General features: G+C 37.9%; 7 protein-coding genes and 1 long non-coding RNA gene across 23 annotated transcripts; 4 read left to right on the top strand and 4 right to left on the bottom strand.

Annotated features, from left to right (window-relative positions):
• Positions 1–1,484: 1,484 nt before the first annotated feature.
• On the bottom strand, positions 1,485–11,337 carry pgrmc2 (progesterone receptor membrane component 2). Its single transcript, XM_067615125.1, has 3 exons — positions 10,936–11,337; positions 5,352–5,507; positions 1,485–3,384 (listed from the first exon to the last, which is right to left on the bottom strand). The coding sequence occupies exons 1-3, from the start codon at positions 11,276–11,278 to the stop codon at positions 3,287–3,289; spliced, it is 597 nt and encodes a 198-aa protein (XP_067471226.1). The 5' UTR covers positions 11,279–11,337; the 3' UTR covers positions 1,485–3,286.
• Positions 11,338–14,281: 2,944 nt separating this feature from the next.
• On the bottom strand, positions 14,282–46,906 carry larp1b (La ribonucleoprotein 1B). 8 transcript variants are annotated; one of them, XM_067615050.1, is made up of 20 exons: positions 46,138–46,906; positions 42,213–42,274; positions 38,626–38,682; positions 36,915–37,143; positions 34,954–35,127; positions 33,687–33,812; positions 31,914–32,079; positions 30,042–30,186; positions 29,674–29,851; positions 28,165–28,340; positions 27,943–28,017; positions 26,246–26,605; positions 22,433–22,547; positions 22,016–22,185; positions 20,512–20,618; positions 19,423–19,583; positions 19,170–19,314; positions 16,867–16,976; positions 15,635–15,762; positions 14,282–15,224 (listed from the first exon to the last, which is right to left on the bottom strand). In XM_067615050.1, the coding sequence occupies exons 1-20, from the start codon at positions 46,475–46,477 to the stop codon at positions 14,907–14,909; spliced, it is 3,342 nt and encodes a 1,113-aa protein (XP_067471151.1). In that variant the 5' UTR covers positions 46,478–46,906; the 3' UTR covers positions 14,282–14,906. The 8 variants fall into 8 exon arrangements, with proteins under 8 accessions (XP_067471151.1, XP_067471149.1, XP_067471150.1 ...); XM_067615048.1 differs by having other exon boundaries at positions 22,433–22,544; positions 36,909–37,143; XM_067615049.1 differs by having other exon boundaries at positions 22,016–22,182; positions 36,909–37,143.
• LOC137200330 (uncharacterized) lies at positions 17,542–23,281 on the top strand. The gene is made up of 2 exons (XR_010931944.1): positions 17,542–17,669; positions 22,327–23,281. It is a non-coding gene; the product is annotated as an uncharacterized lncRNA (long non-coding RNA).
• A 1,331-nt stretch (positions 46,907–48,237) lies between the features above and the next one.
• On the bottom strand, positions 48,238–63,490 carry si:dkey-177p2.18 (phospholipase B1, membrane-associated). Its single transcript, XM_067613672.1, has 16 exons — positions 63,396–63,490; positions 63,178–63,215; positions 61,490–61,583; positions 60,626–60,684; positions 59,940–60,007; positions 59,605–59,648; positions 59,081–59,201; positions 58,777–58,828; positions 58,586–58,666; positions 57,841–57,906; positions 53,081–53,172; positions 52,239–52,320; positions 50,546–50,647; positions 50,261–50,356; positions 49,328–49,399; positions 48,238–49,234 (listed from the first exon to the last, which is right to left on the bottom strand). Exons 1-16 carry the CDS (start codon positions 63,448–63,450, stop codon positions 49,109–49,111), a joined length of 1,248 nt encoding a protein of 415 aa, XP_067469773.1. The 5' UTR covers positions 63,451–63,490; the 3' UTR covers positions 48,238–49,108.
• A 1,950-nt stretch (positions 63,491–65,440) lies between these two features.
• Positions 65,441–70,850, top strand: LOC137199398 (dr1-associated corepressor). 2 transcript variants are annotated; one of them, XM_067613675.1, is made up of 6 exons: positions 65,441–65,630; positions 66,748–66,820; positions 68,231–68,324; positions 68,610–68,707; positions 69,273–69,372; positions 70,247–70,850. In XM_067613675.1, the coding sequence occupies exons 1-6, from the start codon at positions 65,589–65,591 to the stop codon at positions 70,428–70,430; spliced, it is 591 nt and encodes a 196-aa protein (XP_067469776.1). In that variant the 5' UTR covers positions 65,441–65,588; the 3' UTR covers positions 70,431–70,850. The 2 variants fall into 2 exon arrangements, with proteins under 2 accessions (XP_067469776.1, XP_067469777.1); XM_067613676.1 differs by having other exon boundaries at positions 65,454–65,630; positions 68,610–68,726; positions 70,247–70,402.
• A 361-nt stretch (positions 70,851–71,211) lies between these two features.
• ahsa1b (AHA1, activator of heat shock protein ATPase homolog 1b) lies at positions 71,212–79,058 on the bottom strand. 2 transcript variants are annotated; one of them, XM_067613673.1, is made up of 9 exons: positions 78,827–79,058; positions 75,107–75,297; positions 74,732–74,814; positions 74,514–74,631; positions 73,559–73,650; positions 73,251–73,379; positions 73,033–73,134; positions 72,815–72,866; positions 71,212–72,282 (listed from the first exon to the last, which is right to left on the bottom strand). In XM_067613673.1, exons 1-9 carry the CDS (start codon positions 78,904–78,906, stop codon positions 72,110–72,112), a joined length of 1,020 nt encoding a protein of 339 aa, XP_067469774.1. In that variant the 5' UTR covers positions 78,907–79,058; the 3' UTR covers positions 71,212–72,109. The 2 variants fall into 2 exon arrangements, with proteins under 2 accessions (XP_067469774.1, XP_067469775.1); XM_067613674.1 differs by lacking the exon at positions 78,827–79,058 and adding an exon at positions 76,910–77,001.
• Positions 79,059–83,046: 3,988 nt separating this feature from the next.
• Positions 83,047–91,918, top strand: cdca4 (cell division cycle associated 4). 5 transcript variants are annotated; one of them, XM_067615123.1, is made up of 4 exons: positions 83,047–83,241; positions 87,730–87,790; positions 88,776–88,913; positions 89,259–91,918. In XM_067615123.1, the coding sequence occupies exon 4, from the start codon at positions 89,268–89,270 to the stop codon at positions 90,186–90,188; it is 921 nt and encodes a 306-aa protein (XP_067471224.1). In that variant the 5' UTR covers positions 83,047–83,241; positions 87,730–87,790; positions 88,776–88,913; positions 89,259–89,267; the 3' UTR covers positions 90,189–91,918. The 5 variants fall into 5 exon arrangements, with proteins under 5 accessions (XP_067471224.1, XP_067471221.1, XP_067471225.1 ...); XM_067615120.1 differs by lacking the exon at positions 88,776–88,913; XM_067615124.1 differs by lacking the exon at positions 87,730–87,790.
• A 6,048-nt stretch (positions 91,919–97,966) lies between these two features.
• Positions 97,967–102,684, top strand: si:dkey-177p2.6 (uncharacterized protein LOC568712 homolog). Of its 3 annotated transcripts, none has more exons than XM_067613641.1 (2): positions 97,967–98,115; positions 99,173–102,684. In XM_067613641.1, the coding sequence occupies exons 1-2, from the start codon at positions 98,096–98,098 to the stop codon at positions 99,963–99,965; spliced, it is 813 nt and encodes a 270-aa protein (XP_067469742.1). In that variant the 5' UTR covers positions 97,967–98,095; the 3' UTR covers positions 99,966–102,684. The 3 variants fall into 3 exon arrangements, with proteins under 3 accessions (XP_067469742.1, XP_067469743.1, XP_067469744.1); XM_067613642.1 differs by having other exon boundaries at positions 97,970–98,120; XM_067613643.1 differs by lacking the exon at positions 97,967–98,115 and adding an exon at positions 98,499–98,860.
• Positions 102,685–125,679: the final 22,995 nt, after the last annotated feature.

Raw genomic sequence — 125,679 nt, forward strand, 5'->3', positions numbered from 1 at the left:
TTACTAATTTTTTTTTACCAATATATGAATCGCCCTTTAATTTATTAAATTATTTTTTCCCTTTCTTCTCAAATTATTTTTCCTATAGAAATGTTGTCCCTATATATTTTACCAATTATTTATTTCCACATTCAATTATTTGTCTTTACAGTTTTCTCTCTATTCATTTATTAATTTCTGTATTTATTTTCTTATTCACTTTAAATTTTTTAGTTTACACTTTTTTTCCGATATATTAATTTCCCTATGAATGCAATTTCTGTATTTTTTTTTAATTTTTCCTATACTAAATTTGTCTCTACATATTTTCCCAATATATAATTTTTTTCCCTATTTATTGATTAAATGATTTCCTTATTCACATCCATCCTTACATATTCTTTCCCACTGTAAGAATTGACCTTTATTTCTTTGTGCAAAAGTATATTTATTTCTATGTATTGAATTCCAAATTGCTTTTTTATATTAATTTATTTCCCTGCGTTTTTGATTCACTATTTTTTTTCTGTATTTCTTTCCTGTGTGATAATGCTGGGGCACGGTCTTGACATGCATTTACAGGCAGGTATTGTGCAATAACTTACTTAGTTCCCATGTCCCTTTGGGGCACCCATAATTAATGGAGATCACATTAATTTGAGAGTCTTAAGTAAGCTGTAAAGTTTCAACTCTTTCTAATAAAATGAAATTAAAACACTCAGGAAGACTTGCCAACCACTGCCTCAATCCAAAAACCTATTAAGTTAAAACCTTTAATTAACTTTTACAGTTAAAAATCAACAGTATTGATCTGTTTTTGTTGTTTCCATATTTGGTTCAACTTCCTCTCGTTCCTGTTTTGCCTCTGTGCTGCTCAACATCTGGTGTTAATAACTGTTCTCCCAGAGGTTCACGTGAAGCATGTTGGACAGTTTGTTCCTGATGTTTTTTTTTTTTTTTCACAAATTCACAGCTCGGGTTTCTGGTCAAAACCTCGTAGAGCTACTGTATACATGGCTGGACGGTGTATGAGACGCTAGAGAGCCTTTGAAACAGATACAGGAAGTGGCGGCATTCAGCCAAGCGACGGTGTAACTTCATCACTCAGTTAGAGACTCGGGGACAGATATATGATGCTGAATCATCTTTCATGTTAGAAGCTGATCTAAATCTTTCATTACTAAGTGTTGAAATGTGGGTTTACTTGTAAATAAACTCTTCATCAGACTCTAATAATCAGTCTGATGATGATGCATTACCCTCATCACTGTCTGCTCCTCTGTGAATCCTCGCTGCAGGCAAACAGTCCCGAAGGAACGTCACTTAATGTGGAACATTTTAATGAACCGTAAACAGAGTCCTGGTGCTGATCCAATCACGCCTTCTCTGCTCCCAGTGTGTGTGTGTGTGTGTGTGTGTGTGTGTGTGTGTGTGTGTGTGTGTGGGATGGGTCAAACACAGGTGATCATTTTCCCCATAAAGTCCAAATAAAAACTGCAGACATCTTCAATTATTAACCAAATCGATTTATTATGCATGAACAAATCCCTTCCTGCCTCTGTCACGCAGACACGCACACACACACACCCAACATTTAAATACAATGACGTGGTGGGAATTCGGCATAGCTCACTGTGTTGCACATGCTTTTAATAAAATGATAGATATATTTACAGGATAAGCAACGTCTCCGAAGAAAAAATTCGAAAGAACAGCTCCCGGTCCCACCCTGCAGCACTTTGCGCAACGCTTCTTCTTCTTTTTTTTTTTCTTTTTTTTGGAAATTCACCCACGTTTAAAAAGAAGTTCATAACTGAAAGAAAACAAAACAAAACAAAAAAAAAAAAGAAAAAAAAAAAAAAAACACAAACCATGGGGGTTTTGGCCAATACGACATAGCAGTATACGTATATGGAGTTATCAACTACATAAATATGGCAGTAACACTGAGTAATTCATACGGTCTATTTACAAAGTTTGTGTAGTGGGGAAATATTACAGTCTGTGCGTGGACGACTGACAGAACGTATGCCTTCTTTAAAGTCTGGGGGACCGAGTCTAGGAAACCGAAAACACCTCCATCATCATCATCATCATCATCATCATCATCCCTCCGCGCTCGCCTCCTCCTGTTAGACCGGTCAGGACTGACACAACAAACAAAATAAGGCACAATTAATACTTGGACCATTTTTCAAGGGGGAATCTACAGACTTGCAGCTGGCTTGTGAGGCATGTAAACAATTGAGTCGATTGATTAGGACTGCCTTATCACCTTCCCTTTGTATTCCCGATCAAGTGATTCAGTCCGTCTGATGTGATTCAAAACAGATTTCATATGGCAAAGACCTTTGACCCCCCTCCCGCCCGCCCCTTCCCCCCAAAAAAACCCATCCCCAAAAAAACAACAAAAAAAAAAACAAAAAAAAAACATCCCTCCCTCCCTCTATGCTACTCAACAAATACAATCACATGGTGACAAACAAAGAAAACTAGTAGTGCATACACTACAAAAACACAACAGGAAAATGCGACGCCCTGCCAATTGCCTTTGGTTAGGCCACAGCACTGCCCTTTTCAACAACAAAACAAAAAAAAAAAAAAAAAAGGGTGGGAAATGATTTGAAAAAACAGAAAATGATTGATTGATAAAGCTGTCCGAAAAGCTGAAGCAGTAGTTCAGTTGCAATGTGACAAAACCAAAGATAAAAAGAGAGAGAAATCTGTTTCCCCATCCCGATCCACTGATCATCTCTGACCAATGCGTTTCTCTTGACTTAGCTCGACCAACCTCCAACCCAGCGCACAGCGGTGACCGCCGCGACCCGTTTGACAAAAAAACGAGCCGCACTTCTTTTTTTTTTTTCTTGTTCCCCCCTCTGGAGAAATGACTAAAATATTTTGTGGGATTTTCCAATTACATCTAAATGGCACAACCCTCGCACTCCCCCCAGACGTGTTTCTGTCGTTTTAAAAAAAAGCCCTCTCATCGAAGGATCGCTCTCCGGTGGTAATCTTTGCAGGATGAGGAGGGAGGAAGGGGGGGAGGGAGGGAGGTCTGGGCATTGAGACTTGAAGTCCTGCCCTTCCGAAACAGCCACGGCACCAGACGGATTCAGGAGATGAAGAGTCTGGAAGTGGGAGGGGGTGGTGGGGGGCGAAGGAAGGGGAGTGGCAGGTAGATCAATGGGGGCGAGGAGAAGGAGGAGGATGAGGAGGAGGAGAAGGAGGAGGAAGAGGAGGTCTGGAGCGGTCTGTCGCAGCTGTTTGGGGCTCCTGGCTTTGGTCGGTGTGATGGAAAAACCGTTCAGTCGTGTTTCAGGTGGTCTTTGATGTCCTCCTCGTCCGTGTACTCCGACGGCTCGTCTCCGGGCTTCAGCAACCTCCCGACATAATCGTATTTTTCTAGAAGAGGAAGCGACAAACAAGTTGATGCTTCAGCGGGAGGAACATCTTTATTTTAGAGCTGAAACAATCAGACGACAAGACAAAAAAATTACTGCCAATTATTGTCTAAATTTACAGTTTTGTCTATAAAATGTCAGAAAATAGTGGAAACTGTCTGTTATAATTCTGTAGGACTTATAGAAACATCTTCAAAATGTTTTGTTTTGTCTGATCAATGATCCAAAATCCAAAGATATTAAATTTACTATCATATACGACAAAGAAAAGCATCAAAATCTCACATCTGAGAAGCAGAAACCAGCAAATATTTGTCATTTCCACTTAAAAAAAAAAAGATTATTCGATTATCAAAACAGTTGCCTATTAAGTTTCTGTCGATCAATGAATCGACTTATCGTTGCTGCTCTACTGCAATTATTTGGATGATTGATTGATCATTTACTTTTCAAGCAAAAATGTCAAACATTTGTTGGTTCCAGCTTCACAAATTTGAAAATTTCCTTTGTCTAATATGATGAATGAAATGAATATTTGAGGGTTTTAGACATTTTCTGAATTGCAAAAACTTTATTATTACTATTATTTGATGAAAATGACTGTTAGTTGCAGCCTTATAGAGCTCTATTCCTCATTATCAACTCATCTGCAGATTATTTTCAGCTATAAAACGCCAGAAATTAGTTTAAAGTGGCTTTTTAAATATCCAGACCTCAAAGGGACCAGTTGAAATCTCTTTTTTTTGGTCTGACCAACAATCCAAAACCCAAAAATATAAAGTCTAACAATCATAGAAAACAGCAAAAAAAATCTTCACATTTCAGACGCTACAACCAGGAAATGCTTGGACGATGACTCGACGAATAATTATTCAAACAGCTCAGTCAATCGACTCATCGTTTCAGCTCCACGTCATTTCTCTGCTGACTACATTTGCCTTTAATGTTCCCCCTGAACGTCGGGGACAACGCTGGTAGTGAACAACACGCTGCCACTAATTTACCGACATCGTCTTACATGATTTAATCAGTCTCCAGTTAGGAGCCCGTCCGGCTTTCAACGTGTCATTTGCATCAAAAGAACCAGAGAGAGGCTTGTTATTCAAGTTAGCCGAGGCCTGACATTACTCAAAGTGCTTCGGTCCAAAATTAGACACCCGAGATTAAATAAATGACACCTGACCTGGAAATTACATTTAAGAATATTTTAAAAAATTACACCCTATTTTAGGATTTAAGCCTGCCTCACATTGAAACCCTTGAATCCGGAGTAATCCGTGGATTTCAGTAATAAGTAGATGTGGTAAAAATGAATATAAAACTCTGACAAGGAGGTCTTTGTTTCCCTCCAGTTTCAGTGCTTCCTGTTGTAACAGCAGATGTGGCGGCAGGAGATATTTTTAGTTTGGGTATGCTGCACGTCTGTCCCGAGTGTTTGGTTCAACTGAACGTTTCAGCGAGAAACCTTCTCAAGAGCTGAACCGTTTCTTTTTTTGTGAGAATGAATCTACAAGGTTTGGTTCATTTTCTCTCCAATCAGAGGCAAGTTTCCTCTTAAATATACAGTAAAACTAAAAAAATACATATTTCAATGTGATTAAAGCAAACAGTGTGTGATTCAGTCACAGATGCTAGTTTGTGTGCTGCTGCGGAGCTTTAAACGTGACATTAATCAGACTTTGTAGTACATTGTTCTAATTAAATGAGAGTAATCGCGGTGGTGAAACTGTGATACAAAACACAGAAACAGTGGACGTTCCTGCAGATGTTTACAAGCACAAAACAAATTAAAAACTGTGAGTTCTGTTTTGTGTTTTGAACTTAATATGCAGAGCTGCAGAGGCGCTGAGGGACTGACGGTAAACACGCAGCTGTGAAATCTGAGCTAAAAAATAAAAATCAATATCTGAGGAGTATTTTTTTTTCCTCTGGTGGAAATCTTTACAGGCGTTTAGAAAACAAGCCCACCCATGAACTGCATCTCCCACTCCCTCACGCTCTCCATCTGTACAGCGTTGAGGTCCGACAGGTCGTCGTACTCGTCCCTCAGAGCGTCTTTCTCCAGGCAGAAGGTGGCCAGACCTCTTGAAGCATCCCGGCCCGCGAAAATGCCGTAAGGACCATCTGAGGGAAAAAAAACAACAACACAAAAAACAATCATCAGGATGAGTTTCAAGCACAATAATCTACTTTACTATCTACCATTTGAGCTGACTGTCCCATCTCTGTTTCAAACTAATCTGACGACAAAAAAAAAAAAGTGTTGAAGAAACAAGTTAACTCAAACCTGCAGTGTGTCATGTGACTGCTGCTGCTTCACATTAAAAGCCTTCCAGCGCTGCCAGTAAGAGAGCTGCTGGGAAATCAGGACGAGATCAAAACCTACTGTAGTTTACGGCTGAACCGTGTAAATTGCGGCCAATTTGCTACAGTGATGGTCAGCGGTCGTGTCTATAATGTGAATTCCTGGATGTTAAATGTTCATCTGCAGTTTTATCAGTAATATCTGCTGGTAAACTGACGGTAGCATCACATGACGTGGTTCAGCTACAAAAAGGTTACAAATGAAGTTGCAAGAACATGATGATCATGAAATTGTAAATGAAAGTTTTGACGGTATTTTGGGTGTAAATTCAGGAGGCTTATCTCCACCCGGTTACCGCAGTCGCAGTCAAATCAAGCGCACCTACACTAAATTGATAAACAGCTACGTGAGTCACATGTTTTACCTTCAAGACTCGTGTTTTAATGCTGTCGTTCATCGTTTGCGTCCTGGTATTTAGATCGGTTATTAAAATCCAAACGCACCGCCGATCACGCTGGACGGTAGAAGAGCTGAGAGCGTCAGAGCGTCGGAGCAGGAAACACCGTCGCTCTGCGTCACACCGCTGTCCTCCGCTTCCATCATCTCACGCCGATTCATTTGGAAAGAGCAACAGCCAATGAGGAAACTTCATCACTGACTCACGGACAACCGCGGTTACAGGCAGGTCCAGACAAAAAGTTAGACATGCTATTACTTTTCTGAGGAAGTGGTGACGAAGCAGAATCTCTGCTTCATCATGTTGTTGTCGTTTAAACTGTGAGATTAATTACTGAAGCGACATGAAACTCACTGCTGTCTGTCTGGGATTAGAGTTATAATAATGGGTTTAACGCTGCATTAAGTTTTCTGAACATAAAATCTTCCAGCTAAGCTAAATAAACAATTAATTTCTTTATCTGTAAAGTAATGAAATCCACAAAACTAGAGCTGCAACAATTAGTCGATTAATCAGCGACTATTTTGATAATCGATTCATCGTTTTAGTCTTTTTTATTCAGGAAAAAAATGCCAAAAATTTGCTGGTTGCAGCTTCTTAAATGTGAAGATTTTAAACTTAACTGAATATCTTTGGATTTTGGATCGTTGATCAGACAAAACAAGACATTTAAGACGTCACTATGGGCTAAAAGACATAATTATAAAAAGGCATTTATCAATATTTTCTGACATCTTATAGACAAAATGATTAATTGCTTGTTTATTAATGTAGCGACACTGAGGCTGATACCAATATCAATACTTGAGTTTTAATAAAAATAATCTCTTCTCAAAATGCAATCAGATACTTTTTACACACATAACACACACAAACGGATTTTTTTTATAACAATTCCTTAAAAATAGTTTTTTTAACAGTTATGACCCTAAATGTGTTCTCAGCAATATAATTTACAGTTGAAAAATAAACTCGTCAGTGTTGTCAAGATGACAAACTGTGCTTTTAAAAAAAAAATCATCTTGACGTGTTCGCCAGGCATCACATGACGTTTCTTTTTGTAAGTTTTTCCCGTGATTCCCTCCGACACCATCAGAACAAAGACAAATAAATAAATACAATAAAAATTACCCTATACTACTATAAAAAACACAAACTATGTAACAGAGACACAGTTTGTAAATGACCTCAAACATCTTTAAGATTTCTGTAAAGCACTTTATTACTTATTATCCAACATATACAACCAATACAGATAAATCTGTGATGAGATAATATTGGTCTTTACATTGATCAGTGCAGATTTATCAGTCGAGCTCCATTCCTCGATAGTTTTTGTGCATAAAATGTCTTCTGAAAGCATTAAGTTTCTTAGTCATTGTCATTATAAAACTGGTTTTCTCCATTATCAGTGATGTTCATCAGACATGAGTCGGTTTTTGGTGCCACAGCGATCCGTGACCTCAAGTAACCTCACATAGAAACGCTGCATTCATATCAGTACTCGGTGCAGCCGTAATTATCAATATTGAAGTATTCAGTCAAAAATACTTGTTTCTGTGCAATATCGGCCTGTCATGTAACAAATATGTACAATTTCAGAGTTGTATCAGTAGAGGATATTACAGATAATCATGTGTGTTGTAAACAGCGATTTCCAGTAACCTGATTAAATGACTCATTTAATATAATTTACAAGAGATATTCAGAGGGTCATAAGTTTATCAAATCGATGCCCGAAGCCTCGCCTGAAGTTCTCTCCATATTCTAAATCTTCCCGTCATATATCAGACCGACATCATCTGACCAGCATGTGAAAACTCAGCAGGCCCTCAGGTTTTCTTGTGCCAATTGTGCAACAGAAAGAAAGAAAAAAATAGAAAAAGCTGTCAAAGAGTCCATGAAGCAAAGAAGCCTTATCACCTCAAAGATTAGATGTGCTCTTAGCTTGCAGAACTAAAAGAGCGTTTTACAGATAAAACAGCAGCCCGACGCTACAGCAGAGCAACATACTGACATACATACATATAGTTTACTGTCTGTTATTAAAAACTAACTCACAATTACTGCACCAGATTTGTGTGTAAATCTGACTCAGCTGGAAACAGCAGCTCCAGCTAAAGAGCTTTGGCTGCAACTGACCGTCACTCCTGATATTAAGTCTTATTTTAGATCAATCATCAGAGCAATAACACGTCAAAAATTATGTGTTTTATGACCTGCCCGACCAGATCAAGGTTGCAAACTCTGTTTCGTAAATTCATTTATATTTTATGGTATTTTAGTTTGTTTTAATCTTTGTGTTTTATAATGTGTTCTGTTTTTTATTGTAAATCACTTTGCAACTGGGTTTTGAAAGGTTATATATAAATAAAGTTCATTATTATTAAAAGCTGCATTAGAATTAAATAATAAAGTTTTAAAATCCTCCTGTGAAGTTAAATAAACATCTTCTCTCTGTCTGAAAAGTAATGAAATCCACATGCTGCAATGATTTATCGCTTAATCGATCGACAGAAAACTCATCTGCAACTATTTCAATAATCAATTAATCATTTAAGTCAATTTTTAAAGGAAAAATGACAAAAATTTGCTGGTTGCAGCTTCTCAGATGTGAGGACTTTAAGCTTTTCTGTGTCACACATGATAGTAAACTAAATATCTTTGGATTTTGGACTGTTGATTGGACCAAACAAGACATTAGAAGACGTCACTGAGGGCTCTGAGGAAATATAACGGCCATGTTTCACTGTTTCCTGACATTTTATAGACAAAACAATTATTATTGATCGTTTCCTAATGTTGCCCCGTTGATACTGGATGTTGGAGGCTGATACCAGTATCAGTATTTGAGAGTTTAACAAATCTGATCATCATGTGCCAGCTGATACAGTAATCAGAGCACTAACAAGTCAAAAATAATGACAAATGCAAATGTTCCCTGACTTTCCTGCTGAGTATTTATAGCCTGAAAGTGAAAAACTCAAATTTGCATGATACAAAAAAAGAGAATCCTCACATTTCAGAAGCTGAGACCTGAAAACGTTTGGTATTTCCAGCTCATAAGTAACTGCAATTGATCACCAAATATGTCATCAACTACAACTAGACTACGCTAGAAAACTGTGTGTTATGATTTGGTGAACTGTTTAGATTCAGGCCTACTTGACTCGGTCCTGCTGGTGTGGAAGAGCAGCCGTGACACATGAGACTTCTGGGAATGTGAATAATTATAGTTTATTATAGAGGTGAAAGGTGAGTCAGCCAGGTCGGAGATAAAGTACAGTAGCAGGCTGGCCTTGCTTTTCAATAAATAATAAAAGACTTACAGGCTTTGAAACACACTCTGTGCAAGTACACGAACGTGATATTTGCTCTTGATATTTGTTGCTAAAAGTTATTCTCTTCCTTGAGCTAAATTAACTTTGCAGTCAGTGTCCCCAGGTGTTTAAAAACATAAAAACTATCCCAGTGGTGGAGGAAGTATTCAGATCCTTTGCTTAAATAAAAGTATCAATACAGCAATGTTAAAATACTGAATTACAAGTAAAAGTCCTGCATGAAAAGTAAAAGTACATAAGTATTATGAGATTGATGTATTTAAAGTATTGCAGTTAAAAGTAGTAGTTTGGTCCCTCTGACTGATATATTATTATATATGACATCATTATTATTCATAGTGAAGCATCAGTGTTAGAGCAGCATGTTATTGTTGTAGCTGCTGGAGGTGGAGCTAGTTTCAACTACTTTATATACAGGTAGCTAGTTTAGTCCAGTGGTTCCCAACCTAGGGGTCGGGCCCCTCCAAAAGAGTCAGCAGATAAATCTGAGGGGTCGTGAGATGATTAATGGGAGAGGAAAGAAGAAAAAACAAAGTTCTGATATACAAATCTGTTTTCAGTTTTTGGACTTTTTCTCTAATCTTTGATTTTTGGTGAAATATTGGATGATTTGCACATTTATTGAAATGAAACCATGTGAGAAGTTTAGAGGGAAAAATCACTATTTGGTGGAGCTGTTAACAACTCATAGACATGTGAAATGTGACCCCGACTACACACTGCTTTTTGTAAGACGTCAAAAGCCAAAAAGGTTGGAAACCACTGGTTTCATCTTTAACTATGTGTTGTATCTTAAAAGCTTGTTATATTATCCTTTGTGTCAAATCTTCTTCAGAAAAGTAACTAAAGCTGTCAAATAAATGTAGTGGAGTAGAAAGTACATTATTTCCCTCTGAAATGTAGTGGAGTGGAAGTATAAAGTAGCATCACATGGAAATACTCAAGTAAAGTACAAATAGCTCCAAATTATACTTAAGTGCAGTACTTGAGTAAACGCACTTGCACCACTGAATTAGCCTCAACATTAGCAAATACAAAGAGATTAGTAGTTTTAAACATAGAAACCTTCTGCACAGCTTTCAGTTTCTCTGCATGTTGAGTCCCATCAGTGTAAACAAGCGGCTGCAGACTCCAGACGGTGCAGTGAGTCTGTGCACGTCAACACGCTATCAAGCTAATGTTAGCGGGCTGGTTGCTGGTCACAGTCTTGGCACTCTCTTTTTACCTCCAGCCAGTAAAGTTTCATGAGTTTAGTGTACATAAATATAAAGTTTAGAGGTGTTGAAGCAGCATCATAGCACTCGCGCAGCTAGCATCCCATTCAAAAACAATAGACAATAGCCGCGGAGCTAAGCTAGCTAACCACAACGGTTTGCGCCCAATTTTTTTGTCCGGGACAACTCACCACAAAGCGGGGACATGTCAGCTATTAACCCGCCGTCCACTCACCTTTCCCATAAAACTTTTTGCCGCTAGTCACGTCGAAGACTTTCATGTTGACAGCCATCAGGATGCGGGGGCTGTGGAGCCCGTCGTACTCCCGCAGCTGTTCCAGAGTGAAGTCCCGTCTCCTCATCTTAGGAAGCGCCGAGGCCTCGTCGCCCTGGGCCGCGTCAGCGCCGAGCCGCCTGCCCCACCGCCGGTACACCACAAAACACACCACCACCACCACAACCAAGATAGCGATGTTCAGCAACATCCCGCCGAGGCCGAGCCCGTCCGACTCATCCGCTGCCCCCTGCCCGCCGCTGGTGTCAACTGGTCCGCTCGAACTGTCTCCATCGTCCGCCATACTGCTCGGTTACCCGCCCCTGGCCAGATGCTGCGTTCACGGCCTGTCGGGAACAGCGGAACCACTAGTTGAGCAAGCGTTCCTCTGTTGTTACATTCTGTTCCTGCGTGCGCGCCGTAAATCTATCAATGTTCACCCAAGTATGTGGCTGCAACAGAACATTGCCGGATTAACAGTGGTGGAGGAAATATTCAGACCCCGTACTTAAGTAAAAAAAACAAAAACAACACAGTAATGTAAAAATACTCCATTACAAGTAAAAGTCCTGCATGAAAAATCCTACTTAAAGATCCCATCCTGAGTATTAAAATACATACTCTGCTTGGAATAAAAAAAATTTCAGGTTTTTCTGCAGAAAAAAAAGTGTAATTACCGCTTTAAAATTCTTAAAATTACACCACTTCCTTCTCTCTCATTTTAAAAATTTTAGGATCTATAAATATGCACATGTATTTCATTTTTTAAGGTTTAAAGGCTGAACACAAGATGTCTCCTACTTTGCTGTATAGGTCTCAGTGTTTGTGCACTGGAGGCCTCAAGTTTCCACATCACACTCGTGTAAATTAAATATTGGACCAGGATTGGCTCCAAACTAGTTGTGATGTCACAAATCATGCTCATAGGCCGAACCCCTAAAATTAGATTTTTCAATGAGCACAAAGAAACTTTCCACCTTCAGCAGATTAATGTGAAAACAAACTCTGCACCGTCATCATTTTGCACAGTGAAGCTCAAACATCCAAGTGTAGGAACAAGAAGAAAAACATATTTTTGGGTGGAAGAGGACTTTAAGTAAAAGTACATAAGTATTATGAGTTTGATGTGATTAAAGTATTGCAGTAAAAGTAGTGGTTTGGTCCCTCTGACTGATATATTATTATATATGACATAATTAGATTATTAATAGTGAAGCATCAGTGTTAGAGCAGCATGTTACTGTTGTAGCTGCTGGAGGTGGAGCTAGTTTCAACTACTTTATATACAATTAGCTAGTTTAGTCCAGTGGTTCCCAACCTAGGGGTCAGGCCCCTTCAAAGGGTCAGCAGATAAATCTGAGGGGGTGTGAGATGATTAATGGGAGAGGAAATAAGAAAAAACAAAGGTTCAGGTTTTATATCCCATTTCAAAACAATTATTACTGATTTCTGTAAATAGATTTTAAATTGTAAATTTAATTGTAATATTATTTTGTTTATTTAATTATTTAGTATTACCTTATTTTTGTTCCATCTTTATTCTTCTGTTACATTTGTGGGAGCAAAGGCTAAGATACTTTCTTTGTATGCTGCATACTGGCTGATTAATCAGATTCTGATGAATCGATTAATCATTAGGTCAACAGAATGTCAGCAAATAGTGAAAAATGCCCATCACTCATCTTAAAATGTCAAAAACCCAACAATATTCAGTTTACTATAACAGATTTTTTTTGGATTGATTGATTGTTTCAGCCGTAGTCAAACACCTACTTTTGCTTATCTGAGATTTTAAGCAAACACAAAACAGAGACCTTTTTAAAAAAACATCAAAAAAATAAAAACTATTTCTATTATATGTACAACTTCACAGTCTATTTAAATCCACTTCTCATTTAGAGTTGAGTTTTACGAAGAACAAGTGAAAGCAGCAAAGCACCGCCCACTACTGACACGGGGCTGTTGATGGTTTTTGTCCCTCCACTGGGACCCGTAGTGAAGCAAACGTGTTCTTAATTATGGTAAAACCAGAATTAACCCTTGAGTTCAGATATTGTCTTTTCTTTAACTTCCTCAAATATTTACAGAAACTTGATGTTATAACCGAGATCTGTTTGCTCATCTGTTCGTGTTTTTAAATGGTGTGAAATAATGTTTAGGTAGCAAGAATACAGCATTTTAAAGCAAAAATGGACTTTTCTATAACTACAAATGCCACTTTCTTCTGTATTAGACATTATTTGGTATCATTATGATCACAAACTTTCTAAATGAGAGATTATTATGTCTACTGTTTCTGTTTTTCTGCTCTATCTTTAATTTCTCCAATGTTCTTCTCCTTATCCAGCTGTTATCTGCTACTTGGATAATGTAAACACTTTCAACTTAGCTGTTTGTTTAAACTGCTGGAGGTGATAACGGGTGAAACGCACTGAGTGGAACGAAACTTACTTTAGATTTACGGCTGATTAAGATCAAACGGTTTTTTAATTTGACTGAAGACAGCTGTGACAAAAAAACCTGCTGATCAGGCTCAATGAGTCGCCCTCAGCAACAGCAGAAAATATCAAACATCTACAACAGGTAGAGGAGACAGAAACCTGCTGCTCTAACTCAGGAGAGAAAACAGGACAAATCACACAAACACACATTTATACAATCAACTGTTATTTTATATTTTTTTGCATTTTACATTTCAAGACTCCGGCATTAACATGCAGCTTTATCCTAAAACACACTCAAAACCACACTACCGATAAAACAAATCACTTCTTAAAAGTCAAAATTAAAATGAATAATTGAATAGCAAATGATTTTTTATAGTATTTACATTTTTTTTCTTTAAAATTCAACTCTAAAACCTCTTAAGTCCATTGATGAAAGAAGGAAAGTTAACGATTAAAGTGCTCTAGAGCACCAAGCCTCAAACATAATATGAAGTAAACTTCAAGCTAAAATATACTGTAGTTTTATGTTGCTAGCTCACACCCATAATTCCAGCAGAAACATTTTTTTTTTTATATATATTCAATCGCAAAAAAGCCATTAAAAACTGCAATGATTACCTAAGACTATTCCATCAATCAAGTAAATGGAAAAATAAAAACAAAAATAAAACAATAAATTATACTATCTCTGGGTGTAAAACGGGACTTTAAAAGTAAAGCTTCCCAGATAAATTCCTCATTATTTCTGCAGGTTTGGATTTAAAAAAAAAAAAACAAGCTTAACTTTTAAGTCTGACTTGAAAAACATCAGGGCACATCTGTCATCTAGCAGCAGCCTCGAGGTCAGTCCTTCAAAAAAATTTTTACGACTGCAGCTGATTGTCACGATGAAAAACAGAAGAGCTGTTCGTGTCTCAAGAACGGAAAAAAAACCAACCTGCGTGTGATGTCAGTTTAAAAACACATTCAAACCCCAAATTAAAAATCAATTGGGAAGACTTTGAAAAAAATACAAAATTTGGGACTATTTTTTGTCACCGATCCTGTCGTCCTGGTGAATCAGATTAAGGCACACGGACTGTCTTGCAGGATCTCTTTATCTTGGCAAGCTAAGAATCAAAGTTCGACGCTCTTTACGGACGAGAGCTGCTTACAGATTGTGGAGATCAACGCGCGTGTTGACGTGAGTTTGGCATCTGAGAGGATAAAAAAGGCAAAATGCAGGGAATGCATTTTTTTTTTTGTGTTTTTTTGTGTGTTTTTGTAAACGTTACAAGCTGTCAGGCGCACAGATTCAAGCTCACTGCCTATGCTTGCTTTAAAATGAAATGCACTGATAACAATCAAATTAAGTCAACCACGTTCAGTCTCTCTTCATACCCAAACAGTTTGCCGCTGAAAAGAGCGAACGCCGAGCTCAAGAGCGATGCTGCCGCCGCCGCTCTACATCTCTACTATCCAAACCCCCTCACAGAGGAGGGAGCTTCATTTATTTGGTGCAGCACTTTCCTTCTTCCCCGCACCGGACTCTGTCTTCTTCCCCTGGGCGGGTGCAGCTGTGGTGGTTTTCTGGGCGCTGTCTTTGGCCGTGTTCTGTGCGGAGGTGGTGGTGGAGGTGGCGGGCTGAGCTGTGGTGGTGGTGGTGGTGGCGGCCGAGGCGGCGGCGGCGGCCGTGTTGCTGGAGGATTTGGAGGCCTGTGTGGGCTTTGAGGTAGTGTTGGAAGGATGTCGCCGACGCCTCCCTTCATCCCCGGCCGAGGATGAGTGGCGTCTCCTCCTGCCTCCCTCCTCTCCCATCGGGGGCTGCGGACACACAGAGGTGAAAGGTCAGAAAGGTCTCATTTTATTCAACTTACTCCTTGTAAAATGGAGTTTATCACAGACTGTTTGGACATTAGAGCGGCAACAATTAGATGATCAGTCGGTTGACAGAAAATTAATAACTGCCAAATATTTTGACAGTTGATTAATCGTTTGAGTCATTTTTTTAAGAAAAAAAGCAAAAAAATTTCTGGTTCCAGCTTCTTAAATGTGAATATTTTCTGGTTTCTGTGTCCTTGGTCGGGACAAAACAAGACATTTGAGGTTGCACATTGGATTTTGGGCAACAGCGAGCAACATTTTTCACAATTTTCTGATATTTTATAGACCAAACGACTAACAGACGAATCATTAACGGTTTCTCCTCAATCACTGCTGACATGGACGCTCACCTCCACCCTGAAGTCCTCCAGGTTCTTGAACTTGGAGAGATGCTCCTGCAGCTTCGGGTCGATGGGCTGGTTCTTCATCTTTGAATATTTCAAGAAGGCCCAGAACTTCTCCAGTCCATACAGCTGACCTGCAAGAGAGGAAAACACAACGACACTGTTTAGCAGAAATACAAAACTACATTACACAGCTCATTTAATGCCAAATATAAGCTATAAAATAAATAGAGAGTGATTCTGGACACAGCTATAGTTTTCATGTCCTAAAGCCATATTGTTTGTACTGTATATAGTTTTTTCCACAGTTTAAATGCTGCAGGATTTAATAAAACTAGTTCTTTAACGCTACAATAACGTCTGAGAGCTTTAAAGGCAAACTTCCAGGTATTTCCAGGTGTTGGGGAGAACTACATTTGTGCCTTTTGTGCGTCTGGACAGTTGGGGATGTTGGGGACTACAAAAATGAAAACAATCTGGAGGTGTGGAGCCAGGAAGCAGAGAGGTTATCAGACCTCTGTAGCTGCTGGAGGCTAGCAGCACCAGGCTACATTAGCTGCTACTAGCATAACACACCTGAATCTCCAACTGAACTGTTTCGAGTTGCATTGTGGGTAATGTAGGCGACAAGGAAGACATTGACAATGGATTTTGAGCCTTTTTAAAAAACTGTCCATGATGAGTTTAATGCTTTAAGATAAAAAAAAAATACACTTTAATTAGTGTTTTAATTACCATTAGTGTTTATGTCTCGTTAATACAGTATGTGGTGGCGACGGTGGACCAGACTCGTTCTGTTTAGTCTTTGTCTGTAGACGCCTTCTCTGCCACATCTCTGTGACAGATCGGCCTCCAGTCTGAGGGGGTTTTGAATGAGAAACGTTTTACTGGGCACCGAAATAACTCAGCTGGAAATAAGTGGCTGAGGCCTTAACTGGCAGTCCTCCATTCTGCTCCAGCGACTCACTCGCAGTGTTGAAATAGGTTGCGAAATCGACCTTAATCCACCCCCCCCTCTTTTTTTTTTTTTTTTTTTTTTTTTTTTTGAAATACAACTAACACATTCAGCCTCTGGGAAGTGCATTTTCACTTCAGGTCAAGTAGGTTTAAAAAGGGCAAATATTTGTAATATTTCCAGTTTATGTGACTTTATGATGGTGAAACTGTTAAATGTGATTTTATTCTGGATAATATGGGTAATCCAGTGAAGATGGCAGGTCGTTTAGGATGTTAATTACCTTTTTCAAAGTCCTTGAGGGTCTCCTCTTGAAAGTCCTTGAACAGATCTAACCTGAATCTCTTCTCCAAACCGTAGCTGTAGTATCTGAAGAGACACTCCAGCCCGTACCTGGAGGAGGAGGAGGATGAGGAGGAGGAGGAGGAGGAGGGAGGAGGGGGACAAATATTTACCTGCATTCTGAATTACAAACAAGTTGCATTCAGCTTCAAATCTGGTCTGAAAACATGAGCATATTTACACAAACAGGATGTTTTATGATGCAACTGTTACACCAGTGTACCAGCCATTTCCCCACATGTGCTTCCAACATTTCCCAACAGTAGAGGCTTTGTCGTGAGGATTATTAATAGCTTTAATTTAGCCGACGGAGGAACCGGACAGACTGGTCGATGTGATCTGCAGCGTAAACAGCTGATGGGGTTTGTCAGTGTCTCCTCACACACACACACACACACACACACACACACACACACACACACACACACACACACACACATACAACCTGAATCTACAAATCACACAGAGAGGGCTGAGCCGCCCACTCATATAGATGAGAATGTGGGTTTGGCAGGTGTGTGAAGGAGCTTCTGGCAAATACAAAAGCGATGTTGCAACGAAGGGCAGCCTCCCCTGTTAACCCTCTGCTGTCGGCTGAAGGCAGGCGCAGTGCTGCTGCTGCTGCTGCTGCTGCCGGCGGCTGCAGGGACACACCCAGAGATCAGGAACCCGACTATTAGTCAAGTTTACACAGAGAAGAATGTGGACTCTTAGGAATTAAAGCCTTCCTGCACCTGTTTGGAGGTGAGCAGACTGTCACCACAGGTCAAAACTACTAAACTCTTGTTTATGTGGAGGTTTAATGCAGTAAAACCTGCTGCAAAAGATAAAAAAGTGGATGGTGAACAAGATAATGATGAAAACTTTTGGGAGTGTTTGTTTGTTTTTTTTAACCAGCTAACAATAGCAACAGCTTTCAATGAATAAATATCAGATTAAAGTGATTTGGAATTAATTGACAACAATCTTGATCAGTTAATTGTTAAATGTTTGCTGATCTCAGCTTCTGAAAAGTGAGGATTTGTTGCTTTTATATCATTTTAAATTGAATATCTTGAGAAAAATCTGAAAATGGCGTCACTGCATTCCCCAAAGAAAAAGAGATGTTTTTCCTAATTATGACTTAATATCTCATAATAACGAGAACAGAACACCTTGTGAGGTCATCGATGTTGATGTCAGCGACTGATTTAACTCTAAATTACACAACGACGATTTTAGAGTCAATATTTGAATAAATAAGTAAATAAAGAAAGAAATGCTGTCTGATGATCAGCTGATCAGGTTGTTGTTGATATCAGCTCATATTGACCGTTTCAACGTTTCAAACAGAAGCAAGTTTGCAGCCAAGTAAATCTGAGCTGTTTCCGTGGCAACACAATCGAATGAAATGATGTGCGCTGTAGCAGGTCACAAAGCAGCGTTTTTATTGATCGATTGATTGATGTTGGTTGTTGTTGTTGTTTGTAGAGCTGCAACAATTAGTCGATCGACAGAAAACTAATCTGCAACTATTCTGATAATTGATTAATGGTTTCAGTCATTTTTTAAAGCAAAGATGTCAAATATTATCTGGTCTGCAGATGATGTTGTGAGGATTTTTGTGTCATAAATGAACTGAGTGTCTTTTTAATTTCTTTCTATATAAAAAAGAAATTTTAACGAGCTTTTTTCACTATTTTTGGACATTTTATATATAAAACAATTAATTTAAATTTAAATTTAAAGACGATATCTCTCTTTATTACTGCACATTTATCACACTCAACACAAAAACATGGCCGCTAGCATTTAACTAACAGACTGCGCGTCGCTTCTTAACTGTCCTGACGAACACGACGACCTCATCAGTTCCTACGACTGCACTGATTATAAGTTTGTCATAACGGAGGAAACATCTTTTTTTAATTTTATTTTGGTGAATGCGACGTGCTTCTGTACTCTTGCAAGTTGTGATGCTTTTCTAACATTTAATCAGTAAATATCATGATTAATATTCAGTGTTTTCACTGATAACAGACAGTCAGGAACAAGGTTTTCATACTCAGACAAGCTTTGATCTTAAAGGGCTCCATGTAAATAAAAACGGGGACTTCAGGGCTTAAAGATGCAGTTATTGTGGGTTTCCTGTTTGCTTGTCTCCACTAAAATCTGGTTTGTGTACATTTCTTTTGTGTTTCGACAACCCGAAGCACAGAAACATACTGCCGTTTAACCTGCAGCTCCACCTGCAGTCGTCCTCACCTGTAGTTCTCTTTGGCATCATCCACCGCACACTGTTTGAACTCCTCATACATCTTCCTGTTGAAGTTGTCCCTCAGGAAGAAAGACCAGAACCTGAACAGAGTGTTCATCTCCTGAGACTGGCCGATCCCCAACCGTTTCCTCTCTGAAAGACAACAAAAATAGCTTAGCCTGATACTACAAACTCAGACCTTAAAAAATGTGATTATGTGATGATGTAAAAAAGCAGGTTTGTATCTTTTAGGCTTCGTACCGTTAAGGCACCGTCGGCGGTACTTGTGGTATCCCTGCTGGGTGAAGCCGTTGTCCTTCAGCAGCTCGTGGGATGGATGCCAGAATTTGGGCAGTGACTGAGGGGTGCAGCCATAACTTCCTGTCAGCGGGGCTCCTTCTGATGGGGAGGCGTTGGAGCTGCTGCAGGAGGAAGGAGGAAGAGGAAGAGGAAGAGGAGGAGATGTTTGAGTGGCAGAGTAGAAAACATTATTATTTACAACAGATAGTAAAGCTGTCCTGCTCCAATCAAGGCATATTTTAATTGATGCATAAACAGAAAACCTGATCAAATTCTTATCATTTGTTTATTTTACCATCATCTACACCAGCTGACCTGCTGAAACAATTAAACGATTCATCGACTAGCCGACGGACTTTTTGATCCTACGCACCCGTCACTGAGACCTTCAACAGATAATTAATGTCTAAAACTTTGATAAATCAAGTAATTATTTAAGTCATTTATCAAGAAAAAACAGCAAATATTTGTTGGTTGTCTGAGACTCTCAGAGGATTTGCTGCTTCTGTTTTTATATGATTTTGTGGATTATTGAATGAAATATTTTTGGGCTTTAGACGCCATTTTTCACAGTTTTAGACCAAACGATTAATTGGAAAAATGATCTGCAAATCAATCCATAATGAAAATAATCGTTAGTTGTAATCTTACTGCTATGCCTGTGTTTTGTGCAGTAACAGCAATAACTACAAACTACTGAGTTATTCATCATTTATATTAATATACAGTTAAGTTATTTTGTGAAAGAAAAAAACAAAAAACGTTTCAAGGATCCTGTTACTGTGAATCTGATCCACTTGTCAAGCAATTATTGCCAAAATTAGATCACTTTTACCAACCTACTAATCTGTAATTGTTGCTATATGAAGCACACTAGAAGTGAATAACGGTCAGTAACGTCGAGCAGATTAACACCAACTGAGAGATAACAGAGTGAAAGGAGGAAACGACGAGTTTGTGTTCTTCTTTTGCTCGTCCGAGATTCATAACCGAAAGGCAGCGTCATCAGACAATGAAGAAGTGAAGCTGCAGTAGAAGCGGCGGTCGGACCTGATGGATGCGGAGCGCGGTCGGTGTTCACGTGAGTCCATCACCCAGCCGATGTGAGCCTCCTGCGGGGGGTTCGAACTGTGGCGAGTCTTCTTCTTCCTCGGCGTCTGGAACAGAAAACCGCAAAAAGACAGATTCCTGAAAATTCATGTTTCACAGAGCTGGTCGCCACAACATTAGAGCACTTAAATCTGTAACCTTCTGGCTGCAGGGCATGTTTTCTATGATTAATTTTATTATCAATACATCTGCTGGTAGCAAATCATCACATGTGAGAAGCTACTGGTTGATATTAAAGTCATTTTGACTCAATGTTGATTTCCAAAATGATGAAATGAGGACGTTAAATGCAACTGCAGCAGGTGAAAACAACTGTTATTTGACCCTTTTTGTCAGTTTAACCATGTAAACACATGACAGGCAGTTACTGTAATGAAACAGGTTCAATTTATAGAAACTGTTCTCAGTTCTGCACTGAGCTCAACCAGGAAAAACTCAACAACAGGGTGAAATGCAAAGAGGTTACTTACAGGCTGATTCTAGTCTATTATACACAAACTATTTAAATAAACACATCTGTCTGATCATCAGACTGTAATCCAGGAGTCACTAGATATTTAAACTGCAGGTCAGTAAATGATACAGTGATTTTATGATATGATGATCATGTGACTGCAGCTTTATTATGGAGACAGTTTCTCTGATATGAATAGTTTAGACAATAAAACTATTTTTTTCTTTTAAATTCATCACAATGTAAATCAGATCAGACGCTCAAACAGACTCAGCTGCTCAAAGCCGGAAGAAAATTTAATAAAGTAACAAAGAAGAAGTGAAAGATGAAACTTGAACACTGTGGTTTCTAATCTGTTTGACCCTTCGTTACTGTGACCAGTTTAACCATAAGATGATCTAAAGAGGTAAAATGATCCAGTAATTCATTTCACAAAATATTAGAGGAGAGTCTGAAAAAATAACAATAACTTTATGTATCAGACATATTTCTGCTTCCTCTCAGACTCGTCTCTTCAAGTAAAACTTGAATTTATTATTTAAAACTTTAAATTTCTCTTACAGCCTGGTTTTTATCTCTTCATACCACACCTAACCCTAACCCTTTAACACCTGGGAGGAGCTCAGTACACTTGGATTGACACTAACGATTATGTGTTTCAAAATAAATGGGTTTCTTTTATTGTTTTCTCAATTAATCAATAAGTCATTTAGTCTATAAAATGTCTGAAAATGGTGAAAAATGTCAATCACTGTTTCCTAAAGTCCTGACCAACCGTCTATAACCTAAAAATATTTTGTTTACTATCATAGAAGATTAAATAAACTAGAAAATATTCACATTTGAGAAGCTGGAATCAAAGAATTCTGACATTTTTTCTTATAAAATGTCTGAAAACGATCACAGTTCACCAGCATCGTCTTCAACCTGCTACTATTCCTCTAATGAACCGGAACATAACGAGATGTTGATGCGGGTCCGTGTCATCACCTGTCCGTCGATGGGGCCGCTCTCCTTCATGACGGGGTAGAATCGGGGGGTCTTGCTCGGGTCTTGGCGTCCGGGGGTCCGTGGCGTTCTGGGGGTTCGGGGTTGGTGAGCGCTGGGAGACTCCGGGACCGTTGTGGGCAGAGAGCGAGCCAATTCTGCTCCGCTGTCTGCTGAAAAAACACAAATATAACATCAGTTTATGCTGTTTATACACTTTACTAGATTATTTCCCGTGTTTATGATCACATGACGTCAAATTTTTTAATTTCTCTAAATATCTCAAGCAGCAATATGATATATTTTATTCACAGATGTGGTCAGAAAATGGAACAAGACGTGTTTACTAAGTGTGAGAAGGGTGTGGTTGAAACGCAGAAACACCACACAGGATGCTCAGCGGCGGCTTCGTCCACCCACCTTGCATGGGAGGAGGCGGGACTTCCTGGTTTGGTTCAACGGGCACTTTAGGGGTGAGATTCTCAAATTCATCTTTACTGATGATGTTCAGCTTCTTGAAGTTCTCTACTTCCTGCTGGGGAACAACAAGAGAACAGGAGAAAAATGTCAGAAAGAGACGAAAGAACGGCAGCAACTAGAACAACTCACAACTGAGGTGTGAAGATTTGGGTTTTGGACTGATGATCTTTCACTTTCGGTCACGTTTTATAGACTTAATGTTGCAGCAGTGCTATGCAGAGGTCATATTACACGTTTAAACTGGTGACATGGTGGTGAAAATACTTCATATGCCAGAGACTGCAGCCATGCGGGCATGTGTGACACACAGCAGATGTGCAGCGTACTTTGAACTTTACACGCCAGCGTCAGAGAAAATCCAAGTGACCTTGGTGTGTGTGTGTGTGTGTGTGTGTGTGTTTGTGTGTGTGTGTGTGTGTGTTTGTGTGTGTGTGTGTGTGTGTGTGCTCAGGCGTGACATTTCCCACATGTGGCGACATTATCGTCAACCTTTGGGCTGAGAATGAGCTGAACACGCTGAAAACTTACAATCAACAACCCCAAAAAAACAAAAAAACAGAGTGATACTAGTTGGCATTTCCAGGATTTTTTTGGCTTTCAACCAATTTGGCTAAAACTGTACAAAGAGCAAATATTGATATTTACTGGATTCCTGTCTGTCTGTCAACTTTAACTTGAAATTTTGTATTTTGTGAGATTTGATTTATTGACTCTATTTCATGTCAGAAGGAAATATTGAATCTGCTGATTAAGTTTATGTATAAAAATATAAATATGTGTCCTTTTATACAGTGTCTTGTGTCTTAACACCCTTCATGTCTTATGTAAAGTATGTTGAATTACTGCTGTAAAACTAGACTACAAACTGATCCGGAGCCGTAAAGCATTATTACACAACTCTGCACCTGTTATAAAATAAAGTGACATAACACTCAGTGACCTATAGACAGTCTGCAGACCAGGCAGCTCTTCCTAAAAGCAGGTCAGTCCTCTCTGCAGGCTGCTGCTGCTGCTGCTGCTGCTGCTGTGTGACACATATGTAGTCTCGGTCTGGTATATTGTCGGTGATAAATAGTCGCCTATTTTTGGCCACATCCGCGCGACGGCCGCTCAGTTTAACAGCTCTGTCGTAAAGTCTTGGTGTCAGAGCGTTCTGACCTGCAGAGAGCCGCTGACCCTTAAACTGTGATGACAGCGACTAAGGTGCAACTGTTTCTTCAGTCTTTGTGGAAAAATTAATTTATTGTTTTATTGATTTTCAGCTGAAGGATCTAAGTTCATCTTTGCATCTGAGCCTGAATACAGTGTGTAGAAACTGTATCTGTGGTTTGTTGTAATAAATGATACAGTTGACAAATGTCCACATGGTGGAAATTATGTGGCGTTATTACGACAAACATAAACAGGGTTGTTTACTTGTGGAATAAAAAGACATTTAAGCTCTGAGAGGAGCTCTTATATTTATGAAATATTGGTGTTTGCATGATGTGATAATCAAGACTTTCTGAACCAGAACTGAGAGATCAGAGCAAATATCCATCTGTAGCTTAATCAAGTCCACTGAAGTCAAAGGAGAAGATTTTTATCATGGAGGACACCAATTAAAAACACATTATACATTTATTGATGTGATTGTTTTCTAGGTATTTTTAGAACCTTATTAACTAACATCTTTCTATATTTATGTATTTGAAATGGTTTTAGTACTTTGTTTTTTATTTAACTCATTTGTATTTTTCTTTTTCTGTATATGAAATGTTGTCTTTTAATGGCTGCATCATGAGTGAAGAGCCCAAAGACAAATTTCCCGCTAATCTTATTAAAGTTGTTGTCAATTACAAACTATTTCCATAAAATATCCTCTCTCCTCTCTTAAATTTAAAGACTCTTCATTCATTCTTTGAGCTTTAATTCAACAGTAAAAGAACATGTCAGTGTCCCTGAATCTATAAGAGTTTATTTTGCATTTATAAGCACTTTAACATTTAATTAATGTTTATAACACATTATAATGTAGTTGTACGCAGATATAAGGACATCTTTAAGTGTTTAATAATGTACAGTATTTGTCAGCAATTGTAACTTCTCCTATGAAGACATTTTATATTATTATTACGGTGTTTTACTGTAATTAGTCGTTATTGTCTGTTTATATAGCCTAATTATGGAGGCCCACAGGAGGACTTAAAACTACATTATAGTTATTTATTAAATGTTTATATAATGCTTATAAATGCTAAATAGGGGGACTTAAAGCGTTACCACCTAATGTGTAAAATAATGTTTGTGTAAATAAACTTCTGAAACCCGTAAAGCATCAGTGTTTGAGTCTCTGCTCTGTATTTGTTTTTAACTTTGGGCAGAATGACCCACTGCCACAGTGACTGTAACGGCACAAAACTAAAAAAAACAAAAAAAACACGCAGCAGTTAACAACAAAGCAAGTGACTAAACTTCACAGGAAGTGAATCCAGTTTTGGAGCAGAAGTCAGTCAGTCAGTCAGTCAGTCAGTCAGTCAGTCAGTCAGTCAGTCAGTCAGTCAGTCAGTCAGTCAGTCAGTCAAGGCCAAACAACAACCGACCAGATCCAGTTTACTGGCCGCGGGACAGCTGGACGCTAACATTAGCTCTGAGTTTTCATGTGGAAATAACCTCCGTTTTCTCTCAGTCGCTCACATGTTCGTCTCTTTCTCAGACAGAAAATTACAGCCCTGGTTAGTTTTTTTATATTTTTTTACTGTAGATAACCAACGAATGTTATAATGAGATTAATGTTTCAGTAATTGTAAATCACTTAATGCATCATATGGTCGACATGTTGCAGATTTGTTTTGAAGCTTCAGGACACAAAAAATGAGGTAAAATAGATCAAAAACTATTGATATTGGTCGAAAAATGGTTAAATTATTAAAGGAATAAACAGGTGAGCTGGATGTACATCAGCTTTATGTTCACTGTATTTTATATGGTTTGTTTTACTGAATGTTTTATATATTTTATTATGTTTTAAGTGCATTCTATGTTTCCTAAGTTTCCTTCTTAGACAAGAAAGTTAAACATGATGGATAAACTTTAACACTGAGACGAATTTGTTGTCCTGCCAGGAGTTCGATAAAAGCTCAACTAACTGTCAACGGTGCGTAAAACTACAAAGCTTGAACTGACATTTCCATCAATCCTCTCCTGTAAATTTCTGTCAAACAGCAAATAAACAAACGTCAGCGTATCCCCTAAAGAAATACAACTTAAAATCTGAAAACAAGTCTATAAATCACACGCTAATAAGGAGCCCTGATGATCATGTGACAGGCGAGCCGCCGCCGCCGCCGCTGCCTTTTCTCTGACTGATGGACTTGTTTGGACGTGACGGGGAACACACGTGTGTTACGTGTAAATTACAGAACCGGTTCTTCCTTTTCTTCTGTCAGACCTGCGTCAACACGCCGACTTCCCTAAACTTCTATATTTTTAATGAACTGTCAATCAAAAGAAGAAGATACTGAAGTGTGGTTTTCATTGACACATTTCTTAAAGCTTAAAATTAAAGTTATTTTAGCAGAATATGAGCTGAAATATCTCAGGTCTGGTGCTAGTTTTGATAATGACCAAAACTAAAGATTTAAGTGTTCCAAATGAGGAGAAAATGGGATAAAAGTCACTGTAAAAGCCTAAATTTGAAGCTTTCAAATCCATAATCTAGCTGTAACAAACTCTAAATGCGTCAGTATCTGATCAACTACTTCCTCCTCTGACCTTGCTGCACTCCAGCTGCTCCTCTCCCTTCCACAGGTCCTGTTCGTAGTAGTACAGCCCGTCGTTGATGGCTTTGGCCAGGTCGGTGGTGATCTTGGCTCGGGACTCGTGGTTGCCCGTGCGGTCGCCGCCGGGGTGTTTACGGATGTAAGGAGGCGTCTGGGTGACGATGAGGATCTTGTTGACGTCTTGGTCGTCCAGCTCGTAGTCTGAGTCGTCTTCGTCCGACCAGTCGGTGAACTTGTTCTTCCTGGGCGCCATCTGCTCCATCTCCTCGTCGAACATGAAGTCCAGCTCTTCCTGGTCGGGTTCGGCCTGCTGAGGGGCGCGGCGGCCTGGAGGAGGCGCCTCGCTGCGTTCCTGGAGGACACGGAGAACATGCGGCCGTCAGCAAACGGACATGAACACTTTAACATTTAATATTGTTACAAAATGTTGTTTTTTGTGTGTTTAACTAAAGAGACTCTGCTTGTATTATTTAAGGCAGAACTCAAGTCAAAAGATCCTGCAGATAAAGTCTAATCAATCCTCAGGACATCACTAATTTAAGGTTTAATTTACATCAAAAACTAGAAAAATAGGAATGACACCATGTTTTGTGGCCTTGATTGAGGTTAAAGGAATAAACACTTTTTAGGAGACCAGAAAAAGTCCATCATAATATGTGGCTACTTGTGACGCATCTGCAGAAAATCCCATAACGTTTAAAGTTTAAAAAGCTTGAATGGACCTAAATACTGTTTTTGACTGAAATGTGACCACAGCACTGAGTATCAAAACCTGTCGAGTACTAAATGTTGGCATTGAATGTGTTTATTCTTTAATCAGATAGTTCCCAATTAAAATCAACATTTTGTTAGTTTCAGTTTGTGGCCTTCAGGCTGCTTAACTTTAGACAACATTTAATAAAGAAAATCAAAGAAATTCTGCTTCTTTTGTTAAGATGAAATGAGGCTTTTGTAGAAAAACGAGCTGAAATAGTATTTTAAATGAGGTGTTGAAAAAAGTTTGTTTCACCAAACTACTACAGATACAAACATCTGAGGGAGAAATCATTTCTCATGTTGTAGGGTTATAACTAATGATTATTGACATTATCGATTAATCTGCAGATTATTTTCTCCATGAATCACTTGGTCAATCAAACATCAGAAAATCGTGAAAAATGCTCATCTCAGCAAAAGATGATGTCAACAAATATTATATATCAAATTTACAGTAATTTATGACCAAGAAAAGCAACATATTCTTCCATCTGAGAGCCTCAAACCTGTGAATATTTGACATTTTTGCTTAAAAAACGGCTTCAACAATTATTTGATTATCAGAATAGTCGCCGATTAATCGTTGTAGCTCTACATAAACTACACAGCAGATGGAGACATGATTGATGATCATCTACTAACAATAATATGTTAGACAAAAGGTCATATTTTGGAGAATGCTGGTTCTGGTTCACATGATGCAACGATTTTCCAGGAACAGATGATTGGTGACTTTTTTCACTTGAAATTTAAAAAGGTGAGATAAAGGTTTGAGAGACAAATAGACCCGATAAACAAGGTTCAGCAAATATGGAAAATGCAACGAGCAGGAAATAAGAGTCAGTGTTAGAAATGGAAAACATGAGAAGCACAGAGAGGAAAAAAGGGGGGAGAAGGAAAAGCTGTGATGGGTGACTGAGAGGAGTACTCAACTGCAGAGGGGAGGAGGTCGGGAAGAGGCTCTGAGGGAGGAGAGGAGTCGACGACACACACGTCATCGCTGACGTGCTGTCGGCCGAGAGATGAAGGAGAGAAAGGAGGGCGAACACAGACGGGGAAAAAAGATGAAAGTTAATGAGAAACAGGAAAAAAAAGGGGGATGATAGGAGAAATGAAAAATGGAAAGATCATAGGCCTGAAGCTGCCGATCAGTACCTTTCCCTTGCCGGAGGGCTGTCGGTGGCGTTTCTCCACCTGGATCCAGGCGTCGGGGGCGGGGGCGTCTTTGGAGGCGTCCGCGGCGGGGAGCGACTCCTTGCCGGAGGAGACGGGCTCGGCCGAGTCCTGAGGCTGCGCGGACTCGGGAGGAGTCTCCTTCGCGGGCGATGAAGCTGAAAGGCCCGTCACATCACACAGACACTCAGACAACCTTCAGCAGAGTTTTAACATCACACATCACGCTGTCGGCTCGCATTTAGGCGGCGAGGTGCTAAAGTCTGAAACGCTCGTCTCAACACTCGTTAAGATTCTACAGCTTTCAACTTGAAACCATGACATCAGAGAGAAGGAGAGTTAATATGGACGAGTATTTTACTAGTTCTTCCAGTTTGCTTTTCTATTCTGTACAAATTTATATTTATGTTTCTATGAAGCCAAGATGCACATTATGTTCACACTAGAGAAAGGCTGCAGCTAACAAGTATTTTCATTATTTATTACTCTGCAAATCATTCTCTTAATTAATCATTTTGTCTATAAAAAAAAAAAAAAGTGAAAAACTGCATTATAATTTCAGAGTCAAAGGTGACGTCTTCATATATTTTTGTTCGTTCAACAGTTCCAGTGATTATCTTAAACAGGAACACAGTTTATTATCATTTATAACAAAGAAAAACAATAATTTATTATGCAAAAATTAGAAAAATCTTATTGTTCAAGCTTTTCAAATGTGAATAATCGCTGCTTTTCTTTGTTCTCAATGACACTAAACTGAATCTCTTTGTCTTTTATCCTGTTGGTCTGACATAACAATTGCATTCTGGGAAACTGTGAAGAACATATTTTTACTATTTTCTGACATTTTATTAACCAAATAATTAATCTATTAATGAAAAGAGTAGTCTTTATATTAATAAACATTGAAACTAATCTTTACTTGCATACTAATTATTTAATAGAAGCAGCAAATCCTCTCAGAGGATTTTTGGCATTGTTGCTTGAAAAATGACAATTAGCGATTAGCAAATTATCACAACTGCTGCCCATTAATTTTCTTAAATAATGCTTTTAGCACCAGTTCCTACTCTTGAATAATTAACTCATGTACACAAATAATCAGTAATTAACAACTAGCACCTTTGACCTACGTAAGGATGAGACTAAAAGATGCTCTGCATTTTTTGTTATTGACAAAAATCCCATAAAAAGACCAAAACCAACATGTTTCTCAATATGTTCCCTCCACTGTCTGTGGCTCTCAGCCCTGAGCTCACTGGTTCCTACCAACAGACACAGATCTTTAAAAATACAAGTTTTTATTTTTAAAAAAGGCAAACCAACTTAGAAAGTGTCCTAACATTTTGTTATTGTAGTAAAGTATTTGGTATTGTGTTTTGTTACAGAGGAATGAGATCAGACTTTGGATAAACAGTTGATCAACTCATTGTTGGTTTTTGGTCTTTTGATGAAGTTTGTTTTCTCCATAAAGATGTCTTCTATACTGACCGGTCTTTGCAGAGTTGAGTGTCTGTCGAGGAACGAACTCGGGACAGTTGATGAGCTGAGAGAAGTCGGTGCGAGGGGAACCCACGACGGTGGGGACGGCGATGGGCCAACGCTCCGGGTCGGTTTTACAGCGAACCCTGTCGTCCACCAGCTCCACCTCCGTGCTGCTCTTCAGGGCCTGGAGAGCAGAAACACATACATCTTCACATCTCCAAACCCCCAGAGTATAGCCACGTCCCAGCTTTCATAAACCGAACTCATTATGGGATTAAAATGAAAACAAACACGCTTTTATATGTGAAGCTGCAGATCTCTGTGTACAAAAGTAAGTACGGAGTAAAGAGTGGACTTATCGACGATGCGATTACCTCGATGATGAGGCTGATGTCGGTGGTGAGGGCCTGGACTCTGTGGAAGCTGGCGATGAGGGAGATGGGGAGGAAGCCCTGCGCGTCCATCTTTCTCCTCAGGAAGAAGTCCCGCTCCAGGTTGTGGAGGCTGAAGTAGTATTCACTGCAGGAGGACAGCGTGATACGTTTAGTGCTCATCAGAAACATCAGTTTTTTAATTTAGTTTAATTATGTATTGCATCGATATCAAGTCACAGTGGTACAATTTGTGGTTCTGGAGGAGCTTTGTCAAGTCTGAGAAAACAACCCAGAAGACGTCACAGTGATGTCATTACGGTTATTTTAGTTTGGATTCGAAGAAAACAAATCTATAACAGAAACTGGAGGTTAGAGGTTTGAACTACAGTGGTATTTACTGGACGAGATGGTCTAACTGATGACGCCATCCAACAAAAGAAGTGAAAGTTCTCAAATGTTAAACTTTAATATAAACAGTCTAAAATCAGCAGAATATTTTAATTTCAATCAGAATATCTGATCAAAGAATAATAATTATGAATAGATTACAAATCTGATGACAGCTTCTAAACACAATTCTATAACTAATGATTATTTTCATTATCATGTTATTTGATGACTATTTTATTGATTAATCATTAAGTCCAGAGTTGTTAATTTATTTTCTTTTGATTTGAGTTGCAATGATTAGTCAATTGACAGAAAATTAATAACCATCAACTGTCAACTTTTAAGAGAAAAGATGCAAATCTAATCCAAAATTATCTGGTTGCAGTTTCTTAAATAAGAATCTTTTCTGGTTTCTTTATTCTTCTGTGACAGTAACTGAATATTTTTGGGTTGTGGACAAAATAAGACATTTGAGGACGTCATCTCGGGATTTGGAAAACAGTTCATCGACATTTTTCACCATTTTCTGACATTTAACGGACCAAACGACTAATCAATTCATTGAGAAAATAATTAAAAGATTAATTGATAATGAAAATAATCGTCAGTTGCAGCTCTGGTGACATATGGACACATTTCAGTCAATACCAAACAGTTCTAGTTAACAATAGAGAATAATTAGTAGAAGAGAAATTTAATTTAATTATGTGAATTAAAATTTTCATTTAAATGCTTCTGTAACCTTCAATAAATAGAGAATCTTCTGACTGTAGCAACAATCTTCAGACTAGAAAAGGTCTCTCTCCATGACTTGTCACACCATTTAAAGTCACCGAGCACACACACACACACACACACACACACACACACACACGTCTGTACGTCAGACTCAGCCTGCAGGCGGTGACGATTTGTCCTTTCATGTGGAGTAATGCTGGCCGAGTGAGCAGCCTGAATAATGCTGAGGAAGACGAGAGAAGAGAAGACAAGAATTTCATCCCCCCCCCCCCTCACTCCCTGAAACACAGTTTTTTTTTTTCTTTTTTACATTTCCTCGCTCAGGCCAGCGTATAATTCATCCGCTGTCCCCTCCGAGGCACTCAGACTATATTTAGGACTCTACCTCACCCTTCACTATTCTGAGTCTGCTTCTGCAACGAGGCCAGAGCTGTCAGTCAGACCCAGAGCGCAACGCTGCCCCCTGCAGGACAAAACCAAACCCAGAGCAGCCTTACAGACCTAACATGCTCAGGTCAGTTAGAGACACGCTTGCACCTCAGACCTGACTCCACAGGAATCTAAACCATGGAGATGATGGTCAAAATTAATAGGAATTTAATGGATAAATAACTGTAGTTGTGTTTTATGCATCTTGTTTAATCTCTGGACATTTAACGAGGTGGTCATGAGGGGAAATTGCAGAAATGCACCGCAGCCTACAAGACTCGTAAGAAAAGTTTAAAAAAAGAAACAAACGCTCACATTTGCCGTTTGATGTATTCCTTAAGAAGCTTTTCGTCCACTGTGTACATCTGGACTTTGCTGCCGTCGTCGTAGTAGTAAACCATGTTGTTGCCGAACTCTGTGGGGGCGTTGGAGCCGTCGGACGACTGAGAGTCCCGGTAGCTCTGAGAAAACTCATAACGGCCTGAAAAAGAAGGAGAAACAGGAAAAATAAGACAAGAATGAACACGGTAGAGAGCAGATCTCTGCCAGGCGTCTATGTGTTCTTATACAGATGTATGTAAATGTTTTAATAAAGTGTTTTTGTATTGTCTCATCCTGGGTTCACTTAACTGTATAAACTTAATAAGGAAACAATAAATGGGACGATAAATTAAATCTCAATTTAAACACTGTTATTTGTTTAGAACATTTTGTTATTTATTAAGAAGAAAAAGGAGAGTTGAATCTCACTCGGTTGTCCCTCCAGGCTCCCTTACAGTCAAGAAGGCGAGAGGATAACAAAAACAGGGATTTATTCATCTTGTATGGTGTTTAATTTTAGTGGATTATAACATATCAGGTATGGAATTAATCTGCAGATGCCCTGGCTCAAGATGAGATCAACTTATGTCTGTTTTTGAGCCATTATGAAGGCTAAAACGTGTCCTGCAACAGACTAAGTAAACCTTGTTTTTAGCCCAGCTGATTGCCAGAAATGCCTTTTTGCTATGTTGTAACGCATATCTTAAAATGGCGAGGACTGCTGAAAAGACGAAAGTCTAAGCTTTACTATTGACTCGTAAGGAATCGTGTTTATAAAATGGGTTTTTCAAAAATTGATAATCACCGCAGTCACAAGAGGTCATTGAGCATACAGTCATAAATAACTTATGAGGCTGATTAACTGCAGACAGATAAACACACGACCAAACACATGATCCCCTCCAGGTTTACACCTGGCAGAGATAAAAATACAAAAATCTTAAAATTGCAGAGCTCCTAAATTCATTTACTCTGATGGAAACTTTGTTCACTTGTCTGTTCCTAATGACGAGGGTTTGGACACAATGAAGGTAATCAGTAAATTAGTAATAATGTTTTCTATATTAATGGTAATAACAAAAGAACTGGTATGATGTTCAAAACTCTGTATTGTTAATATATAAGTACTTAAAAAAATACCTTATACTTTATAATAGATGATATAGCTGGGATTATTATACACTATACACTACTACAGCTAGTAGTATTTAAATTTTTACTACAGCGAGCACTGGCCTTTACTGCCTTACTGTATTATTGATGCTTGATTCAATCATCTTTTTAGTAGAAAGTATTTAAAATATAGATTTAAAAAAATATGTTTTATCCAAAAAACATGCAGAGAAAGTAGAATACTTCTGTCAGCCTGAGAGGTGAAACTCAGGGCAAAAAAACATCTAAAAACTTGCTGCTGCTCGTTAAGTTTCTTAATGTGGACGCAAAAGAACAACTGAAGTTAACTCAGATGACGATATGAACAGTTTTATCAACTCAGATCTTCTTTCAGCTGGATTTTGGGGGCTGGACAGTCAGAGAACACAGTTTAGATAGATTTTCTTACTAAAGTCTATCTGAAACTACTTTATATCTGCCAAAATAAACTCAAAGTTTTGCTGCAGTGAATTAATAAGAGAATTAAAAAAAGCAAAGCAGTTCAAACAAGATGAACATTTCAAGTAGGAGGATAAATAATTCTCTCCATTTGACAATCGTGTGTTCTGGGGTAACTAAAAAACAAACAAACAAACAAAAAACAAGAACACATGCCTCGTCCGCGACCTCTCCCGCGACCGCGACCTTTCCCTCTGCCTCGTATTCCTCCACGGACGCTGCCGCCGTCGCTTCTCACGCTGCCGGAATCGTCCCAGAAGTCCCGCTGTTCTCTCCTCCAACCTGTGGACAGGACGTTAAGATGTCAAATATTACAGAAAACTCATGTAGTCGGTTCCAATCCAGACAACTAAAAGACCATAGGTGGCTTCTTACAGGTGTATTAAATATAAAGAGGATTCATACATACATACATACATACATAATACTACTTTTACAAGATACATTACGCTCAGTGAAATATTTAAATGAACGGCATGAAAGGAAAATTCTAGTTTTTTTCTTGTTTTGTATTTAACAACCTGGATTTTTTTTTATTTTTGTCATGTTGGCCATCATTTCTATTGATTATTGGTAACATTTTATGCATCAAGTTAATTTGTAGGATCTGTTGATGCTGTAAAATCATCACAAACATCAATATATGTATATATATATATATATATGTATATAATATGTATCAAACCTTCATTTTTGCTGGATGATCGGAACAGTTGGTTCTCAAAAAGCGCAGAGACATTACAACCGTTTGATTTATTCAGACAGAACGACACGTTGAGTACAAGAAGGACAGATTTATAACGAGGACAAAAAAAACAAAACAAAACAAAACAGGATCATATTAACGCTACGAAGCCGACCTCGCTCTCACGTTGCATTTTTCATTTGCACATTAATCGTCAACGACAGAAAACCTTTTGAGAACCACTGATCTTTACATGAAAACTTGAACACCTGAAACATTGATGATCCAAAGTCTAAAAAAATACAAGATTTAAGTTTTTCATCGGGACGTTCAGCCAAGATTAATATGAATGTTTAATTTAGTTTTCTCTCCCAGACAAGTGTTGTCAAACTGATCATTTATCCGCCTCCACCTGTAAGCTGAGAGAACAAAAAGCCTTTCAATCGCTTGTCTGATGCAACAAAATTAAGAGACTAAACTTGTTGAAGGTTTTTGTTTGGTTAAAAGATCATCAAAGGTTATCAGAGGAGCTTTTAATCTGTAGATTTTAATCATGCTTTCATTGTGCCGTGTGTTAGTATGAGAAGCAGCTTGCAGACATTAACAAAGACAGATGGCAGAGGAGGAGAAGCGGTGAGTAAACATGAAACGATATCAGCGAGCAAACAGCGAACCAACGAGCGAAGAAGTAAAAAAAAAAAAAAACAGAGACTGAAGGTGGGGACAGAAAACACTTACTCCTGTTGCTATCATGCGCCCTGTTATTATGGAGCGTGTGATTGGGCGACGTGGGGTCAGGTGAGTCGCTGTTGGGCTCTGTTTCCGAGCGCGTCGGGCCCCCGCCGGGCGTCTTGGCGCCGTCCTCCCGGGACACTTCCTCCAGCGGCAGAGAAACCCACTTACGTTTGTTACCTAGCGATGATTGCACACCGAGAACAGAGCTTGAAGAGTTTCGTTCCAAAACGCTGGAAATTCATTTTTTGGAACAATTTAAATAAAAACAACTAAAAAAAAAAAAAAAGAGTTCATCATTCTGCATCTAAAATAAAAAACAAAAGGATCCTCGGCAACACATGGTCGACACATGTTTCTCCTCAAACACCTCATTAAGAAGAAGAAAAGCTGTTTACATGACAAACAAAATGAACCACAGGTGAAAACTTAAAGCCTGTGGACGGTTTTATGACAACACTGATGAAGCGATCGGCTTTCTGAGGTAAATTAATTCCTAAAAAACCTGAAATATGCAAAGATTGAGAGTGAAGTCGATCAATATCACTTTCAGGGTCATAAAGACGAATGATGACATGTTTCCAACTAGAATGTGCTTTATTACAACATACTGTAGGTTGAACCTTTAAAAAAAAAAAAAAGGGTTGCAACTAACAATTATTTTAATTGATGGATTAATGGAATAATTGTTTGGTCTATAATAAGTCAGGAATCAGCTGATATCCCAATTTCCTTCAGTATCAAATCTTCAAATTACTCGTTTTGTCCAACCAACAGTTCAAAAAACCCACAAATGTTAATTTACTGTCACATGAGACAAAGAAAATCAGCCAATCTTCATAATTAAGAAGCTTCAACTGGGGAATTTTTGGCATTTTTGCCTTAAAAAAATACTTGACAATGAATTGATTATCCAAATAGTTGCCAATTCATTTTCTGTCAATAAACTAATCGATAAATTACAACTAATTCTTTCAACTCTACTTAAACATTTCTAATTTATTATTAGATTTATCATTAATGATAGTGAGATTACTAACATCACCAGCGAGATTGACTTTTCAATCCTGTTTGCAGGAAAATTCTTACTAAAATTTATCAATGAAATTTGGTGTAAAGTTGAGCTGTGAGACAAACTACTAAGTTTTTTGGCTTTTTTGAATATTTCTTATATTTTCTAATGAACTAAATGACAAAACCTGCCACACGTATCTAATGATTGTCCATCGTCATGTGTATGATGATGATGCAGATCCAGGTGAATATTAAAAGATTTTAAAATGTATTTAAATTAACACATTTAAAGCTTTTGTGCATCCTGGCAGAGGTAGACTGTCTCTTCTCTTAGTCATTTTAAGTCAACTCAAACATTTTATTCAACATTTTCCAACTTTTTTCACATCAACAAACTTGTTGGAGTCTATTGGTGGATTATCTCGTCTCATTTTGGAACAAAACTCTTCACTTCATCTCTGGTTTAGTCACTGATGAAGACGAGTGTCTCTTACTCGCCTCCACTGAGGTCGGTTCCTGTTATTTCTCTTCTTTTAAAATAAATAAATAAATAAATAAATAAATAAAAAAAGATGGGAGTGAATCAGTGAAGAGCAACACGTATGATTATCACAGCAAAAAGGTACCACAGGACATGCACCAATCAGCAATTACCAACAATGATCAATATAGTTATTGACATGCTCATTTTTAATGCAAAAGAAATCAAGGATACAAATCATCGCTGTCCGATGAAAAACATTTCCAAATGTAGTTAAAGCAGATTTTTAAGTGTATATAATCATTAAAAACCCAATCAGATCATCTTAATTGATGTAAAGTTTAAAAATCGACGTATCAAATATTTTCACGTGACAGCGAAGAAATGCTCATTAAAATCAAACTGGATCTGATCCGCAGGATGCCGTTCGACATGCTTTATTTACTCAAGAAGAAACACTCCTCACCCTCACCTCCTCTCTTCTTCAGGCCGGCGCTCTTGGCGTCCTGTCCCGGCTTGGACTCTCCGTCTTTGGGCAGCTCTCCCAGCGGGTCCAGCTGAGCCTCCTGGTTCTCTTTGCTCTCGCCGCCGTCGTGGCTGCTCTCCGACTTCCTGTCCGGTCTCTCCCTCCTCTTCTCCTTCTCCCTGCGTGAGGAGGAAGGAGGCTTCTTTCCGTTGTTGTTGAGGACATTTTGTTGTTGCTGGGAGAGAGAGAGAGAGAAAGATCAGCTTTTAATTATACTTTTAGGAGGATGATTAAACGTCATGTGGCCTTTTTTTTTTTTTTTTTTTTTAATTCTTACTCATTTCTCTGTTTTAATTCGGTTGCATCTGCTTCTCGTGTGCCGTTTGTTCCTTTTTGTAAAAGTCACTTACTTGGAAAGAAAAATTCCAAGGTCTCAAAATGGAAATGTATCAAAGTTGACCTACAGATGACTCATTTTTACTGCTGAGAAATGATCGTTGGTTAACGTCGTCCAATTTTAGATGTACAGTTGCAATTCTTGTCAGGACGAGAACAAAAATCAACTTTCAAGGCCGTCGACTCATTTTAAAAACCTTTCGAGGAAACGAGACATCCTCAAATTATAAAAGTCGAACCAAATCACAAAAAATAAACTAGAATCAGTTCTTCTATCAGCTCTTCAGTGTCTACAGTCTTTATTCATCATGACTATTTTTAGTAGAAAAGCTTAAACAGGGACATGTTGTTTTAACCTGTTTTAATGGGGTTTTTTGCAAATAAACTAATAAATAAAAAAAATTTAAAAAAATCACTGAAAAACTTAAATCAACAAATTTTGGTTTATCGGTTAAATTTTAAAGCTTTAAAGTTTAGCATGTTTGTTTTTTCACTGGTGTCCTGAAAAGTAGGAAATGTTGCTTTGTGGTTTCTGTTTTTATTTCAGATTGTTTTAGAGACGAGGAAACGTCTTTCAGCTGCTCTTAAGAAGAGGAAAAAGGAAAAAGTTCCTTTAAAGAAGTAAAACTCACTTTCAGTCCTCCTATTTAGCATTTATAAGAAGTACACAAACATTTTGAGAAATTTATAACACACTATAATGCATTTATCAGCAGATAAAGGACTTTTTTTAGTATTTATTAATGTTTTACTATATTCAGTCATTCATTATCTGTTTATACATCAGAGTTATGCTTTAAAAAACAGTTTAAATGTTTGTATTCTGCTTATAAATGTTAAACAGGTGGAGTTAAAGTGAAGTGTTGCCCTGAAGAGCCTTAATTTAATGAACCTTAGACATAATTTTTTAAAAACAGATTGATTACACCTGGTACTCCATGTAGACATCACACAGGAAGTAACATTACGCCACAGTGGCAGAGGTTAAGGCTATTTTTTTCTTTTCTGTGATTTTTTTCTTTCAACTTCAAGACATAAAGTGCCCTGGATGAACATTTGGCAGTTTCTTTAAAGAAAATTTGGACTTTTAACAGTTTTGAACCAGATTATTAGAGCAGAGCTGAATTTTTCAACATCACTGGATGTTTTTAGTGCTCCATCTAGTGAGCAGAGATCAGAAAAACTGTTTCATGACCAGTCTGTTCAGGAAAAGGTGGCAGAAACCAAACAAAATGAGATTCAACCAGCTTCTCTCAACACACACACACACACACACACACACACACACACACACACACACACACACACACACACGTCGTACCTCTTTGGCCAGTTCACCAGGTGTGGGCCAGTTTGTGATGTCACTGAAGTCACTCGACTGTAAGAAAAGAGGAAAAAAACAGAAGAGATTAATAAAGATTCGTCATTTCAGGCTTTCACAGATCGATCGGGACTCATTTCAGTCATTTAAAAACATCGTGTGTGTGTTTGAGGGACAGGTCGAGTTCAAGTGTCCTTCTGGTAGAAACCAGCGGGGAGGAAAAAGGAGGTCAGTGCTCCGTCTGCAAACAACAAACGACAAACAGGCCGAGTCGCTTTCCACCGATGTGGGTGTTGTAAATTTGGACAAACTGATATGAGATCAAGGTTAGACGGACGAGGTTACAGTCGGAGCTGCGCAGTAAGGAGGCCAGAAAACATTAAATACTGTAATACTGATGTTTTAAAACACAATTAAACTACAGCAGTAACAACCAAAAGATAATTTATTGTGTTTTTGATACTAAAATGTTGGATCACACCAAATTTCATTCTAGATTTTGATAACTGATTAATCGTTTTAGTCGTTCTTTAAGCAAAAATGCAAAGATTTGCTGCTTTTATGTGTTTTATATGATTATAAATTGAATATTTGGGGGTTTTAAACTGTTGGTCGAACAAAACAAGACATTTAAAGACGTCGCCTTTGACGTTGATGAAATTTAAAAGCCATTTTTCACCTTTATATTTTATAGACTAAACAATTTAATCATGAAAATAATTGTTAGTTGCAGCCTTAAGGGTATTTTAGCTTTTACACAACTCTCACTGATGCATGTGAACTGGCTGAAAACTTGGCACAAGTTAATTTAATTTAAGGGTTAATTTTTGATGTATAAACTTAAAAACGTAATGTTTAAAAATCTGCATTTGTCTGAAAATATAAACCTGCTTCTCTGCTGCATTTCCAACTATTATTAATGTATAAAATAACATCAGAAAACTTTAATAACTTGGATTTTTGGGGTTTTTTTGTGACTCTGAGTGATTACATAATGCATCATGAGTTGTGCCTTAATGGAGAATTAAAATCATAATTAAAAAAAAACCTGTGATGGTTTTGGCCACTAGTAGCGCTATTGAGCAATGTTTTTTATGAGTGGGTCCCCATTTTGTTTGAATCCTGCACACTCATGAGGACGCACATATATGCGCACACACACACACACACACACACACACACACACACACACACACACATACAAGCATGCAGGTTACAACAGGGCCCCCTGCTAACAGCAGTACATGTGCTCCTAAATGAAAAAAAAAAAAATTTAGGAGCACACAAAGACATTTAGGAGCAGAGTGAAAAATATTAAAGTAACACAGAGGCTGTAGTGTGTGTGTGTGTGTGTGTGTGTGTGTGTGTGTGTGTGAGGGGGGGGGGGGAGTGTCAGTATGTAGCTGTAGTCCTGCTGTTTATCATGTTAGTATTGCCCTCGTCAGCCCTGAATATCTTGTAAAGCTCTGAATGCAGTAGAGCAGAGTTAGTTATATACCAGCGTGTGTTGCATTTACTGCCACAGAAAAGGAATAAATCTTGTTTATTTATTAGCACGACGTCGCTGTTCTGCCGTCTCTTATCAGACATGCTAACGCTACCAGCAGCTTTGTTTGAGAGGGACAAACTGAGGCTACAGTTAGCAGTGTGCTGATATTTACACTTCTAATGTACTGTTATGTACTGTTAATAACCATTATCTGACTATTAAATACTAGCTTTTAAAAGATTAGCAGCGGGGAGATAAAATATTATGGTTGGTTGTAATCTTTACTCGCACACTTTGCTCTCAAATTATTTTTCCGGTTCGCAAATATCTATTTTTAGGGGCAAATACTCGCACTATATAGAGTCCTGCACAAGACGTACGAGACTACAGCGGGTTTCTGGTTATTTCACTGGTTGACACTTGGTGGCAGTAGTGAGATAAAAAACACAGAAACGTGTCAACAAAAGCAAAAAAAGAAGACGACCGCTAGCTAGCAAAACCAACAACCAACATTTAATTACAATTCATCCTCTGCACTACAATAAAAAAATAGTTTTATTTTTATAACTTATTATTTATTAATCCTTTTATATAATTTCTATTTTTGTGAGTAGCATTAAGCGACTAAAAACTACATTTTATATACAATCTTGTGTTGTAAAATGATAATAAATGAATGTTAAATTATTGAAATGTCAGTTTTGCAAATGTTTTATGGGGAAGGAAAAGCACTCGACATGTTTGTTGGACTTCAGGGAAACACGCAACATGTTTCGATGAAAGCTGGATCTAAATATAATTTTTGTTTGTTTACAAGAAAACACCACAGGACACCTTTAACTCATCAGACGTCACTGATGAAACTAACTGTTGACCAAGTTTCTAAAATATGAATCAAGTCAGAAATAAACATAATGTTCAAAATAAGTTAATGTTGTAGATCTTTAACTGTCACATGCTGAAGATATATCATGTGTATAATAGCTGTATTAGATTTACTGTAACATTTGGGGAAAAAACATAAATCACAATATGTAGAAGTGCACAATAATTTAATATTATCTTTTATTTAATTTCAGCTGAATCATATCATAATGGTGTAATATAACCTTAACATTTACAAATTTCTGTTATTGAAATTAATGACTGAGTAGATTGTAATGTAAAAAATAGTTTTACATGTTTTTTTACACAAAGAATTTGGTCTCATATGTGGAGCAAAGTTCATTCCTCTGAGGATTATTTTTTGTTTGCAATATATTGTTGTTTTGGAAAAAAATATCCACATTATTATTATATCTGTCAGCCTTAACAGTGTGTGATTACTGTGCAGCTTTAGTGTAAACTGTAACCTTTTACACGTGACTTTGACCATGAAAATGTTGACAGTTTGCGTTCCGGGTCATCAAGGTACATGTGGGAAGGTCAAGACCTGTCAGCTTAGTGAGTCCCTCTCTGACTGCATGAAGTAAATTTAATTTTAATTAAAAAAAAACAAAAAACATCAAAAACACGTATTCACTCTGCTGACTCACTAACTGACAACTTTATTTTCTTTTTCTAAGATGTCAACACTTCCTTTGTTCCAAAAATCCTCATTTAAAGTTAATAAACTGTCTTTATTTACATTTCTCTCTCTATTATTTTGTTCCTTTCCGACGACCGGGACTTGAAATGATTGCTGTGGAAAAACTGGTTGGAAAAGCAAACAAAATAACACAACAGCAGCTTAAACCGGCTAAGATTTGGCTGGTGGCAGATGTTCATTTCCCAGCCTGCACGTCAGGATCGGGCAGAAGTTTAAACAGAACCTCAAAAGAGCCAAAACATGTTGGTTTATTTACAGCTGGGAGACTGACAACCACCACTCACAACTTCAAATTGGGTTTTGTTTTTTTTTTACTAAAAGCTCAATTAAAACACATAAAATTTATACGTTTACTGAGATATTAAACAACAGAACAAAGTGGCAACATGTGCTTTTTATTCAGTGTTGCTGTGGGATTAATTAGGACATAATGATCACACTAAACCTGTTTTTTTAGACATTTAACAAAAACATTACTTAAAAACATAAAAAATAAAGACAATGAATTACCTTGCTGGATTTTCTCGTTCTGGGCTTGCTGGCACGGACGACTTTCAGAGCATTTTGTTGATCTGCAGATACAGAATCAATAAGTGACATCATCATATTTAACAGACAAAGGCCTGAATCCACGAGGTAACAGTCAGACTTTAACACCAGCAGCGAGCAGGTTGCTGAACACTAGAGTCAAAAAAAATAATCATCTACTCTAGCATGCTATGCTGTGTTTGTGCAGCGTTTGGATTTTCTGTCAGTACAGTAAGACTAAATATCCTCCCCTCCCCTCCCCAAAAGGGACAGAGTGACTGAACGAGTTGAGGGTGTTTTGTGTACAACCGGCAGCGGGATGTGGCTGCGTCTCTCCCTGCAGGCAGCTGGCTGCAGCTCTGGGAGTGGCCCGCTGCAGCCTGACAGTCCCTATCGCTCTGCAGAGGATGGTCGGCTCGATAAGAGACGCAGGGCCGAGGCGTCCACATGAATGGGTGTATGCCTGACTGAGCCAGCAGACGTCCACCCCACCGAGCTGGTTGTACAGTAACACTGTAAAATGATGCCTGTGCATTTCAAATATAGCCTCCCCCCCCTCCCTCTACCCCCCCCCCCCCCCCCCCCCCCCCAACCGGTCACTCTGTACTCTTCGACACACATTCACAACTCAAACTCAGTTGGCTCGTGTTGACTTAAACTATACAAAGCTGCTGTTTCATTTCAGAGCCAAATGTCACACATATATATAAATAAATAAATAAATAAACATGATCACAAGTTACAAATATTAATTATCTAACAATGAATCTTTTCAATATATTCTTAAATGTGGACTGTTTTTGTTAATTTCAATACTGATTAGTTCAATGAGTTCGCTGATCATGTTGTCAGAAACTTAATCAATACAATTCCGATATCTGCCGATTATTAAAGGGGAACTCCACAAATTTAGAGCTGCACTTCCATAAAGTTCAGGGGGACTTCTAACAAACAAAAACAAAAAAAAAATAGTAAATATTGAAGCAGACCAGGCTGTTATTCCAACTTTTAGTCGTTAGTTTTAATTAGTTTCCAACCAGAAACTCCGGTTCCTACATTTCCCTAAATGCAACTTGATAGCGGTAGCTTCTTTAAACCCTCCCTGCCTGATCATCACCCACATATTTCAAAACTACAGAGCCCCATTTTGTAACACAGGCTTTCTGCTATAAAAGTTAAAGTCTCGATCACTATGACATCACTATGACATCATCATGGTTATTTTGACATTTTAAGCTTCATCAGAGCGACAGAAGAAATGATGAACACTGGATTTAATGTTTAAAACTGGTAGAGTTCCCCTTTAATTTTTGATATTGATCAGGTAAAAATAAAAATGTTTTATTTTCTAGTTACAGATATCAAAAAGTTGCTTGTTTTAGAGCTGAAACGATAGTCGATCAACAGCACATCAACCATTTTTATAATCAATTTGTTATTAAAGTTATTTATCAAGCAAAAATGGTAAATATTTACTGGTTCCAGATTCTCAAATGTGAGGATTTGCTTTTGTCGTCCATTTTATACATTTATAAGTCGAATATCTTCAGGTTTTGGACTGTTGGTCGGATTTGAAGACGTTTCCTTTCAGCTTTGAGAACTTCTAATCGACATAAATGATCCGTTGATTTAATCACTTAATTATTTGTCATTTTACAAGCAGAATAAATATAATATTCTCTGGCTCTAGTTTGTCAATTGTGAGCCTTTTCTTCATCTTATGTGATATTAATTGAATAGCTTATATTTTGAGGTTTTTGACTGTTGTTTGGACATAATAAGAACATTTATCAGCTTTATTGGTTCTACTGATCTTCTCCATTTTATATCACAGGAGATTTTTATATCTTTGGGTTTTGGACTGTCATTTAAAGACAAAACAAGACGTTTATCTGACATCACATGTGGATTTGAGAACTTTTGATGGGCATTTTTACACTTTTTTATGTCAGTTAATAAATTTTACAAACAATCTGTCAATTAATAAGAAAAATCATGTGTATGTTCATTATTTTTTGCTGTTGTTTAAATTGTCATTTTATTTTGCTTTATGGAGAACTTTATGTATCAGAGGTGCTATATAAATTTAAATTATTATCAATGATTGATAATGAAAATAATTATTTACACATCCGACTTGTTTTTCACTGTAACATATTATTCTGAATTGAATCTGGACTTGTGCAACTTGTGAGGAGCGATTGCCCCTATTTATGCAATGAATTATGTTTGCAAAGTAATGATTAGTTTTGTTATTGATTAATTGGCCAATTATTTTTAGAATTAATATTTTGTCTCTAAAATATCAGAAAATAATGAAAAGATATTTTTAACTTCAAAGAGTCAAAGGTAACGTCTTCAGATGGTTTTTTTTTGTCTGACCAACTGTCCAAAACTCCAAATATTCAGTTTCATACTGCGTCCAATGAAGAAATACAGAATATTCTCACATTTAAGAAGCTGAAACCAAATTTTTGTCATTTTTGCTTTTAAAGAAATTGACAATATTGATTACTTTTCTGTCGATTGACTAATTGGTTAATCGTAATTGTTGTAGCTCTACGATGGATGATAGTTTAATTTATTAATTATCAATTGTCAAAATACTAATCATCAACTATTCTGATAATCAAATAATCAGTTTGGTTTATATTTAAGGAAAAATGCGAAGCGTTTGCTGGTCGCAGCTTCCTAAATGTGTCCTACATGATTATATTTGTATTTTGGCCTGTTGATCAGTCAAAACTTGACATTCAAAGACGTCACTGTGGGCTATAAAATCTTATAACAGGCTTGTTTAAAAAAATATATTTTACAGACAAAATGATTTATCAAGAAAATATTCATCAGATTAAATCGATAAGCAGCTCAAAACTAATAACTGGATTCATCCAAAGTAAATATAATTAGTAATATAAAAACAAAAAGAAAGACATTTGGTTTTATTCCAGAAGCCGCCATACTTGAAACAGTCATTTTATCTCTAGTATAGACTGATAAATGTACTTTCACTTGGATATTACTTATTATCATGTTGGACATTACTGACCAGCTACAAACCAGCCACTGCCATTAATCCATGTCTGTTTAAACTATTTCTAACACTGTCATATTTGTATTTTTTAGATATTTTTTATGTGTGGAAATAAACTGTTTGTATGTAGTTTGCTAACTTGCCTGCCTCAAACTGCCCCTTGAGGGACGAATAAAGTATTTCTGAATTGAACATATCAATGACTTTAAGACCTCAAGTCTACTTTAACACCTGTGCAGCCACCTTGTTCACATACTTGTGCTTTCACTAGTGACAGTGAAGAACTGGCTGGTGGGAGGAACTGCAGGCTGCCAGGCCATTGGACATGCAAAACGTGTCTTTACAGCAGCAGGAGCAGCTAGCCTGGTTGTCTTAGCTTATACTGTCTTTCTAGCTTTCTGAACACTGATTCAACCCTGCGGCACAAACTTGAGGGCTGATTTTGGCTCAGTTTGTGCTTCCCCTGTGTTGTATTTGATCACTGTGACACTGGCACCCTAAAAAAGGGGGGAAAGCGGTGTGAGAGGTAGCTGGTAGTAGCTAAAAGAAGTAGCAGTTGTCAGCAATCAACACGTGGTGCTCCGGAGCAATCCGAGCACAGGGGGGGATGGGGCAAATATGCCACCATCAACACCTCCTGACTGTGCTGACATTCAACTTTATGCACTTCATTCAACTCTAAAAAAGCCCAAATGAGGTGTGACAGACACGTGTGGTGGAGATTTAAGTGGATTTTCCTGCAGGGAAGCTGTCAAAATGCTGCAGCAACGTGCTCAGACGCTGCTTGGAGGAGCTGAGAGCTGAGCTGTGACCATATTGTAAAGTTCAGACAATCTGTTTCTCATGTGGGGAAATTAAAAACTCTCTCCTCACCTTTCTCCTGGGAGCTGATGCTGTTGCTCGGCACTCTGCCCGTGGTCCTCTTCGTCCACGGGTTGACTTTCGGCGGCGGAGCTTCCACAACTTTCCTCTTCACCGTCTCCACAGCCGAGTCAGCGTTGCTGCTTTGGTCGTTTTCTTTATCGTTTTCTTTGCATTTCTTGTGCGTGTCCGCTGCCTCCGAGCTGTGGCCATCTGCCAGCTGCTTCTCCGAGCCTTTCTGCCCCGGTTCTTCTTGCTCTCTGATCGGTTTCTCGGACTTGTTTTGGTTGTTCTCCTCCTTGGCTGCTGTCAAACCGGAGTCAAACTGACTGCTCTCAACCTCGGTGGACATCCTGCTAGTTTCCTAACAGCGCACAGTGTTAAATCCAGTGTGAATTTTTGGTCCTTGCTCTCTTATCCCAGAGAAAAGTCGTGAAAAGCTCAGGGGGTGACCACATCCACAACTTGAGGTAAACAACTTTTTTGGGCTGGACCTCGCTAGCCAGCTAGCCAAGTAGCTTCTGAAGCTAACTGTTAGCTAAGGCTAGCGACCATGCAGAAGTCAGCGAGCCCGAGCTAAATGTTGCTATTTCCCTCCCGGTTCGACAGTTTCATACCAACAAGTAGTTACCTCTGAGTCTGTAGTCGGTCACCATGTAAACGACACGCGTTGATCGGGATCACCTGCGAGTTTCTGTAACTTTTTTAACAGCTACTACAGCGACCTCCTCTCTCCGTCTCTGGTTTCTACTCCACGCTACCAGAGAAGAGCTCCACCAGTAAACAGTGACTCTGCTGCCCCCGGCGGCCACACGGCGGTACTGCAACACACATGTTCACAACTTCATTTTATGGCACTTTGACTGTAACACAGAATAAATACAAACAATACATGTGTAACATTTTGAGGGAGAAAATCCATTTATTTAAGAAAAGGGAAAATCTATAACTACGGTGAAAGATTATATTGAGAATAAGAATATGTCTAATTGGCAAAATGTGCTTAGGCAAGGACTAGGGCTCATAATTTTTCATGTCAGTCCAATAGTCAGGAGCCCAAATGAACTTTGACACATGTTTCTCTTGCCGTAATCATTCCTCCTGTTCATACTGATCATTAGAAGATCCCTTCATAATGCACTTACATTGTAAGTGATGGGGGGACAAAATCCACAGTCCTCCTTCTGTGCAAAAATATATTTAAAAGTTTATCTGAAGCTAATATGAAGCTTCAGCGTCCAAATGGGTCAAATCAAGTAGATATCTTTCAAAGTTACAGTCTTTTTAGTGCCAAAGTCCCTCTTTTTGTTACTATACTTCCACCTGCAGCTCAACAGGGAAACACTGTCCGAGGAAACACAAAGAGGGAATTTGATGCTAAAAAGACTGTAAATGTGTCAGATATCCACTTGATATGACTAACTCAGACTGCTGAAGCGTCATATAAGCTTCACAACAACTTTTAAATGACTGTGTGGACACACTGTGGATTTTGGCCTCCATCACTAGCATTGAAAGCACATTTGAAGGGGATCTTTTAATATCCAGTATGAACAGGAGGAATGATTACAGCGAGTTCATATGAACACATGACTGCTGTTTTAAGACACACTTGAAATATTGTGAACCCGTCCTTTCATACACAAACACTAGATGGTGTATGTGCAGTATATGCATGTACAACATATGTCTATGTACAGTATGTACAGACCACTTAGATCATATTGCACAATTTGTATATTAAACTTAAATATATTTACATTTACAAGTTCATCATTATATATTACAGCAAATGGATAATTGAAATGTCCACATAATGGCAAATGCAGTAGACAAGTTACCAGAGTTCAAAATTATGAAAAAAAGACTGCAATGATATGAAACTGTTTACTGTATGTACTGGTTATGTATTTTTGCTGAATATATGAATTCAATTATTAATACATCAAAAGAGTCTGTGATTAATGACTGAAAATTATTTCGAAATGAATCAAATATCACAGAAAACAAGTGAAACTTTGAACATTTTCTCTTATATTGGAGTTATTTTTTTTACATTTGACATCATTGTTAGGTTTTGTTTCATGTATATTGCCTGTTTTATTGGTCTTGTCTGTCTCTCTTCTAATTAATTAATCAACTACTATCATTTAATCTCTGAAAGAAACACAACTTGCAGCAACACCAGTGATTTAATCTCATTTATATAATAAATAACATTTAAGGAAATAGTTTATAGCTACTGCAATGCAATCATTATTTAGTTCTTTGTTATTTCAACCATTCTTATTGATTATTATGTTTAACTGACCATCAGCCAAAGTTAAATTATGTTGTTACGGAAGATTAAAGTATCTGTCAATAGTAAGTAAATAATAGTGAAGGGCGGTTGCTCGTTTTGCAGAGTGATGAGTTTAATTTAATTTGCTTTACATTTGCAAATCAAACCAGAGTTTATTCAAATCACAGGTTTGTTCAAGTGCTGTTATCTCCTCAGCTGCACAGTTCAACTCAAAATACACAACAACATTTTCAAGATATCAATGGACAAAAATCTGTTTGATATTTGTCTTTTTATTGTCCGTGGTATGAAAATATTTAAAAGCAGGAAGATTGAGTTATTCTGAAGACACTGGAATTTATAAAAGTCAAGTTTTTAGTTCGGCAGCACAGAAAATGTGTATATTTTACTCAATTACCCAAATATTTAGATGTATTATGAGTCATGGGGAAACATCATCTCAAAGCAATTTGAAAAGCAAATGTCAGTACAAGAGGATTTAAATATACAATCACAGAATTTATTATTCAAAATATTGATACAAATATAAATCTGAAACATAGCCTGAGGATTTATGATAAAAAAAATTATAAATAGCTACATGTCTGCATTTTTAACTGGTTCAGTGATAGATCAGAGCATTGACTCATCAATCAGTCGCTATGCGGTTATAAATCTTTCAGCAAAACAACGTTTAGAGAACTACAGACAGTTAAACAGGACAAACACAGAAAGCAGTGACATCAGCGCCGACGTGGTCAAGGAGAAATGTTTCATCGCCGCATCAGACGGTGCAGCCTTGGCTCTGGTGTAAATGTAAGGATGTTCCTGGAGAAACGTAAGAAAAAAGTGTTCAAAGCAATGATTTTTTTTTTCATCAACACACACACAAACATCTTCAACGTGTCAGTCATGTTGTACCTTTGATGGGCAGATGAGTTGTACCGGCTTTGAAAACGTCTCTATTCTCTCCTTCTCTCCTACAGGCTGGAACTGAAGAAAAAATCAGGATAGTTTTAAATGTCAGTATCATAAAACTTTACATACATGGACAGTCTGTGTTGTTTTTGCTGTGCTTCATTGAAAAGTCAGTATTTTCTGTCCTATGACCCATTTATAAGGCCCCAAATTCTAAAAACAGCATTAAAAGACCTTTTACTAACTTGTCATGTGAACTCAACTCTTCCGTATTCTGTTAGTAAGCTCTAAATGCATTACACAAATTTAAAAATATATATTCCAAACCAATTTCATTAGCTATTTATCAAAACTATTTATACAAATATCAAATATCAACCTGCTTTGAACTCATCTACGTTTCAAGATGCTCCATCTGAACCGTTTAATCATAACCTGAACGCAACTTCATATGGAAACTTAAAGATCCACTCCAGACATTTTTTAAGATAAATAAATTGTGTCTAATAGGATTTTTCCACAAAATAGTTAAATTACCTTGATAAAAATATAATCTCACCCTTTTCTCTCATTGGAAAAATCTCAAAATCTATAACTATCTAAATGTTTTTCATGCTTTTTCTGCTGGATAAGTTAATTCTCAGTGTTTGTGCACTGGAGGCTTCAAGTTTCCACATCACACTTGTGTAAGTCGCATACTGGACCATGAGTGGCTCCACACTAGTTGTGATGTCACAAATCATTCTTGTAGGTAAACGTCTTAAACTCAGATTTAAGGTGAGCTCAGAGAAACTTTCCCTCTTCAGCAGATGAATGTGAAAACAAACTCTGCACATACATCATCCTGCACAGTGAAGCTCAAACATCCAACTGAAGGAACAAGAAGAAAAACATATTTTTGAGTGGAGAAGGACTTTTAAAAACTTAAAACTTCACCATGTTGTTCCACAGTCCCTTCGCCAGCTCCTCGTGTCCCTTAACAGTGAAGTGGAAACAATCTGCTGTGAAGAAGCTTAAGTCGATCGAACCGTCCTGAAGTTAAAAGATAGAAAATCAAACCACAGTAGAAAATCAACACACTAGTAAATACAGACACTCAAACGCTCCTTAAAATAACATCTGCATGACAAAGTGATTTGCAGACAGGAAATGACACTGAAACAGAAGAAAAACAAAAATCAAACACATCAGTGTAAATGTTAAGGTGTATGTGTGACTTACAGGAAGTCTTGGTGGTCTCGCGTTCTCCAAATAAGGTTGTAGAATGACAGCAAAGTCCTTTTTAAAGAAACGGTCGCCGTGCACAAGCTTCTGTAGTCGTCTCTATAAATGAGGTAAGTTACCGTAAATAAATGTTAACAATGGCAACACGTCAAGACTGTTACTGGCAGCCAAACTCACAATATAGTTCTTCTCATTTGCAAATTTGTTTCTGTTGTCAGACAACGGAACGAGGAGAAAATAGCAATTTGATCATGGGTCATAAATAATCACAAATGAAGAACAGTAATTCCTGCACTGAGATGAGATGTCATGAAAAATCTTTATTACAAACCAGTAAAGACCCATGCATCAACACATTTTGAGGCCTAAAAAGTCTAATTTATAAGCCAAAAAAGACAAAGTGCAATTATTCTCTCAGTATTTATCCTTATGCTGTATTACCTCTAAATACAAGTATATCCACATTAAACCAGCTAAATTTTAAAATGTATCTTTCTGTTGTGGTCATTCATCCTCAGTTAGTCTACATTTCCCAGCAAACAGTCTCTGAAAATGTCAGCTGTGTGTTTTAATGTGAACGGGGAACATTCAGCTTTTTGAAAACAATGACATAAGACGTCTACAGTCACGACTTGGGATGGTGTGGCAGTAAAATCAATTACAGATGACTTTCTTTCTCCTCTTGACTTCATCTGTGCCTCATTTCAGATGTCACTGTAGCCCATCACACGATAAAGTTGTTGTCATTAAGTTTTATTTTTGTTTATTTCGTCAGATTATTTTTTTCATCATAAAACAGCGACTTGATTCTGTCAGTGCAGGAATTACTGTTCACCTGGTTAATTTGCGATTATTTATGACCCTCAAGTCCAACTGCTATTTTATACTTGTTCCGTTGTCTGACAACAGAAACAAATCTGCAAATGAGAACAACAAAATTTTGTGTCTCCTAGAAATTACACTCATATACAGCTAAATTGTTTTCCCAATTATACTGTGTTGGCAAACCTAATCGCTGCCTGGATTATGTTCACAAGCAGCGTTTTTTCAAATTAATGAAGTTCTACTTTTATATATTACACTGAAGTTGTAGTGAGGAGGTTCACATCCTCACAAGTCCTGTGAGTGTTCAGGTTTAGGCAACAAAAACAGTTTGGTTAAAGTTAATAAAAGATTGTGGTTTTGTTTAAATGTTAATTAACATGTTTTGCTTCAAGTCTTTTTTCTTTTTCTTTTCAGAGACCTTTTTTCTGTATTAAACCAAAACCAGGATCTTTCCTAACCTTAACCAAGTGCTGCCGGATATTTTGGTGGGAAAAAAAAGAGCTACGATGTCTCTGAACATTTCGCTCTAACATTCAGCAGCAACTTGCTAACAACATTTTCTCATTATGTTGAGAGAAAACATAATTCAGCCAGCATTGCATTTCTAGCAAAACATATTTGCTGTTGTAATTAAGTCGTACATAAAAGCAATTAGCATTAGCATGGACGTGGTGTAACTGGCTAGTTAAGTCCTCTCCATTGAGAAAATGTGATGTTACCATATCGATCACAGGCCACTTTACAGAAGAATTACATAAAAAACACACCAGTATCCGCCTGCAGCATAAATTTACCCTGCAATCGCTAATCTGTGCATGACTACAGTAACACTACACACTTCACTTTATTACACACAAACACTCACCTGGAATTCATAGTTCATTTCAATCAGCTCCTCCAGTTCAGTTGAGTTTTCTTTAGGAAGAACGAGGCAAGAGCAGAATTTCCTGTGATTAGATTATCAGATGATCAGACAGTTGGATTATCAGGTTAACAAATAATCAGATTATCAGATCAGGTATGACTTGTAATCTCAATAGATTTGGATTCTGATATAAGGCAGATGAAATATGAAACCCCTGTTTTAGTCACGACATCATGTAATTTACAATATCAAATTCTGCCAATCATTAAGAATTAGCTCTAAGATTTGGGGATTACGTATGATACAAACTGTAGTTCATGAGTTAACATGATTTCCTGATATGTTTTCATTTAATCTGCACAAACAAGGTGAATAATTTGTTTTTTTCCCCTCAATAGTTACATTTTTAATTATAGGAAAATTCTAAATATTGAATAGTAGTTTGTTATGGATCTAAACTAACTGTTTCACATTTTATTGATACAATTAAACACTGTGGCAGGATGCAGGAAAAGGTTGTGATCACCTCTTTGACCGATCAGATTCTATAGCTGAATTTCTGTGCTTCATTGATTTATTAATAAAATGTCGATTTCCTGAAAATGTATCCAATGCGCTCTGCACTCTGCTTAAACTTTGATCTAAAAATGGTCAAATATTCATCCTATCCTGCCAATGAATAGAGACAAGTATCTAAAAACAATCTAAGGAAGTTTAGACATGTACACCTTTATCTTTTATATAATTTAATGGTAAAGGTGGATCCTGCTGTTACACCAGAGGTGTCAGAGGTTTGAGTTAACAGATAAAAACAAAACATGGAGAAGAAAACGGTTCATTACTTTTGAAGCTGACATCCTATAGTCGGCCTCTTAACTTCTCTGAGCGGCTTCATGGGGAGAATCTGCACCACGTTCACGATGGCCCGGGGGATCTGAAACCAGAGGACAACATTCATTAATGTCTGAAGACTGAGGAGTGCAGAAGTCTGTGCATCCTACAATATATATGTAGTTTTATTTTCAGTATGATAAGGCAGAGAGAGAATAAACTGTTCTCAAGAAACAGGGAAAAGGAGATATAAATGCACACAAAGGCACAGTAATCAAAAGGCTCCACAATACATTCACATATTAGGCAACACCGTTCACACAGACATTGTGTTCATTCAAATAACTTGTGTAACATGTTTTTATCTATGAAACTGCATGAATGCATAGTTTCCTACAGTAGTTGTGCAAGAAGAGTTAAAGTCTTCCTTTATTTTTTTTCATATTTTTAGCTACTTTGGCTTTGTGGCTTGAAGATGTTGCTTCATATTCAAATATCTCAACAACTACTGAACGGATCACCATGAAATTTTGAAGAGACATTAATGGTCCCCACAAGATGAATTATAATTATGTTGGTGATCACTTGACTTATTAATATAGTGCCAGGTCCGGATTTTCCACTTGTAAAACTCTTGACAAGATACCCCAAATTCCCATTAGCATGCTAAACATTTTTATTTGTAAGTCCAACTGAAATTAAATTGCATTTATTTTGTCTACTTTTGCCGACGCTATTTTGATACAGCGAATAAAATCTTTTCATAAAGTGATAACGTGGCGTTCTATCGTAGGCAGAGCAGGCGGTCACACTGAGCCTGATTGCATCCTGCTACACAACACAAGAGCCACACAACAACCCACATTAGCTTTCCTGCTAAAGTTTCCTTATTTAACTTACAAACATAAACACACGTCTTATCTTGCAGCTTAGCTTGTTGAACGAGCCACCGAGCAAACATTCACCGGGGAAAAGTGCACTGCTAACGTCAGTTAGTTTCAAGTTTATTTATTCAAGTGTCAAGTCTATTTTATTTATATAGCACTTTAAAAAGCAAACAGGATTTGCACCAAAGTGCTTCACAAAGACAGATACATATGTATACACAATACAAACAAGTTTAAACACAATTTAAAACCCAATAAATCAGATAGAAATAAAAACAGATTAAATAGAATTAAAAGCCAGAGAATAAAAGTGCGTCTTAAGGTGCATCTTAAAGGCATCAACAGACTCAGCCTGTCTAATGGCCTCCAGCAGGCAGGGCACGGCCAACATGCCATGTTGGGAGGATCTGAGGGGTCTGGTGGTGCTGTAAGGTGTGAGAAGTTCTGAGATATATGTAGGGGTGAGACCATGAAGAGATTTATAGACAATTAGAAGGATTTAGAATTTTATCCTGAAGTAAGCTGGGAGCTAGTGTAAGGATGTTGTTTCTTGGTTAATAACCGGGCAGCAATGTTTTGAATTAGTTGAATTTACCTGCCTGTTGAAGTTTAGATCGCCGTCAAATATAATACCTAGGGTCTTAGCATGTGGTCTGATGTAGGCAGAAAGGTGATTGAGGTTGTCATGGTTCTGTCACTGACTCTATATTCTTTAGTTGTCATTCTCCACCAGTCCTCCAGAGGGCCTCAGACTTTTCTCCCTTTTTGTTTGGACTGGACTGAGTGAGAGTGTTCTGAGTTTTATTGTTTTAACTGTTTTAGTTTTAGTTTTTTCCTCTGGCATTATATCATTTAAGTTAGACTGTACTGTACTCATTGTATTTCTGGGTTTTCGGTTTTCTTTTTGCTCTGTGTTTTTCCTCCTGTGTTCATGTACTCCTTCTCATGCCTGCCCTGCATTCATCCTCGTCAGTCCTGCCCTGCTTCCAGTATCTTCCCCATCATGCCCTTGTGTCTTGCCACCTGTTTCTTGTTGTCTGATTAGTTCAGTTTGTATTTAAGTCCACTTTTCAGTTTGGTCTTTGTTGAGTCGTCTGTTCTGTTTTGTGAGTTTGCTCTGTTCCACTCAGTCGTGTCCTGTATTCTGCTCAGCTGGTTTTTATTTTTTGCCTGCACGAACATTTAGTAATGAAGTTTCTTCAGCCCTGATCAACTTGCAGTCTCTGCATTTGGGTTCACCTGCTCTACTCTCCTAGTAACAGAAGGATCGAACCAGTTATGGACCCAGCAGAGACTAGCCCTTCCCTGGGAACCCGTCTGGCACTGGGGGGGACCTCGATCCGCCCAATAAGCCTCCATGCCCGCCAGCCACCAGCAGCCACGCCACCCTGTTACTTTCAAGCCTGTCACTCCAGCCTCCTGTGTATTTCAGCCCTGCTTTTGCCTTTGGTCTCTGCATTTGGGTCCACCTGCTCCACAACCCCTACCAGAGGTTCTGGGCAGTAACAGTGGTATGATGTGGGAGGCCAAAGAGTAGAATCTCTGTCTTGTCCTCATTTAACTGAAGGAAATGAATGAACTAACCAGTCTTTAATGTCTTGTAAACAGTTTTGTAATTGAGTTACATCAGCCTGATTTTGGGAATTAGAGGGGGAAGTAGATCTCAGCATCATGTGCGTAGCAGTGAAAAGAGATGTTATGAGTTTGGATGATTCATCCCAATGGGAGTATCTAAAGACAGAAAAGAAGTGGACCTGAAACTGAACCCTGCGGAACCCCACATGAAATATTTGCAGGTGTGGAAGATGAGCCGCCAATGTAAACAGTGAATCATCTGTTTAAAATGTAAGAATGGAACCAATCAAGGGCGGATCCAGAAATGTTGACCCAGCATGTCAAGCGATCCAATAGAATTGTGTAGTCAACAGTGTCAAAAGCTGCACTGAGACCTAGAAGAATTAAGATAGAGCATTCACTGGTATCCGCAGCACAGAGGAAGTCATTTGTCACTCTTAAGAGAGCTGTCTCTGTGCTGTGTGGCTGTGGTGTTCACAGAACCCTGGCTGGAATTTCTCAGAAATATTGTGGTTTAAAAAAAGGACAGAATCTGATTTAAAAAAAAAACCTTTTCTAAACTTTTAGATAAGAAAGAAAGCTTAGAAATTGGCCTAAGACTATTAATAGTAGTAATAGCCAGGCTTCTTAAAGAATGGCTGAACTATGGCATGTTTAAAACAAGACGGGACTGTGCCTGTGGCTGGAGAACTGTTAAAAATTATCAGTATGCAAGTAACAACCTCTGCAAATGACTGTTTTTGGAGCTTTTTTTTGGATTTATATCAAGCTGACAGCTAGTGGGCTTCATGCCTGAAATTATGCGACCAAGCAGGGGTAAAGAGAGTGGGCGGAAATCTTTGATAGGGTGCGAAATATTTGACCTAATGCTGTCAGTTTTGTTTAAAAAGAAGTCTTTAAACTGCTCACAGTGGATTTGGAAGGAATTTGTAGTGCAGCAAGCAGAGGGGTTAAATACAGAGTTTATGTTATGGCTGCGCTTGGTGAAGATATCTGAGAGGTATTTTACTTTTACATCTTTAACAGAGGATTAGTACTTTATTAGAAGCTCGTTATACGTTTAATAAGAGGTATGCAATCTGTCTTTTATCCACTTACACTCTGCTTTCCAGCAATCCCTTCTAATAAAGCGTGTGGATTCATTCTGCCAGGGGTTAGTTAGTTCATCAATGTTTAAGCGGGTAGAGGAGAATTCAATAAAAGGGACTGTAGAATCAGCAATATAGGCACTGCAAAAACAGGCTGTGTGTGGTAGAGTTGATTACACAAGAGGGAGTTGGGGCCGGTATGGCTGGAGGAAGCTCAGTATGAAATAAAATAACCTTGTGATCAGACACACAGATCTCACGTAAAACAAAATTGCTACGCAAAAGGCCAAAGGACAGGACCAGAGTAGGGTATGATTTTTGACTACATATCTAATTAGCTATCCAGTTACCAGCTAGATAGCTAATTAGCTGCTCAGCTGCAGCACATTAAACAGCATGTAAACATGTGTGCTCCTTACTCTTCAACACCACTTCAACAACTCACAGTCTGACCATGATTTGTAACTACGACAAGTTTGTTTACTTGGTCTCTCGTTCTTTATGCTGTAACCGACACTCTGGCAGCGCAAAAAAGGCTGAGATTTCTGATATTTCCCCAAATCTCCTTTTTTCTCTCATTAATAATTCAAAACTATTGACAATACATTTAAAGACATGTTGTCATCATGTTTGACTATAAAAAAAAAGATCACACATGATTTCAGTTGGACTTTAACATGCTAACTGTACTATATCTAGCTTTTTAACATGCTAACATAAGCATGTTAACATATTAAGGACAGCGTGATTCTATGTAACGTTAGCATTAAGCTCACAGCTCAGGTAAAGTGCAGTTAAGGCTACTGATAGGACGGCTGATGAGTCTGATTAAGTGCATTTGTAGCTGATCTGATATGTTAAATCTCACAATTTGAAGGGGTGCAATTATACACACATCACATAAGTTAATTAATCAATAGCACCAATAGGAAAAGAGTAACAGAAATATTTTAATTTTCATTTCATCAAACATTTTGACCAGACTTGGATCGAACATTGTAAGTGTGCAGGCTTTACTCTTTTCTGAAATATCCTAATATGTCCACTGTACCTCCAATAAACACTTCTGATTTTGATTTTTCACTCCAGTTTTTATCCATCCAATGATTGTTGTTTTGTTTTGTGGTGAGTAACAGGCAGTACTGCTTCATGTGGTTGCTGTTGTGGCTGTAGACTTTTAAATCTTTTGTTTAAACCTTGTGCGGAGTTATAAAATCTCACCTCGTTCATCATCATGTCGAGAGCTTCTGTCATGTAGCGGATGAAGTTATCGGGGGAGAAGAGAGTCTGTGGAGAGTTTAAGCAGAAAGCGTGAGGTGAATGAAGCAGTTATTCATTTTTTGTACATTTGATTAATTCATTTAATTGTTGTGTTTAATCTTTTTTTTTATAGGCCTAATCTGACAAGAGTTATTTTCCTTCCTGGGAAAAATAAAACTGTAGGGCGGCAACAGTACTTGTCATTTATCAAGTTCAAATCTAAAAAGCAGTGTTTAACTGCCCTATCTGGTTTAAAGCTTCAAGTGTTTTTAATCTCTGACCACTCCCAGTGTCATAGCTAGGTGTGGTCATAAGTGAGCACCTGTTACTACACTTAACAGTGAGGTCACAGTGTACTGGCACACTAGAGTTCACCTGTACATCACTGCACCTGCAAGTAAGAAGTTTAAAAAAACAAAGCAAACATTTCTTAAAGGGGACATAAGATGCTTTCTGTGATTTTCTGTTATTTATGTACTGTTATGATGGCGGATATCTGTACTAAACATGATCAAACTTCTAAAACTTGAGCTTAACTTATGTAGAAATGTTCCCTGCAAGTCAAAAGTCAGGGCTTCAACCTGCTAAATCATGCAGAGATATTCCAGTAGAGCTCCAGAATATAAATATAGACGTGGAGATGTGCAGAATATGTCCTCTTTAAAGGAATCTTTAAAAACCCTTAAATGAAGATCAAACGTCTCACCTTGTTTTTACAGTAATCACAGATGTCGTTCATGCCGATCAGCATCGTCACCACCTTCCAGTCCTCATGAAAGTTCATACCCTAAAAAACAGAGGCCTCAGGTTAGTCTGCTGGTGAACGTTACAGGAAGGAAGAAAATAAAGATTTGTTATTACTGTCTAATAAGCAGAACGATGAACCCTGAGACTCACTGGATACGTCTTGAATGTGTCTATCATGTGTCTTATCTGGTCTGACACGTTCCTGTAGGAGGACAGACAGACAGCGTTTAAAGCACCAGTTATTACATTGGCATCAATAAAACATTATCATATGATAAACACATCATTTGCAGCTGTAATTATTTTGATCTTTGATCTGCAGGGAAAAGATTTGAAGACACATGGACTCTAAAGGATAATAAATTTACTCGAGCATCACCTTCAAACACTCAAACCGCAGAGAGTAAAGAAATACAACGAGAATATAAAACAGAGCGAGAGTTCAGATGCTTACAGCGTGTTGTGGCCGGTGACGGCGAAGTTGAAGCCGGTTTCATTCACAGTCCCCGGTTTGCTGTTATACGTCATTATGGGGGACGGAAACACCAGACTGGGATTGAAGAGTTTAAAAATATCTGGACAAGGAGACGATCAAACATTTTAAAAAATGACTTAAGAAACAGAAAGGATCCTGTGTAATATCTCTCATACTTAGCAAACTTTTAATTTAAAAAAACAATACCTAAGATGCTTTATAGTGACATAAACTGCATTCTTGTATAAAATGTCTTAGCTGTAGTTTCTAACTTGGAGAAATGATCCTTGGAGTCAGAATTAATCTCAATATCAGCCAAAGAATCACAGATTTTTGTAAATGAAACCTGAATATTGCCGAAGAAACTCAATCTGTGATCTGTTATTTCACACATAATTTGACTCAGGCTCTTGAATTATTTCTGCTTCTGTGATTTAATGTATATTTGTTAGTTTTTTAAAAAAAAAAAACAACTGTAATCTGCTCACTATAAATCAACTTACTTGCCAGTGTAATGACATTCTGATAAGTCCCATATCCTCCAATGCTGCACAGAAGGAACAGTTTGTCATAAATACAGCCCAATAATAAGATCATTTATAATTTATAATATAAAGATTTATAATATAAAGACACTTATCATATCATTGACCAGATAAGATTAAAAAAAATAGTAAGTTAAATAAGGTTAATGAACTTAAACTCAGACAAGCTGCAGACTGTGTTATCAGTTATATGAAGGCAGTCTTTTCACAGGACATTGATATTTGTTGATCTATAGATTAAACATGAGATAATCTCTGATGGAGTTTGGAATATAGCCGCTTTATTGATTTACCTCCAAGACACCTGGCGAAATTCAAAAGGTATTGAGGCGATCGTGGTGCCGTTGGCACCGATAGCCGTCTGCAATAAAGACAAGAACATAGAGAAGATATTCTATATGGAGATAAAGAGTTTAAAATACAAAACATAACAACACAAAAACCCCACTATTATTTCTTGATCATAATATATAAATAATATATATATAATACTTTGACTTCCTGGAGTTTAACACATCCATGCTGAAAAAAAAATCATATTAAAACCCAATAAAAAACATTTTTCATTATATTTCTAATGATTCTAATGGGTTCCATGGTTGGTACATTGTTCTCTGTTGGGTTTGTATTGTTTCTGGTGGTTTACTACTGAAGTTATTTTGGTGTCCTTGATGATTTTTTAAATTATTTTTAATTATTTTAAATATGCTCTGACACTTGACTAACCACTGGTCCTTGTGTTTTATTATTTTAGGGATGGTGTAGACTCTATATACTAGTGGTAATATAGTGTATTATGTATGTGTTTGTCCAATATTGTGTGTACCTTGTATATTTCTATATGCAGCTGTATTCAACACTTGAGCTCAAGACAAATTTCCCCAATAAAGGAAATCTTGAATGATCTTAAATTCTTTTTTTGTAAGTATTTTTTTTATATTTCTCTGCAGAAAAAGCACAGTAACAACACTTCACTCACAGTTAGAGAGTCTCCCAGTGCAGCGATGACTTTGATGTCTGCAGCTTTGACGTATTCAACTACAGCAGGAGAGAAAAGAGGAGAAACTGTTAGGTAAGCCACGCTTGCATAAAGGGTTTTAGTTGTGGTTTTAGAAACGTCTGAAATAATCTCAATCAGCCAAAGAACTTGGCATAAAAGTTAAGCTGAGTAGTGTAGAAAATACTGATTAAAATATAAATGGATGTTGCTTTTTTGTATCTTAAGTTGGCTGTGTTGTGGAGAAACTGACAAACACAGGAAGCAGGGCTCTGACTTTTTCACTTGATAACCTTCCTTTTAAAGTTTTCTTTTACATCCTTCAGAGCAGAATCACAGTTACATTCAACAAGCATTTCTCTAAAAAGCAAACACACTGTTCTTTATTCTTTAATGAGGTCCTTTAAAAGCAAGATATAAAGAAAAAGGTTCAATCATTGCAGCATATAAATCACTGCGTTAAAATCTGAACCAGTTTGGATCAATATAGCACCAACACAACACAACTTTATTCAGTTGCAATCTGTTATTTTGACCCAGTGTTACACACAACGACCTTTAGCTAAAAACGGTCACAAAATTATTGTTTCTTGTACAAAACAATGTGCATATGACTTTCAAAAGATACACAAGTTATTAACAATCAATAACAAACTGTGACATATAAGTTTAAAAAGAGTAGAGATGATTTTAACAAGCTTTAGTTTGGGTTAAAACCCAACAGTAAAATAAAAAGTAACTCTAAACCTGCGTCACAACATTTAACTGGATAAAATCTGAACTGGATATTCAGGAGCAGAACTTTCCAGATGTTGACAGAGATGTTGAGTTATAAGTGAGACTCACCCGAGGTGGGGACGGTGGGAGACGGACTCATATCAGGGCAGCTGAAGGGAGGATGGAGACGTCGCTGCAGGAGAAAATCTGTTTCAAAAACATCCTGCAGGAAAACACACAGACACGTTTCCCCTGTTAACGAACGCTGAGTGACGTCTGTTCAAAGTCGAGTAAAGTGTTTTAACTGCAGGGTTGTTTGTCTGCGAATCGAGCTGATACGGCTTCAGGGTTAATGTGCTGAACGTGAACTCTGATAGTGTTAATTAAAGGCTGAAACTTTTTAAACTTCACTCAGCAGCGGCCAACATTCACACATATATGCAGAAGGTTTAAATATGATTGTTTTACATAATTTGCTCACATCAAGACAAGATGATTAATAATAATTAATGATGTCTTAATGTATTAATAACATTTGATTAGAAGAACTATGCTTCTCCTACTATGACAAGTTAACATGTCTGCTGTGAAATATCACCTGGCCCAATAGTCGCCTATATCCAGTACACCTGGTCGCCTGATTTCAGATGAATACTGTATACTGGTAAGTATACTGGTCAAAATCCACTGGCCCAAAGTTGGCCTAAGTGCTGCAAACTGGAGCTGAAAACTGGTGCAAGTTAAATCTAAATCTTTTAAAGACCTTTTTAAAACCACATAGAACATAATTTAACACTTGTTTCATCATCACACCGTCCAAAGAAAATATGATGGACAACCAGTTTGGATGATACGGACTAGATATATTTATCATTTTATCACATTACTTTCAATACTTCCCAACAGGATAGAACAATTATTCCAAATGATATAATTAGTTAAAGTAATGCAACCTGGACCTGGATCAGTGGCATAAATTGGATCGATGGATTAACCATTTTTGCTGAAATTAACACTCAAATGAGCCTCTACAGCTACCATAGCTCGCAGCAGCAATCATGTTTGCTTCATGTCTGACGGTTCTGACTGAAACTCCACAATAAGGTATTAAACATCTTCCTGCAGAGCAATCCTCCATTGTAACAATCACACTTTTAGTTTATAGGTGTAGAAAGTCCCCTGACAGCCCGCAGTCACATACAAAAATATTACAAACTAATGTCACTCTCTACTCCGTGTAAAACCAACATATATGTGATTTATCCACAAATGTTGCTGCATTTGTTCCCACTGAGCCGTAGAAGAAGATTTCCTGAAATCTCACCAAGATTCTTACACACAAAATTGTTCCCATGTACGTGACAGTGACATGAAGAATTGATGCATTTGGGATTTTTGGAGTTAGCAGCTGTTTCAGACGAAGCGATCACAGTGGTTTTAAACGTTTGCATTGCTCCTTTAAATGAATTAATTTACATATTACATTATCAAACAATTACATGAGAAAATACAATCAGCTGCATCTTTTACTGACTCAGTTTCTACAGCTGATGTCAGTGAACAAGTCTAACATTTAACAAAATATCTGCCTCATACTGTATGTTGGTTAAACTTAACATGAATATTCTCACTCTCAGGCTGCTCTGAAGACAGTTTTGCAGCAGTAATGTGAGAGTTTTGGAATTAAATATTACAAAAGTGATAAAGAATGATAGACAGGTGCAGAGAATTAACAGCTAGCAGTTAGAAAACGCTGCTGTTGCTTTGTGATCCCATACAGGTTGTGTAGTTTTGGATGTTTTGTATTGAAACGATACCTGGTTTGAATTTTCTTCTTCTTCTGTTAATGCGAAGCCTGCAAGAGACAAGAAACAATACAAACATTCAGATTTCTTACAAATATTGCGGACGGATCAGTTTAAATCCACAATATAGAAGATCTGACTTGGTTTTAGTTTTACAATAAACAGACAGGACATGAAAATACTGAAAACACATCCCACATCCTGCTACAACAAAATGTTTTAACACCTACCGTCTACATGACAAGCGGCGAACACACAGACTGCAAACAGCACACGAGGAAACATGGTGTCGTCTGTCAAATGAATAAATAAAAATAACAGGTCGTCCCGCAGTTGTGAAGCTTTATAAGTGTTGTATAACCTTTGTAATGAATACTGATTAACCTTATCTTTGACCTTTGTAGTCATTAGTGCAGCCAAACAGAGTAATATACCAGAGATAATGGATTTATAATTGCAAGCACATCAAGTTTAAATTAAACTGTCTGCTTGACACATTAATTTCAACATTATATACCTGAATGAATAAGATGAATGAACGTAAGTAAAGCAGAGGAGTCACCACATTAACTCTGATTAAATCAGCCTCAGTCAAGACATTAATGTTTTATCATTATTTTAAAAGGATCGGGGTAAAAGCCAAACATTCTTATTAGTATATCAGTTTGATGTATATAAGAGCTGCAACAATTAGTCAATAAATTGATGAGTAGATGGATATAAAATTATTAATTACATGTGATGCAATAGGAAGTACTCACTGTGAAGTCCAGTCAAAGTTCAGTGACAAAGGATTTAGATTAATTTAATGTTAAGGATATAAATCTGTTATAAATGAAGCTGTTGCCAATTGTTATCAGACTGTGTTCATGATATAGGGGAGACCAGGGACAGTTGTGACACTTTTTGTGATTTTCCCAATAAATCAAAAAGCATTGGAACTGGAACAGTCCATTTGCTATATTATAAACTTCAATGTGTCAACTGGTGAAACAATGTATTTAAGTGGTTTTATGAAATATGTACAGGTTGCAAAATTGATTTAAATACAGTCACTCCACTGTTACAACTGTCTCAGTGTACAGGGACGGTTGTAACAAGTCAAAAATATACATAATTAATTAGTCAAATACTCAAAATGAAAAAGATTATTTATCATTCATATTATTGTGACTATTCATTTCTTTTTTTATTGAATAAAGGTATTAATAATGAAGACCTTTTTTCACAATACATGACAAAAAAGAGGGGAAGCCATCAAATTATATGCAAGAAAATTATTTAATGGGTAGAACACACATCCTCAAAAAAGTTTAAACATGAAATCAAGATGGATTAGTTTGAGTACAACATTCAGCACAGTCATATGGCAAATGCCGTATGATGTGATCACTGTCCTGACTGATTTGCCCTGTTTCCACTGATGTGGAACTGATTATCATTAACTTAGCATGTATTTTTATGACATTTTACATTTAATTTGCTATCTATCTATCTATCTATCTATCTATCTATCTATCTATCTAGTTTATGTAGATTTAAATATAAATGATACTTGGTTCAGCGATGGTTGTAACAACCATCCCAGTTTTGTTTTCACCTCATGTGAACTAGCTTGATTGCTAGTTTGACATATGTTTGCCATTTCTATTTTCAGCTTACAAAACAGTGATTCTAATTATACTTGTCTGGATTCCTAGACATTTAATCTCAGGACTGTATCCAAAAAATACATCTGATAGAAAAGTTAAATTTTTACCTAAAAAAACCCCACTTTTGCTGGTAACTCTCTCTGGGAGTTTCAAATGTGGCTCCTTTTTTGTAAACATAATACAATCTAACATGTGCAGAGTGAGTGTAATTACTGAAACTTGTTTCTGAATTCAAGGTGTTACAACCGTCCCATGTTACAACTGTCCCTGGTCTCCCCTATTCATGCCTCAAAATATGCTATAATATGGTGAAAACATGTTTCATATTTAATTATTTCAGTCAACTTTTCATTGTCCCATGTGGTTTGAAATGTGCGACAGTCATATATGTTGTTAAATTGGTGAAATATGCATTTAAGCACATTAAATGTGTAAAACCAATAGAGATGCGGGGGACTTAGTCTGGTAATGCTTAATTCTTTTATTATTGTCACACAGATGTTAAAACTCGATAAAAACAATTAAAACATCCAAAGAGAACGAGACTTTTAAACATGTTTATAGTGTCTAAAATTATTCATTAATTTACCTGCGGGGGTCGTGACGTCATCGCGGGGTCACGGGGCTGACCTCAGGTGTGTGTGTTTTTTTTTTTTTTCTGCATCAGGTTTTCAGGTTTCTTCCTGCTGAACGTAAACAAATGGACACAGCGGCGGTTTGCAGTAAAAACATGAAAAATGTGATCGAAGCGCGCGGATTAAAGCGAGTAAAATGCCCGGACAGAAGAGAAGATATAGTGTACGGTTCCCTCCTGTGAGTAAACATTTCACTGAGTTAACTTTAAGTTGTTTAAAAGTCAGATGAAGTCAGTTAAAAGCTAACTGAGATAGCATGTAGCATGGAGCGTCTGCTGCCTTCAGGGGGCGTCGGAAATCTATTTTACCACTCTGACAGGGTGATAAATATTACGACTGTTTTCTAAAATAACGTGATGAAAGATGGAAAATTTACAGTGCAGACAGAAGAGAAGCTCAGCCAGCAAATTACGATGAAAGTGAAGTTTTGCATAACGTTAAAACATAATTTAGCAAGTAAATTAATCAAGATCTGAAATATGTATTCAACTCTGTACATTAGACGATTAGTTGAATACTCGATTAGTTGAAGAAAATTAATCTGCAACTATTTTGATAATCGATTAATCATTTAAATCATTTTTTCAAGCATAAACACCAAACATTTGATAGCTCCAGGTTGTCAAATATCAGAATCAGCTGCTTGTCTTGATACTTTCATCATAGGAAATTGACTTAGAGCTCCCACAATTAGTTGATTAATAGATTCTAGCTTCTCAAATGTGAATATTTTCCAATCGATCAATCGGGAAAACAATCGACAGATCGTTTTTTCGATCGTGAGACTGAATATTGGTGCGAGACTTATTGACATATACAGTACTTTTGTTGAGTTGATATTCAACATCAGTAACTGTGAATGATGAAAAATGTCGATCACTCTTTGCCAAAGTCCAAAGTGACGTCCTTGAATGTTTTGTTTTCTCCCAACCAACAGTCCACAGATATTCAGTTTACTGTCAAATATTCACATTTATCTGAATCCGTATCTGTCACCAGAAGTGGCCACATATCAGTTTATGTTTGAACTCTGTGCCCCGGTGCTTTCTATTCTAATTTTGTTCTTATGTGTTTACATGTATCATGTATCAATCTTAGGTATCAAAAGCTATCAAACATGTCACTCTAAGTTGTTCATGTATGACTGTGTTCATGACAAATTAACCTTTTAAATAAAACAGCAGCTCCAAAAAAACACAGGAACCCGAAGTGTATGAGGAGCACCTGAATGCTGCATCTTAACTTATTGTACTGTATATCATCTCTGTTGATGTTTTTGGTGAAATGTTTCGCAGAGTCGCATCAAAAAGATCATGCAGAAGGACACAGAGGTGGGGAGGATCGCGATGGCTGTTCCTGTGATCATCTGTATCCTTAAAGCGGCAGACATGCTGACGGTCGTACTGAGAGCTGCTACCATCACTCTGCAAAATTCTGTTTTATCTCCATCAGTCTGTTTGCAGCAGTCTTTTCCATTTCTAAATATAGTGCTGCATTCTGGGAGTTGTGGTCCCTCCAGTGTGTGCGAAGTCAAACTTTATATCAGGAGTTTGGACCTTATTAACCTGCTGCACACAGCTTGTGGTCATTTTTACTTTTACAAATATCGCTTGTGACGCAGTGTGTGGATTTTGAATATTCTTCAAGTTTAGTTTGTGGCTTTAGTCAGTAGGTTTGTTTATCAAATCTCAACACAGACTGAATAACATCATAGAATCTTATGATTGTTTTCTCATTTCTGGTGATTTATGTCTTGATTTTAAAGAAATTTTAAGTTGTATTTTATTATTTTATTGTTATTTTACTGAGTTTTAGGAAAGTTCTTATAATAATGTTTTATGTTAAACATTAGAGAAGTTTTGCATATTTTTGATGAATGAAAAACATGTAAAAATGTGTTTTTAGTCATCACAGTACCATAAAAAAGTATTGTTTTTGCTGAAAATCAGGTAGAGTGAAGAAACTGAAGAGTTCAATTTAAATCCAGCCCTACATATAACGTTTTCATGCCTCCCAAAAAACCAAAGTATGTATAGTTGTACAACTTAATACACAACAAATGGGGCTGGGTATCGGTACTACCTTTAAGGTATTGACTGAAATAACCCAGTACCAAGAAGTATTGAAGCTTCTCCTGTCAAATGATACCTGCATTTGATCCTTTTTGTACCCAGATTTAGAAAAAATTACTATTTGTATAGTTTTACTTGCAGCCAATCACTGCAAGCGTTCTTTAATTTGTTTGTGTGATTGGCCCGCTACTGCAGCTACAACCCATACAGTCTGCGGTGATAATACTTCATTGTATAGATTTGTACAGTTATTTAATAAATATTTCAATAGTTTGAACAAAACTATTGTATCAAAATGTATTATTGTACAAATCATTTAGATGGGAGGAGCAGTGGCATTTTACGCAACTGAATGCTTCCATTCACATGACGGGTATCGAATGAAGTACTCTCAGGGTATCAGTATCTGGTATAGTATAGTATACTGGTACGCAGCCCTAACCACAACCTTTAAATGAGGCATTCATTAACAAAAACAATGCTTCAAATGATTAAATATAATGTACCAAAAAATATCCTCTCAGCTGATATAATCTGTTTTCTGCTGTAATCAAGGAGGAAATAGTGACAGTGAGGATATTTTATCATCACTCATAGAGGTAACAGTAGGTGTGTGTTGTTTCGAAGCAGACATGTAGAGATGTGTTGACGTGTTCAGTGTAGCGTGACGTGTCGCAGCTGTGGAGTCCTGAACTGCAGAGATCAGCGCGAGCGTTGGAGATGTTCCTGAAGTCTCTGCTGACCAAAACCTGTCTGATAACTCAGTCGAAGCTCAGCACCGTTGTGTCTGTCGCGCACATGTAAGTAAGTCTGTCGTTCCACCTTCACACAGGAATCATAATATAACGTACTCATAACATAGAGCTGAACATGGCACATATTACAGTTGACTGACAGTTACTATGGATTATTGTTTATTAATCTTTTATTATTATTCCTCTTTCCTTGTAAATCATTTGTGGAGGTTGTTGTGATGCGTTCACTGCCTGTTTAAAGGTGACAGGAATATTTTTTTTAAAAATGCAGCAAAAATAAAACTTGTGTATGAATATCAAACAACAAGTTTATTATGTTTATGATGGTAGGAAGCAGTGCATCGAGTCAGAGAAGCTTTTCCACTTTCTCAAAGACCTGGTGGAGCGAACCACATCTACGGCAGCCCAGAAGGACAACAGAGGCTTGAGTATGTGGCCGTTGTACAGGTAGAGACTGAAACGTTTTTTATAAAGTTTAACTTGTAAAATGTCATTGGTTTTTAAGAGATCATATTTTCAGAGCAGCTGTATTAGCACTTGAGAAGCATTAAAGGAAGGAGGAGTTACAATAGTAAATAAGTGAGGTAATACGATGCATTTCTTTTGTTTTGAATGGTGTATATTGACTCTATATGTGACTGGTTCTAAGTTATACCAGTTCACTTCAATCTATCATTATCAATTAATCTGCTGATTATTTTATTTATTTCTTTATTGATTATTGTCTCATCTATTAAATGAAATAAAGAAGGTTAAAAAGCTAAATTCATCAGAATCCATGTTAAAGTCCACAAATTGCTTTTTTTGTTCAACCGACAGTCCAAATACCAAAGATATTTAATTAACTGTCATATAAAACAGAGAAATCCTCAGAGAACCTGAAACCAGAGAATGTTTTATTTTATCTTAAAAAAACATCTGAATTAATAATTTTCCACTGATTAATCTCATTGTTTCAGCTCTAATCTGTATTTTACACGTTGTTCTTTTCAGGACCAAACGGCATGAAATTTCTGTCAAAAAAACAGCTGAAGTGGGAGAAAAGGCGCCGCGACAGAGTCTCGACTCACTTAACAACGACTCAAGCTCCAGCGTACGTACTCTGTCTGAAAACAGCTGGAATCTTCTGTATTTTTCTTATTGTCAACAAATCTCATGTTTGGATCCAAACCAACAATGAACTGATCTATTACAAGTATTGTGTGTGTATCCAGAGCCGTAGACCTCTATTATTGTCCAAAAACTATTAAAAACACGTTAGTTTGTTTCTACTACAATGTAAATTTCTCAAAGAACTTCAGTATAAAGTCTAGAGGTTGTGATACGTAGCACAACAAGCTAGTTGTCAGTTCCTGCACATGCTCAGTGGCGTCTGCCTTACACAGAACTACTCTCCAGAGACTGAAAACGTGATCGCTCTTATTCGTCTTTGGAGCCGTTTCTAAACAAACTAACGTGACTAAACTCTTCATAATGAAGGAACATGTCACCCAGTGCAGCGGTGTGACTCACTGATGTGTTTTTAATCGTTTTTGGAACAACAACGGAGGTCTACGGCACAGAGGAATAAGATATATCAGGCTCTGAATGCACACAACACTTGTTAGTAGGATGAGTTCATTGTCGTGTTTTTGCACAGACAGTAAGGCGTTTAGAGGATCTGCTGTTGCTTGTATTTGTGTTTTTAGTCCTCATCATTGCAGCATTTCAGATATAAAAAGGTTTGATGCTCTTCTTCACTCCAGCAGCTTTTGCATTTGCTGGTGATTTAAAAACCCTCAGCTGACTGGTCTGAAAGACTCTAAGCTGCAACAGTGGCCTCGTGAGGCTGTAATGTGCATCTACACACCAGGAAACAAAAATGTTGGGAAGGACAAAAATACTCCGCTTTTCTCAACTTTGCATGACAGAAGGAGCTGATGAGTTGGATTTCAAGGTAACTGACTAACTTCCTGTCTTTCTTCCAGGAGTCGGAGCTCTACATCTGTTTATAACTCCGCAGGCACGACCAGAGGAAACAGCTGCAAACCAACAGCAGCACATCACTTCATCACATCAGTCTTCTTTGATTTTTGTCTTTTTTTTTTTAATATAAGCTGTGCTGGTCACCATTTTGGTGGAAACAATATAATATCTTCTACCATGAAATAATTGCTGACATCTAATTTAAAAGTTAAAAAACAAAGATTTAAGTTATGTCGTATTTTAGACTTTTGCCTGCTTAAATACAGATGTTTTTTCTTTTTCAAATTTAATTTATGGCCTTCTGTAATTAAGTACTTTTCTTTTTTTCCCCTATTTAAGATTATAAATATATTTGACGATGACTGAAATGTGTAAATTTGCACTAAAGAAAATACTTATCGATTGCTTTATAGTTTTAGATTCTAAAACCTTTTTTTGTTGACGGGGAAAGTTTGTTTATTTGTTCAGGATGTTTGAAGCTTTTTGTTTTGTATTTGGATGAAGCTTGTGATGTTATGATCTACTAATATTACTTCAATGGTAAGATACTGTATGTCTGAAAGGTTTCTACACATTTTCCATACGAAAAATCACTTTTTCTAACCATTTTAGACACTGAGCATCTTGTTTTATACTGTTTAGACTACAGTGATGCTGAGTTAGATACCTCTATGTCCTAATGAAAATGAGATTAGTTTTTTCCTCTAAGAAAAAGATGTTAAATTTGACCTGCAGCCATCTTTAAAACCAAAATAAGTGCTTGTTCTGCTGTAGTGTCCTTTATGGTTTCTGTTTTGAGCGTTTAATTTTTAAAGCACTTGTAAATTAACGTTTTAAAAACAGCAAACCCTTTCTGCATTTTGATAAAAAAAAAAAAAAAGTGTAAATAAATTCATTTCACCTTCTTTGAGTGACAAATTTAATGTGAAGTAGTTTAAAAGATGTTGCTCACATAAATAAAAACAAATCAAGAGCATACAGGGATTCGTTTAATCTTTTTACATCGTGACGGGATGAAATAAATAGATGCATTTTGTTCTCATAGCTTTTTTTTTTTTTTTTTTTTACTGGAAATGTACATTTTGAAGCCAAATATAGCAAAACGTCTCTTTAGTTGCTACGCTAGCTACCTGCAGAAAGACTTGAAACTGTTTTTCCCGTGTTTCAACACTGTGACAAACATTTAATATTTCCTGCTGAAGGGTCCAAGGAGGTCTTCCTCTGCCCGGGCGGCGGACGTGCGCGCCGGGCTCGTTAAACGTGCACCAAATCAAGTCTCAACGGAGCAACTGAAAAGTACAGCAACTGCTTAGCTATAAGTGACAGACTTCAAGTTCAGATCCAGCAGTCGTCCCTCAGTCTGGCAGGTTGAAATGGAACATGCATCTTCACTACAGTTACACTTGAAAAGAGTAAAATAAGTAAAAAATAAACATTCATTTTCAAAGCAACATAATTTTTTTTTTTTCAAATAAAAAGAAAATCAACGTTTATTTTTAACTATTTATAGAACCGGAGGCCAATTTGCATTAGTGGTTCATTAGATTCTTCTTTGCTTTATTCAATCCATTTTCTGTCCAGAGTCTCAAAGGCACAGTCCATTTACGCTACTTAGAACAACTGACCCAAATACTGAAGGGGGGGAAAAAAAGTCTCGATTTAAATATGTTCAGAAATTAAAACATTTACATGTACACAGACAGGTGACAGGTCGGCCTCGCTTAATTCATCTCTTTCGTTAACTCGTGCTATGAGTTTACACTGAAATATCGTGTGCCAGAGAGATCGAAGGACAAGAAGAAGATTTAAAAATCCAAAAAAAAAAAAAAAAAAGGAAAAGAAAACAGCGTTACAGTACACCGTCTTCAGAAGAGCCGTGCTCCGTAGCCAAATGTCTGTTTAATAGCTTCGAAGTAGTATCTCTTCCAGCCCTCTTTCGTCCGCTCCTCCTCGCTGTCCGGGACGCCTCGACACTCCACCTTCAGCTCCGTCTCGCTGCTCCGGTCCAAGAAGGTCATCGTGATTGTCGCGTAGTGCTCTGTAGGAGGAAAACAGTCACATGATGACGATCGATGTCTGAAATATTACAGCAATCGAGTACAGAAACACAAACTGGATGAATTAAGACCAGAAAATTACTTCACTGCTTCAAGCGATTAATTCTAAAATTATATAATTTGAATAAGAGACCACAGTTATGAAGTTTGGTCCAGAATATACCCATAATTTTTCCAAATAATAGATATAAACAGTATTTAAAATACAATACAATGAAGAATTCATATCTCAAGCTACCACAACATAAAGCATCTTAAAATTCTATATTTTATCAAACCAACAACACAAAAACTCCGTCCTTTTATTTAAAATAGTGTGAAAAACAAATTATTTTAACTGACAGATACTAAAAAGTGTCAACTTAAGTTTGATTTATTGTTTCAGATGTTTCTAGACTTAATTTCATATACATAAAATATTTTTTCTACGGCTGCCGTCCTCGCTTTTGGACAATTTGTGTTTAAAATGGCTTTTTAAATGTAAAATATACTTAAATATATACATCAACATACCGCAGGGCCAGTTGTTATACCTCCACTTCATGACTATTTTCTCATCAGGAACCTGGTGGCAAAAGAAGTTTTAAAGGATTCATTGTTGAGAGAGAATTTGTTGATTTACTTTAAAGGCACAATAAAGAACAAATATGAATAAAATCTCTGTTAATGTACACATGAACATGTTCTGTATTACAGTATTTTCAGAATAAGAGGTCAACAGTCAGACTCACCAGCTCTGTGAATTCACCAAAAACATTTCCATCTAGCAGACGAAACTTCCCGCCTCGCTCTCCCTCCACCATCGCTGGAGCGTGTGTGAACGCCTGAACCATCTGTATAACGACGAGAAAAACGTCAACATCAACGTCTTATGTCTTTTAAGCGCTCGTAAACAAAATCTGTCACATAGTCCGACAGTCAGACACGAGGACAAACTGGTGAAACTCACCTCCTGGTTGACAAACACCCTGAACAGGTCGGCCGGCGAGGTGAGGAACGTTTCTCTTATGCTGAATTTACAGGTGGGAATCTTGACGCCAGTGTTGATTGGAGCAGCTGTGCTGCCCGAGGAGGAAATCTGTTCAACAAGAAGAACAAAACTCTGGTGAGGACAGATTTACTGCTTTATGTACAGTGATGGTACATAAAGCAACTGATCATTCTGTTACTTTGAATAATTAAATGACAAGAGTCTTTGTCTGAATGCCTGAGAATCTAACAGATGGAGGATGTTAATAAATGACACTCAGCACCAACCTGAGTTTTATTCAACTTGGCTTTGGACTGTGATGTGGACTGCAGCTTCGCCACACCGTTAGCTGTCGGCAGGATCATCCCTTGTGTGAACTCTGCAATAAAAAAAAAAACACAAAAATTGAGATTCAAACCAACTTTTTCTTCATCGTTACTGAATTTCTTGTTGTATGTGGTGGTGTTGTATGACATGTTATCAAGTAATTGTGTGGTTTGTATTGTCATTGTGAAAGAAATCTGTATGTGGACCCTGAGAGGAATGAGGATCTAAATAATGGACGTTTTTGGAGCATTTTTGTGCCTTCGTTACAGAAAGAGGAGAGATGCAACAAAGATCTCTGGCAGTCTTAAATGGTCAGTATGAACAGGAGGAATGATGACAGCGAGGAAAACGTGTTTCAGTGTTCATTCGGACACCTGACTGTCACTTAAAACAGACTTGAAAAACTGTGAACTTGTCCTTTAACCCCTAAACTACAGTGAGAATTTTTAGGACCAAATAAGAAGGAATTTTATAATATTGTAAAAACAAATTCTGCAATTTGTGTCATTTCTATTCTCAATTTATACAACAACATTTTTACATTTTCAATTTCTGTTGACTTTTAGACCCTTTTCACAGCAGGCAGAGCCATAATTAATGATATTATTTACACCTGTGCTTTTCCTGCTTTCACAAGTCAAAATGTCTGTGTTAAGTTTTGTTTCACTGCCTGTATAGAACCCTTAAAGTCATGAAACTATACATGTCTATCCTATCGTAAACCTTTAAAATGACTCATCACCTCAGGCCTGATCTGTTTTTCTGACCATTTAAATCACAGATTTATACTGTATACAATGAAAAACACCTGTCAACCAGCTGATCATGTGTTTTAGGTTCTAGTGGTGACTTGATCCTTTTATTTCGACTTGGATCACTGACTGATCCGTTAAGAACGAAGCCGGTTTCACTCGCCTGTTTTTAAGAACCCGACGTAGCTTCCCAGAGCCTCGCGGATTTTCTCAGCTCCTTTTGTTCTCATCAGGTTGGTCAGTGGCGTCTCAGGCTCGTCTTTGTTCAGCGATACACCGATCTGGATAAAAGATCACATGACGAGTTACCGCCACATCGTTCCTCCACTGATCGGCCGGTTAAAAATCATTTTAACACGAGTTTGATAGTGAAAAACTTACATCAAGATCCTCCATGTCGTTCTCGTCGGACAGGTTTGGAACCTCAATCGTTCCTTTATATTTGACTCCTGCTTTCGACTTTCCTGGTAAAATGAAGAGAATAAAGACGTCAGCAGAGATTCACAGCCTCTTGCTTCCTGATTTTTTATCTTTAAGGTTGATAATAACAGCTAATAATAATCAGCTACTCTCCTCTAAAAGCCACTGATGCCTTTTTGGATCTTTTCTATTATAAAATATACTTGTTATAGTGAGAAAGTGGATGTGAAGTCTCATAAAACAAACACAGCTGTAGGCAGATGATGAGGTTAGTTTCCTCTGTAACTAATCAGCAATAACAATACATCTCAGTAAACGTCCCAATCTTCTACTCACCGGTCCAAGTTGCCTTTACGTTCCATTCATAAAAGAAAATAAGTTTCCCTTTCCGGTTGTTGATCGAGGCCTCTCCTTCCACCTTGCTGACTTCCGTAACCTCGCAGCTCCCCTCCTCGTTCTCCACGCTCAGCCCGAGGAGCAGAGATTTTAATTTGTCCGACGACCAGTTTGTTGCATCTCGTTCAGTCCTGAAACGTCAAGAGGAGAACGTGGTGATGAGAGAGCACATCCGGACAGGTCAACAACCCACATCTACATGCATCCCATATGGTTTACTGTTCCCTTTGGGCTTCTGCTGGTTTCTATTAGATGGTGGAGATGGATAATCTATCCTATCACAATGAATAAACATCATGTCTACCTATATGTGTCAGAGTTTAAATATATCCGTTTACAGCTAAGGCTTTTTATAAGGCTATTTGTGTATTTGTTTGTTTATTGGGGACAGCGACAACATAGCAACATCGGTGTAAAAGGGTCGAGGTTCGCTCGACAGCAGATTTGCACATGAAGTCCCGACTCAACTTAAAATTGACAAATAGATAAAACATTTCATACATGACAGAATTACAATCAAAATAAGAGGAAAAACTGAAGTAAATGAATCAAAACTCTTTGATCTAATAATCTTAAACAATATAATCAGACGGTTTAAAACACTATGGAGTTAATCCATAAAAAACGTCACTCATTAGCACATATCTGAGTAGATTTTTACCATATTTTAACCCTGTTTTAAGCTTTTTACCATGTTTTATAAACGCAATATGCAGCAAAGTTCCTTATTTAAATAAGCAGAGTATTTCAATGATTTTCTGCTCTCACAGGAGAAGCTGATGGTACAACCTGGTTGCATCTATATTGGTCATTTCTGTCATTACTACAAAATGATAGAATAACCCAACAAAAACATTCAGACATGATGACTAGAGCTGCATCGATTAATCAATTAGTTGCTTACTATTAAATTAATCGCTAACTATTTTTATAATCCATTAATCGTTTGGAGATGTTCTTTAAAGGTGCAGTATGTAGAATTTAGTGACATCTAGGACTTGGCAGAAATGGAATGTAATATTCATAAATATGTTTTAATTAGTTTATAGTCACGTGAAAATAGGAATCGTTGCATTTTCGTTACCTTAGAATGAGCCTTCAAATCTAAATAGAGAGCGAGTCCTCTGACACTGAGCCCGCCATGTTTCTACAGTAGCCCAGAACGGACAAACCAAACACTGGCTCTAAAGAGGGCCTTTCACATTTTTCGCGAGTTTCGCTACACCCTGTAGGTTCTCCTACATGCTTGGAGGATGGGGGGGGGGGTATTCAGTTGGTTGTCTGCAACCTCACCACTAGATGCCACTAAATCCTAAACACCAAGAAAGAAAATGTCCAAATTATCTGGTTCCAGCTTCTCAAATGTGAAAATTTTCTGGTTTCTTTAGTCTATGACAGTAAACTGAATATCTTTGAGTTGTGGACTGTTGGTCAAGACAGGAAAAGACATGTGAGGACGTCATCTTGGGCTTTGAGAAACAGTGATTGTCATTTTTCACCATTTTCTGACATTTTATGGACCAAACAACTAATTGGTTAAATTGAGAAAACATCCACTGATTAATTGGTAATGAAAATAATCTTTAGGTGCAGCCCTGATGATGTCATATCTGATTAATTACCTTTTTCAGGCAAGTCTTAAGTCTCCACAAGACAATACTGTGTAGTAGGTAGAACACACTGAATAATACTGTGATATACAGAAATATGACCGTACTATCTCAAATGGGATTAAACACGAACATGTTCAGCAGTACATTCTCTCTCCAAAGGGACTCTAGACGACATTATTTCTGAAGTGCCTTCCAGATTTACAGTAGCAGCAACAGCAGATCCCTATGGACAAAATTTATTTTGAGTGGCAGGAGCAAGTGGTGGTCTAGAGACACCCTTGGTATCACCAGCCAGCTAGCATTAGAGGTACCAAAACTGTATTTTGCATTTTGATTAAAGTATGGGCTTTTTGGAAACTACATACCGTGTTATATTAACACAGCTGTATTACTTATTATAAATTATGCATACACTGTTTACTCCTGGTAAATACCCTGTGAATTTATCCTGTTCTCCTATTTAATATTTAACATTTTAATCTGTAGCTGCTCCTCTCAACATTCTTCTTCTATTGTAATTTTTTCTTTTTATATTCTTTAGGATCTCTTATTTTTGTGTATATTTTTTGTCTGTATATGTTTGACTGCTACGCACCTTAACACCAAGTCAAATTCCTCGTATGTCATCTGATTACATACTTGGCAATAAAGCTGATTCTGATTTAAAACAGTAACAGTTGGATAACATAAAGATCAGGGAGGGACAAATGCAGTGAGCCACCATTTTTCAAGTCTGTCTTAAAACAACAGTCAGGAGCCCAAATGAACACTGAGGCAGGTTTTTCTTGCTGTAATCAGTCCTCCTGTTCATACTGACCATTAGAAGATCCCTTCATAATGCACTTACAATGGAAGTGATGGGGGACAAAATCCACAGTCCTTGTGTTGAGCAAAAAATGCATTTAAAAGTTTATCTGAAGCTTATATGAGGCTCTGAGTTAGTCATATCAAGTGAATATCTGCCACATTTACAGTCTTTTTAGAATCGAATTCCCTCGTTGTGTTTCCTCGGACAAGTATAGTAACAGAAAGCAGGAATTTGGCACTAAAAAGACTGTCTTTGTAAGATGTTGAATCAATTTGACTAATTTGTACAGCTGAAGCTTCATATTAGCTTCGGATAGGATAGATAGTCAGATAAGCTTTTTAAATACATTTTTTCACAGAGGGAGGACTGTGGATTTTGTCCTCATCACTTACATTGTAAGTACATCATGAATGGATCTTCTAATGGTCAGTATGAACAGGAGGAACGATTACAGCAAGGAAAACATGAATAAAAATAGTGAATCTAACCTTTAAGTACATTTACCTGACAAGTATTTACTCACACAATTCAAAGTAGAGTCTCTTTGCAGCTAGGAGCAGCCGTTTAGATGTGTCACATGATGAAATATGATGTTCTACATCAAACCATTGAAGTGTGTAACCATGGAGATGAATAAGGTTACCATGGAGAAACCCATAGAGTTTAGTATAGGATTTGTACTGCAATTTGAATATTATGGCCCCATTTTTTTACTACTTTACGCTCGCTAAAAGATAGAAACAACTACCACCACAACAAAACCTGGATGTATTAAAATATTTTATAATGAGACTCTCACGTTGTGAAGGAGGAATCTCACGTGTTCTGTTAAGGTGTAACAACTATGGTTTAACATTTTACTAAGAAAATATTCAACTATTCAGCATGTTGTTACACTGAAACACGTGTAGTTGTATGTAATCATGCTAATAACCACCACAGACTGCTAATAATAACCTCAAGACAAGCATGTGAAGCTACATTAGCTTGCTACAACCGGAGCTAACTTGAAAACGGACATTAGCTCGATTACTGCCTTTAAATTTTAAATCTGACACCTTAACATTTATAATACCCAACATGTTACACCCTTAGCTGTCTCATTAACACACTAATCACCTCACCTGGCCTGTATACATGTTAAAATCCCCCCAAAATAACTGCTTTCCCTTGACATAAATACGAGCTCAATGTGACGTTAGCATTAGCTGGCTAGCTCGTCCTTTCATCATATCTCACCAGTGCCAGTTGTTGACATTAGTCGCATCTGCTCGCTCTTCTACAATCCAACGAGGGTCTCCTTCTCCCCATTTTGCCATTTTGCTCAGCTAAGTAATATTAAAAGTTTAACTGTGTAACGTAGCGGGGTTGTTTGCCGCTAACGGTCCCGGTGCACGTTGTTTCTAGAAGCCTCTGCTGTCTCTCTAGCGGTGCTCCTGCGATTAGTCGCCGACTACAGAAATTGCTGGAAACGGAACTTTGGGGAACGACGTAAAAAAAAAAAGAAAAAAAAAGAAGAAGAAGAAGGAAAAAAAAGGTCCCAGCCGGAAGTGTTCATCTGAAGAGTAGTTCCGCGTCAAAAAAGAAGGCTTCTGGGGAAAAAGAGAAAACTTTTGAGAGACATGTGCAGTTTTATCTTAAAGGATAGATCCACTATTTTTCAAGTCTCACTTGAAACAACAGTCAGGCGCCCAAATTAAGACTGAAAGAGGTTTTTCTCTCTGTAATCATTCCTCCTCTCCCACTGGAGGACAGTATTGACTAAGTATATTTACTCAAGTAGCGTACTTAAGTACAATTTTGAGATACTTGTACTTTACTTGAGTATTTCCATTTGATACTACTTTATACTTCCAGTCCACTACATTTCAGAGGGAAATATTGTACTTTCTACTCCACTACATTTATTTGACAGCTTTAGTTAACATACTTTTCAGTTGAAGATTTGACACAATAGATAGTATAACAAGCTTTTAAAATACAACACATTGTTAAAGATGAAACCAGTGGTTTCCAACCTTTTTGGCTTTTGACGTCTTGCAAAAAGCAGTGTGTAGGATTTAGTGGCATCTAGTAGAACGGACTTGGCAGAAATGGAATATAATATTCATAAGTATGTTTTAATTAGTGTATAATCACCTGAAAATAATAATTTATTACTTTAGAATGAGCCCTTTATATCTGCAGAGGGAACAGATCCTCTTCCATGGAGCCCACCATGTTCCACCACTATGTTTCTACAGTAGCCCAGAACAGAAAAACTAATTACTGGTTTTACAGAGGGCCTTTCAGGTTTTTCACGAGTTTCGCAGCCACTGTAGGTTCTCTACACCCTTGGAGGGTGAGGGGGAGGGGGATTCAGTTTGTTGCAATCTGCAACCTCACCACTAGATGCCACTAAATCCTACACACTGGTCCTTTAAGATGTCTGAGTTGTTAACAGCTCCACCAAATAGTGATTTTTCTCTCTAAACTTCTCACATGGTTTCATTGGTTTCATTAAATGTTCAATTGATCCAATATCTCACCAAAAAAATCAGCGATTAAAGAAAAAGTCCCAAAACTGAAAACAGATTTGTGTATCAGAACTTTGTTTTTTCTTCTTTCCTCTCCCATTAATCATCTCACGACCCCTCAGATTTATCTGCTGACCCTTTGGAGGGGCCCGACCCCTAGGTTGGGAACCACTGGACTAAACTAGCTAACTGTATATAAAGTAGTTGAAACTAGCTGCACCTCCAGCAGCTACAACAGTAACATGCTGCTCTAACACTGATGCTTCACTATTAATAATCTAATGATGTCATATATATTAATATATCAGTCAGAGGGACCAAACCACTACTTTTACTGCAATACTTTAACTACATCAAGCTCATAATACTTATGTACTTTCCCTTTTCATGCAGGAATTTTAGTTGTGATGGAGTATTTTACATTGCTGTATTGGTAGTTTTACTTAAATAAAGGGTCTGAATACTTTTTCTAAAACTGATCAATGATTAGTTGTAACTCTGATGACATTCCTGAAGCATTTACATGACTCACAGTAAGCACATTCCTCCATTAAGCTGAATTTACATATTAGACAGTAAGGAGGAAAATGAGGACAGTGTGCTATTTTATTCTCTCCAGTTTCGAACAGCTAATCCCCCTTGTACTGTGGTCGTTATCACTGTGAACTCTGCCAATGTGGGAGGAAAGTCTTAATATTAGTATCTTATTGACAGTGGTCTCTGGTGGGAAGTCAGTGAGGGATCACGCCCATGTCAATGCATTAGCACCTTACATCAGCAGGTGACTGTATGTAAACATCTAATCAATTGTTTTTCAATTCATTCCAATTTTCAAACCAATTTTCAAACTATGCTCATATGTTTCTGAAATTAACTGTTAATAAAAAGGCAGATTAAACTAATTGCAAAGAGTGTAAACAAACACCTCCATGGCAGAGATAATGAGCATCATCAGAACAGATAATTACTAATGATTACACCAATCAGACTCATAGGGTGGTTTGTGAAGTAGTCTTGGTAATAAGAGGAAAATTAAACTGAAAAGACGGAAGGTGGTTGCGGAAGCGAAAGCTAAAGCTTAGTTGTCTAATGACATTGGTGATCCTCTGACTTTTCCTCTAGCACCATCATCAGGTCAAAATTTTATTTTATTATATTTTTGAAAAATCCTAATTAAGTAGAAGCACATAAGTATTATGAGCTTGATGTAGTTAAAGTATTGCAGTAAAAGTAGTGGTTTGGTCCCTCTGACTGATATATTATTATATATGACATCATTAGATTATTAATACTGAAGCATCAGCGTTAGAGCAGCATGTTACTGTTGTAGCTGCTGGAGGTGGAGCTAGTTTCAACTACTTTATATACAGTTAGCTAGTTTAGTCCAGTGGTTCCCAACCTAGGGGTCGGGCCCCTCCAAAGGGTCAGCAGATAAATCTGAGGGGTTGTGAGATGATTAATGGGAGAGGAAAGAAGAAAAAACAAAGTTCTGATACACAAATCTGTTTTTAGTTTTTGGACTTTTTCTTTAATCTTTGATTTTTGGTGAAATATTGGATCATTTGAACATTTATTGAAATGAAAGCATGTAAGAAGTTTAGAGGGAAAAATCACTATTTGGTGGAGCTGTTAACAACTCACAGACATGTGAAATGTGACTCCGACTACACACTGCTTTTTGTAAGACGTCAAAAACCAAAAAGGTTGGAAACCACTGGTTTCATCTTTAACAATGTGTTGTATTTTAAAAGCTTGTTATATTATCCATTGTGTCAAATCTTCATCTGAAAAGTAACTAAAGCTGTAAAATAAATGTAGTGGGGTAGAAAATACAATATTTCCCTCTGAAATGTAGTGGAGTGGAAGTATAACGTAACATCAAACAGAAATACTCAAGTGAAGTACAAGTCCCTCAAAATTGTACTTGAGTGCAGTACTTGAGTCAATGTATTTAGTTACTTTCTACCACTGCTGATAAAATACATTTAAATAAATGTACTTTATCAGATAATCAGGTGATCCTAAGTGCTGCTTTGTCAAAATCAGAATCAGAATCAGCTTTATTGGCCAAACATGTTCACGCATACAAGGAATCTGGTTTCTAGTGGCTCTTGATGTAATTACATACAGAAAGACACACAAGGACAACAAGCTGAACAATGATGATTAAACTTAAACATATCACTATAATGTACAAGCAAGCGGATGAAAAAATAGTGACATGGCTGCAACTAACGATTATTTTCATGATCTATTCATCTGTCCATTATATCCTTGATTAATTGTTTGGTCTATAAAATGTCAGAAAATGGTGAAAACTGTCAATCTGTGTTTCCCAAAGCCCTAGATAACATCCTCAAATATCTTGTTTTGTCCACAACCCAAAAATATTTAGTTTACTGTCATAGAAGACTAAAGAAACCAGCAAATATTCAACATTTAAGAAGCTGGAATCAGAGAATTTGAACATTTTCTTCTTAAAAAGTGACTCAAAACGATTTATCAATCATCAAAATAGTTGGCAACTAATTGATTAATCGACTAATCATTGCAGCTTTACATACATATAGAAACAAGTGGACAACATCATACAATGTCTACATACAGGTGGAACCATTGTTTGTATAAAGTAGCATAAATACTCAAAATTGTACTTAAAGTAGAAAAGTACTTGAGCAAATGCACTAAGTTACTTTCCACCACTGCTACTAGATATTTCTATTTTTACATGACACTAATTATTTCTTAATTATTCTTTGATTAAACTGTGATTAATTCAGATCGGGTATATATTAAAACAAACAAACCAAAAAAAAAAAAACAACTCCTGACGTTTTATTTCTTGTTCTCGATGCCAACTACAAGCTTTCACTTGTTCGCCAAATAAAGCGTTTGGAGGAGAGAAGAGCAGGGAGGAATGATTAGAGAGGAATCCCAGGCATATGGCTCCCCTCCCCCCGCCCTTCCCTCCCTGCCGCCCGCTCCTCTCCGCTCCGCAGCAGCAGCAGCAGCAGCAGCAGCACTGAGGTACTTCAGTTTTTGAAGCCGTGGCATGAATGATCTCATCTGAACCTGATCTCCGCTTTCCCTGCCGTCGATCCTATGACCGAGACTGGAATAAAATAACACAAACACGAGGTGAGTACGGCGACATAACCTCCCGTCCTCCGGTAATTTCTTTAAAAAAAAAAAACAGGCAGACCGGGGTTTATTGTTTGTTTTTTAAGGGGGGAACTTAACAGCTCAGCCGCGGCGAAAAAACTCTTGTTTTTGGGTAGGAAGGAGGAAGGACCGCGGAGGATGGGTGGGCGCTTTTTTGGCTAATTAGCTTTACGCTCGCTATAGCATTCGCTTTTCTTAATGAGTAAAGAGGAAACGGGGTACAGTAGGCCGAACAGCCGGGCGGTTTATATCGTGTTTTTTTTTATCCGTTTCACTCGAAACCCAGTTAGCTAGTGGCAAGCTCAGAAGCGGAAAGTCAGGTCCGTAGCTAGCCGGCTAGCTGTTAGCTACTAGCGCAAAATGGCCTCATTGTCGCTCGGTAGCTCTGATGCTGAAAAGACAAAGCATGCGGCAGTCACGGCCAGGAGAGCCGAGCGGCCCTTTAAAGCGGCATTAACGGCGGCAATTTAACCCCTGATATCGCTTATATTGTGTCGTTAACAAGGAGAGAGGGGAGGGTGAGTGAATTAAAGCAGCCCCGGTGTTGTTTTTAAAGTTTTATTTATTCATTTATGACGGCGAGCGGAGAAAGTGTGGGGTTTTTACTGTGTGTGTGTGCAGTGGGGGATGGGTCATGCTAGGAGCCATTGACGTAAAGCGAGGCTGCATTTTGTTTGGCTTCTGGCTCCTAGCATGGTACAACACAAGTAGCACTAACATTAATACTGTGTTTATCACGGCTGACTCAGTCCCTCCAGGATTTCACGGAGCTTTATTTTTGTGATGATTGCGGCCAAAATGAGTGTTTATTTCCCCCCCAAAATGTGTCATGTTTTATGTGCTCTTTTTTTTTTGCAGTAAAATTGCAGGAAATGGGAAAAGTTGCAAGCAAAAGAAAATAATACGAGTTAAAAAAACAACTACAAATGAAGATTCATGTGTAATCACTTTGATAAAAAAAGCATACAGCAAATCACAGCAGCAACTATATTTCAGTGCTAATTTTTAAAATTATTTTCTGAACATGAGAACAATGGGGTCAAAGTTATATAAAGAAGAAAATACTGTACTTGAGTCCTGTTTATAAGCCTTTATTAAATAAATTCACTTCAATATTAGCACTAAGTACAATCACTCAATAGTTCCATTAACATAAAAATATAGTTTTTTCCAAAGTGTCCATTTTTATGTCTGAGGTAGATTTTGTCCACCTGTCTGAACAACATCAGCTTATATTCTTCTGTCTTAAACCACATTTGGGGACATTTGGGGATTGTTCTGCTCGGTCTGTGGCAGTCAGTGTTGTTGTCAGGTGAGATTTGTCCATCTTCCACCTGAATACTATAAGTTATGAAGACACTTAATATAACAATCGAGCCAAATCACAATCAGTCTGTTGATTTGTACGTTTCATGCGGAAAAGTTGTGGTAACTTTGCAAAATTGCAAGCTCACTTGAATTTGCATTAATTATTGCGATTTCCTGGAGGGACTGATATATATCATGTTGTGTAATACTAAAAGACTTATAACACTATTTGCATTATTTCAAAAAGATGTTCGTTTTTTTTTAGCTTTCTGATAAAGTCTTTGAACACGTCATATATCAGCATTTTCTTGTGAAATCTTGTTAGAAAAATGAATTAAAAATATATTTTAAGACTCTAAAATGTGTTGAAGTGTTTGTGATTTTAGTAAAGCTGCTGCAACCATTAATCGATCAGTTTCCAAACTTTTAACACAAATGACAAAGGTTTGTAACATCTGGATTAATCATCACTGCATTGTATTTTATGCTTTTTTATTGAAAATTTGTAATCTTAATCTGTGAGTGGGGCTGGGCGATATGGACGGAATCAAATATCACAATATTTTTGACCAAATACCTTGATATTGATATCGCAACAATATTGTAAGGATGACTATTGGAGACTATAGATTTTTGATAAATAATAATCAGTAATGTGGATATAAAGACTGAGTGGTTAACAATAGAACAGTAGTCTGGTAAATTCAGAAATTACATCACTTAACTGTAATGCAGCCTTTAAAACCAGGAAAAGGCAACACTTCCGCCATATTACAATATCCAATATCTAAGACGATATCTAGTCTCATATCATGATATCGATATAATATTGATGTATTGCCCGGCCCTATCTGTCAAATACATGTAGCGAAGTAGAAAATACAATATTTCCCTCTGAAATGTAGCGAATTGGAAGCATAAAGTAGCATAAAATCGAAATACTCAAGCAAAAGTACACATATCTTAAAGTAAGTACAGTACTTGAGTAAATTAGTTACTTTCCACCACTGCTATTTTTACATGAACAATTCCTCCACTAATTATTTGTTAGTTTTTCTTTGATGAAAATGTTAGTAAGTGTAAATTCAGAACATTATTTGCATTATTTCAAAGTGATTTTCTTCTTTTTTACACTTGATATCTGAGTTTTTGAACACCGCGTATTTTGGCATTTTCTTGTTAAATCTCGTTTTTAAAAAAAGTGACTAAATTAATTGTAAAGACTCTAAAATGCGTTGAAGTGTTTGTGATTTTAGTAGAGTTGCTGCAATCGATTAGCTGCCAATTATTAAATTAATCTCCAACTATTTTTATAATCGATTCATCGTTTCGAGTCATTTTTTTTAAGAAGAAAATTTCCGAATTCTCTGATTCCAGCTTCCCAAATGTGAATATTTTCTAGTTTCTTTAGTCCTCTATGATGGTAAACTAAACATCTTTGGGTTGTGGGTTGTTGGTCGGGATAAAACGAGACATTTTCTGACATTTTATGGACCAAACAACTAACTGACTAATTGATAATGAGAATGATCGTTAGTTGCAGCGCTTGATTTTTAGTGTATTGGAGATGATCTGTATCTCAATCACTCTAATTAAGCATCTGTAGTAGAAAAATGATCTCTTATAAGTACCAGATATTAGTCTTACACACACTCTGAATAACATATGATGATATTGTGGAGTTTGTAATATTATAAACTCAAATATAAACCATTTTGCAGCATGTAGAAGCGTTTCATGATATTTTAAGGTTTTTGTAACTCTCTGTGAGGAAGGTTTTCATGTCATTATACCTGTTAGTTTGGGTTTTTGAAACCTTATGGGCAACGTTGTTACTTTATATACTGAACAATTTACTAAAATAGTTTAATTGATATCTTATTTGGTAAATAATATAATACAGCACTATTAGGATCTAAGATAACGGCAGTTAACACGTCCTAAATTACTGTATACACTCAGTGGCCATGATGGGAAGCAGGTGTTGGCAATGGGCTAAGAAGAGTTTCATCAACACTGTATGAAACAGTTTTGATTTGTTTTTTGTATAAATGCTTTAAATTTTTGGATCCATTCTATTTTATATAAACAACTACAACTTTGAGCTGCATTTCTGTATGAAATGTGTTCCACAAATACAGTTTTTATCACTAATTATTACACAATCAAATAAGGATCAAAAACTGAAAAGAACTTAAATGGAAAAATGACACATCAGCTGTTGGAATAATGCAGTTTTTCCCACTACAGATACCTGATCAGAGTGATCAATACATTTTCAATCAGACCTGTGTCTTGTATAATAAAGTTAATACCCAAACTAACACCCACTAGTCACAGATGTAGGTTTTCATGTGTAAATCATCCAATAAATCCCCTGAGATTTCACCCCAAAATGCTGAACTACAAGGTGTTCAAAAAAACAACACTTACTAGTAAACCTGTTCAGTAAAAACAAACAAACAAACAAACAAACAAATTCTGTCATGTCCAAAACTGATTTTTTTTTTTCCCCTCTCTTTGCATTGTGCTTTCTCTCAGCTTGTAGGCCTGTTTTAACCCTCCTGGTTGTGTTTATTCTCCATTTCAAATTTTTTTCCACATTGTTGTTGTTGTTGTTGTTGTTGTTGTTTCCTTTAGGGAGATAGTGCTCTCTAGTGTCTCTTGTTTAACAGGGACCAGCACAAATGCACTACACAAGGAAGACAACACATGTCCATAATTGTTTTCTCACTCCCCTTTTTTGTATTTTAGATCTCCGGGCACCTTCATAAATGACTTTTTTCCCCCCTCCCTCTATTTTATCCACTGTCAGGAAATGTTACTCTATGCAAGCGAGGACTCAAAGACCTCCAGGCTCCTAAATCATTCAGTGTACATTAGATTCTTTTTTTGGTATGGATTCATGAACATATGGTCTGACTAATCCAGGGAAGACAGTAGCTGTAATTTAATAATCTTTCTTCATTGAATGTCGGGTTTTCATGTGTGTGTAAGGAAGCAAAGTAACTCCCTCTACTGTTGGAGAGGTGAAGGAAAGTTCTTAATGTATACAATATCACTATTTCTGATGTCATATTTGATTATATATATATATGGATTAAATGTCAAAAAATTGTTAATTTATGTAGTATTGTTGTGTTTTTTCCATCCTAGTTTTTGGCCGTACAGTCCCGCACAACAGGCCCGAGCGCTACAGTGTGTTCATTTTAAGATGGTATGTAATTTGGACAGATTATAGGGCTTTAGTATTGTTTAGCATTCCTAAAATGAAAATGTAAGAATCTCCCCCCTTTTTTTTTTAAAGTGCGCAGCTCAATTATGACAATAACAGCAGTGTCATTTAGTTTCATTTTCTTTTCTGAGGAGAAGTGGGCAGACTTTGTGGTATTGTTGTCACCTCTTGTGCTGTTTTCTGTAAACCTTAACACTTATGTTTTACAGTCCTATAAATGTATTAATGATATTTTCATTGTTACCCCACCCCACCCTTTCTTGGTTTTGTGATTATATGAAAATGTATCACAAATAGAAACCTGAAGAGATGACCCAAATGCCCTGCCCACAGGTTTTTACACAGAGGAGACGCAGCCGGCTACTGCAAAAACTTATTTTTCTTTCTGATCGGGGGTGAAAAAAAAAAAAAAATTAAATGCCATAGGCTGAGCTCAGTCTTTTTACTCGCATCCCGTTTATTTTCGGGGGACAGGAGTGTTGTGTTTTTTTTTTTATTCCTGTGAGACATTTGTGTGTTTGAAGCAGGGTGTAATAAGGAAGTTGACTCTACTTTTCTTCCCCTCCCCAGTGAAGAGAAAGTGAAAATCTTGTTCTACTAGTTTTGAAGTGTGGCGTGTGTAGACCCGGAAACCTGATATCCCTTGTAAATATTAGTGGTTTATGGTGGTATATTGTATTGTGAATATTGTAAATGTTATTTTTCATATATATTTTTTTTTAATCCCTTAAAAAGCACCTTATTGATTAGGATATTTTCTTGATCACAGGTGGCAGTGGGAAAGAATATAAGTGCACTGATCATGTAACTTGAGTGCTTGTTTTTTTTAAATTTTTTTGTTTTGTTTTCTGACAAAAGGTCTCTCTAGTCTGTGCTTACTTTGATGCAGCGTTCGCATTTAGTTGGTAACCATGCTATTTTCGGTGGCTCAGTGGTCTGTTAAAAGTGTGGTTGTTCCGCCCAGCAGGAGTCTTGCTTCAGACTGGCCTAAAATGGGCAGAAATGGTGCTGAACAAAAGCTGCTTGTCGCTCGTACAAAAGTACTTGAAGCGTTGCAGCCGGGACCAAGCTGCTATGCTATTGCCTGTGCCTCTCAACAGGAAAGGTATAGCAAACTTTAAGAAAAAAACAACTACAACAAACAATTTACTGTTTACTGTAGTCCACAAAGAGTTTAACCTGTAGAGTTTATTTATAAAGTCACAGCTGCTACTCAGCAGTTTGTAGCCCTAGCTCCCTCATGTTCATACACGAATATCACACCACATAGCCTCATTACATCACACATTCACATTATTAATTACATGGCACTTATTACTTCCATTATGCTCGTAGCTAGTGAAATTCAGAACAGTAGACAAATTTGTGTGTTTGTCAGTGTCAAACATTTGTTGAAAAGTTTTGCCGCAGGGTGTCTGACTGTGTTTCTGTCTCCTCATCGTCACCACAGAGAGACAACATGTTCCCGAAGGGCACCAAACGCAAGTTCTCAGACTCCGGGGAGGAGCCGGTCCCCAGTGGCGACCAGAGCCCGGCGGCTACGTCTGCGGCGGTTCGGACGCTGTCGTCCTCTTACAGCCTGCAGCGGCAGTCGCTGCTTGACATGTCGCTGATCAAGCTGCAGCTCTGCCACATGCTGGTGGAGCCCAACCTGTGCCGCTCGGTGCTCATCGCTAACACTGTGCGGCAGATCCAGGAGGAGATGACCCAGGACGGCACCTGGCAGATCATGACCCAGGCCCTGGCAGCCGCTCAGTGTCCCGCTGACCGCCTGGTAGCCACCGAGGTGCTCTGCCGACAGACGGACGCAGCAGCTCAGGCGGGGCAGAGCCCCAAGCCCTTTTCAGTGGTTGGTCTGGAGGAAGGCTACCACACAGAGGAGGTGGTGATGGAGGGAGACGCGGAGACAGAGGTCACCATGTCCACTTTGTCGCCCGTCTCCCCCCAGCTGTCTTCTGCTTCTTACCTGGCGGGCCCCTTCGGCATGGGACCCTGCTGGGAGGAGGAAGAAGAAGACGGTGATTGCGAGGAGGACGAAGAGGAGGACAGCGAGGAATGTGTGTCGGAAGGAGAGGAGGGGGACCGGGACCATCTGACCGCAGACTCCAGGACGGGGGAGCAGGTTTTTGGGACTTTTGAGATCAAGCACCCGACGCCGCCCCCTGACCCCGCGCTCGAGGAGCTGTTTTCAGACGTGGACCCATCTTACTATGACCTCGATACGGTGCTGACAGGCATGCAGAGCGCTCCGAAGATGGGGCCTTACGATCTGCTGGAGAGCCTCTCCTCTCACGGGCCCACGGCCCTGAGCTCCAGCTCGAGCTGTAGGTCAGACCTGAACGAACTGGACCACATCATGGAGATCATAGTGGGATCCTGAAACTCAGAACATTCCTCTGGCCCGTACTGATCCCACAGACTCTTACCAGACTATGCACAATACACATGTGCGTGTTCTGAATGTGGTATTGTTATACACGGAGATTGTTGAAGGTTTTGGGACAAGGTGGGAAATTAACAGCGAGCCAAATTCATTTTTAGGATTGGCTGAGTTGTAGTTAGTCCGCTCTAACAGCCAGTTTAGCCGAACAGGCAGCTGCTGTTGGGACACTTTAATCTTGTATTTCAAAAAAAAAAAAAAAAGTAATTGGCAGGTAAAAGTAGCGAGAGGGTGAACTGTTGCGATCCACAAGCCGCCGAGGTCTGTGGACGAAGCCATTAGTTTCCTACTTTGTTGATGAAATCCAAAACTCAACGATATCTGTGAGAAGGCAAGGATAATTACCTATACCATGATGCATTTTTATTTACGTACTTTCCATGTTTACGTCTGTCATACATTCTGTCATACTAGCTCCTTCTGGTCGTATTCTCTGCCATTTTTGTCCATTTCTATTTATTGTTACATGGACTTCAGAAAAAGGAAAAAAAAATCATCACACTACATGCATCAGAACAAATTGTAAATCCAAATCTATGAATCAATGCATATTTTCCTAAAGATTTGAGCAATTATGAATGGAATATATGTATATGTACGTATGTGTATATAGAAATATATTTTTTGCATTATACAGCTTGGGGATTTTGCAAGTATCATTTGATATTACTATTATTTTTTTTCCCTCCCAAGCGGTTTTTAAGATTTTAATGTAGCCAGACTCGAGACAGTGTCTTCCCATGGTTTGGTATAACAAAGTCGACTGTAACAGGTGTCGGGACTGGCATCGTCACACTTTATAGGCGCTGTTCTTTTCATTTTTTTCTCAAAAAGCTTTATGCAGGGAAGGAGAATTACTGCCAGACACCCAACCGAGCGCTGGTCAAGATTTGTTCCGTTTCTGGTGGGTTTACAGTGGCCAGCGGACAAATTAAAGCAAGTTTCCTGCCCTGCTTTTACATACAGATCCTAATAACAGCTTTTCCTGAAGCATTTGGAGAAACCCCGGGGTGATAACTGCATCAAGAAGCCATATTTCTTTCTCTCATTTGTTATAACTACAAATGAAGAATTTTCTGTGTTAACCCATCTAATTTATTGTTGTTTTATTTATTGTATTTATTATATCTAGGTACAGACATGCCATATTGACTACAAAATCAACCATGAGGCCCAATGAAATTATATTTATCTAAATTTTTTTCCCTCCGGTTTGAATGCAGTACCTATTTATTCCTCACATTTTTTTTTTTTATTATTAGTAATAATAATAATAATAACCGGGTTACTATTCAAATCACTATGCAGCTCTGTCATACGTGTTTCAAAATGATTGTATACGACTCAAATGTCCTTTAATTCCTTTTATGCAAACAGTTGCCTTTTCTCCTAAAGATGTGGAAAAATCAAATGCATTTTTCAAAATTGTTCCTTATCATCGTGATGAAGAGATTAACTCAGGCAAACAAAATGTATTGACAAAAATACAGTATTACGACACGCTTAATACCTTACCACAACACTCCTGAAGGATGTCACTCTGGTCTGAATGGGAGCTAGAACTTCAAAGACTAATTACCGTTGTAAAATGTATGCATTTTTTTATATTAAGGAAAAAAAACATTGTAGCATCTTTGTAAATATTTTTTATAATAAAAGGTGCGACTATTGATTGTGTCATGTGGTTTTATCACTTATTTTAGAACACAGTTTATTTCACAGTATTTTCATTGTTAACATTTTCTTACTGCTTATCTGTGTTGAGCTTAAAGGGTAAAACTGGTAATATTCTATATTTATGTTATGAAGAGACCAAAACCAGCATCTAATTTCTGTCTCTCTGTACTTTTTGACTTGTCTAACCAGTCTGCGGCACTCAGTTCAAAGCCCACCGGTTCCCACTGACAACTTCAATCTTTTAAAATGTGTCACAAATATTGGTTTCGTTTTTTTTTTGTTTTTTTGTTTTTTTGGAGGCAAAATCATTTCCTTAAATAGCTGATTACTAAATGGCACATTTGTAGGGGACTTTCTAGCCACAAGTTTGGTTCACTCGTGAGTACATTTGAAAAACAGGTCACAAATACTATAAATATATATATATATACTTTAATAAGCTTTTTTAAAAGTTAATTTCCCGAAACAGTAAGTTAGTGTACTACTCAAACAGGAGTAAATTGTTTATTTATTTGTGACTAGTATGTGTTTACAGCAGCAGGTTTATATACAAGTATGTTGGATCAACAACAAGTAAAGTAAAAAAAAAAAAAAAAACACTCACTGAGCACTTTATTAGGAACACCTGCACAATCTAACTGATCCAACACAACAGCTCCGCCATGAACTACCTGTATGAAGCTCGTACATTTTCAGTTTTTGTTGACATTGTCAGAAAGGTGATAATTCAACTTCCCATTATTTTGTTCACCCCATGGAGGGAAGGAACACTTCAGTATAACGCACTCCAGTAAATGACCACAATAGCAAACATAACATAGAATTATCACCTTTCTGACAATGTCAACAAAAACTGTAAATGTGTAAGACACAAGTATTCATTGACAATTTTCAGGTGTTACAGATACAGTTCAGTTGGTAACTTTCTGTTTCTTCATGCTGTGTTTTGCCATCTTGCTCTATTCTGTACACACATCTATTGCATGTCTGTGTGTACTGGAAGAGGGATCCCTCCTCTGTTGCTCTTCCTCAGGTTTCTTTCATTTTTCCCCCCATTACAGGGTTTCTTTTGTGGAGGTTTTCCTTTTCAAATCAAGGGTCTAAGTACAGAAGATGTCGTATTGCTGTACAGACTGTAAAGCCCCATGCGGCTGGTTTGTGATATTTGGCTATATAAATAAAATTTTACTTGACTACTCAAAAATTAGAGGTGCAACATGCTCACCGGGGCTTGTTATGGTGCATGAAAAACTGCACAAAGCTTGCAGAATTACTCCTCCTGATCAATGTGGTGAGTCCTGAAGCAGTTTAGTGCCTTGCTCAAGAGCTCTGCTACCGTAGCTGCTGAGTGCGTTTCTGTGTTTTTTGTGTAAAATTTTTCTTTCGCAATAATGACATGAAAATACCGAAAGAGAATTAGAAGTGACTCGGCTGCAGAAAGACCTTTGTCCTCACGTGCTCTCACATGATGACGTTGGACCGTGAGATTGTGCATTAGATATGCAGTGAGTGTTAAAATGAATTCAACAGAATGGGACTATTGTCTGTGTGCAGCTGAGAACATGCATGAATCCCACCTCTTCACAGTAGAACCACACAAAATCCCAGGCCTGGTTATGTATTCGTACATCTATTAATAATGAATGCTACTTTTGAAGTCTACTGAACTAATAACTTTTCATATTCCTATTAATGAAACAGTTTAATACAACCCACGTCTTGTCTGAAACTATGAAAAGGTGTAATATTCTAGTTTACTGTGCGTGTTGGCCTGCTGCCGAGTCTTGGTTTCTCCATAGTTAAAGATTAATGGCCTCGGTGACTCAGCAAAAAAGCAGCCTGAGGAAAGCGAGTCATCAGAGAGAGAAAGACACTGTAGTGTCTTAAAAAGCAGCAACAGAGAACGAACCGTAAGTGTGACGCGTTGTTTCAGAGATATATTAGATGTACATGTGATGTCTTAATTTTCTTTACTGACATGCCTGGAAGCAATTATTCTGCCCATCAGTGTAATAAATAACATACCTTACTTACAATGCATGTGTTGTCTGTTGACTGTACCACCGCCAGTGGGCTCATGCTGCCTTCAGGTTCTCTTCATAAACTCATGACGACTATTTCTTGCAAATTTAACTAAAACATTTCAGTTGGGAATAATGACAAAACGGATCCCATAGCTAGTTGAATTCTGTGATTGTCCAGCAGAGATTAATTAAATGAATTAGGGCTGCAATTATTGTTTTCATTATTGATTAATATACAGATTATTTCTTGAATCAGTTAATTAATCGTTTGGTTTATGAATTGGCAGAAAAAAGTGAAACATTACAGTTTCCCAGAGTCAAAGGTGGCATCTTCAGATGTTTTGTCTGACTGACTGACCAAGGATAATTCAGTTTACAATCATATATGAGAAAGAAAAGTATGAAATCATCATATTTTAAAGGTTGGAAACAGCAAACTTTTGGTATTTTGGCTTAAAAAATGACTAAAATAATAGATCAACTGATCGTTGCAGCTCTAAAATGAATTACTTAAAAAACAACAACTCACAACCCAAAAACCCCTCAAACATCCCCTAATAACTTCCTCTGCATGTATGAATGTTAAGGTCTACTGACTGGATTTTATAGTAACTCTGTTTTTTTTTAATCTTTTATCACAGACCTACCTGAAACTTAAGAGCTCAGAGTGATTTTGATAGTCATGCATGTGTGTTACAAAAACACCAAAAAATGTAGGTCAGACGACGAAAAAACGCAAGAATGTTGTTTACTTTATGTTCAGAAGAGGAACATGAAAGAAGAAGCAAAAGTGTAGTTGTTGTGACAGGAGGGAAAAACTCTCGAGCTTACACTCAAAATCTCGCGAGAGCCTGTCCGCCTGATCCAGTCCAGCACAAACCTTGTGACAGCTTCAGTAGGAAGAGACGGAAAAACGTGAAAGAGGAGTTTCCTTATTTGGTATTCGCCTTCCCCGTTTTTCCGGTCACGTCCTTCCTCTTCCCCTCTGAGTCATCTGTCCCTTTAAAATGCTGCGTTCAGGTGCTCACTGAAACCCCCTAGATAGGCCTATTTATTATAACATCGATACACTGTATTTATGAAATACATCATTTCTATATATTCCAACCGGGCCTCCTGTTACATTTGAACTCACACAATTTTTTGAGTGTGTGATGAGATTTTTGACATCTAAAAACAAGGTTATGAGCAAGAAAAATGTAGAAACCCCTGTGCTGTTGTGTTTTTAAATATGAAGCCATACTGTTTTGTGTTTGTTTGTACTTTCAAAATAAAAATTGTTGATCATAAAATAATGAACCTATACAATGTTTTTGAAGATTGGCAGTGGCGGTTTATTTATTTTGTATTGTACTGTACTGCAATGTACAATTAAGTACTTTACTTGAATATTTACATTTTATTCTTATACTTTACTGCATTTCAGAGAGAAATGTTACACTTTTTACTCCACTACATTTATTTTGTAACTATAATTACTGGTTACTTTTCAAATGAAGATTTTTTTTATGGAAAATAAATAATCAGTTTATAAAGTATAATGCAGTGTACATATTGCATGAACATATAAGAAGCATTTTAATGTTGTCAAGGTTGAGCTAACTACTTTATAAGCTGTAACAGTACATCTATAATAATGATAATAATATATGCATGCATGGTTAATAAAACACTCTGAATGGGATCACTTGGCATAATGAGAATGATTACTTTTGTACAATGTTAGTTCATTACTTACCTTTTGAATCAAGGACTTTTACTTGTAATGCAGCATTTTTATACTATGGTATCTTTACTTTTACTGAAGTAAAAGTACTCATAGTTCTTCCAAAACTGAAGACTGGAGACATCTGTAATCCTGAAAGCATTTTACTTCATATTTCCTCTGACGTACAGTAAAATTTTTACCTCTTTAATCATACTTGGATTCACACAAAGATGCCAAAAGGACCAATAAGCATTTATTTATTTATTTTTGGTGCCACCAAAGCATCATTTTTAGGATCTTGAATATTATCAAAACCACCAGTAATGGAATGTAACTGAGTACATTTACATAAGTACTTTTGGCGTACTTGATTATTTCCATTTCATAGTACTTAATACTTCTACTCTACTGCATTTAAGAGGGTGGTACTGTACTTTTTACTGGACCACATTTATCTGACAACTGTAATTATTATTTACTTTATAGATTAAGATATTACAAAAAACATGTTGAGATTATAAATTATGACGTATTGTTATAGATTAAAACTACAAAGTAAAGTAGTTAAAATTAAATCCACCTAGATTAGCTACAACACTTAAGTTCTTTTTACATGTTCATGTATTAGATACTTTATTGTCATTGCATTTTAAACACAACAACACTTGGTTTGGCAGCAGTCCACCACCTGGTGACAAACATCTGATAATAAAACACTCACAAGGGACATTTTGCTGCATATTGAATAAATTTACTTTTGATACTTTAATCATAATCAAAAACAGGTTTATTGCCAAGTAGGTTTGCACATAAATGGAATTTGCCTTGGTGTTGTGGTGCGTAACAACCAAAAAATAGAAGGTAAGAGAAATAACAAGAACCTATACAGAGTAGGAGAAAATACAACTACCACAACATACAGATGATATAAATATAAAAATAAAATGTACAATTAAAATATAGTAAATATAGTAAAAATATATTCCAAGTGAAAAGAGCTGTTGAGTTAAGATGATGTTAACCGGGAACGTGCAAACAGTATAAATGGTACATGTTATGTGCAAATGTAAAATTTACAAATAATTGTGTTAATGTAACGTGTCATTATTCAGTTTTAATTTGCTGTGATGGGATCTAAGTGGCATTTAAGTACATTTAGCTGACAATACCGTAGCCTATTACTGAAAGCAGGAGTTTTACTCATAACACAGTATTTTTACACTGTGGTATCAGTATTTTTTTTACTTGAAATAAAGGATTTGAAATGTCAAGCCAGCAGTTATTATAGTGCTGCAGGCAGACTATGTTGGTGCCTTAGATGGGATTTTAGATTGGAAACCTCAAAAAGTGCAACAATGGTACCTCCAACCCAGACAAAGTCCTCCCAGTGCTCCAGACAAAAAGGTAAGTGGGGGGTTGTTGGTTGTCAGCTGAAAACTGACCGACCGACCAGTAAAGCTTTGAAAATCAATCATCAGATGAAAACCATGCAAGTCAATGGAGAAAAAGAGAGGAACAACTTTGAGAAGGGAGAACATGTGCTTATTTCCAAAAGCTGTATACAAGAACACCTGTCGGTAAGAAAATCCCAAACAAACAAAACAAAACCCCATGGTGCCCCTGCCTCATTAGACACCCTAGCCCAGTGGTTCTAAAAAATTTTCATATCAAGGCCCCTTTAACTGACACAAATTAGACCATAGAGCCCCATTAGATAAGATTTTGTCCCAGGGTACCCCATTTTTGTCTTTAGATGTTTTATTACAGTGAATGTATGAAATGTATACATTGTATATGTAATGCAGTGTATATATTCTGTCATTGCCTTACTTATGGATTGAATTATACTGGAAATAAATCATTATCAGTCCCCTTTATGCTTGGGACCCCCTGGAACCCCCTCAAGAGCCTTGGGTGTCCCCGGACCCCACTTTGAGAACCACTGCCCTAGGTGACCACCTATGTGGCCTATGCCACAAGCCGCCCTCGGCTGCAGGCTACAGCTATGAATAATTTGTCTTTTTTAATAAGTGTCGACAGTATTTAACACCACGATCAGTATTTGTATTAATACTTTTACACTTGTGGAGCGAAATCGATCCGTGTCATAATAAATCCCACATTTTCCCAACGATCGCTTTTCGCCGCTCACGTGTGCTTCGATACTGATTTACACGAGCTGCACTTGAACGCAGCAGCTCGCCGGTCGGAACAAACGGTCGCACATTCGCTGCCCCGTGAGTGGCGGAGGCGGAGGCTTGATCAGCGGGCGAACGGACCAATCACAGCACGTCTCGAGCTCCGCGGCCCCGCCTCCTCCTCCCTCCCCCTCCCCCCGCCGCTGTGGACGCTCTGAACATTCCTCTTATTCCTCTCGACCCGACAGCGGAGGAACGCGGCGACCAAACGATACCAGCTCCGACGGATTCAAACAGCTCATGACACTTTCCAAGGACACGTAAGGTACTTTTATTGAAACATGTTTTTATTATTACACGTAAAATGTCCTCAAGTTTTGCCGTCAAACTTGGTTTGAGCCGAGCTTGTGCTCCCCCCCGCTGAAGTCCGGGGACCGTTGAGGGCTTCGGGCTGTTTCTTGGGTGTCCTGGGTTGAATTAGTACGATAGAGCTGAATTATAATGTTATTTCGACTGCTTTAAAGAGGAAATATTGTGATTTATGAGTTATTTAATCAGAGGTTTTACTTGTTAAGATGTTCACCCTTGTACCAATTCAGACCAAGCAGTTTTAACCCCTCAGATGGGGGTTTAACTCCCATTTTCATGTGTAAGTTACCTATTTATTTTTAAAATTTATAAAAAAACAAGCTGTTGAAGCACTTCAGGTAACCAACCAGACTCACACCTGTATGGGTGAGTACAGTCTTGCATCCAGCAGTGAGTCATAGCAGTAAAATGCTGTCACATCACCTGTCTTTAATGTAAAAAAAAAAAAAAAATACCCAACCCCAACTCATAAACTTCCTCCTGTAAACTTGGACGGTTTATTCAGTATTTGCAGTTGTATTTCTGATGTCGATGCATGTTTTTCTTTGGACTTTTTGAATTGAAAATGAAGGTGAAACCAGCCATGTTTGCTTGCTTGGTGCTCTTACATAAACTAGATGCTAGAGGTTTACTACACGGTAATGCAGCCTGATGTGATCCTGACTGTGACTCTCTGCACAAATCCTCCTGACAAAAGTTTGTCTCTTCCTCTCTGTCAAGTCAAGTTTTTGTCATTTTGTTAAGTTTAAGTTAATCATTTGACTAAATGCATTAAAATATCAAGAGTTTTCCCACTGTTGAAGCTGCAGTAGGTAAGTCTCTGTAGTAATTTTATGGTGCAAACCAAATGATGAACAACTTTATCATTATTTAGAAGAGAATTTTAGCTTCCCAGTTGGTCTAAATGCTGTTTCAGGTGACTTTACAACTTTACAAGCTTGTAATATTTAGGAGAAGAAAAACATTGTTTTATCAGCCTGATCTTTATATTCTTTAATCTGCGTTTAGGTCAATGTTGGGTCGTGGCGTGAAGCGGAAGTGGAGCTGCTTGGAGGAGCTGGAGGCCGAGTCCGTCGCTGCTGCCGTGACGGAGGAGAAGCAGCAGGATGTGGAGGATCACAGGGAGGGTGAGAGCGGGCTCCTTGTGGGTCCGCCCAAATCCGACATGAGCCACCTGCAGCAGCGTCAGCGGGTGCTCGGCCTCTGTTTGGAGAAGCTGCAGCGCTACCAGGCCGGGATGGAGCTCAGCCTGCGCCGCTCCGTTCTCCTCATCAACACGCTCAGACAGATCCAGGAGGACATGCGGAGCGACGTGGCGGGGACCTGCACCCCGGACATGCTCCTCAATGGCGTCCACCCTGACTCCTGTCTTCTCAGGGACGCCATCAGGGAGGACATGCCGGTTACGTGCCCCGGGTGCGCAGAGGGTGACGGGGAAAGCCTTTCTCCGCCTCTGTCCCCAGAACTCTCTTCTCAGGATGCGAACATCTCGCCTGACCAGCAGAAACCGCTGCCCGCCGCGACAATCAATACTTTTAGTGATGCAGTAAACGCCATGGGCTACCTCAGCGACCTCGCCCTGGACGACATCTTCGAGGACATTGACACATCCATGTACGAGACGTCAGACCTGCCCGCAGCCTGGGCGACGGGCTCCCTGTGGCCCGTCAGTGTGTCGCTCTGGGCGGACGAGGACGTGAAAATGCGTCCAACGGGTCACAACTCCGCTGGGAGTCTCCAGTCGTGTCTGATGGACCTGAATGAGCTGGACCACATCATGGAGATTCTAGTAAAGTCCTGATCCCCACCCCCCCTCCCCCAACATGAACTCCTGAACATTTACTGTACTCAATGAATTAAAGGATTGAGGCGTCTGATCGCAGCTGACGGTAGATTTTTAAGGCTCCATCTGACATTTTGGTTGAAAATGTGTTTTAGGTAGAATAAACACATGTAACTCATTTAAAATCGTGAGTTATGTGCATGAGCTTCTGCCTGTAATTAGATACAAAATATTTATTATTGCATATGAAGAATCTGGTTTAAATTGTCCCCTGAGATTATGAAACATCCCATCTTAAACACTAACTGGTCAGAGATACTGCAGGTGTTTTGGAGGCTCATAGCGGTGCAGTTTCAGGACAGGTTGTGTTTTGAGTAATGAGTGAACGATCTGTAGTAAAAGCCGAGGAGGCAGGTCAAGACAAAGTTGTTGCACAGAAAGTATATTGCGACACTTGTAGTAGAAGTGTTGTAACTTTTTTCTTCCATTCAGTAAAACTATAAATGCAGATGGAACCTTTTTATTTTCTAATCTCACAGCGTTTTATGCCACTTCTTCTCTGAAGTTCAATTGAATCCTCCGCTCAGGTGCGAGGAACCTGAGCGCGCTGTTAGATCAGACCTGGGTTGATTATTAATTGAAATCCTTTTAATTACTTAGGAGGGTTTGTTTCGGGCCAAGCCGAGAGGGCAAAGGCCTGGGTCTCCTTTCAGTATCGGGGACTGAACGTCTCCTATTGAACCATGTGGGATCTTTTAAACGAGACTGAGAAACAGACTGAAGTCGTCGTGGCTTCAGTCATCGAGCGGTCTGAATATTTATCTGGCTGGTGAAACAGAGAATGTGGCCTCTGAATTAATTCGGGGCTTCACCAGTCAAAAGAAGTAAGCTTCCAGTCCACGTTCATAAAACAAGAAACAGACGGAGAGTATGGAGAAATGTTGGAACACCTTTTATGTAATATTATTCTTATTTATGAATGAAAATCGACCACAAACCGCAGCAGATCTGACTCGTTCTTCGTATGTAGCGTTGATTGTTTGGTGTGAGTGTAACTTATAATTTAGATCTTTATGACCTTAGCTGCCGTGTCAGCTACTTATTATTATTATTATTTCTGTTTTTGAAACCATTTGTAACACCAAATGGGAGATGTACTTTCTATAATCACCATGAGGACGATGTTAACAGCTTCTCCTCATCGGCAGCTCGTATTTTAAAAATCCAACATGACATGAACGCAGCAGAAAACGTAAATATATATATATATATATATATATATATATATATATATATATATATATATATATATATATATACACATATATATATATATTAATAGTAATGTAATCCCAGTCTGGTTGAGACTGAGGAGCTGATTGCCTCAAGTCAAACAATCAGGACTACTTTGCCATGTCTGAGAATTGTAAATGTATTTTTATGGCCTTGATGGTGTGAATTTTTTACCGCAAACGTTGGGAGTGTTTGTTTTTTTTTTTTTTTTTAAAACAGTTTTGTATGTTTCTACCTGAGACTCCCGACGACTCTCCTGTCCAGTAGAAGAGATACAGCAAAAAGTGAAAGGCTGCGACGAAGCAGATGCTCGACCTTCACTATGTGTGTGGTTTACTCCTGTTCTACCTCCGGATGTCTGTCTGTCTGTCTGTCTGTCTGTCTGTCATCGGTTCACCAGGACACTCCTGTCGGGACTGTCACCGACAGAAACCGTGTTTATTTCATTGTCTGATCTCGGCTGAAAAATCCCAACGCTTCTCCTCGCCGGGGCGCCAAAGTAATCCGTCCTCATCTCCATCTTGTCTCATGTCGACAACGTGCCTTACTACTGAACCGAACTCTCAGCTGTTTTGAGGATTTTGTGGCTGTCTGAGCTTGAGTTTCATTGATAAAAAAAAAAGAAAAAGAGAGAGGGAGAGAGAGAGAGTTGTGTTGAAGTGTTATGTAAAGCACTCAGAGCCAGCACCGCCATCATTTCTTCCTTCTTCTTGGCCCTTTTTCTGTGCTCAGTGAATACTGCTGGCATATGATCTTAATGTATCCTGACAGGCTGACAGTGAACTAGCTGAGGGAGGAGGTGGCAGCGAGGGCCAGGAGGGAAAAATAGGAGTAGGAGGAGGAGGAAGAGGAGGAGGAGGGAGGGAGGGAGGGAGGGAGGGGTGGTAGGAAGCAGCTTGCGTCACTTGTTCAGTAGGAGGGGTTTAGAGCTTGTTTTGCCCAGTCTCAGACCACCGACCAATCACACGAGATGTACGAGGAGAAGCACTGCTGCCCTTAACAACTTGTTTTTTGCTCCCGATGGCTCCGCGCACACACACACACACACACACACACAACACACACACACACACACACACACACACACAGAACACACAAAAACAGTGTGAAGCTGTTTGGATTTCAGCCTGTGAAATAAAACCACTTCTTTGTTTCTTTGTTTCGTATAATCTGTCTGACCTGGACTGAAACATAATAAGCAGAAAGCTGCAGTGTTATTTATAATTGTATGAAAGTACAAGAGAGAGGAAAAAAAAAAAAAGAGTGTTTGTCGGGTCTTAAAAGCACAAACTGTTATGTTGTCAATGCTGATTATTATTATGATATAAATGTATAACTGAAGGATGAGTTTGCTGGGTAATAAGATGATTATTAATAACGTATTGTATTTTTTGTGGAATATTTTATAAATTTTATTCAATAATACAGTAAAAAAATACCCTTACTGCTTCGTGTGAGTCTTATTCTTTTCCAAAACTGTGCAGCGTGTTTCGTTACACAACCTCACACACACACACACCTGTTTTTTTTGTGTTGAGAGACGTTACATACAGGCTACAATAACTGACCACGAAACAAGTCATTTCTGTCAACCGCGCACACACAAAAAAAACATGTCTCAGCTCACATCAACCATGCGTACACAATGAGGTATTACTCAATACATGACTGACTGCATGTGGTGGTTTATGGACTGGCTCTGTTTGTAAATGTAGGTTTTTTTTTTTACCCAGAGTTCAGCCTACAAGGCAAAAAATCCCTATTAGGCTTCATTTAAATCCTGAGCTTTGTCTGAAATCACTCTATTTTACTGTATTTTACTATATTTACCCCCTGATGTTTTATTTAAGTGTCCAAATTCCAATTATGTTAATTTATCCACTATACAATGACATCACAAACTCCACAATAAGTGGTGTTCATGGCACATACACTACTTTCTGCTGGAGAATAGATGCAATAATGACTGTTGTGCAACTCCACAGTTGACAGCGATGACGCACACACATCTTAATTTTCTGCTCACTGATGAGTAAACTATCGAGTGACTATTATATAGGGAGCGGTGAAAGATGGGAGTGATGTCGGACACGGCCCCTGCTTCCTTTTCTGTGACTGATTAACCTCAAACTGGACCATAAACATCTATAATCTCCATCGTTTGAGTGATGGGGCTCGTTAAGAGGCGGTAAACAGCCTGTGAGACGCAGCTCAGGGCAAAAAAAAATGATTTTGCCACACAGAGCCGAGGAGTGAAACGGAGGCCTGGACTGCTCTCTGGTGGCCGTTTCACTGAAAAGCAGATATGTGCTGATGGTGAGCATGACGGTGCAAATTCAACCAATATGTTCAGTATCAATTAATCAATCAAACTTAATTTATAGCACCTTTGATACAGTTCAAAGTGCTTCACGAATGACTGACAAGCCGATAATAAGACAGAACAAATGTAGACTGTAAAAGCAACTAAAAGACTCAAAAAACGATTTGAGACCAAAACACGACAAAATAAAAATGATGAAAACATAATAAAATAGATTAAAAAGCTATAATAGTAATAGTAGTAAAATAGAGTGAAATAAACTAGATCAAATATTTGCAATAGATTTGAAATAGATTAAAAATGATGACAATGAAATACAATAAAATAGATTTAAAAGCTATGATACTACTACTACTAATAATAATAGAGTTAGACTGAAAAAGTAGATAAAAATATATTAAAACGACAAAACAAAGACAAATAAAATCGATAAGAGGGATAAAAATATACATTAGTAATCGTAAAAAATAACAGATACAATAAAATAGAATAAAAAATTACAACATAAATACTATAAAATAAGTGAATAAAATAATATTTGGACACTTGCAGCTGTTCTCAGATCTTCGGACAGATGTTCTGGCAGCTGTGGTGTTTGTTGCTGCTGTTGTTTGATGTTTCTGTAGCTTCGACGCTAACAGATGGCGTCAGGTGCAGAGAACCTAATCTTTGCTCCTCAGTAAAATCAGGATCAGCGATTCTCACAGCGGGTTGAGAAGGTTCCTGCGCTCTGACACGAGGAAGACGTCACTGAGTTCACCGGGGACTCTCCCAGTCGTGAAAAGTACCGAGTGAGAAGCATCGTCTGCAGCATCACAGGACAAAACTATAGAACCATACCATCTCCATTATAACAAGCAGTGTTTTAATATTGCATGTTGTCCGTTGCTGTCTGATAATTTGAACTCTAGTCAATCAAACTTTAACTGAACTTACATTGAAAAACTACTTTTGAGAGTAAGCAGTATTTGTGCTTTCAGATAAACGCAGCGCCGTAAAAACAGGAAATATTGGAGTGAATAAAAAGTCTCACAGAATGAAAATAATCTAATAAAGTAGCAGTTCTCGAGTGTCCTTACTAACCTCCCACTTCTGTCAAATCTATTTTAACAACAACAACAAAAAGCTTCCCATACGGCTGCCTGAGAGGAAATGTGATTAAATGCAGCTCCGTGGAGCCTTTATTCTGTCTGTTCGGTGGTTGTTGTTTGTTTGTTATTTATATATCTGTTTATTTGTTAGTTTCTTTAACATGGATAACACAGATACAAACACATGTCATATAAACTGTAAATGGGCATCAATTTGCAGCCGTCTGATGTGTGAAAACCCTAAAAACCTGCATGCATTTTGCATCATATTACTGCAGCTTCATTTTAACACCTTCAGCCTTCTGTATCAGTGGATCTCACACTCTGATTTCACTCCGGAGAAAGACACAGAAGCGGAGTTGCAGTTCATGTCGGTTCGAACGCTCCGGTGCTGGAATTCATCAGGGAGTGGCCACAACATGAGGAGGGGCAACACGTGCACCAAAGCTAATGCTATCACTGAACACATGTGTTGAGAGTATGTCTGATCAATCAATGCATCCATCTATCCATCTATCAATCCATCCATCTATCTATCTGTGGTGACAGTGCACATGAGTCACAGTGAAAGTGAAGGTGTGGTGACAGTACAAATGGCTGCTTGAGGCCCAGCAGAGTGCTGCGGTTTGTCAGTCTGGGTTTAATGTTTCTCTGCAGGCGGACATGAGTCCACTGTGGCGGAGTGAAACCGGGCTTTGGCTCGGAAAGCCTCCGTCTAGCAGGCTGACTCAGCACACGCAGAACAAACAATCTCTGCTGCTGCAAAACAATAGGATGGACAGATTGAACAGATGGATAGATAGATCCAGCTGCACTCTGCAAGTTGTTAATGTAATATGACATGTTTTTAGTGAAAATAATCATGTTTTATCAGACCTGTGTTGTCAGATTTGATCGAGTTTTTCAGCCCAAGTCAAGTCTGATGTCAGGGACGGTCTTTGCTTACAGGAAGTGAAGAATTGAAACTTAGAGAGTGAAATTCAAACAGCAGTGAGTAGAAGCTGTTTCTCTGTTCAGAGAGAAAACTAAATACATTAACATTACAGAATTCTTCAACTTTCATCCCTTTTGTTTTATGTGAGGAAATGTTAAACACTAGTCAAGTGAACATGAGACAAACATGCCAAGTTGTCTCGGTTAGATTTTTGTAATATTTCGGTTAGTTTTGTTGCCCACCGAATATGACACAGAACAGGTTTGTTGTTTATGAGAAGGATGTTTTTTATGTAATGTTCTTGGCACATGTGGTTATGTTTTGCTCAAAATTACGTGTTTTTTTTATATCAATTAAAGGCTGTAACGCATCCCCAGGTTTCTCTTACCAGTCACAATGTGGTGCGTTGAAAAGCTGATAATTCAAAAAGTTTCATTAATCTGGTTTTAGTGCAGAGTTTTAGTTTCCTATGATGGTCTAAAAAACTGCTTCAGGGGTTCAACTCTGACAAAAATATAACTAGGAGGAAGACGAGATACTTAAAAGGACAGATTCATAATTTTTAAAAAAATAGGTCTGTCTTAAAACAACAGTCAGGAGCCCAAATGAAAATTGATGTTTTTCTTGCTGTAATCATTCCTCCTGTTCATACTGACCATTAGAAGATCCCTTCATAATGCACTTACAATGGAAGTGATGGAGGACAAAATCTACAGTCCTCCTTCTGTGCAAAAATGTATTGAAAAGTTTATCTGAAGCTAATATGAAGCTTCAGCGTCTGAATGAGTCAAATCAAGTAGATATCTTTCAACGTTACAGTCTTTTTAGTGCTAAAGTCCCTCTTTTTGTTACTATACTTCCACCTGCAGCTCAACAGGTAAACACAAAGAGGGAATTTGATGCTAAAAAGACTGTAAATGTGTCAGATATCCACTTGATATGACTAACTCAGACTGCTGAAGCCTCATATAAGCTTCACATCAACTTTTAAATGACTGTGTGGACACACTGTGGATTTTGGCCTCCATCACTTACATTGAAAGCACATTTGAAGGATCTTTTAATATCCAGTATGAACAGGAGGAATGATTACAGCGAGGAAAACCTCTTTCACTGTTCATATGGACACCTGACTGTTGTTTTAAGACACACTTAGTAGTACAAATAGTGAACTTGTCCTTTTATACTTACCTACAGAATACGGAAGAACAGCATGAAATTTCAGCAAAAAAACCAAAAAAAACAACTTTTGACCTTAAAAACTTCTTAAAACTACTGAAGAGGCATTTGTTTATTAAGGGAATGTTTCCCAATTCACAGAACCTTGTGAGGTGATTCCTCCAAGTGCATATTATTTGTTTTTTTAAATTTTTTTATGTGGCTGGAAGCCGGTTGTCAGGCTTCTTACCAATCGGCTGTGTTCAGGGGGAATCAGTACTGGCACAATCATGTGGTTTGAGTCCTACACACACAAATACCTGCAGAAATAGATGCATTCAAAGACAACAGATGTATAAATAGACCCACATAACTTAAAAAAAAATCAGGGAAAGGGTCTCAGAATGTGAGAATGAGAGATTGTTCACCTGTCTGTGACATTGCAATTAAAAAAAATGAGTGAAATCTTGTGACTCTGAGTAATGTCTTAACTGTTCTTCGTTCTTTTTCCAATGAAGAAAGATGTGGGAATGCGTCTGACAAGCTACATGACCCTGAGGAACAAATTCCTTTTTGTCTGATTATCTGTAAGTGATTTACAAGCTTCTCCAGACACCGTGGAGATTCAAGTACAGGTCCGAAATGTGACCTGAACACTCACATTCATGTAGAAATCCATTCGAACCGGCATCTTCCAACCAATAGGCTCCCGTTCATTTTTCACGGGGAAACAAATTAGCTGCTGGTATGTTGTTTTTCTGGCCGAACACACTGACTGACAGTAACACAGAGACGGAGCACAGGACGTAGTGATTCGTAGCAAGGCGTTCTCGGTAGAGGTTGTGACCCTCCCATCTCGTGGACTCGCTAATTGAAAGGGGAAATAAGGGGAGGTTAGTGACCGGGTCAATTCCAGACACCCGCTGCCAAAACTTGATCTCACGCTGGATCTGTGACTTGGTGCATTTTTAAAGCCTTACACTAAAACAGATTAAATATGGCAAATTGTGGAAGTAATCACATTTTGGTGAACAAGATTTAAAAATTACTATTTTGGCACCGATGACAGGTTTTGATAACTTGATGAAAAATTATAGCTTGATGATAGAAATTATATTTTCAACATTTTTCCTGAAAAATTCCCAAAGTTTAGTTTTTCATTGTTTGATCTGCAGTCAGATCAATACATACTGATGATATTAAACATGTTTCCGAACATTCAGGAGCTCGACTGTGTATAACAGCTATCATGGATTTTGAGCTCCAATGAACAATTATTTTTGATTAATTGATTAATCATTCGGTTAATAAAAAGTCAGAAAATTGTAAAAAAAAGAGAAGTTTTTCCAAGAGTCAAAGGTGACATCTTAAAATGTCTTTTTTTTTTGGATCAAGGGTCCAAAACCGAAAATACTCTGTTTACAATGATATAACCTAGCCTTTCTATAGTATGACTTTTACAACATATCATATACTAAAACATTTTGATCTATTTTAAGGCGTTTGTATTCTTATTCATGAGTGATGATGTCTTTTACTTCAGATTTTTAGCTTTTTAATGTAATGCACTATCTCTCATTTGTCTTGTTTGCCTTCTTTTATTCTTCCTGTTAATGTTCTCAATTATTTATTTATTTATCTATTTTTTTATTATTATTATCTTTTTAATGTGAAGCACTTTGAGCTGCATTTGTATGAAAGGTGCTGTGCATATAAAGTTCATTATTATTATTATTATTATTATTATTATTATTATTATTATTATTATTATTAACTTTCCCCCTTAAAATTCCTATGAAAGTCTTAATTTTAAAGTCTAGATGCCTTTTTAACTCTTTTAGATCACAAAGGTTTTGTAGATACGTAATGGGACTTTAAAACCAATAGACACAGGTAGTCAGTGCAGTGATGTGAGCAGAGCGATAATGTGATTTATTTTTTTTGTATTGGTCAAAATCCTGCTGCAGTTTTCTGAATTAACTGCTTAACAACTTTTTAGAGGGACCAGTAAAAAGAGATAATCGGCTTGTAATAAAAGCATGAATCAATGTTTCAGCATCATTTTTAATGGTCTGATTTTGCAATGTTCCTCATATGAAAAAATGATGTTTTTACAAAGTTGTTAAAATGGCTCATTTAGTTAAGATCAGAGTTTAAAATCACTCTTTGACCTGTAGCGTGTTTTAATTTGCTTGGACAGGCTGGTAAACACTGACACTAGAGATAAATAGATCATAGTTATGTTATTATATCAGAAACTTATGTACGTTTAAACTGCCATTGAATCTTTCACTCACCCAAACAGCTGCTTAATCATATCTTGTATCTGCTTCAGCTGACTGGTCCCACTGGCTTAATGGGCAGTTTCATCTGAAGGCCACGGCTCACTCAGCAGTCCAACAGCCACCATCAGTGTTTAAACACACTCACCAAGCACTTTATTAGGAACACACGTGCAATCTAATGCAATCCAATACAACAGCTCGGCCATAAATTCTACTTTTACAAAGCTTCTACATTTTCAGTTTTTGTTGACATTGCCAGAAAGGTGATAATTCTACGTTATGTTTATTACTGAGGTCATAGTGGGTGGTTTTGGTGGTGTTGGTCTACTGGAGTGCATTAAATTGAAAAGTGTTCCTAATATTTTGCCCCCCTCATGTATGTTAATGGGGTAAGACAAGACAGGTTTATTTATATAGTACATTGCAGCAACAAGGCAACTAAAAGTGCTTTACATAAAACATTAAAAGTATCAAGACAAAGTGCAAAAGAAACACTATAAAAGGACATTTAAATGCAATTAAACAGTCATTAAAGAGCCAAGAGAATAGAAAACAAAAAACAAGCTAAAATAGAATAAAACAGGTATAAAATACAGTAAAAGTTAAAGTGTAAGAAATGAATAATTATTTGGTTTAATAAAAGGCAGCAAAAACAGAAAAGTCTTCAGCTGTGATTTAAAAGAACTGAAGTTGCAGCAGACCTGCAGTTTTCTGGGAGTTTGTTCCAGATAAGTGGAGCATAAAAACTAAACGCTGATTCTCCATGTTTAGTTTGGACTCTGGGGACAGAAAGCAGACCTGTCCCAGACCACCTGAGAGGTCTGGAAGGTTCATAACGTAGCTGCAGATCAGAAATGTACTGAACTAAACCATTCAGAGATTTATAAACCAACAGCAGTATTTTAAAATCAATACTTTGACAGACAGGAAGCCAGTGTCTGACAACTGGATTGATGTGATCCACTTTCTTGGTCTTAGTGAGGACTCGAGCAGCAGTGTTCTGAATCAGCTGCAGCTGTCTGATCGATTTTTTTAGAGAGACCTGTAAAGACACCGTTACGGTAGTCGAGTCAGCTGAAGATAAATGCACGGACAAGTTTTTCCAAATCCTGCTGAGACATAAATCCTTTAGCCTCTTAGCATCCACCCTGTTTTGGAATTTTCATCCATTTGGCATACCCAAATGGAAAAGTGCAATGTGCTTGTTTAGCTACTGCTCGTCTATTATGAGTCATATTTGAATAACAATAACTAGGTCATGCTTTATGCCAGAACTATGCAAATCACCACATACATTCTACATCTTGTCGACCACACCTGTATAAAATTTGAGATCTCTATACCCAACCTTATTGGATTTAGGTAGTTTTTAGTTTGTGGTGTCACTGGTGTCCCCGAACCTCTCCAAAACGTCTCCAAGTGGCCAAATTGTGCCACTATTCATTACTGGATGATGCTAAGCTGCTTACAATTGTTTTAAACAGGTCGCTGGAGACCTAGTGGATGTTAAGAGGTTAATCCTTGATATATTCTTTAGGTGATAGTAGGTTGACTTTGTAACTGTCTGAATGTGTCTGTTGAAATTCAGGTCTGAGTCCATGACTACACCAAGATTCCTGGCTTGGACAATGGGTGTTCCTAATAAATGTAGCTCCACTAGCTTTACAGCTAGCCATTAAATTAGCGACCCCCCTGGCATGAGAAACGACGCCATGCATGAATCATGTCCCTGGACCTCTCAGTAAAGGACAAAGAATATTGTTTCGCCATGAAGCTGTGAGTGAATCATCAGGTGGGAACCCTTCTCAATCACTTAACACATGAAAATCAACAGATAATAATGATAATGATGATGATGATGATGATGATGATGATGGAGAGTCTTGGCTGGAAACCAACTAAAGACTCTTTAAGAGGAGAATGAGAGTGACGGTGTAGCACATGGCTGCACTGCGCCGCACGGTTCAATCTAATTTTCTCCAAATGAATTATTAATATGGGTAATTAAAGGCAGAGCAGAAGCTATTAGTCACGTCTGCCACTGGCCGCATGTAGATGAGACACATGCATGTGGCACCAACATGCATGGACGTCCATCATGTGGTAATCACATGAGTTGTATGCTGTAATAACATTCATTACAGATATTAGTTATCAGTCAAGCAGAGCGATGTTATACTATAAAAGCCTTGATTTTCCTTTTAATCACTGACCAGAACTTTCTCAACAGATTATATTCATTTATCTTTGCTGCCTTGTTTGTTTTCATTTTATCTCAACAATCCGTTATAATCTTTACTGTTTGTTCTTTTTATTCTGCTGTCATGTGTTTTTTTTAAATTTCTTGAATGTTTGTGTCTTTTTTGTTGTTTTTAACATATAAATGTACTTAAAAGGTTTTCACATGATGACATTGATGAAACAAAATACTGTATATATGTATATATATATATATATTTTGTGAAGTTGTGACAAAGTATTGATGATGATTCCTTCCTGGATGAAATGTAATCATGTCATTATAGATTTTTAAAAAGCAAATCTGAAAAAAAAAGTCTAGCTTTTACTTCTAATCCTTCTAAGACCTAATTAGTATCGACTGTATACAATAAACCACATGGACAGAAGTGTTATTCACACAGTAGATGAAGTTCCAGTGATAATCTGTTAATGTAGGTGATTTCCATGTGGATCGCAGACTGTGCCTTTAAAATGTCTCTTCTATTTGTTTGCAAGAATTTCTATGTGATTATTAAAAACTGTATAGAAGAGGAGAAGTCTGTTGGTCACTGTCATATAAACCTTCATGAGGTTTGAAGCTTTTTCCTTCTTTTCAAATAAATCTCTTCTTTAATTTGCTTTTTTTAAATGGTTTTTATGACCTGTACATGCTTTGTGCCTTTCAAAACTGGATGTACAAAAATTGTTGCCTCAGAATATTGAAAGTGACTCAAGTCTTATTATTTTTACCCCGTCTTACATATAATTAGCAGGTACAAAAGGCCTCAGTCACTGTCAGGGTGGATGAATTATGTAAGTTTGATGGCGTGCGCTGTCACCCTCCCCTTCAGTCAACAGCTCTGACTGAAGCTCTGTTTTAAAACGTCTGGACAGCTCTTGTATTGCTTAGCGACAAAAAATGGTAACTGATGGTCCGTGGAAGTCTGTCTACATAACATGTTTAAATATTCCACTCATCATTCATTCATCAGGTTTTGGAACAGATAACGTCTCTACATGTAAAGGTCCGATGCAACGCAAGCATCAACTCTCATCCTCTTAATGTCAAATTCACATAATGACACTAACAAACTGCACATTGATTTGGTGTCTAAAACAGTACTGAAAGGTTTAAAGTCACTATTAAAAGATCAAATCCATCCTCTAAAGATAGACACACCTAAAATATAAAAAACATGCTTTACTAGGTGTTTTATTTATCCAGGGGAAACCCTTTGAGGGTTTTTCCCAGAAACGCCCTGTTTCACAATCGCATTAGTTCATGCTGCTCAACAACAGCTGCTGAACGGAGAGAAAATCTCATTTACCTGCATGTGAGGGGATTTGAACCAGCAACCTTTCAGCCTGATAGACGTCGCCTGAGATGCAAAAGATATCAGAGAGAAAACAGTCACAATGCATTTTTACTTAAAGGTTAAAAGCACATGAAATTCACAGTGTAACAACATATGAAGTCTAACTTACTATAAATTATTTCCATATTCTATATATTCGTATTTCAAATTGTCCACATTCCGATCATACTTTACTATTAATTGAACCAAAACAGCTTCTGTCAACAATATGAAGAAACCATGTGATAAACAGTTACACAGAGCGAGTAATAAATCCATCTGTCCATAAATAAATGCATTTCAAATGATGTCAAGTCGAAAGCGTATCACTGCAGCATTTTAAACATGCCTCTTCCCTTCTACCTTTGGTGATTTTTTTTTTCCAGTCCGTGAAAAAATGAAATCACGTTGTATGCATGATAACATAATTCATTTCCAACACTGCTGCGTGGGAAGCGTGACGCGTTGATCGAAATCACCAGCGCGGATACTTGCTGTACGGTTGTATCACTGTTACATAGCTGAGTACTACTGCTGCTGCTGCTGCTGTTTCAACACAGCTGACAGGACAAAACAAAACAAGAAACCTCAGGAAATAACACGACCGCACTGAAGACATTAATCAACTTATCATGATTAATTGTGACACCTGGGTGTAACTACTATAAACAAACATCGGTATTTCCCGCTGGGAAAAGGAGAAGCTCTGTCTCCTTTAATACTGTGTATTAAATGCTCACAACAGAGAAATAAAGTACACTTTAAGAAATGCTAACATACATAATTACATACATTGAGTGTGACACAGATGGATGTTATTTTTGTTCCACTTATTATTATTCCACAATATTTAAATGCGACCCACAATGCAGCTGTGAGAGGGAGGAGCTAGTTGGAGAACGGTTTTGACAGTTAATGGTATCACAATGTATCACCAAAGTGGCCAAAACAAATCCCTTTTCATCACTGAATGGAAAGTTGTGAATGAAAACAACACTAGTTAAAAATAAAGCCTCTCAGTAACTGTTCTGAGTCAGTCCTACTACTACTACACACACCGTCCAGCTGCTGCAAGAACTCACAAGAGCGCCAAGTGTGGATTAATGTGCTGCTGAAAATAGTTACCAACAGTTCCTGCCATTTGAGTAATGTCGGCTAAAAATCACAGTTTCCAGCTGTTTTAGGAAGTTTCTGAACTTAAGAAAAAATGAAACTATATATAATATAATATATTTGTGATTTGTTTTTAAATCTGCATTAACTGTTTTTTGGCCATTTGTTTTCAGCAGAAACGAGTTGTTAACACAACACTGACATATCATCATTTAAGTTGATATGTTGAACTTTTTAGCAAACAATTGCTTATTTCCGCATCCAGCAGTTACGGAGCAACATTATCATTCATTTGGAGTCGTATTTCTGTCCACCTGATGAATGTAAGTCCAATATTCACTCTCTTTTAGCTCTGTTTTTGTTCTCCACCAACTCCTGTGGGAAATATCTGGCTCTTTAGCTGCTATGTTCACCAGCTAGTCTACAGCTAACTGTGTCTGTTTGCCGTTTGGTGCTGAACAGGTAGTGTACAGTTGCTTTTTACAGCTTATTTAAATGAAAATGATGCTATGAGAGTGCTGAGAGTGAACCAAAACAGTAAAATTGCAGCCAGACAGCTAAACAATGAGATGAAACTCACTATAAAGCTCCTTAAAGCCGAGAGGAGCTGCAGTGTCACTGATAATCCTCTGTAGGTTCATCACTATGAGCCACGACCAACACGTTACACACTGACAGCTCAGATACTGTTATTATAATAAATATTGATCATGGCTGCTTCAGTGGAAATCAATGGGTTCGGGACGGAGAGCCAAAGACAGGGTAGAGAAGTCTGAAAGTACTGAGAGACAAATTAAATCATCATCGGTTTCTGTCTTTTCTTATTTGTTGATAAGTTAAATGTAGAAGAACTGTACAAGCATGTACATGTAGAAGCTGTACTTTTAAGTTTTTGTGACAAGTTTTTCTTTTCAGAATAGCTGCACCGTTGTAAAACAGTGTCGTCATCTGGAAAGAATCTAAACAAATGAGAGAAAGTTTCATTTTAATTTCAGCCTTCAGACTTTGTAACAGCTGTAGTTGCTGAAGACTTTCTGCTCTTTAACTTGTGCAGCTGAAGCACACAAATATGCGAGCTGCCCTGAGCTCAACTTTACTGAACCTGGACGTCTGTGCTGCCCAGCTGTCCCCTCAGCTGATTAACGTGAATCGCTAGAACATCCTTGAGCTGGAATTAAAATCAGTGTGACGCCAGCAGAGCGTATGGATCATGTACAGTCTCATCCATGCACATTCCAACACACCCGTTAAGAGTAAAGATCTACCTAAGAGTATACACTATGAAGCCTGTGGTATGTGTATGCATGTGTGTGTGTGTGTGTGAGCGTGAGCGTGTATTATAAGGTGTCATGTGATGCTGGCTCGTCTCTTGGATCATCAGATTTTTTCACACTGTGTTGTGCGGAACTGAACGCTCATCAGGCCGCATTTTCTCTGGGAACTAAACTCAAACTCCTCTCAAAGTCGCACACCTTTGCTGACATTATCACAGCACATTAACTGCGACGAATCCATCGGCGCCGCTTCGAAACAAGCGAACAACACTGTTACAACCAAAACAGGAAAAGCTCACACAGTTTTCTTGTTTTTAATGCACGAGGCAGGTTGCTGTGGACATTTAACTGAGTGCACTGTAGTTTCTCTTTACTTTCTTTCTTACACATGCACAAAAATAAGTATCTTCTTGCCAATAGATCCCATTAAAACACCAAAACCAGCAATGAAATGATGCTAGCAACAAGTCTTGTGTGTGCATCCAAAGCCTTATACAGCTTTTTTGTCTCTGTGCCATAGCTACCGCCTGATATCTGCAGACTGCTGGCTGACTAGCTACCTGTTAGCTTCCTGGCAGGTGCAGCAAAGACTCAGTCGACTCAGCAGTTCAACTCTTGCAACCAGAGATGACACAACCAACACAAACCGGGAGCACAGAGCAGGTGCAGAGTCGTTTAAATTCAGCCACCATCTACGTTATTTTTTGACTAAAAATAAGCGTTTTTATGCATATTGTAATAACTTTATTTTCACAATTTAGCCATTTTACATTTTACATTTAAATGAATCGAATCGATTCGATATATCGCCCAGCCCTGATTTTAACTATATCATTTGAAATCTCTGACTTTTAGCTTTAAGTGTGTGCACTCCAAGGGTTACAAAACTAACTTAAAGTATGTGTTATGCAAACAGGATGCAACTGATCAACGTGCCTAAGTTGAATGTCACACAAATCTTACTCTACATACCAACACAGAACAGAACACAGCAGCGGTTCCAGCTATTTGTACATACAAATATTATATATTATTTTCATATTTTATGTTTTTAAATCAGCTCATACGGTGTACTGTTGATTTTTCCCAAACAGTTGTAGTGTTTTTAATACGTGGCATCAGTATGATTCGTCATGGGACAATAGAGACTTGATTTAATCATGAAATGGACATACAGTAAATAAGAAGAATGTGATTTGGATTGCACATATGAAATCAGTTAAGTCACTAATAATAGCTCCGACTTTAACCAGCTGCCGAAGCAGTTTCATGTAAGAGGACACGGCCAAGACGGGACCCAGATAACATCAGGCCTTTAAAAAAACGTTCCGGGTAAAATGCTGAAAAGGACACAGTGTGACAGTCTGGATCCTGTTTTAGAGCCGGATTTTACTCTGTGATGTGATATGTGTGTTCTTTAACAGAATTGATATTGATTAACACCTGCTGGATAAATATTAGACTGAGAATAGTGACACAGATTTGTTTTTATCTCGCTTATGTGCACGTGCAAACATGCTAGGAGCGACTCTGCTGTCTTTAGCTCTATTCTTCATTGTACACGTTACAGTCATATATGCAGTAAACAGGAATTTTAAGACATTTGTGACACCTGAGAGGGATGAACAACAAACCACAGAACAAAACAATCTCATTTCCTGACTCAGTGGTACTAATGTGCTCTCTGTCCTTTTGTCTTCTACTAGCGTTCTCATCTAACATGCTGTTTGATAAGTTTAACACATGCTGTGTATGATCATCAGCTGACCAAAAAGCCTAAATTTGGTGTTATGTTTTTCACACAGATGACAAAAGAAAAAAAAATGGAGCTGTGATTGATTGATTTCATTTGACATTTTAAAAACAGTAGCTCTGCGGAGACACTGAGTGCATTCATAAAAGGAAAAGTCGGGATAACACAATAAAACCCCAGAGGCTTATTACCATCGTGGTTCTCTGGCTCAAGTTCGGCTCGGAGTTGATATTCTTCCTTTTCTCTCTTACCAGAAATTGATTTAGGTTTGGAAATGTTTTTTGAACTTGAGCCAAAACTAAATGCTGTGTCACTTTGGCTGCTCATGGCCAAGACGGGAAAAAAATATATAAGATGTGATAGAAGCGATTATCTCATCCGTCTGGATTTGCCCTGACTTGAATGCAATCACAAATGTAGAGCTGTTTTAAGCATAAACAAAGCGGATGGATCAGATATTTCGATCATCTTAAGTAGATTAAATGATGTGTGGTTCAATATATAATGAAATAAAATAACTGTAATTATCCCCATTTGAATAATTACTAATTTTGTTGTTTTTTTTCAGATTGAATTGCTGGATCAATGGAAAGTAACTGCATGCCAATTGAGTTTGAGACTGTACCTAAAAATATCTGTCCCGATACCTGATAATAATAAATATTATTACCCTGCCGGTCTGGACACACCCACCTCAAACACTAAAGTACGACTTGGAAATATTGCCACACTCCTGCTTTGTTGTTATTTTGCACACATGTGTCAAGGAGGAAGAAACAAACATGTTTGAAACAAGGCCTGGACAACATAAGCTACCTGATACCTGCGCTGCATGTTGCAACCATAATGCTGATTTGCATTCCTCTGGTATTGATCCGAGCACTCGGTCCAACATGGCTAATGCACTGTTAGCTTCACTCTCAGGTCCAAACATCACTTAGCACTGACGATCAAACACCAGAGCGCCCGGAGACGAGATGAGTGCTGCGGATGATTGGTTCAGGTTTGTGGGGGAAATTGGCCCGCAGGCAGGTAAAATGTCTAAATAGATTTTCTAATAAAAAACCGATGCTGACAGACAGGATGTGAGCAAAAATTTGAAGGATATCACCTCTTGGGTAAGTATGCAGTCAACATTAGCAACCTCCTCCTGAGGGAGCCTGTTTTTTGGACGGTGGCCATGTCCTCACTGCCCGGTTTTAAAACGCTCTCAGCCTGTGTTTTCTCCTTCATGACAGTGTTAGAATCACTAAAGGACCCCTGCTTTCACTTGAAATAACACGTTCAGTCTGTTTCAGGGAAAGAGTCGATTCGTTTTAGCTTCTTTTTATTTCCAAATTTATCACTTTTTAATTGTATTTAAATGTATTTTTACTTGTTTTACTTGTTGAAATGTGCTACACAAATAAACTTGCCTTGCCTTGAGTATATATTTCTTCTTCTTCTCTAATTTCTTAGATGTAGAAAAATGTCTCAGGAATCACAACAATTAAGGTTTTAGTGTCAGTCATCTCTCAGCTTTTAGAGCCGTTGTTGAGAAATTACACAATGACGTTTCCATTGTAGAAGAGGCGGAAATACAGAAACTGTTGTAGGAAATACTGGAAGTCACTCATTTAGAGCTCATTCAGAGAGAGTCATTTTTATTGATTATTAGAGCTGCAACAAATAGTTGATTAATCATCTCTAACTATTTTGATAATCGATTAATCATTTTGAGTCTTTTTTTTTTTTCTTACTCTAGTTTCAGCTTCTAAAATGTGAATATTTTCTGTTTTTTTTCCTGGTCTTCTGTGGTCGTAAACTGAATATTTGTGTTATTGAATTTTGGCCGGGACAAAACATGATCTTTTAACCCCTTAACATCCACCCTTTTTACAGAATTTTTGCCTATTTGGCACACCAAAATGGAAAAGCTTATAACAGAAGAACTGTAAGGCCATGATGCATGTATAAGGCTTCATTTGACAAATGACATCTTCTAGTTTCAGGAAATGTGTTTGTTTAGCATGTGGCTAAAACACAAACAAAACTACATCAGTTCAAACAAGGCTCAAAAAAGTGTTTTTGGTCCTCGTCTATCATGAGTCATATTTGAATATAAATAATTAGGACATGCTTTATGCCAGAACTATGCAGAACACCATAAACCTTCTACATCTTGTCAACCTGTATAAAATTCCAGACCTCTAAGTCTAACCTTCTGGGAGTTAGGGAGTTTTTAGTTTGTGGTGTCACTGGTGTCCCTGAACCTCTCCAATCATCTCCAATTGGCCAAATTGTGCCAATTGCTTTGACTCATTACTGCGTGATGCTGCCGCTTACAAGGTTAAGGTTAAAGGTTATAAAGGTTAAGGTTCCTCTTCGGCTTTAGGAAACAGTGATGGACATTTTTCACCATTTTCTGACATTTTATATGAGAACATAGTGTAAAATAGGGTTTTATATATATATATATATATATTGTATGTATAAACAATGATAATTTAAATTGACAAACAGACAGACAAATCAATAATGAAAATAATCGTTACTTGCAAACCTATTGATTATTTTTAGTCTATAAAACGAGAGCAAATAGTGAAAAATGTACGTTTTCCATTATTGTTGCAATCAGAGAATGTTTGACGTTTTTGTTTGATAAATTACTTAATTAATGACGATTCATTGATTATAAACAGTTTATTAATTTTCTGTCAATTTACTAATCCATTAATCATTGTTCAAAGAGTAAAATTACAATATTTAATCACAGGATAACAAAGTTAGACAGAGTAGATTTTTCCTTTTCATGCAGCTCTCAGGTTGATGCTTTCAGTGTTCCACATTCATCTATAATTCATGACACACTGTAATGTTTTTTCCACAAATACGTCAGTTCTTTGCCTTTTGACGTGTATTTAAAGTTTCTATGGGTGTTTTCACATGTCTTATGCTGTATGATACAGAGCTACCGCATGTTTATCTGTGTCACGGTTAGTTTGACTGCAGCGAGTGTTCCCACAGGATGAAACGTGAGTTGCGTACTTGGATTTATCATCGCAAAATCAACTTTTTCTGATTGCTTGTCTGCTTATCTTCCAAGAAAAATCAAAGCGTATCAGTCTGTGGCCTCTCGGACCGACCTGACGTGCGCTCTGACAGGTGAATGCTCTCCCAGCTGCAATCTTCATCATCTCGCCTCCATCACTGTCCACAATGAGGAGTTTTAAACTAAGTGTACACAGTGTCAAATTGAGTTATGGCTCCGAGTCAATGAACTGTTTCAACCCCCCCCCATCCCCCTCCGGCCGTCAGTGCTGGGGCCAGAAGCTGACATCGTGAATGTCCTTGTCCGATTAGGATGATCAATGAGACTGAATAGAAGGAGAGAGGAGGAAGAGGAAGAGGAGGAGGAGTAGAAGGAGAACTGAGGGATGTGTCTGTAAGTGTTGAGGAGGAGGAGGAGAGGGGGGGGGGGGGGGGCAGCTCCTCCCATAATTAAGTTAGCGTGCTGTGCTGGAGGTCCATGTTTACGGGGCAGGCGAGGGAGTTTCCTTCACTCAGTGGACAGCTCTGAGCGCGGAGAAGGCAGCAGCGAGCTCTCTCACTCTCTTCTTTCTCGGGTTATTTTTTTTTTGCAACTCATCCTTCGCTGTGCTGCGACTGGCTGACCCGTGAACGCAGGCTGATACAGGACGAGCCGGTGGGGGGAAGCAGCATCAGGAGCACCTGCTCAAGCCTGCACCACCACCACCACCACCACCACCTCCCCTCCCTCCCATCTCCCCAGTCTGTTTGTCCCAGGACCTCGTCTCTGCTGCCGCCGCCTCCATCACCGCTGCCATCATGTGCGACTGTTTCCACCTGGCCTTCCCCAACTGGCACGCCGCCTCCTCAGGGACGGGTGGGCATCCTTCTCTTTGCTCTCTCTCTGTTCTTTATTCCTCTCTCTGCTCGTGTCTCTGCTGCTTTCCCCCTCCGAGCAACGCACTGATTCAGCAGCAGGGTTCACTAGTGCAGTGGGAGAGATTACTTAATGTGTGTGTGTGTGTGTGTGTGTGTGTGTGTGTTTGGGATGGAGAGAGACAGCGAGCGAGCGAGCGAGCAAGAGCGAGTGTGAGGCTGCTGCTGCTGCTGAGTTGTGTTGCTGACCTGCAGTGAGTGCTGGGTGTGTCTGCAGAGTGCAGGGGAGGGTGTTCGAAGATGTCATCATCGTTTTTTGACAGGCGGCTCCGCACTTCTCGTGTTTCCCTCCTGCTGTGTGTTTGAAGCAGAGGCTGAAAGGAAAACAGACGTGATTACTGTGGCGGCAGCTCAGCAAAGCAGAGATCAGGATTGCAAAAATAGTGGCAGAGGAAAACTTCCTGAGATGAAAAAGTCTGGGTGAAATGTGGGAACATAAATATTCTGAGCCCATAGATCTAAGTTTCAAAGCTCCAGTCTTTATGTGAAAAAAGGAGGAGCTACATCATTTTTACTGTAGTAACATAAAAAACATGAACATTTCTGAAAGTTTAGGATGCTGAAATCTCTAAAACATGCAGTTTGAACTCTCTCCCTCTTGATTTATCCTTTTATTAATCTTTAGTGCAGGGTTTAAGGGAATTAGAAGGAAATTAGTTGAGGCAAGTTAATACTATATTTATGGTGACATCAAATAGATGTCGATGATCTGCTTACATCATTATAACATATTTCCATGTCTTGTAAATAAACCGTGTCTGATCACGTATATGGGCGTAGAACATAGTTATGTGGTTTGTGTGAAATCGATTAAATACGAGCGGCATCAGCAATGAAGCTTATTGTCTGGAAAAATAGTTTGAAGTTTGAACCGTGTGTCTGTAGAAAGTTATGATTTTCTCGTGCAAGTTGCTTTAGCAGACGAGATGAGTTTCAGACCTTTTAGCTGGAGCGGCTGTGGATCAGGAAGTAGAGCGGGTCGTCCACTAATTGGAAGATCAGTGGTTCGATCTCCAGCTTCTCTTTGCGTGTTGAAGTGTCTACATTGCTTCAGACGGCTGTGCCAGCGGTGTGTGAATGTGCATTAGATCAGATCCTGATGAGCAGGTTGGCACTTTGCATCTGCTATCAACGTATAAATGTGTGTGTGAATGTTTACATGTAGTGTGAAGCACTTTGAGTGGTCAGAAGACTAGAGAGACGCTATATAAATGCAGTCCATTTACCAAATAGCTGCTTTGAGTGGATGTTTTATAATGCATGAGCAACAATTTGATTTAAAATTGACCTTATTGGCTTCTACAGTGCACAGTGACTAACAAGAATGAATAAGTTGGTGATGAAGAAGTTGCTGCGTCACCAGTATGACATGCGGCCAATATACAATCCCGATCAGGAGAAATTTACAGCGAGTTACGCAAAGTACCTATAAAAAGTAAAAATTATAATTTTACTGCCACTCGGGGAGAGATTTGTGCAGCTCTGAGAGGTTTCAGGCGACACTCAAGGTCAGAGAGACAGAGAGAGAGAGAGAGAGATAGAGAGATAGATGGAGAGATAGATGGAGAGATAGAGAGAGAGTTTAGCTCACTGCTAGGAAGTGAGACAGACAAAGTGGCTGATCTACTTGAGAGTGGAGCCTAAAGCAGACGATCCTGATCCATTACGAACCATCAGGCTCGGTGGGATAAATCCTGCTCTTAAATCAATATCACACTGCTCAGTCTGAAAAAAGACAATCTGAGTGTTTGTTTTAACCTGCTCTGAGGATCAGCCAGGTGAACTGCTGCTGTATATTTTTCAAAATGTATCATTTGGGAAATTGTAATTTTGATCATTTTGACCAGTTGAGGTTCTAGAAAGTTGATTCTGACACAAAGTTTCAACTGAAATTGCTCATACTTTGTGTTTATATGTAATGTTTACATATTTCTGTTCATATCATGACAATTTACACCCAAATTTTCATTTTTGTCAGGATGGAAAAGACCTTTAAAACAGTATTTTGTATGTTACAGGACATTAATACCGAGAATAAGCAAAGTACAGGAAACTCTGAGATGCATTACAGACATAAATATAATAAAAAAGAAACAACAACTCTGCAGTTATTTACATATCTGTGATCAAGATGAAAGTTGTTGACACTGAGCCACTTTTGCAGTAATCAGGCCAATTACTTAAATTTAATATCCACCCAATATATCATATCACAGATTCCTCTTTGAGCTAAATGATCACGTTTAAATCAGAGTCACTTGGCACTCCAGGCATGCTAGAAAAAACAAACACCAGGAAGTGTTGGCAAACACAGTTCAACCCAGGTGTGGGTTTGCTGATCTGATATAATATTGTGCGTGTGTGTACGTGTGTGTGTTGCTGGTGTAAATGCATGTCGTGGGAAAACAGTCAGATTAAGATTCGAAATTTCAGAGCTGTGATGAAACTTGCTGTAAATTTGCAGCAGATTAATAGATTGAAAGCATGTGCCTTTGCAGTCTCATGTTCACATAATCCATGCAGAAAATCTAATTCTGCAACCCCCCCCCCCCATCCCACCACCCCTCTACCCCTCCGCCCCTCCACCCTCTCCACCCCCCCCACTCAAATCTTATTATAATTTGGATCCAAACAAACTGTGTCTTCCAGTGAAAGGAGCTTGTGTCTGTCGGATACACAAAAAAACACAAGCAGAATCCAAATCCAAGAGCACAGATAATGAGCTGCACTACTTTATATTAGTTTAATGAAGAGGGGGAGCTTCAGGGAGTCTTCCAGGTACTTTCAAACAGGAAACACAAACTGGAGCACAAGGTGGTTACGTCAGAGGAGAGCTGAGGACAGGCGACTAACACAATACAGTCAGGCCTTTCAGTCGAGAGCCAATATATGAAATGATTTATATTTTCAGGATTACAGGTTTTGTTTTTGTAACGTCTTATGATTTGAGTTAATGCACAGCGTCAAGTTTGTACAGATGAGTGTTTGAAAGCAGTCACAACAGTCTCATTCATCTTTACATCTTTACATTAGTAGAAGCACTGAGGGATGAGCCACACCCAAATCCGGAGCTGCAGTTGCACCCAAATATGAATCATGCAGGATCTGCACCGCTGAAGAGTTAAGCATCTTCTACTGGTGCTTATATATTTGCAGAATATTGTCTTCCAAGTCAAATTAGAGCATCAGGCAGCAGCTTTATTAATATTTTATATGTATATCTAATCTACGATGAGTCAGACAAGTAGTTTTCCCTGCAAAGTGATTTTGTTTTGACAATTTTGGGCAGCAGTGAGAGTTGTTATCAAGGCCTCTGTGGCGCCCACATGACAAATATTTGAGGAAGGAGTTTCTGCATGCCAGTTGTTGGGGCAGGAATACTGGACATCCGTCTGAATTAAGTGGTGAATAATATGAGGAATACATCATCCAGTCATCGACAAACAAGGCCTGAATCCTCCACAAAGCTTACTGTAAACACTGACGCCTTGATTCACTACTGCAGTGTACTTGAGACCTGGCACATGGCGGTTTTCAGCCTTGAGGGATCCAGGCACTCTGGTTAATTTAATGAATTCATCTAATTCTGTTCAGTTTATCTTCCTGATCCATAGACACTCCACTTCACTCCTCAGTAAAATAAACTTTCATGAGTTGAACCCCGGATGACTGACGCTCTGTTTCAGTGTCAAACTACATCTGTTACGGTTGAAACATTTATTATCTCTCCCTCGTTTTCTGGATTTCAAGAAGAACATTTTGCATTTAGCATATTTTGCAACCTTTCGTGACACCAGGCTGTAAAATGATACGTCCAGATGGGAAGATAAAACTTGAAATACCAGCCAAAACACATTATTTCGTACCTTAAATCTTTAGTTTATCCATTAGGTGAATTGTAGATTAAAAAAATGTCATAGTGTCAATATCATGAGCCTTTTAAGGGACATATTTTAACTGCAGAGGCACTACTAATCAAGGGGTTTTTATTATGGTTTTTGCATCGGTTTAGTAATTGGTTGCTAGTGTGAAAATACTCCATTTTTCCACCAAATTTTCTTGCATTAAATAATCTAGACCTTACGTTATACTCAATTACACAGTTAAAAGTACAACATTTTTCTTTGTTCAATCTGCATTAACTGATTTTTTGGACACTTGGGGGGCAGAGGAAACAAGTTGTAAACACAACGCAGACATATCATCACCTTTTAAGTTGATATGTCGAACCTTTTAGCAACAACAGCTGTTTATTTCCACATCATCAGCAGTTACGGAGCAACATTATCATTCATTCAGAGTCGTGTTTCTTCAGCTGCTAACTACTCATTATGTTCACTATGATCACCAGCTAGTTTACAGCTAATTGTGTCTGTTTGCCATTTGGTGCAGAGCAGGTAGTGTATAGTGGCTTTTTAGAGCTTTTTCACTAAAAACAGCTGCCTGCTGCGGCTGAAAACGACGCTATGAAAGTGCTGAGAGTGAACCAGAACAGTAAAGCTGCAGCTGGACAGCTAAACAATGAGCTGAAACTCACTATAAAGCTCCATAAAGCTGATAAAGATGATGACATATGTTGTTATTATAAAATTATTAATTATAGCTGCTTTAAGTAAACGAAATTAATCAAACTACAGGCACTCGATTACTTTTCTGCTTTAATGGCGCAGCCTATCAGTCTTTTAATAAACTGAAAAATGACGGGTTTGGAGATTGAGGTAGATTTAATGGCAAGTTCCCATCATTATATTAGAAAATAATCTGTCCCATAACCAAAATTAAGGGGGCGTGGTGTTGACTGATAAGAGATTAATGTAGTGTTAAGGTTATATTGAGGAACATATGGTTGAAAGAGTTAAGTCTCTGAAGCAAAGTCAGCATGTGGACTTTAAGAAATCACTTAATTCAATTTTGGGAGTGACACAAGTTCAAGGCAAGGTATGACTGCAATGTGTCCCGCCTCCTTTGTCCATCTGAGGCTGAACAAA

Source organism: Thunnus thynnus, chromosome 16, assembly GCF_963924715.1.
Source record: "Thunnus thynnus chromosome 16, fThuThy2.1, whole genome shotgun sequence".
Taxonomy (NCBI): Eukaryota; Metazoa; Chordata; class Actinopteri; order Scombriformes; family Scombridae; genus Thunnus; species Thunnus thynnus.

What these genes read in the sequence shown, in the direction of transcription:
- pgrmc2 (XM_067615125.1), bottom strand. Translation starts at nt 11,278, where the DNA reads ATGGCGGACGATGGAGACAGTTCGAGCGGACCAGTTGACACCAGCGGC. An exon ending in CAAAAAGTTTTATGGGAAAG is followed by an intron (nt 5,508 to 10,935) that starts GTGAGTGGACGG and finishes TTTTTCCCTCAG; the next exon opens with ATGGTCCTTACGGCATTTTC. An exon ending in GTGGGAGATGCAGTTCATGG is followed by an intron (nt 3,385 to 5,351) that starts GTGGGCTTGTTT and finishes TTCCTCTTCTAG; the next exon opens with AAAAATACGATTATGTCGGG.
- larp1b (XM_067615047.1), bottom strand. Translation starts at nt 46,477, where the DNA reads ATGTCCACCGAGGTTGAGAGCAGTCAGTTTGACTCCGGTTTGACAGCA. An exon ending in CATCAGCTCCCAGGAGAAAG is followed by an intron (nt 42,275 to 46,137) that starts GTGAGGAGAGAG and finishes CTGTATCTGCAG; the next exon opens with ATCAACAAAATGCTCTGAAA. An exon ending in GGCGCATGATAGCAACAGGA is followed by an intron (nt 33,813 to 34,953) that starts GTAAGTGTTTTC and finishes TCCTGTCCACAG; the next exon opens with GTTGGAGGAGAGAACAGCGG.
- si:dkey-177p2.18 (XM_067613672.1), bottom strand. Translation starts at nt 63,450, where the DNA reads ATGTTTCCTCGTGTGCTGTTTGCAGTCTGTGTGTTCGCCGCTTGTCAT. An exon ending in ATAGGATGTCAGCTTCAAAA is followed by an intron (nt 52,321 to 53,080) that starts GTAATGAACCGT and finishes ATCTAATCACAG; the next exon opens with GAAATTCTGCTCTTGCCTCG. An exon ending in CGAGACCACCAAGACTTCCT is followed by an intron (nt 50,357 to 50,545) that starts GTAAGTCACACA and finishes TTTTAACTTCAG; the next exon opens with GACGGTTCGATCGACTTAAG.
- LOC137199398 (XM_067613675.1), top strand. Translation starts at nt 65,589, where the DNA reads ATGCCCGGACAGAAGAGAAGATATAGTGTACGGTTCCCTCCT. An exon ending in ATAGTGTACGGTTCCCTCCT is followed by an intron (nt 65,631 to 66,747) that starts GTGAGTAAACAT and finishes AATGTTTCGCAG; the next exon opens with AGTCGCATCAAAAAGATCAT. An exon ending in ACAACGACTCAAGCTCCAGC is followed by an intron (nt 69,373 to 70,246) that starts GTACGTACTCTG and finishes TCTTTCTTCCAG; the next exon opens with GAGTCGGAGCTCTACATCTG.
- ahsa1b (XM_067613673.1), bottom strand. Translation starts at nt 78,906, where the DNA reads ATGGCAAAATGGGGAGAAGGAGACCCTCGTTGGATTGTAGAAGAGCGA. An exon ending in CGTAAAGGCAACTTGGACCG is followed by an intron (nt 74,815 to 75,106) that starts GTGAGTAGAAGA and finishes TCATTTTACCAG; the next exon opens with GAAAGTCGAAAGCAGGAGTC. An exon ending in GTATAACAACTGGCCCTGCG is followed by an intron (nt 72,283 to 72,814) that starts GTATGTTGATGT and finishes TTCCTCCTACAG; the next exon opens with AGCACTACGCGACAATCACG.
- si:dkey-177p2.6 (XM_067613641.1), top strand. Translation starts at nt 98,096, where the DNA reads ATGACACTTTCCAAGGACAC. An exon ending in ATGACACTTTCCAAGGACAC is followed by an intron (nt 98,116 to 99,172) that starts GTAAGGTACTTT and finishes ATCTGCGTTTAG; the next exon opens with GTCAATGTTGGGTCGTGGCG.